Source organism: Triticum urartu, chromosome 5A (genome assembly GCF_056163025.1).
Source record: "Triticum urartu cultivar PI428250 chromosome 5A, HENAU_Tu73, whole genome shotgun sequence".
Lineage (NCBI taxonomy): Eukaryota > Viridiplantae > Streptophyta > Magnoliopsida > Poales > Poaceae > Triticum > Triticum urartu.
The window spans coordinates 449814359-449958537 of NC_141877.1; the positions used below are offsets into that span (position 1 = coordinate 449814359).

Consider the following 144179-nt stretch of genomic DNA (forward strand, 5'->3'; position numbering starts at 1 on the left):
AGGGCTGATCTGGAGTCCGTTCGGGGCTCCGGAGAGGGGGATTCGTCGCCGTCGTCATCATCAACCATCCTCCATCACCAATTTCATGATGCTCACCGCCGTGCGTGAGTAATTCCATTGTAGGCTTGCTGGACGGTGATGGGTTGGATGAGATTTATCATGTAATCGAGTTAGTTTTGTTAGGGTTTGATCCCTAGTATCCATTATGTTCTGAGATTGATGTTGCCATGACTTTGCTATGCTTAATGCTTGCCACTAGGGCCCGAGTGCCATGATTTCAGATCCGAACCTATTATGTTTTCATGAATATATGTGAGTTCTTGATCCTATCTTGCAAGTCTATAGTCACCTACTATGTGTTATGATCCGGCAACCCCGGAGTGACAATAATCGGGACCACTCCCAGTGATGACCATAGTTTGAGGAGTTCATGTATTCACTATGTGCTAATGCTTTGTTCTGGTTCTCTATTAAAAGGAGGCCTTAATATCCCTTAGTTTCCAATAGGACCCCGCTGCCACGGGAGGGTAGGACAAAAGATGTCATGCAAGTTCTTTTCCATAAGCACGTATGACTATATACGGAATACATGCCTACATTACATTGATGAAGTGGAGCTAGTTCTATGTCACCCTATGTTATGACTTTTACATGATGAGCGCATCCGGCATAATTATCCATCACTGATCCGGTGCCTATGAGTTTTCCATATACTGGTTCTCGCTTATTTACTTTCCCGCTGCTACTGTTACAATCACTATAAAATACCAAAAAAATTACTTTTGTTGTCTTTACTTTTGTTGCCGCTACCACCACTATCATATTACTTTGCTACTAAACACTTTGCTGCAGATACTAAGTTTCCAAGTGTGGTTGAATTGACAACTCAGCTGCTAATACTTGAGAATATTCTTTGGCTCCCCTTGAGTCAAATCAATAAATTTGGGTTGAATACTCTACCCTCGAAAGTTGTTGCGATCCCCTATACTTGTGGGTTATCATCTACCTTCTGCTGCATATCAATAGGTTCATTGTTATTGTTTGTCTTCAAAGCCCTCGTGTTTTGAAGACTTTCATAAAAATCGCCTATTCACCCCCCTCTAGTCGATAACTACCACTTTCAATTAGTATCAGAGCAAGGTGCTCCCTTGTTCTATGTGATTTGGTTTAACCACCTAGAGTTTGAGCTATGTCGACTGCAGGGATAATCAATGTCTCCGATGCGTGCCTTGTCTTCGATGGCACTGATTACCCCTACTGGAAGAATAAGATGTGCATGCATCTTGAAGCCATTGATGTCGACCTCTGGTATGTCATCAAGATCGGCGTTCCCAAGGCCGGTGAAGGCGTCACCCCAGCTGATGTCAAGAAGTTCATTCAACTGGATTCTACTGCCAAGAACATCATATGTGATCATCTGACCAAAGGACAGTATGGCCGTGTGAGTGCTTTGGAAACTGTGAAGCTAGTCTGGGACTGGCTCTCCAAGGTCAATGAAGGCGTCTCAACCCAAAGAGACTCAAGGATCAGTGTTCTTCGGAATCTCTTCAACCGCTTCAAGAGAAATGGCAATGAGAATGTTCAGCTCGCGTTTGATAGCCTAACGGACATCACAAATGAGCTTCATGAACTCGGCGCCACTGAGATCACCAAGCATGAAATGGTCAAGACACTCTTGAGATCACTCGACAGCTCGTTTGACACCCTGGCCCTGATGATTCGCCCTGACTTCAAGACTATCGATCCGTCTGACATACTTGAGAGGCTCAACACACATGAGTTCCAGCTATCTGAGAAAAGATATATCTATGGTCCCAAGTATGGCCGAGCTCGTGCTTTGAAGGCAAAGGCCATTTCCTCATCTGAAGAAGAATTTGACTGTAGTTCCGAGGATCCTGAAGACATTGGAAAGGAACTTGCCGTCCTCGTGAAGAAGTTCCAAAGGTTCACCAGGAAGAAAGGCTCCAGACAGTCTTCAAGATCCAACTCAAGAAATGATGAAGCTACCTCCCGTGACTACAAGAAGAGAACGTGCCACAAGTGCAAAAAACCTGGTCATTACATCTCTTAATGTCCTCAATGGGACAATAAGAAGAAGAAGAAGAAGAAGAAGAAGAAGAGCAAGGAATATGATTCTGATGACAAGAAGAAGAAGAAATCCTCAGAGTCTTCTTCCAAGTCTTCGTCAAAGTCTTCATCACACAGGAAGAGCTCATCTATCAAGGCTCGTGCGTTTGTTGGCAAGGAAATGGATTCAGAGGAGGAGTCTGCATCTGAGGAGGTGGAGATGGAGTCTGAAGAGGAATCTGATTCAGGCGTGGCAAGCCTGGCTTTAGCTTCAGCATACGTCGCCAAGTCCATCTTCAACACTGAAGATGATGGCCTCTTCACCAACGCCGATGCTAACGAGGATGACTTTGCACCCACCTACTTCTTCATGGCACTATCAAACATCAAGTGATGCTCACTATGAAACATCAAGTGAAGATGACTCTGAATGTAAATCTAAACCTAGCTACAAAACACTTGCTAAAATTGCAACACAGCAACAGACTGCTATGGAACATATTCAAAAACTGTTAGACAAAAGCGATGAACTGTTGGACGCGGAAATGACTCAAACTCAGTCCTTAATTGAAGACATTAAAAATCTTCATGTTAAGTACGAAGAACTTGAAAGTCATCATGAAACGATCTCAACTACTCATGAAAAGCTCTCCTATGATTATCTTCAAAGGAAGTAAGAGCTTGAGAACTTGAGATCGGCTCATGAAGATCTTCAAAAGGAGAACGAGTCACTTCGCGCTCAACAGACCAGTTCCGCTCAGGAAGGATTTCAACCACCATGTCTAAAATGCCTTGAGCGTGATAACGCTACTTTTGTTGCTGGATGTTCTACTGCTACTACTGTTGCAATATCTTCAACTCCTGATGTGGTAACTAACCCCTCTGCTAAGGATACCACTACTATTGCTGATGAGAATGCCAAGTTGAAGACATTGCTTGAGACAGGAATGTACAAAAGTCTCAAAGGGCATCAGACACTATGTGATGTCCTCAAGAAACAGATTCTGAATCGAAACCCTAGGAAAGAGGGTGTTGGGTTCGAAAGGAAAATGAACGTTGATGGTTCCTATTGGAAGCCTGAGCAGTGCCCCAAAACCACATGGGTTGCTGCAAAGGGACCTTCAGTGGATCCATCTACCCTATCTGGCTTCACTTGTGCTAACCCGATTACCATTGATGAATCTTTTGATGCAAACTATAAAATGTTTAAGAATAAGAATGGTGAAGTATTTGCCAGGTATATTGGTATTAACTGCAGGAATGGACCACCTTTGAAGAAGATCTGGGTGCCCAAGAGTTGTCTTGAAAATCTTCAGGTGAATGTCATCTTGACACCACCTGGGAAGAAGAAAAACCCCAGACCAAAGGCTTCATATAGACAGAGGACTCACCAGAGTCACCCTAACACAAATATTTTGCAGGGAGACCATACTCGGGCCTATGAATATGAGTGTGTTTCATCAAACCGCCATGTTCATAAGACCAATAACTACTCTGCTTATTCTTATGAGTATTATTCACCTCCTGCAAGACTATTTGCTAGGGCTCCAAAGCCAAAGCTCTCAGATGCTGCACTTAGACTCATTGCTTCGAAGCCACCCCTGAAGATGTGGGTGGTTAAGAAAACTTAACTCTATTTTGCAGGGAAAGGTCTCCAGTCGGAAATCAAAGGCGTCAGACGCTATTGCCGGGGACCTAAAACATCTTGTGGGGCGCAAGATAAAATGCCCAAATGGTCTTATTATGTATTTTGTTCCTGAGTGTCTTGCCAATCATCCTATCAGTCCTAACCTGGATCTAAGCTTTCATAATCCACTTGCTCGTCAAATTTTTATGCTTCACAATACCCTTCGTGAAGCCTATCCCCCTAACTGCACTGTAGGGTATGACACCAGCTGCTTCAGAATGGATTATTGACAGTGAATGCACTAACCACATGACTGGCGATCGAAGTCTTCTCATGGACTCAACCTTACGTCCATCTGACAAGAGTCATATCACATTTGCTGACACTGGTAAAAGCAAGGTATTGGGTCTAAGTAGAGTTGCAATCTCAAAGGATCAGCACATGGATAAAGTGATGCTTGTTGAATCCCTTGGTTTCAACTTAATGTCTGTCTCAATGCTTTGTGACTTGAACATGATTGTGATATTTGGAAAATATTGTTGCCTTGTTCTAATGGAATCTGACAAGTTTCTAGTCTTTGAAGGGTACCGAAAAGGTGATCTGTACATGGTAGATTTCTCAGCAGGACCATAGCTGGTCGTATGTCTTCTAGCAAAAGCTTCAGAGTGGTGGCTCTGGCATCGGAGCCTAGGGCATGCTGGCATGAGGAACTTGTACACTCTCATGAAGAAGAAGCATGTAGTAGGCATCGAGGGCGTCAAGTTCAAAAAGGATCATCTGTGTGGTGCCTGCGAAGCCGGGAAGATGACTAGGGCCAAGCATCCTTGGAAGACAATCATGACGACATCACGTCCCTTCGAGCTGCTTCACATGGACCTATTCAGCCCTACTCATTACTCCACTCTTACTACCACTGCTTGTCTCTATGGCTTCGTTATTGTTGATGATTACTCTAGATATACCTGGGTGCATATAATTCTCTACAAGACTGAAGTGCAGGATGTCTTCAGGCGATTCACCAATCGTGCCATGACAAACTATGGCATCAAGATCAAGCACATAAGAAGTGACAATGACACAGAGTTCAAGAACACCGGACTCGACACTTATCTTGATACATTGGGCATCACACATGAATTCTCAGCTCCATACACACCTCAGCAGAATGGCATCATGGAGCGCAAGAACAGAACACTCATTGAGATGGCTCGGATGATGCTTGATGAGTACAAGACTCCAAGGAAGTTCTGGCTTGAAGCTATTGATACTGCATGCCATGTCATCAACCGTGTTTATCTTCACAAGCTTCTAAAGAATACATCATATGAGCTACTGACTGGTAAGAACCCAAATATATGCTACTTCAGAGTATTTGGTGCCAGGTGCTGGATCAAGGATCTACATCACACTTCAAAATTTGCACCGAAAGCACATGAAGATTTTATGCTTGGTTACGAAAAGGATTCGCACTCCTACAGAGTCTTCAACCTCTTTCACTATAAAGTGGTTGAAACTGCGGATGTGCGGTTCGATGAAACTAACGGCTCACAAAGAGAGCACCTGCCAAATGTGCTAGATGAAGTCTCACCAAGTGAATCCATCAAGCTTATGGGTACTGGAGAAATCATACCTTCAGAGGCACAGACTGAAGAGGAACTTATCATTTCTGCACCAAATCAACCTGAAGACTCTGCTCAACCTAAAGCCAATGCTGAAGATGAAGACAATGATCAACAAGAGCAAAATATTCGTCCAGTTCATCCTCGTGTTGCAAATGAATTACATATTGAGAAGATAATTGATAGCATCAATGCACCTGGTCCCCTTACTCGTTCAAGAGCAACTCAGCTAGCAAATTTCTGTGGGCACTTTGCATTTGTGTCCATATCTGAACCCAAGAAAGTTGTTGAAGCCTTCATGGAACCTGAATGGATTCAAGCTATGCAAGAAGAGCTTCAACAGTTCGAGCTGAACAGTGTATGGGAACTGGTCAAGCGTCCTGATCCTCGCAAGTAGAATATCATAGGCACAAAATGGATCTATCGCAACAAACAAGATGAGCATGGTCAAGTTGTCAGAAACAAGGCTCGTCTCATTGCTCAAGGATATACTCAAGTTGAAGGGATTGACTTTGATGAAACATTCGCTCCGGTGGCTAGGCTTGAAGCCATTCACATTCTGCTAGCCTATGCCAACCATCACAACATCCTCCTATATCAAATGGATGTGAAGAGTGCCTTTCTCAATGGCAAGATTGAAGAAGAAGTGTATGTTGCACAACCACCTGGCTTTGAAGATCCAAAACATCCTGATATGGTTTACAAGCTCAACAAGGCACTGTATGGCCTCAAACAAGCCCTTCCTGAAGAGGAAAGGCTTCAAACCTAGTTCCCTGGATCCCACTCTCTTCATGAAGACATACGATGGTGAACTATTTGTGTGCCAGATCTATGTGGATGCATTATCTTCGGCTGCACTGACAAAAGATACAGTGATGAGTTTGGACACATGATGCAAGAGCAATATCAGATGTCCATGATGGGTGAGCTGAAGTTCTTCCTTGGTCCGTCAGCAAAGCAACGACATCTTCGTATCTCAAGAGAAATACCTCAAAGATTGCCTGAAGAAGTTTAGAATGCAAGACTGCAAGGGATACATGACGTCAATGCCAACCAAAAGTCATCTGGGCCCCGACAATAATGGTAAAGAGTTCGATCAAAAGGTATACTGCTCCATGATTGGTTCTTTACTCTATTTGTGTGCATCTAGGCTAGATATCATGCTTAGCTTTTGCATGTGTGGCACAAAAGGAGTCGCATCACTTAGCTGTGAAGCGAATTCTTTGATATTTGGCTTACACCCCAACACTAGGATTATGGTATCCAAAGGCCTTAGAGTTTGATTTAGTTGGATTCTCAGATGCTAATTATGCTGGTGACAAGGTTGATCGCAAGTCTACTTCAGGCACATGTCACTTTCTAGGACGATTTCTTGTCTGTTGGTCTTCAAAGAAGCAGAACTGTGTGTCTCTCTCCACTACTGAATTTGAGTACATTGCTGCTGGATCTTGCTGCGCTCAGCTTCTGTGAAGAAAACTCTCAAGGACTATGGCATCCATCTGAAGCATGTGCCAATCTACCGTGACAATGAAAGCGCCATCAAGATCGCCAACAACCCATTTTAGCACTCGAAGACAAAGCACATTCAGATCTGTCATCACTTTCTCAGAGATCATGTCATGAAGGAAGATATTGATATCATTCACGTCAACACTGAAGAGCAATTGGCAGATATCTTCACAAAGCCCTTGAATGAGAAAAGGTTTTGCAAGTTGCGGTGTGAGCTAAATATCATAGAATCCTCGAATGTCCTATAATTGGACACACATCCTAATGCTTATGCATGTGATGACTTAGATGTGCAACACATGAAGTAACGTATATCTTAAAATAATGAAGACATACACTCTAAGTGTGAATACACTAATGCGGAAATTGACTTCAGAGCGCCACGATAATTGTGCACCGTGTCTGGGTCTAATACTTCCTATACGGTGGGTAACGCCACCACCAAACTCTTATTTGAAGTGTTTTTATTGGCGTCACATTTGCATAGTCTTCGCATTTGGTTTGTCTTCAACATTGACTCAACTTCATGTTTATCTTCACAATTTTGATTTGGTATCATATTGGTATATACATTGGTGTTCTGTCGTCTACAGCATTCACTTATAGCTATGTCTTCATGTTTGAATCTTTTGATCTAAGTGAATGTGATCATACCCTAACCCCCTCTATGCTTCTACCTCAGATTCTATCTATCCAAATCATATGCATTCTATTGAAACTGTCGATTGTCTTCTCTGAGTCCTTATCAGCAGAAGACACAGAGACAAAAATTGAATCTGTTTTAATGCTATATCCTTATTGCCTAAAAATCGGAGAAGCGGGAACGACCACCCGACAATCCAGGCGTGCGTGGGAACATGGAACATCTTCCAATGTGTTGCATGCATACCACGTGTCCTTCTGATGTGAACCGCCAGGGGCACCTTTGTAATAACATTGTGACGTCCATGCCCCTATAAATACACACCTCACCACGGTCATTATCTCTTCTTCCACCTCTTCTCCTCGCACCAAAACCCTAGCGCCTCCGCTAGCTTGCGACGACGCCGGAGACGAAGCTCTTAGCTGCCGCGACTTCTTCGACGCCGTCCTCATGCCGGCCGCGGACCTCATCCTCTCCGCTGCCGCCGTAGGTGTCTTCCGTCGCTAAGTTAGGGCACGGGAGATTGAACTGCTCGGCCTCCCCTCCCAACTCCGTCTAGCGGTTCTTTGTGTGGTAATTAAATCTCACTTTTACTGCCCCGTTGATTCATCAGATCCATCCACTTCAACAAGAAGTGGTTTCTAAGCTTGCAAATCTGGATCTATCTTGTTTGCATCTCATATCATGCCAAGTATGTTCACTTATGCTTCACTACTAGTTAGATTCATCACTTGTACTTATTCTTGGATTCGTACAAATCTGGAACCAGCTCTCATCAAATAAGTGAATGTCTTCGACTATGAGGTCAATGTCTTCAAACTGATTTATCTTCAAAATCCTCTGAGAATGCATATGACCTCTTCCCCTTCCCTCACACCTCTAATGCTGTCACAGGTACATGTCTGTGGGAGAATCCCTTGGTTCTCATAGTCTACATTCGTTTGCAGAATTCTTACAGCGACACATCAATTCTCCTGAAGCCAGTTCCTGTTTGACTAGCATACGGAAGCCATCACAGTTGTGAAGCCTTTCAGCTTGAGTACTATGGCCACTGAGAAACCAGCTAGAAAGGGCGGCAGGCAGCACCATGGGGATACATCCAAGGACCCGCCACCAGATCTCTTTGAACTGTACAAGTCAGATCCTGAAGAAACCTATGGTGAGCGCAAGACCCGAATCCAATGGATTCGAAGATAATAGGCCGAAGAATGGTTCAAGTACAAATTTGTGACCGCTGAGTATGCTGAAAAGAACGCTATCAAGCGACCACGGGGAGATATTATATAAAAAGGTCTGCAGCCCAAGTCCAAGCCCGAAGCTATTGCTCAAGGCTTCTATCCTTGCATGGTCTGAGGACCTCAGCTTGAAGATGCCGACCCATCCAGTTTGCTATTGTGTCGCGACGACAATCTTTTCAAGCACGACTTTCAGTTTCCAAAGAGTCTGCCAAGAAGAACAAGAAGTTGTTTGGCCTCGACTTCAACCCTGGTCCACCTGCTCCACGGGCTGATGGCACACGTGATGTCGAACCCAATGAAATTGGCCCCTTCTACAACCTCGAAGGTCTCATCACTCACATTGCTGTCCAAGGGGCTACGGTGGATATCTCAGCTGGCGACACGGATTTTGAAGATGCGCCAGCCCCACCGAAGCATAAGTGGAAGAAATCAAAGGCTTCAAGGCCCTCTACAGCACCGAAAGTTTTGCATGCGAAGCCATTGGCCACTGCACCTCCTAAACCTAGTGTGCAGTCGGAAGATCTTTTTCACGTCTCCAAGAAGAAGGAGATGCCCAAGAAGAAGCCCATGAAGGTTTCTGGGCATGAACTGACTCCAGCTGCCGTTCTGAGGAACGAAGATGAAACCATTGATCTATCAAGTGACGAAGACTTTGGTGATGATGCTCTTGAGCTTCTAATAAAGAGCAAGCAAGAGGAGGAGAACTTCAACGATCTGCCCCTCTTTGATGTAGAAATTCTGAACAGCTTCATTGATGAGTGGTTCAATGACCAAAGCATCAGCATCGATGATCTTCAGCTGCCAGTGGACATCAGCATCACCTTTCACGGAGCCATTGCAAATGAGCTGGCCTTGGCTCAGAAGATCATCGAGCTGAAGAACAAAATTGATTTTGAGAAGCCTCAGTTAAAGAAGCACATGGCAAAGCTCAGCGTAGCTGATGTTCAGAACTTCAAGCAGATGTTGCATGACCTCAAGGAGCAGTTTCGCCAGAAACACGAAGAAGCCAAAGGCTCAAGAGAGCGGATGAAATACTTCGCTGAGAAATGTGTGCAAGCGCACAATGAGGCTGAGAAGCGCAAGGCACTGGGGCGCCCTGGCATCGATCCAAGGATGGCTGCCAAACAGAAGAAGAAGTCTGCTGCGGCACGCAATGAAGCACCACGGCAGGAAGCACCTAGCATTGTCTTCCCTGCCAGCATGACAGGCTCGAAGCCTAAGGTTCCCTCAGCAGCTTCAGAGCTGAAGAAAACAAGGGCAGCTGAAGCTGATGCCAGGAAGCGAAAGCACAAGGATGCCTCTGATGGTGCTCCATCAACCAAGAAGCCAAAGACAAAGTCTTCGTGAAAAGAGCGTGCGGCTACCACAGTGCCACTGGTTGTTGAGCCCATCTCCGTTGCACGTCCTGCCTCCTCCAACCAAGAGCGTCAACTTATAGTTCATGAGCCTGCTACCACAGAGGCTCCTGAAGACAAACAAGTACCAGCTGCAGACCCCATCACAGCTGAAGACATTGCTCGCGAAGAAAATGTAGAAGATGATGAAGTCTTTCCTCAGATCGAGCGCCAACCGGTATCATCGCCTGTTCTCATGAACAGTGAGCTCATCAGCATTGGACGTCCTTTGAAACCAATTGCTCAGGATGCATCATGGGCTGATCACCCACAACAAGACACCCCCATTCAAGATGAAACCCCCAAAACTCCAACCCCTCAAGTCACCACTCTGGTACTTGATGACGACTACATGGTGCAGACCACTCCATCACCACAGGCGTCGCCCGCATTCTGCAGGCTTCGCAAAAGGCCCTAGGCCTCCGGTCACCATGTCGAGCATTCCAGAAGGAGAAGTGTAACAAAGCTCAGTCGCACGTGAAGTGTTTCCTGAAGCCACTCCTACTGTGAATGTCTCTGAGTCTGAAGCCAAAGCTGCTGAAGACATTCCGGCTGCATCAGCCGAAGAAAATCCAGAACCAAGACAAGAAGAAGAAAGATTTGCAACACCCCCTGTCACTCGAGAAGTCGTTCTTGAGGAGAACGTGTCCGTGCTTGACCCTCCTGCTACTGAAGAGGAGGTTGAAAACATTAAGGCGGCCCCAACCAACACTGCTGAAGCCAATGACATTGTCATGGCTGAAGACAATGTGGCGCCTGAAGCTGATGTTGCACCCAAAGCTAGTGTGCAACCTGAAGCCCATGTGGATGCCGAAGCCACTGTTCCATCTCCTAGGCCTCACACAATTGAACAAGCCTTCGATCACGGATAGCTGGTCACTGTGAAATGGCCAATCATGGTTCCTCCCACTGCTCCCGGACCTCAATAAGAATACCATGTGGAGCATAGACCTCAGGTCCAGAAGCCACATCCCAGACTGCCAATGTTTGTCGGTGCTGCATCATCACCAGGCTCGTTCAGTGTCAACAGCTTCAGGGCACACAACACATTCTTTGACAGTGCCAAGAACCCATACTTGAAGCCAAAGATCTCATCTGATCGCTTCTGGAGCTTTCCGCATTGCAGTTATTACTCATGTGTCTTATACAATCAAGAGCGGATCTTTCCTCACATGCGTCTGGATTGTGAAGCCATTGCTGGACTGCCCTATTTGGAAGAAGCCATACACTGTTTTAGAGATGTTGGCCTTCTGCGGTTTGTCATTGATAAAGAGCATTGGAACGAAGAGCTTCTGCTGTAGTTCTATGCTACTCTTCACATTCGTGGCTACAATAGGGATCCGAAGACTTGGGTCCTTGAGTGGATGACAGGTGACGTGCACCATGAAGCCAAAGCTCAACATACCATCGAGCTTACTCCCCTGCCCACTCCAGGTGAATACTACGAACCTGGTTGTCAGCTACATAGGAATACATTGGAGAGCATCTTTCAGAAGCCTGAGCCAAACATGAGTCAGATGCTCAACATGATGAAGCCACTGCCACAAGACGCTGAATATCCTAAGGAATTCTTTGCCAACGACCTTGAGTATCTGCCACGGACCATTTATCACATTGTTAGGCGAACTCTATGGCCCGTCAAAGGATATTCCCCTGCAACCAAGCTTGAAGGCGCGATGAAGACATTGGTGTTCTATATTCTGAATGGCATCAGCTTCAGTGCTCAAGATTTCTTCATCAGACAACTTGCTGCATCAGGAATTGATCTCTTTGGCTTCAGGTTTTATGCTCCATGGGTGATGTGCTTAATCAAGCTTCACTCTTCTGTCAACTATCAGCCCTCTACACGCAACCATCTCATCTTCTTGCCTGAGGTTGATATGTCTGTTGAAGACATCTACCTAGAGCCTGCCAAGGAGCCCCTTTATCTTCATAATGTTGATCGCCAAAGCTTCACGCAACCAATTGAAGGAGTTCTTGCTGCTACTCGTGTCTATCCCCTGGCTGGCAATACACGTGCACCTCATCGTGCTACTACTGAAGCCACTGACAGCACCATTTCTCAAAGGCCTCAGAAGCGATCTCGTGTGCTCAAAGACTGAGAGCTTCTCGTGGCCTTGCATCAGAAACAAGATAGGCACCACGAGTGGCTAAAGCGTCAGATGTAGAGCATCTTGGTGGATGTCAATCATATCAGAAACTTGGCCACCAAGAACTCATTTGTTGCTCATGAAGCCTGTAGGAGGTCCTGGATGAGTCTCACACTTCTCTGCTCTGAAGACGATCTTCGTGAAGATGGCTTCACTGAGGGTTTCAAATTTGACTCCACTCCTCCTCGCAATGCAAGCTGGCGTCGGACTCCACCATTTGACGATTCAGAGTATTCATCTTTGGCTGCAACTGTTGTTGCGAGAGTCATCGAAGAAGAAGACGATGCCACTTCACCAGCCATGGCTTCACCACGTCTCGACACTGCACCAGGCCCCTCTGCACCACCGAACGTTGATAACCCACAAGTATAGGGGATCGCAACAGTTTTGGAGGGTAGAGTATTCAACCCAAATTTATTGATTCGACACAAGGGGAGCCAAAGAATATTCTCAAGTATTAGCAGCTGAGTTGTCAATTCAAGCACACCTGGAAACTTAGTATCTGCAGCAAATTGTTTAGTAGCAAAGTAACATGATAGTAGTGGTAATGGTAGCAAAAGTAACGGTAGCAAAAGTAATGTTTTTGGTATTTTGTAGTGATGATAACAATAACAACGAAAAAGTAAATAAGTGAAGAACAATATATGGAAAGCTCGTAAGCAATGGATCGGTGATGGAGAATTATGCCGGATGCGGTTCATCATGTAACAATCATAACCTAGGGTGACAAAGAACTAGCTCCAGTTCATCAATGTAATGTAGGAATGTATTCCGAATATAGTCATACATGCTTATGGAAAAGAACTTGCATGACATCTTTTGTCCTACCCTCCCGTGGCAGCAGGGTCCTATTGGAAACTAAGGGATATTAAGGCCTCCTTTTAATAGAGTACTGGAACAAAGCATTAACACATAGTGAACACATGAACTCCTCAAACTACGGTCATCACCGGTAAGTATCCCGATTATTGTCACTCCGGGGTTAACGAATCATAACACATAATAGGTGACTATAGATTGCAAGATAGGATCAAGAACTCTCATATATTGATGAAAACATAATAGGTTCAGATCTGAAATCATGGCACTCAGGCCCTAGTGACAAGCATTAAGCATAGCAAAGTCATAGCAACATCAATCTCAGACCATAGTGGATACTAGGGATCAAACCCTAGCAAAACTAACTCGATTACATGATAAATCTCATCCAACCCATCACTGGCCAGCAAGCCTACGATGGAATTACTCAAGCACAGCAGTGAGCATCATGAAATTGGTGATGGAGGATGGTTGATGATGACGATGGCGATGGATTCCCCTCTCCGGAGCCCCAAACGGACTCCAGATCAGCCCTCCCGAGAGAGTTTAGGGCTTGGTGGCGGCTCTGTATCGTAAAACGTGATGAATCCTTCTCCTTTGTTTTTTCTCCCCGAAAGTCAATATATGGAGTCCAGGTTAAGGTCGGTTGAGCGCCAGGGGGCCCACGAGGCGGGGAGGCGCGCCCCCCACCCTCGTAGACAGGTGGGGGCCCCCTGACGTGGATCTTCCTTCTAATATTTATCATATATTCCAAACTAATTCTCCGTTGATTTTTAGGTCATTCTAAGAACTTTTTATTTCTGCACCAAAATAGCACCATGGCAATTATGCTGAAAACAGCGTCAGTCCGGGTTAGTTCTATTCAAATCATGCAAGTTAGAGTCCAAAACAAGGGCAAAAGTGTTTGGAAAAGTAGATATGACGGAGACGTATCAACTCCCCCAAGCTTAAACCTTTGCTTGTCCTCAAGCAATTCAGTTGATAAACTGAAAGTGATAAAGAAAAACTTTTACAAACTATGTTTGCTCTTGTTGTTGTAAATATGTAAAGCCAGCATTCAAGTTTTCAGCAAAGATTATGAACTAACCATATTCACAATAACATTTAGGTCTCATGTTTACTCATATCAATGGCATAATCAACTAGCGAGCAATAATAATAAATCTCGGATGACAACACTTCCTCAAAACAATCATGATATGATATAACAAGATTGTATCTCGCTAGCCCTTTTCTGAGACCGCAAAACATAAATGTAGAGCACCTTTAAAGATCAAGGACTGACTAGACATTGTAATTCATGGTAAAAGAGATCCAGTCAAGGCATACTCAATATAAACTAACAGTAATGGATGCAAATGACAGCGATGCTCCCCAACTGGTGCTTTTTAATAAGAGGATGATGACTCAACATAAAAGTAAATAGATAGGCCCTTCGCACAGGGAAGCAGGGATTTATGGAGGTGCCAGAGCTAGGTTTTGAAATAGATATGAATAATATTTTGTGCGGTATACTTTCATTGTCAACATAACAACCAAGAGATGGCGATATCTTCCATGCTACACACATTATAGGCGGTTCCCAAACAGAATGGTAAAGTTTATACTCCCCCTCCACCAACAAGCATCAATCCATGGCTTGCTTGAAACAACGAGTGCCTCCAACTAACAAGAGTCCTGGGGGATTGTTGTTTGCAATTATTTTGATTTTATTTGCATAAAGCATGGGACTGGGCATCCCGGTGACCGGCCATTTTCTCGTGAGTGAGGAGCGGAGTCCAGTCCTCTTGAGAATAACCTGCCTAACATGGAAGATACGGACAGCCCTAGTTGATACATGAGCTATTCCAGCATACAAAACATGATATTTATTTGAAGGTTTAGAGTTTGGCACATACAAATTTACTTGGAACGGAAGGTAGATACCGTATATAGGTAGGTATGGAGGACTCATATGGAATAACTTTGGGTTTTATGGAATTGGATGCACAAGCAGTATAACCGCTTAGTACAGGTGAAGGCTAGCAAAAGACTGGGAAGCGACCAGCTAGAGAGCGACAACAGTCATGAACATGCATTAAAATTAATCAACACCGAATGAAAGCATGAGTAGGATATAATGCACCATGAACATAAATATCGTAGAGGCTATGTTGATGTTGTTTCAACTACATGCGTGAACATGTGCCAAGTCAAGCCACTCGAATCATTCAAAAGAGGATACCACCCTATCATACCACATCACAACCATTTTAATAGCATGTTGGCACGCAAGGTAAACCATTATAAGCTCCTAGGTAATTAAGCATGGCATAAGCAACTATAATCTCTAATTGTCATTGCAAACATGTTTATTCATAATAGGCTGAATCAGGAACGATGAACTAATCATATTTACAAAAACAAGAGAGGTTGAGGTCATACCAGCTTTTCTCATCTCAATAAGTTCATCATATAATCATCATTACTGCCTTTCACTTGCACGATCGAATAGTGTTGATAATAATAATAGTGCACGTGCATTGGACTAAGTTGGAATTTGCAAGCATTCAATTCAAGAGAGAAGACAAGGTAATATGGGCTCTTTGTCAGATCAACGATAATGCATATAAGAGCCGCTTTAACATTTTCATTATGGTCTTCTCCTATCGACCCCCAAAGGAAAGAAAAGAAATAAAACTATTTACACGGGAAAGCTCCCAACAAGCAAAAGAAGAACGAGAAATATTTTTGGGTTTTCTTTTTAATTACTACTACAAGCATGGAAAGTAACTAATTAAAAGCTACAACTATTTTTTTTTTGTTTTTCTTAAGGTTTATTAAACACACAAGAAGAAAGCATGAAAAAAGGAAATAAACTAGCATGGATGAAACAGTGAAAAAGTATGAGCACCGACAACTAGCAATGAGTGTGTGAACATGAATGTAATGTCGGTGAGAAATATGTACTCCCCCAAGCTTAGGCTTTTGTCCTAAGTTGGTCTATGGCTATGGCTGGCATGGCGGATATCCAAAGTAATAGTTGGGGTCGTACTGTGAAGAAGCCTCGGATTGCCACTGGTTGGCAATCACCTCTGGATCCCACTGATAATCAGACTGTCGTGGAGGATCAAATTGTGGTTCCGGCTTCGGCTCTAGAGCTGATTTAGGGTTCCGGTAGGCGTGAATGGCCTCACATGGAACAAGGTACTTGCCTGCAGATAAATCATACAAGGAAGGAGCGAGCAAGGTAATAGTCTCAGGATGATTTTTACCAAATATTAATTTGTACTTAATCTCCTTTTCCCTATTCTTAACAATAAAATCATTTGCTACCATACTCTTATAATCTAAATAAACAGCAGGCAGCAATTTTTCTTCTTTCCCATAATGCCTAATAGGTATGTTAAAATGTGCAGCGAGGCGCGAGGCAAAGTTGCCTCCAAGGACGGGGCCCTTAGTACGGTTAAGATTTAACCGGTTTGCAATAATAGCGCCCATACTGAATGTGTCATCACGAAATAAGGCATGGCACAAAATAACAATATCAGGGGCACTCAGGTTTCCACAGTTTCTGCGCCCAATTAAGCATCTACTAGGAAATATAGCAAAGTAACGTAGAACAGGAAAGTGTATGTTAGTAATTCGTGCGTTGGAAACCTTCCTCGTTTCCCCTACGGTAATGGTATCAATAAACCCATCCACATCGTCACGATGTGGTTCCTCTATGCTGCCCTCGAAAGGGATCAAACAAACCCGAAATCATGAAGTGACATCTCCTTATGCTCATCATATAAATAAAATTCCACCATAGGTGGTGAGCTCCTAGCATGGAAATGAAAGCTTTGCACAAAGATATTGGTGAGCAAGAGATACTATTTGCATTGGTCGTGGAGGAAGGCGGTGAGGCCTGCATTCTCAGCCAATTCATAGAAATCATCATAAATCCTGGCTGCTCTCAAGAAATTATCACACGGCCGAACTTCCATGGTGCGAGGGAGATATATTTGGGCCTCTTATCCTCCTCACTTTTCTTATCCTTCGAGCTTCGGCTTGATGAGCCCCTTAAAAATCTCTTCATCTTTTTTTTGAAAATTTCTGAAATTTTTAGTAACTTCAAAATAAAAGTGAACCAAACTCAACAATATTGATAGCAACTACTCCTACAAGTGCCTAGAGGCAATATCATGCATCAAAACTACTTTTGACCATATAAATTTGACATGCAAGCTCAAGAAATGGGTCACCTAATCAGCAAAAATATGCAATGAATAAAGCACTAGAACAAAAACTAATTGGACCATTGGAGGAGTCACATACCAAGGAACAATCCCCCAAAGCAGTTTTGTGAGAGGTGCTTTGAGCAAGGAGATCGAAAATGGCAGCAAAATGAGCTTGGACTCGGGTTTGAGCTGGTTAGTCATGTTTGTGGGAGGAAGAAGGAGTGTGTGGTAGCTCGAATAAGTGGAGGGGAGCCACTGTGTGCCCATGAGGTAGGGGCGCGCCGAGGGGGTAGGGCGCGCCCTCCACCCTCGTGGCCAGGTGCTTGCTCCCCCTACTGTGTTCTCAGTGCCAGATATTCTCAAATATTCTAGAAAAAATCATATTTAATTTTCAGGGCATTTGGAGAACTTTTATTTTCGGGGTATTTTTTATTGCATTGATAATTCAGAAAACAGACAAAAATTACTATTTTTGCTTTATTTAATATAAATAACAGGAAGTAAAAAGAGGGTACAGAGAGTTGTGTTTTCTAAATTCATCCATCTCATGCTCATCAAAAGGAATCCACTAACAAGGTTGATCAGGTCTTGTTAACAAACTCATTCCGAGTAACATGGAACCGGAGAATTTTCGAATAACACTAGGTTACCTCAACGGGGATATGCATGTCCCCAACAATAAGAATATCATATTTCTTCTTGACAGTACGAAGAGGAAATTCAAAACCTCCAAAAATAATCGATGGAATTTTTCCAATAGAGTTTATACTATGAACTTGAGGTTGTTTCCTTGGAAAGTGTACCGTATGCTCATTGCCATTAACATGAAAAGTGACATTGCCTTTGGTGCAATCAATAACAGCCCCTGCAGTATTCAAAAAGGGTCTTCCAAGAATAATAGACATACTATCGTCCTCGGGAATATCAAGAACAACAAAGTCCGTTAAAATAGTTGCAACCACAAACAGGCACATCCTCACAAATACCGACAGGTATAGCAGTTGATTTATCAGCCATTTGCAAAGATATTTCAGTAGGCGTCAACTTATTCAAATCAAGTCTACGATATAAAGAGAGAGGCATAACACTAACGCCGGCTCCAAGATCACATAAAGCAGTTTTAACATAGTTCATTTTAATGGAGCATGGTATAGTTGGTACTTCGGGATCTCCTAGTTTCTTAGGTATTCCACCTTTAAAAGTATAATTAGCAAGCATGGTGGAAATTTCAGCTTCCGGTATCTTTCTTTTATTTGTAACAATTTCTTTCATATACTTAGCATAAGGATTCATTTTGAGCATATCAGTCAAACACATACGCAAGAAGATAGGTCTAATCATTTCAGTAAAGCGCTCAAAATCCTCATCATCCTTTTTCTTGGATGGTTTAGGAGGAAAAGGCATGGGTTTTTGAACCCATGGTTCTCTTTCCTTACTGTGCTTCCTAGCAACAAAGTCTCTCTTATCATAACGTTGATTCTTTGATTGTGGGTTATCAAGATCAACAACAGGTTCAATCTCTACTTCATTGTCATTACTAGGTTGAGCATCAAGATGAACATCATCATTAACATTATTACTAGGTTCATGTTCATTACCAGATTGTGTTTTAGCATCAGAAATAGAAATATCATTAGGATTCTCAGGTGTGTCAATAACAGGTGCACTAGAAGCATGCAAAGTCCTATCATTTTTCTTTTTCTTCCTTTTAGAAAGACTAGGTGTATCAATATTAGTTCTCTGAGAATCTTGCTCAATTCTCTTAGGATGGCCCTCGGGATACAAAGGTTCCTGAGTCATTTTACCACCTCTAGTCATAACTCTAACAACATTATCATTTTTCTTACTATTCAATTCATTGAGCAAATCATTCTGAGCTTTAAGTACTTGTTCTACTTGAGTGGTAACCATAGAAGAATGTTTACTAATAAGTTTAAGTTCACCTTTAACATTAGCCATATAATCACCCAAGTGTTCAAGCATATCAGCATTGCATTTTAATTCTCTACCAAAATAAGCATTGAAGTTTTCTTGTTTAACCATAAAGTCATCAAACTCATCCAAGCATGGGCTAGCAAACTTAGTAAATGGGATTTCAGCTTTATCATATCTATAGAGAGAATTTACCTTTACTACCTGTGTCGGGTTATCAAGACCATGTATTTCTTCAATAGGTGATGGATTAAAACCATGTATTTCTTCAACAGGCGGTAAATTAAGACCATGTATTTCTTCAATATGAGGTAAATTCTTAACATCTTCAACTTTAATACATTTTTCCTTCATAGATTTCTTTGCCTCTTGCATATCTTCAGGACCGAGAAATAGAATACCCCTCTTCCTCGGAGTTGGCTTAGGAGTTGGTTTAGGAATTGGATCAGGAAGTGTCCAATTATTTTCATTAGTCAACATATTATTCAATATAATTTCAGCTACATCTGGTGTTCTTTCCCTGAAAACACAACCAGCACAACTATCCAGGTGGTCTCTGGAAGCATCGGTTAGTCCATTATAAAAGATATCAAGTATTTCATTTTTCTTAAGAGGATGATCGGGCAAAGCATTAAGTAATTGGACAAGCCTCCCCCAAGCTTGTGGGAGACTCTCTTCTTCAATTTGCACAAAATTATATATTTCCCTTAAAGAAGCTTGTTTCTTATGAGCGGGGAAATATTTAGCAGAGAAGTAATAAATCATATCCTGGGGACTACGCACACAACCAGGATCAAGGGAATTAAACCATATCTTAGCATCACCCTTTAATGAGAACAGAAATATCTTAAGGATATAATAATAGCGAGTTTTCTCATCATTAGTGAACAGGGTAGCCATATCATTTAATTTAGTAAGATGTGCCACAACAGTTTTAGATTCATAACCATAGAAAGGATTAGATTCAACTAAAGTAATTATCTCAGGATCAACAGAGAGATCATAATCCTTATTAGTAACAAAGATAGGTGAAGTAGCATAAGCAGGATCATATTTCATTCTAGCATTCAGAGTTTTTTGTTTCAGCTTAGCTAATAGTTTCTTAAGATCACTCCTATCATTGCAAGCAAGAAAATCTCTAGCAGTTTCTTCATCCATAACATAGCCCTCAGGCACAACAGGTAATTGATATCTAGGGGGAGAGTCGTCATCATCACTTTCATCAATATTATCAGTTTTAATAATTTCATTCTCTCTAGCCCTAGCAAGTTGTTCATCAAGAAATTCACCAAGTGGCACAGTAGTATCAAGTATAGAAGTAGTTTCATCATAAGTATCATGCATAGCAGAAGTGGCATCGTCAATAACATGCGACATGTTAGAATTAATAGCAGAAGCAGGTTTAGGTGTCGCAAGCTTACTCAAAATAGAAGGTGAATCAAGTGCAGAGCTAGATGGCAGTTCCTTACCTCCTCTTATAGTTGAGGGATAAATTTTTGTTTTAGCGTCTTTCAAGTTCTTCATAATGATAAGCAGATATAAATCCCAAGTGACTCAAAGAATAGAGCTATGCTCCTCGGCAACGGCGCCAGAAAATAGTCTTGATAACCCACAAGTATAGGGGAGCGCAACAGTTTTGGAGGGTAGAGTATTCAACCCAAATTTTGATTCAACACAAGGGGAGCCAAAGAATATTCTCAAGTATTAGCAGCTGAGTTGTCAATTCAACCACACCTGGAAACTTAGTATCTGTAGCAAAGTGTTTAGTAGCAAAGTAATATGATAGTACAGGTAATGGTAGCAAAAGTAACGGTAGCAAAAGTAATGTTTTTGGTATTTTGTAGTGATGATAACAATAGCAACAGAAAAGTAAATAAGCTAAGAACAATATATGGAAAGCTCGTAGGCAATGGATCGGTGATAGAGAATTATGCCGGATGCGGTTCATCATGTAACAATCATAACCTAGGGTGACACAGAACTAGCTCTAGTTCATCAATGTAATGTAGGCATGTATTCCGAATATAGTCATACGTGCTTATGGAAAAGAACTTGCATGACATCTTTTGTCCTACCCTCCCGTGGCAGCGGGGTCCTATTGGAAACTAAGGGATATTAAGGCCTCCTTTTAATAGAGTACCGGAACAAAGCATTAACACATAGTGAATACACGAACTCCTCAAACTACGGTCATCACCGGTAAGTATCCCGATTATTGTCACTTCGGGGTTAACGGATCATAACACATAATATGTGACTATAGACTTGCAAGATAGGATCAAGAACTCGCATATATTGATGAAAACATAATAGGTTCAGATCTGAAATCATGGCACTCGGGCCCTAGTGACAAGCATTAAGCATAGCAAAGTCATAGCAACATCAATCTCAGAACATAGTGGGTACTAGGGATCAAACCCTAACAAAACTAACTCGATTACATGATAAATCTCATCCAACCCATAACCGTCCAGCAAGCCTACGATGGAATTACTCATGCACGGCGGTGAGCATCATGAAATTGGTGATGGAGGATGGTTGATGATGACGATGGCGACGGATTCCCCTCTCCGGAGCCCCGAACGGACTCCAGATCAGCCCTCCTGAGAGAGTTTAGGGCTTGGCGGCGGATCCGTATCATAAAATGTGATGAATCCTTCTCCTTCGTTTTTTCTCCCCGAAAGTGAATATATGGAGTCCAGGTTGATGTCGGTGGAGCGTCAGGGGGCCCACGAGGCAGGGAGGCGCGCCTAGGGGGGCATGCGCGCCCCCACCCTCGTGGACAGGTGGGGGCCCCTAACGTGGATCTTCCTTCTAATATTTATTATATATTCCAAAATAATTCTCCGTTGATTTTCAGGTCATTCCGAGAACTTTTATTTCTGCACAAAAATAACACCATGGCAATTCTGCTAAAAACAGTGTCAGTCCGGGTTAGTTTTATTCAAATGCAAGTTAGAGTCCAAAACAAGGGCAAAAGTGTTTGGAAAAGTAGATACGACGGAGACGTATCAACCGTCAACATCGACCCTGCTCCTTCATCTACTCCTGATGGGAACAAGTTGACGCTCTATGTCTTCAAACCTTTTTGGTCCTTACTGACAAAAGGGGGAGAAGCATATGAGTTGATAGTCTTCAAGCGGGTCCATATGGGTGGTTGCTATTATTTTTGCTAAGTGGCTACAACTCTCGTTTTTGATACATTTGTTTCTTTGGGTTGTAGCACTTAAAACTTGATGATCGTCTGCCACTTTGTCTGCCACTTTGTGATGCGATGACAAATTCTGCATGAAGTCATTCCTCAGACGTCCATTTATCATTATGCATGTCATTATCCTCGTTATATATTTTCTTGCATAATGAATTGTCTTCATAAAGTGAAGAGGGTCTCCACAATTAAAATCTGCCATGTGCATTTGCATTCAAGAGCAAACTACTTATATGCACATCTTCAGGGGGCCTTTTTGCTACTTATGAAGACAATGCCTTTACCCCTACAATTTCACATACTTTTATCCTCGTTTAAAACTTCAACCAGTTTGTCATCAATCACCAAAAGGGGGAGATAGTAAGTGCATCAAGTGCCACCCCTAGTTGGTTTTGGAGTATTGACGACAAACTTGGTTGAGGGACTAATGTGTTTGTGAGAATTGCAGGATAACACAGGTAGTAGTCCCTCATTGATTCTGTTTACCTACCAGAGATGACCCCTAAAAATGTGTGAAGACATTGAAGACAATGGTGGTTTGTGAAGAGATTCACATTGAAGACTATGACATGAGAAGACATCGCATGAAGACTATGGATTGCGAAGACATAGTTGTTTCGCAATTTCCTTTTCTTCTTTGTTGAGTCATAGGAACCACCGTACTATTAAGTGGGGTCCAAGTGAACAAAGTCAGAGTGACTAAAGTGATGCTCAACCAAATCCTAAGTCTTCAAGCGAAGACAATGAGAGCGAATATTATCCAGAGCTGGATAAGTCAGCTTTACTTGTAGCTCAAGTCAAGCTGCCACGTGTGTTTGAAATCTGACCATTGGACACATGTCAGTTCGTTAGTGACCCAGGGTCATTTCAGACAAATCAGGTCAGGTTGCCTCCTGGCTATAAATAGCCCACCCCCTACACCATAAATTGGTGTCTTCTCAGATTTAGTGCACGGCTTTTGTCGTTTGAGAGCAACCCACCTCCGAAGCCTTTGAGAGAGAAATCCTTGCGAGGACAAAGCCCTAAACACCCAGAGCCAAAGAGTGTTAGGCATCACTAAAGTCTTTCTGTTTGTGTGATCTGAAGACTTGTTACACTTGAGGACTGTGAATCCTCCAGCCGGTTAGGCGTCGCGTTCTGAGCATCCAAGAGTCATTATGAATCACCGGTGAACGAAGTCTGTGAAGGTTTGGAAGTCTACCTTGAAGACTTACCAGAGTGATTGGGCAAGGACTGTGTGTCCTTAGCTCAAGGGGAATAAGGTGAAGACGCGGTCTTTTGAGTTAAATATTAGCCTCCCTAACAAGACGTATAGTTGTCACAGCAACTGAACTGGTCCAACAAATACCTGTCCTCACCGAGCAACTGGTTCTATCTCTTACCTCTCTTTGATTACTATTTGTCCTCGTGAAGTCATTGCCTGCTTGCATGATCTGATTGACTTCACTGTGTGAAGACTGTTGTTGATTGGCTTCATACTATCTTCCATCTTGATCCATACTACCTAGCTGCTGATAGTCTTCGTGCTTCCACTTCATTGCTTACTTGACTATGGCTTGTCTAGTGTAGTCTACCTTCCGCTGCATATCAATAGGTTCATTGTTACTGTTTGTCTTCAAAGCCCCCATGTTTTGAAGACTTTCATAAAAATTTCCTATTCATCCCCCTCTAGTCAATAACTAGCACTTTCATGTCCATACTGGAAACTAAGGGATATTAAGGCCCCCTTTGAATAGAGAACCGAAACAAAGCATTAACACATAGTGAATGCATGAAGTCCTCAAACTACGGTCATCACCGGGAGTGGGCCCGGTTGTTGTCACTCCGGGGTTGCCGGATCATAACCGTGGTAGGTGACTATAACTTACAAGATCGGATCTAAAACATGGATATAATGATGAATTCATAAATGGTTCAGATCTGAAATCATGGCACCCGAGCCCAAAGTGACGAGCATTAAACATGGCAAAGTAATAGCAACATCAATCTAAGAACATAGTGGATACTAGGGATCAGGTCCTAACAAAACTAACTCGATTACATGATGAATCTCATCCAATTCCTCACCGACCAGCGAGCCTACGAAGGAATTACTCACTCACGATGGGGAGCATCATGGAATTGGCGATGGATATAGGTTGGTGATGACGAAGAACGAAGATCCTGCTCTCTGGAGCCCCAAACGGACTCCAGATCTAGCCTCCCGAGGAAGAACAGGTCCTAGCGGTGGCTCCATCTCGTGGATCATGATAATTCTTTCTTCCTGTTTTTTCTCGTGGGTCGTCAGCGGGGCCACCAGGTGGGTACAACCCACCTGGGCGCGCCAGGAGAGGGGGGCGCGCCCTGGTGGGTTGTGCCCACCCAGGGGCCCCTCTCCGGTGGTTCTTGGCTCCAGAAATTCTTATTATTGGTATAAAAATTCTCAAAAAGTTTTTCTCCATTCTGAGAACTTCTATTTCTGCACAAAAACAACACTATGGTAGTTCTGCTGAAAACAATGTCAGTCTGGGGTTAGTTTCATTCAAATCATGCAAATTAGAGTCCAAAACAAGAGGAAAAGCATGAGAAAAAGTAGATATGTTGGAGACGTATCAACTCCCCCAAGCTTAAACCTTTTCTTGTCCTCAAGCAATTCAGTTGATAACCTGAAAGTGAAAAAGAAAAACTTTTACGAACTTGTTTGCTCTTGTTTGCCTAAATAAGCTTGAACAGCACCCGGGTTTTCTGCCAGCATTATAACTAACCATGTCGACAATAACTCTTAAAGATTGTAATGATTCATATCAATGATAATCAGCTAGCGAGCAATAATAAGATAACTCAAACAGCAACATGTTGTCAAAACAATCATGATATAATATGACAATAATGGTATCTCGCTAGCCCTTTCTGAGACCGCAAAACATAAATGCGGAGCACCTCCGAAGTTCAAGTAGCGACTAAACATTGTAATTCATGGTAGAAAAGATCCAGTCATGAATCATGATCCACCCAACATTAGCTATACACAATGCATAAATCATGACCGGTGTGCTCTACTCAGTTTTTGGCACTTGTTTATAGAAGGTGATGACACAACATAAAAGTAAATAGATAGTCCCTTTGTAGAGGGAACTAGTGATTTGCAGAGGTGCCAGAGCTCAATTTTTAAAACAGAGATAAATGATATTTTGAGACATGCACCCTTCTTATTCACTTCACGACCATCAGCTATCAACATCTTCCATGCTAAGCACGCTAGTGGCTATCCCCAAGAGGAAAGTAAAGGTTTTGACTCCATTGGGAGTTTCTGTTTGATTATGTAAGAGATGAACTCTTTTTTGTATTTTGCAGTTTGGGACTGGGCATCCCTATTACCGCCCATTTCCTCGTGCGATGGCGAGTGAATAAACACTCGACCCGAGGATAACATGCTTAGCACAGAAGATATCGACCACCTCCTGTCGTTCCATGAACGATCCAGGCACACAAAACTGATAGTTTTTTTAGAAGTTTTTAGAGGTGGCACATGCAGATTTACTTAGGACGGCAGGGTAATATCGTATATAGGTAGGTATGGTGGACTCATCTGGAATAACTTTGAGTTCAAGGTTTTTTATGTATAAGCAGAATCCCCACTTAGTACAGGAGAAGGCTAGCAATTTTAAGATTGGGAAGCGGCCAGCTACAGAGCAACAATTATCATGACCAGGCATTATGCATAAGTAACATTGGACGCTAGCATGAGTAGGATATGAACACCATGAACATAAACATTATAGAGGCTATGTTGGTTTTGATTCAACTACATGCATGAACATGTACCAAGTCAAGCCACTCAAACATTCAGAGGAGGATACCATATCATCATACTACATCACAATCATTTTAACGCTATGTTGATATCCAAGATAAATCATTATTAACTCCCAGCTACTTATGCATGGCATGAGAAACTATAATCTCTAACTGTCATTGCAAACATGTTTAATCATAACGAGTTGAATCATGGGCACTAGGTTAAACATATTTACACAAACAAGACAAGTCGAGGTCATACCAGTTTCTCTTTGCCACGGCCAGCTCATCGAATATCATCATTATTGCCTTTCACTTGCACGACCGAATGATATGAAAATAATAATAGTGCAAGAGTGCCATGGACTAAGCTGGAACCTGCAAAACATTTTATTCAACAGGAGAAGACAAGGTAAAATGGGCTCTTATTAGTTCAACAGTTATTCATATGAGAGTCACTCAACATTTTCATCGTGATCTTCTCCTCGGTACAACTCGAATAAAAGAAAAGTAATTCAGAGAAACACACTGAAATATTTTTGGAGTTTTTGGTTTCCTCGGTACGACTCAACAGGAGAAGACGAGGAAAATTATTTACACGGGAAAGCTCCCAACAAGCAAAAGAAGAACAAGGAAATATTTTGGATTTTATTTTTAGCACTACTACTAAGCATGCATAGAAAGTAAGTTACTACAACTATTTTGTTGGTTTTTCTAAAGTTTTTCAAGCACACAATAAGAAAGCAAGAAAACTAAATCTAACATGGATTATACAATGAAAAAGTGTGAACACCGACAGATAGAATGATATGCATGTAGTGTCGGTGAGAAACACGTACTCCCCCAAGCTTAGGCTTTTGGCCTAAGTTGGTAGTGAATCAGTAGCCTGGAGGGTAGTAGTCGGCATGGTAGCTCATGGAGGCTCTAGGTGTGGAGGCCTCAGCACGTCGTGGCACCAACACTACTGCGTTGTGAGCTCGGGCCTCACTCTCAAGAACAAAATATCTTCCCTTGCTGTGATAATCAAAGAGAGCAGTCGCAGGCAAATATGTGTCCACAACATGTGATTGGTTAAACAAAAAATTATAAGTGAAGTTATCAGCCCTTCCCTTGAGAATCTTATGCTCCTTTAAGACATCAAAATCTAAATATTGAGTGGGTAGGATAGGGTCAAAGGGCAAAGGTGAAACACCCAGTCCTCGTGCTAAACGTGTGGCATAAATTCCACCATAGAACCAGCCACTTTTAGCCTTATGCTAAAGTCTATGTGCAACAATCGCTCCAAGGTTATAATTCCTTTAACTAGTGAGAGCGGTGTGAATGAGGCTCAAGTTTGGCGAACAAAGTATGCTGCAGTCTTGCTTGCCTACTATGCATTTCCCGTTAAATAATGCAAGGTACTGAATTGTGGGAAAATGAATGTTCTTTATTCTTCCTTGCCTTACTCCCCTATTTTCACCGTAACAAAGGCTAGTCAAGAAGGTCTCATACTCAGCCTTTGCTGGCTCATCAAGTGAACCCCAAAATGGAAGTTTGCAATGGTAAGCAAAATTTTCTAGTGGAATAGTAAATGGTTCATCATAAAGCATAAACGACACCCTAGACTCACGTGGAAAATATTTAAATCCTTTGACAAATGATTCGGTGAGAAGATGGTGTTGTGCACACTTATCTGATACGTAGGGACCGAGACCGGCATTGTGAACATATTTCTCAAATTCCTCCTTAATGCCCACTTGCATCATATACTCATCGCAAGGCCATAAGCAAGTTTTGGTGGCAGCATCTCGCGTGGAACTTTCACTTGGTTCAACGTAAGACCGGCGAGCGGAGCTGTCACTAGAGGATGCCCCCGAGGATCATCTCCTCGAGGAACTCCTTCCAAATAGTTTCATCATGTCCGCGTACAATTTTTTGAAAATAAAATATTTTGAGGTGACAAAAATTTGTCAACAAAACTTCACAAAACTAATAGCAACTACTCATAGGGATACATAGAGGCCATAGTAAGCATTCAAACTACTTAGAACACTAAGAATTCAACATGTAAGCACATCTACAGTAGCACCAAGAGTAGATATTTATTCAAAGTATAAACCACTAAAATAAAAACTAATTGGACAAATGGTGGAGTCACATACCAAGCAACAATCTCCCAAAACAGTTTCAGAAATGGAGCTTCGAGCAAAGAGATCGAGATTGGCAGCAAAATGAGCAAGAACTCAGGAGAGAGAGGGAGAGTGGTTTTTTCTGGAGGTACTCCCTCCGTCCGAAAATACTTGTCATTAAGATGAATAAATGGGAATGTATCTAAACGTATTTTAGTTCTAGATACATCCTTTTTTATCCATTTTGATGACAAGTATTTCCAGACGGAGGGAGTAGGTGACAATGTGGGACGGAGAGATAAGTGAGGGGGTCCACGTGGGGACCACAACCTCCCAGGGTGCACCAGGGGGTGCTGGCGCACCCAGGTGGGTTGTGTCCACCTGGTGCACCCCGTTTGGTTATTTTTACACCAAAAATTCTTAAATATTAAGGAAAAAATCATATAAAATTTTCAGGGCATTCTGAGAACTTCTTTGGGTCATTTTTTATTGCACGGGAAATTCAGAAAATAGACAAAGCATGGCATTTATTTTATTTAACTAATAAAAACAGAGAATAAAAAGTAGGGATAGAAAGTAGTGCTTACTAAATTCATCAACTTCATACCGTTCAAAAATGATTCATTAATAAGGTTGATCAAGTCTTATTAGCAACCACTTTTGATTAGTATGAAACACAAGAACTTTCGTAAATCACTAAGTTACCTCAATGGGGATATGCATTTCCCCAACAATAAGAATTTCATATTTATTTTTGACAGTAGGTAGAGGTATTTGAAAACTGACAATAGTGATTGTCGGAGATTTTTCAATAACATTAATACCATTCACTTGGAATTGTTTCTTCGGAAAGTGCACCGTATGCTCTTTACCATTAATATGAAAAGTGACCTTGCTTTTATTGCAATCAATAACAGCCCCTGTTGTATTCAAGAAGGGTCTACCAAGGATAATCGACATGTTGTTGTCCTCGGGCATCTCACGTATAACAAAGTCAGTCAAAATAGTAACATTAGCAACAACAACGGGCACATCCTCATAGATACCGACAGGTATGGTAGTTGACTTATCAGCCATTTTCAAAGATATTTCATTAGGTGTGAGTTTATTCAAGTCAAGTCTTTTATATAAAGAGAAAGGCATAACACTAACACCAGCTCCTAAATCACACAAAGCAGTTTTCACATAATTCTTTTTGATAGAGCAAGGTATAGTTGGTATTCCCGGATCTTCAAGTTTTTTAGGTACTCCATCTTTAAAAGTATAATTAGCAAGCATAGTGGAGATTTCAGCTTCCAGTATTTTCCTCTTATTTGTGATGATGTCTTTCATATACTTTGCATAAGGAGGCATTTTCAAGATATCAGTCAAGCGGGTACGCAAAAAGACTGGCCTCAGCATTTCAGCAAAGCGTTCAAATTCTTCATCATCATTATTTTTATTGACTTGGGTGGAAAAGGCATAGGTTTTTGAACCCACAGTTCTCTTTCTTTACCATGTTTTCTATCAATGAAGTCTCTTTTATCATACCTTTTATTTTTAAGTTATGGGTCATCAAGATCAACAGGTGGTTCTATCTCAACATCATTATCTGGTTCTTTATCATTGGTTGGTTGAGAGTCTTCATGAACCTTAGCATTATCTTTTTCATTAACATTAGGTGAGTGTTCATTACCAGATTGAGTTTCAGCATCAGAGATAGAAGTTTCATTTTCATTATCAGGAGGTTTCTCTATTTTAGGTTCACTAGAAGTGTGCAAAGTCCTATCATTTTTCTTTTTCTTTCTGGAAGGACTAGGTGCACTAGTGTTGTTTCTTTGTGAATCTTGTTCTATTCTTTTTGGGTGTCCCTCAGGATAGAGTGGTTCCTGAGTCATTTTACCTCCTCTAGTTGCAACTCTAACAGCAAAGTCATGCATATTATGATTCATTTCATCAAGTAATTCTCTCTGAGATTTAGCAACTTGTTCTAATTGAGTTTTAACCATAGAAGCATGTTTTTCAACACCTCTAACATCATTTGATATTCTAAATAACAAGTTACTCAAGCAAGCAATCATATCAGAATTATATATCAATTGTTTCATAACATTTGCATTGAAGTGATCTTGTTTTCTAATATAGTTTTCAAACTCATAAAGGCATTGGCTAGGATGCATATTGTGAGGATTGTCATTATCATTAAAATTCATAAGAGAATTTACCTCAACCACCTTAGGCATTGGTGGTGTATTAAGCCCATGTATTTCTTCAATAGGAGGTAAATTTTTAACATCCCTAGCTTTAATACTTTTTTCCTTCATAGATTTCTTTGCCTCTTGCATATCTTCGGGACTGAGATATAATATACCCCTCTTCTTCAGAATGGGTTTAGCCGGTGATTCGAGAATAGTCCAATCATCATAATTTTTCAATATGTTATTCAATAATTCTTCAGCTTGTCCAACAATTCGTTCCCTAAAAACACAACCAGCACAACTATCTAGGAAGTCCCTAGAAGCATCGGTTAGTCCATTATAGAAGATATCAAGTATTTCATTTTTCTTAAGAGGATCATCGGGCAAAGCATTAAGTAACTGTCAAAGCTTCCCCCGAGCTTGTGGGAGACTCTCTTCTTTAGTTTGAGCAAAGTTAAATATTTCCCGTAAGGCAGCTTGTTTCATATGAGCAGGAAAATATTTTTTAGAGAAGTAATAAACCATATCCTGGGGACTACGCACACAACCAGGAGCAAGAGTGTTGTACCAAGCTTTAGCATCACCCTTTAATGAGAAAGGAAATAATTTGAGAATAAAGTAATAGTGAGCTTTCTCATCATGAGTAAAAAGGGTAGCTATGTCATTCAACTTAGTAAGATGTGCCACAAAAGTTTCAGTTTCATAACCATGGGAAGGATCAGATTCAACCAAAGTAATTAACTCTGGGTTGACAGAGAATTCATAATCCTTATCATCAATAAATATAGGTGAAGTTGCAAACTTAGGATCACATTTCATTCTAGCATTCAGAGATTTTTATTTATACTTGTGTAATAGTTTCTCTAGATCATCTCTATCATTACAAACAAGAATATCTCTATTTGCTTCTTCACTCGTAACATAACCTTCTGGTACCTTAGGCAATTCATATCTAGCAAGGCTAGTTATGGCAGGTGTTTCAGGAGTTTCAGTTTCAAGCTCATCGTCAGATTCAACAACATCATGTTGTATGACTCTAGCAATTTGTTCATCAAGAAATTCACCTAGTGGCACATCATCATTATCAAGCAAGGTACTAGCATCATCATAAGCATCATTCATAGTAGAAGTAGCATCATCAATAACTTGCGACATATCAGAATTATAGCATGTGGTGGTGTTGCAAATTTACTCATAATAGAAGGTGAATCTAAAGAAGAACTGGATGGCAGTTCCTTACCTCCCATCGTCTTAGAGGGATAAATCTTAGTCTTTGGATCCTTCAGATTCTTCGTAGTGATAATATGATAATAATCCCAAGTGACTCAACAAATATAGCTATGCTCCCCGGCAATGGCGCCTAAAAAATGTCTTGATAACCCACAAGTATAGGGGATCGCAACAGTTTTCGAGGGTAGAGTATTCAACCCAAATTTATAGATTCAACACAAGGGGAGCCAAAGAATATTTGAAGGTATTAGCAGCTGAGTTATCAATTCAACCACACCTGGAGATTAATTATCTGTAGAGAAGTGATCAGTAGCAAAGTAGTTTGATAGTTTTGATAGTAGTGACAGCAGTAACGGTAACAGTAACAGTGATAGAAGTTATTTGTAGCAAGTGTAACAGTGACGATAGCAATAGTAACTTAGAAGAAACAATATAAGATAAATTCGTAGGAATTGGATCAGTGACTTGTTGGGTGATATTCATCATGAGAAAGTTATAACCTAGAGCGATACGGCACTAGCTCCAGTTCATCGATATAATGTAGGCATGTATTCTGTAAATAGTCATACATGCTTTATTAAAAGAACTTGCATGACATCTTTTGTCCTACCCTCCCGTGGCAGCGGGGTCCATACTAGAAACTAAGGGATATTAAGGCCTCCTTTTAATAGAGAACCGGAACAAAGCATTAACACATAGTGAATACATGAACTCCTCAAACTACGGTTATCACCAAGAGTGGGCCCTGTTGTTGTCACTCCGGGGTTGCCGGATCATAACCGTAGTAGGTGACTATAACTTGCAAGATCGGATCTAAAACATGGATATAATGATGAATTCATAAATGGTTCAGATCTGAAATCATGGCACCCGGGCCCAAAGTGACAAGCATTAAGCATGGCAAAGTCATAGCAACATAAATCTAAGAACATAGTGGATACTAGGGATCAGGCCCTAACAAAACTAACTCAATTACATGATGAATCTCATCCAACTCCTCACTGACTAGCGAGCCTACGAAGGAATTACTCCCTCCCAGTGGGGAGCATAATGGAATTGGCGATGGAGATAGGTTGGTGATGATGAAGAACGAAGATCCCCCTCTCCGAAGCCCCAAACATACTATAGATCTGCCCTCCCGAGGAAGAACAGGGCCTGGCAGCGGCTCCGTCTCATGGATCGTGATAATTCTTTCTCCCTGATTTTTTTCTCAAAATATATGAATTTATAGTATCAGGGGGGTCGTCAGCGGGGCCACCAGGTGGGTACAACCCACCTGGGCGTGCCAGGAGAGGGGCGCACCCTGGTGGGTTGTGCCCACCCAGGGCCCCCTCTCCGGTGGTTCTTGGCTCCAAAATTCTTATTATTAGATAAAAAATCCTCAAAAAGTTTCGTTCCACTCCGAGAACTTTTATTTCTGCACAAAAACAACACCATGGTAGTTCTGCTGAAAACAACGTCAGTACAGGGTTATTTTCATTCAAATCGTGCAAATTAGAGTCCAAAACAAGAGGAAAAGCATGAGAAAAAGTAGATACGTTGGAGACGTATCACTCCACCATTCAATATAAACACGTATCCAGTTTGTGACTTAGAGTCATCCGGATCAGTGTCGAAGCTAGCATTGACGTAATGTTTACGACGAGCTCTTCGTCACCTCCATAAACAAGAAACATATCCTTGGTCCTTTTTAGGTACTTCAGGATGTTCTTGTCCGTTGTCTAGTGATCCACACCTGGATTACTTTGGTACCTCCCTGCCAGACTTATGGCAAGGCACACATCAGGTCTGGTACACAACATAGCATACATGATAGAACCTATGGCTGAGGCATAGGGAATGACTTTCAATTTCTCTCTATCTTCTGCAATGGTCGGGCTTTGAGTCTGACTCAACTTCACATCTTGTAACATAGGCAAGAACCCTTTCTTTGACTGGTCCATTTTGAACTTCTTCAAAACTCTGTCAAGGTATGTGCTTTGTGAAAGTCTTGTTAAGCGTCTTGATCTATCTCTATAGATCTTGATGCCCAATATATAAGCAGCTTCACCGAGGTCTTTCATTGAAAAAATCTTATTCAAGTATCCTTTTATGCTATCCAGAAATTCTATAGCATTTCCAATCAACAATATGTCGTATACATATAATATTAGAAATGCTACAGAGCTCCCACTCAATTTCTTTTAAATACAAGCTTCATCGAAAGTCTGTATAAAACCATATGCTTTGATCACCTCATCAAAGTGTATATTCCAACTCCAAGATGTTTGCACTAGTCCATAGATGGATCGCTGGAGCTTGCACACTTTGTTAGCTCCTTTAGGATCGACAAAACCTTCTGGTTGCATCATATACAACTCTTCTTCAAGAAATCCATCAAGGAATGCAGTTTTGACATCCATTTCCCAAATTTCATAATCATAAAATGCGGGAATTGCTAACATGATCCGGACTGACTTAAGAATCGCTACGGGTGAGAAGGTCTCATCGTAGTCAACCCCTTGAGCTTGTCAAAAACCTTTCGCGTCAAGTCGAGCTTTGTAGACGGTGGCATTACCATCAACGTCATTCTTCTTCTTGAAGATCCATTTATTCTCAATGGCTTGCCGGTCATCGGGCAAGTCCACCAAAGTCCACACTTTGTTCTCATACATGGATCCTATCTTGGATTTCATGGCCTCAAGCCATTTATCGAAATCTGGGCTCATCATAACTTCTTCATAGTTTGTAGGTTCACCATGGTCTAGCTAGTAACATGACTTCCAGGACAGGATTACTGTACCACTCTGGTGCGGAACGTGCTTTGTTCGACCTATGAGGTCCAGTAGTAACTTTATCTGAAGTTTCATGATCATCATCATTAGCTTCCTCTCTAGTTGGTGTAGGCATCACAGGAACGGATTTCTTTGATGTGCTACTTTCTGAATTGAGAGAAGGTACAATTACCTCATCAACTTTCCTCCACTCACTTCTTTCGAGAGAAACTCCTTCTCTAGAAAGGTTCCATTCTTGGCAAAAAAGATCTCGCTTTTGGATCTGTGGTAGAAGGTGTACCCAATTGTTTCCTTAGGGATATCCTATGAAGACGCACTTCTCCGATTTGGGTTCGAGCTTATCAGGCTGAAGCCTTTTGACATAAGTGTCATGATGTCGCTTGAAGCTACATTGGTTTTTCCCCAAAGAGGAAAGGATGATGCAGCACATCGACAGTAGGTATTACCCTCAGATATGAAACCAAGGTTATCGAACCAGTAGGAGAACCAAGCAACAGAACGTAAACAGCCCCTGCACACAAATAACAACACCTCGCACCCCGACGTGTTAAAGGGGTTGTCAATCCCTTTCGGGTAACGGCGCCAGAAATGGTGCATGGACGGGAGAAAGTTGTAGTAGATTGAATAAATAGATCACAAATAAAATAAAGTGCAACAAAGTAGTTTTGGGTTTTTGGTTTAATAGATCTGAAAATAAAAGCAAGAGAAAAATAGATCGTAAAGGTAAATATATGAGAAAGAAGACCCGGGGGCCGTAGGTTTCACTAGTGGCTTCTCTCGAGAAAATAGCAAACGGTGGGTGAACAAATTACTACTGGGAAATTGATATGACGATATCCAGGCAATGATCATTACATAGGCATCACGTCCAAGATTAGTAGACCGACTCCTGCCTACATCTACTACTATTACTCCACATATCGACCGCTATCCAGCATGCATCTAGTGTATTAAGTTCATGGGAAAACGGAGTAATGCAATAAGAACGATGACATGATGTAGACAAGATCCGTTTATCTACTGCGTAGATATAGATCCCATCTTTTTATCCTTAGTAGCAACGATACATACGTGGTGGTTCCCTTTTTGTCACTAGGATCAAGCACCGTAAGATCGAACCCACTACCGGGCACCTCTTCCCATTGCATGATAAATAGATTAAGTTGGCCAAACAAAACCCAAATATCGGAGAAGAAATACGAGGCTATAAGAGATCATGCATATAAGAGATCAAAGAAACTCAAATAACTTTCATGGATATAAAAAGATAGATCTGATCATAAACTCAAAGTTCATCGATCCCAACAAACACACCACAAAAGAGTTACATCATATGGATCTCCAAGAGACCATTGTATTGAGAATCAAGAGAGAGAGATGAAGCCATCTAGCTACTAACTATGGACCTGAAGTCCTACAAAGAACTACTCACGCATCATCGGAGAGGCACCGATGGAAGTGGTGAACCCCTCCGTGATGGTGTCTAGATTGGATCTGGTGGTTCTGGACTCTGCGGCGACTGGATGAATATTTCGTCGAGTCTCCTAGGGTTTTGGTAATATTTGGGTATTTATAGAGCAAAGAGGCGGTCCGGGGGCACCCGAGATGGGCACAACCCACCAAGGCGCACCTGGGCCTTCTAGCGCGCCCTGGTGGGTTGTGCCCCCCTCAGGGCACCCCCCAGGTGCAACCAGGGCCCGTTGTGTTCCTTCTGGCCCATAAAAAATCTCCGTAAAGTTTCGTGGCATTTGGACTCCGTCTGATATTGATTTTATGTGATGTAAAAAAACACGGAAAAAACAGGAACTGGCACTTGGCACTATGTCAATAGGTTAGTACCAAAAAATGATATAAAATGACTATAAAATGATTATAAAACATCCAAGATTGATAACTTAACAGCATGGAATAATCAAAAATTATAGATACGTTGGAGACGTATCAGCATGCCCAAGCTTAACTCCTACTCATCCTCGAGTAGATAACTGATAAAAACAATTTTTTCATGTGGAGTGTTGTTTAACATGTCATACCATATTATTTTCTTTATAGCATGGACAATTGGACTTTTATGTGATTCAAAGCAATAGTCTAGTGTTGACATAATAATTTAGATACTCAAGCATATCAATAAGCAACCATGCCTTTCAAAATATCAATGCTAAAATAAGTTATCCCTACAAATTCATATAGTCTTGTCATGCTCTGTCTTCTTAACACAAAGTATTTATCATGCACGACCCCGATGACAAGCCGAGCAATTAGTTCGCACTTTTTAACGTGCTTCAGCTTTTTCAACTCTCATGCAATACATGAGCGCAAGCCATGGATATAGCATTATGGGTGGAATAGAGTATGATAATAGGGGTAAATATAGAGAAGACAAAAAAGTAAGAAAGTCCCACATCGATGAGGCTAACCAGCGGGCTATGGAGATGCCCATCAATCAATATCAACGTGAGGAGTAGGGATTTCCATGCTACGGATGCACTAAGAGCGATAAGTGTATGAAAGCTCAATATGAAAACTAAGTGGGTGTGCATCTAATTCTATAATGAAAAATTCCCACTAGTATATGAAGTGACAACATAGGAGACTCTCCATATGAAAAACATGGTGCTACTTTGAAGCACAAGTGTGGTAAAGCATACTAGCAATGCCCCTTCTCTCTTTATTATTTTTTTTCTTTTTCTTTTTTTCTTTTTTAATTTTTTTCTTTTCTCTCTTTTCTCTTTTTTTCTTTGTTTTCTCTCATTGTTCGGAGCCTCATCCTGACTTGTGGGGGAATCATAGTCTCCATCATCCTTTCCTTACTAGGGCACTGCTCTAAAAATGAATAATGATCATCACACTTCTATTTACTTATAACTCAAAAGAAAAAATTACAACTTGATACCTATGACAAAATATGACTCTATATAAACGCCTCAATGATCTAGCATAACATGTATGAAAAATGATGAACGGTGGCTGAGCCACAAACACCATGTTAGCTATATGATCATGCAAAGCAATATGACAATAAATGCTCAAGTCATCAAACGGAAGTGATGGAAGTTGCATGGCAATATATCTCAGAATGGCCATGGAAAAGCCATAATAGGTAGGTATGGTGGCTGTTTTGAGGAAGATGTAATGAGGCTTATGTGTGATAGAGCATATCATATCACGGGGTTTGGATGCACCTGTGAAGTTTGCACCACATCTCAATGTGAAAAAGGGCAATGCACGGTACCGTAGAGGCTAGCAAATTGTGAAAAGGTAAGAGTACATATAATCCATGGACTCACATTACATATACTTATTGCAGAAGTTTATTAGCCCTCGAAGCAAGTACTACTACGCATGCCCCTAGGGGGATAGATTGGTAGGAAAAGACCATTGCTCGTCCCCGACCGCCACTCATAAGGAAGACAATCAAAAATAAATCATGCTCCAACATCATAGCATAATGAGAGACTATGCGTGCATGCTTCGGGAATCACAAACCTTAACACCAACATTCCTACTAGAGCATAATTACTCATCAACATAACTCACATATCACATCATCATATCTCAAAACTATTACTAAGAATCAAGTTTATTTTGTCCAATGATCTTGATGCCATTTTTTTTGCTTTATCCTTCTTAGATATCTATCACTTTGGGCCTAATTTTCATGTTGCTTTTCATAAGCTCAAACAAATATAAGTGAAGATCATGAGCATAACAAATTTTCTTTCTCTCAAAAAAATTTAAGTGAAGCAAGAGAGAATTTCTTCAAAGTTTTACTAAATCTCAAATAAATCTAAGTGAAGCAAGAGAGCATTTCCTCAAAAATAACAAAGCACACCGTGCTCAAAAAGAGATAAGTGAAGCACTAGAGCAAGTACATTGCTCATAAAATATTTAAGTGAAGCATAGAGAGCAATTCTAACAAATCATCACATAATTTTGGCTCTCTCAAAAAGGTGTGTCCAGCAAGGATTGATGACTTAAAACACAAAATAAAACAAGCAAAGACACATATCATACAAGACGCTCCAAGTAAAACACATATCATGTGACGAATAAAAATATAGTCTCGAATAAAATACCGATAGTTGTTGGAAGAAAGTGGGGATGCCACTCGGGGGCATCCCCAAACTTAGTTGGTTGCTGATTCTTGGATAATAGCTTGGTATGCCGGGGCATCCCCAAGCTTAGGCTCTTACATCCTTCCTTAATCCATCGTAAGATAACCCAAAACTTGAAACTTCAATCACATAGAACTCAACAAAACCTTCGTGAGATCCGTTAGTATAACAATAATAAACCACTACTATAAGTGATGATCAAACCAATTCATATTTTGTTTTTGTATTATATCTAGTGTATTTTGATGGTAGCTGGAACTACGTCGGTATTTCCTCGGAGAGGGAGGGATGATGTAGCACAATGATGGTAGAGTATTTCCCTCAGTTATGAAACCAAGGTATCAAACCAGTAGGAGAACCAAGCAACACAACGTAAAGAACACATGCACACAAATAACAACACCTTGCAACCCGACGTGTTAAAGGGGTTGTCAATCCTTTCGGATAACGGCGCCACAAATTGGTGTGTGACGGTAAAAAGGATGTAATAGATTGGATAAATAGATCACAAATAAAATAAAGTGCAGCAAAGTATTCTTGTATTTTTTGGTTTAATAGATTTGAAAATAAAAGCAAGGAAAAAGTGGAGCGCAAAGGAAAATATATGAGAAATAAGACCCCGGGGCCGTAGGTTTCACTAGTGGCTTCTCTCAAGAAAAATAGCAAACGGTGGGTGAACAAATTACTGTTGGGCAATTGATAGAACTTCAAATAATTATGAAAATATCAAGGCAATGATCATTACATAGGCATCACATCCAAGATTAGTAGACCGACTCCTGCCTGCATCTTCTACTATTACTCCACACATCGACTACTATCCAGCATGCATCTAGTGTATTAAGTTCATGGAAAATGGAGTAATGCAATAAGAACGATGACATGATGTAGACAAGATCCAATTATCTATATGGCGGTAGATATAGATCTCATCTTTTTATCCTTAGTAGCAACGATACATATGTGTCGGTTCCCTTTCTGTCACTGGGATCAAGCACCGTAAGATCGAACCCACTACCAGGCACCTCTTCCCATTGCAAGATAAATAAATCGAGTTGACCAGACAAAACCCAAATATCAGAGAAGAGATACGAGGCTATAAGAGATCATGCATAAAAGAGATCAAAGAAACTCAAATACTTTCATGGATATAAAAACATAGATTTGATCATAAACTCGAAGTTCATCGATCCCAACAAACACACCGCAAAAGAGTTACATCATATGGATCTCCAAGAGACCATTGTATTGAGGATCAAGAGAGAGAGAGATGAAGCCATCTAGCTACTAACTACGGACCGAAGGTCTACAAAGAACTACTCACGCATCATCGAAGAGGCACCGACGGAAGTGGTGAACCCCTCCGTGATGGTGTCTAGATTGGATCTGGTGTTTTTGGACTCTGCGGCAGCTGGATGAATATTTCGTCGACTCCCCTAGGGTTTTGGGAATATTTGGATATTTATAGAGCAAAGAGGCGGTCCGGGGGGCACCCGAGGTGGGCACAACCCACCGGGGCGCGCGAGGGCCTCCTGGCGCGCCCTGGTGGGTTGTGCCCCCCTCGGGGCACCCCAGGTGCAACCAGGGCCCAGCTGCTTCCTTTTGGCTCATAAAAAATCATTGTAAAGTTTTGTGCCATTTGGACTCCGTTTGATATTGATTTCCTGTGATGTAAAAAACAAGAACTGGCACTGGGCACTATGTCAATAGGTTTGTACCAAAAATGATATAAAACGACTATAAAATGATTATAAAACATCCAAGATTGATAATAAAACAGCATGGAACAATAAAAAATTATAGATACGTTGGAGACGTATCAGCATCCCCAAGCTTAACTCATACTCGTCCTTGAGTAGGTAAGTGATAAGAACATAATTTTTGATGTGGAGTGTTGTTCATCAAGTCATCACATTCTTTTCTTTATAGCTTGGACATTTGGACTTTTCGGTGATTCAAAGCAATAGCCTAGTTTTGACATAATAATTTAGATACTGAAGCATGTCAACAAGCAACCATGTCTTTCAAAATATCAACGCTAAAATAAGTTATCCCTAGCCCATCATGCTCAAACATTGATCCATTCATGAAACACACTCGTATATTAACTACACCCAATACTTGAGCACGATCATATTGCCTCCTAGTTGGTGCTTTTATGAGAGAAGATGGAGACTCAAATTTCAAAATAAAAATTTCATAAAGTAAAAGAAGGTCCCTTCGCAGAGGGAAGTAGGGATTTGTAGAGGTGCGAGAGCTCAAAGCGAAAAATTTGAGATAAAAACATTTTGGGAGGTGTATCCATCCCACCAACGATAACGACTTAGAGTTCCGAACACTTTCCATGCTAGATATGCCATAGGCGGTTCCCAAACAAAAAATAAAGTTTATTCCTTTTTCCACCATAACTTTCACTTTCCATGGCTAGCCGTATCCACGGGTGCCCTCCATACCAACACTTTCCAAGGAATTTATTATTTGACAACATAAAGTCAATTCATTTCTTTTTGCATTTCAGGACTGGGCATCCCTAATACCTTTGCCTTACTCTCATGCAATGACAAGTGAATAAACACTCATCTTGAGAATAACACATCTAGCATGGAAAATATTAGCCACCCCTCACCGCTCCGCGAGTGAAACAAACACACAAAAGAGAAGTTTATTTTGAAAATTAGAGATGGCACATGTAAATTTGCTTAGAACGGCAAAAGAATACCGCATATAGGTAGATATAGTGGACTCATGTGGCAAAACTAGTTTAAAGGATTTTGGATGCACAAGTAGAGGTCATACTTAGTGCAAAATGAAGGCTGGCAAAAGATTGGGAAGCGACCAACCAAGAAATGTATAATCTCATAAACAAGCATTAAGCATAATTAACACCGAATAATGCACCACAAGTAGGATATAATTTTCATTGCATGACTATTGACTTTCGTACTTGCATAGGGAATCACAAACCTTAACACCAATATTCCTACTAAAGCACAATTACTCATCAAGATGACTCACATGTCACATCATCATATCTCAAAACTATTACTAAGAATCAAGTTTATTTTGTCCAATGATGTTCATGACATTTTCTTTTACTTTATCCTTCTTGGATATCTATCACTTTGGGCCTAATTTTCATGTGTTGCTTTTCATAAGCTCAAACAAATATAAGTGAAGATCATGAGCATAACAAATTTTCTTTCTCTCAAAATAATTTTAAGTGAAGCAAGAGAGAATTTCTTCAAAATTTTACTAACTCTGGAACAAATCTAAGTGAAGCAAGAGAGCATCTATTCAAAAATAACAAAGCACGCCATTCTCAAAAAGATATAACTGAAGCACTAGAGCAAGTCCTAGCTCATAAAAGATTTAAGTGAAGCATAGAGAGCAATTCTAACAAGTCATAACATAATTTTGGCTCTCTCAAATAGGTGTGTCCAGCAAGGATTGATAACTTAAAACACAAAATAATACAAGCAAAGACACATATCATACAAGACTCTCCAAGCAAAACACATATCATGTGACGAATACAAATATAGTCTCGAGTAAAATACCGATAGTTGTTGGAAGAAAGCGGGGATGCCACTCGGGGGCATCCCTAAGCTTAGTTTGTTACTCATTCTTGGATAATAGCTTGGGATGCCTGGGAATCCCCAATCTTAGGCTCTTACATCCTTCCCTCATCCATCGTAAGATAACCCAAAACTTGAAAACTTCAATCACACAAAACTCAACAAAACCTTCGTGAGATCCGTTAGTATAAGAATAATAAATCACTACTATAAGTGTTTATCAAACCAATTCATATTTTGTTTTTGTATTATATATACTGTATTCCAACTTTGCTATGGCAAAAACTCGTCAAAGAAAACCATAAAGCCATCAAAATAAGCACACAACACAAAGAAAACAGAATCTGTAAAAAACAGAACAGTCTGTAGCAATCTGACTATTTCGTATACTTCTGTAACTCAAAAAACTCTGAAAACTTAGGAAGACCTAAGAAATTTGTATATTGATCTACTTCAAGTGGAATGGGTATTTTATTGCTCTCTGGTAAAAACTGAAAATTAATTTCGTGAGCGTAAACTTTTTGTTTTTTCAGCAAGATCAAACAACTATTGCCCAAGAAGATCCTAAAGGATTTACTTGGCACAAACACAAATTAGAACATAAAAACACAATCATAAAAGCAGCATAATTGTTCTAACACTCAAGAACAGGAAGCAAAAAAGCAAAATTAAATTTTATTCATTGGGTTGCCTCCCAGCAAGCGCTAAAGTTTTACGCCCTTAGCTAGGCATAAAGCAAGGATCTAAGTTTTGTCATCCTTGTTCTTCTTAATTTTCTTGGGGGTATTTTTATCAGGAGGTTTTGTAAACACAACATAAAACATATTATCCATAGGAACTTTAGCATTCCTTGGTTGATTTTCATCATAACCCCTTTGATTTCCCGCTACAATCCAAGAATAGTGTTGATTAACATTATTAAAAACTTGTTGGATTATATCTAGAACGGGGACCTCCTTTCTAAGATTCTCATCAAAGATCTTATTATCCCCAAGCAAATGCCTTAGTGCATAGTCACTATTGTAAAGAATTTCGTCTATCACAGGTTTTTTATGATTCATACCATAAGAATCAAAGATTTCCCTAGCTTCTCGAATTATGTAGTCAAACTCGTTCATAAGAAAGAGAGTGGCCAACTTTTTGGCTATAGGATTCTTTATTTCGGGAAGCTCAAAAAACAATCTTTGCAAAGTAGGATGAGTGCGGATAAATTTGCTTTCAAGTTTCAGAACTAGTGCTGAAATAGCATCCGCATAAGATCTAGTAGTTTTAAGTATAGGAGCATCATCAAGACTCAAATTCCCATCACAATTGAAGAATTCTTGGATACGTTCTTTTCCCATAATGTTCCCTTGCCCCAAGATAAAAGTTTTAGCCTCCAGATTGCATGTACGTCCCATCTTAGGAGTCAGACCATCATCTGTTGGTGCCATACCGAAATCACTCATGATTGCAAGCAGAGAATAGATATGACAAGAAAACGGCAAACGGAGAAAAGAGAGGCGTATAAAATGGCAAATTTTTGTGAAGTGGGGGAGATGAAATCTAGAGGCAAATGGCAAATAACGTAAATTGTGAGGAGATGAGATTTTTGATTAGGAACCTGATTATGATGAAGATCCTCCCTGGCAATGGCGCCAGAAATTCTCCTTGATGGCAGCTGGAACTACGTCGGTATTTCTTCGGAGAGGGAGGGATGATGTAGCATAGCGACGGTAGAGTATTTCCCTCAGTTATGAAACCAAGGTATCAAACCAGTAGGAGAACCAAGCAACACCACGTAAATAGCACCTTCACACAAATAACAACACCTTGCAACCCGACGTGTTAAAGGGGTTGTCAATCCCTTTCGAGTAACGGCGCCAGAAATTGGTGCGCGACGGTAAAAAGGTTGTAATAAGTTGGATAAATAAATCGCAAATAAAATAAAGTGCAGCAAAGTATTTTTGTATTTTTTGGTTTAATAGATCTGAAAATAAAAGCAAGGAAAAAGTGGATCGCAAAGGCAAATATATGAGAAATAAGACCTGTGGGTCATAGGTTTCACTAGTGGCATCTCTCAAGAAAAATAGCAAACGGCGGTGAACAACTTACTGTTGGGCAATTGATAGAACTTCAAATAATTATGACAATATCCAGGCAATGATCATTAGATAGGCATCACGTCCAAGATTAGTAGACCGACTCCTGCATGCATCTACTACTATTACTCCACACATCGACCGCTATCCAGCATGCATCTAGTGTATTAAGTTCATGGAAAAATGGAGTAATGCAATAAGAATGATGACATGATGTAGACAAGATACGTTTATCTATATGGCGGTAGATATAGATCTCGTCTTTTTATCCTTAGTAGCAATGATACATACGTGTCGGTTCCCATTCTGTCACTAGGATCAAGCACCGTAAGATCGAACCCACTACCGGGCACCTCTTCCCATTGCAAGATAAATAGATCGAGTTGGCCAAACAAAACCCAAATATTGGATAAGAAATACGAGGCTATAAGAGATCATGCATAAAAGAGATCAAAGAAACTCAAATACTTTCATGGATATAAAAACATAAATCTGATCATAAACTCGAAGTTCATCGATCCCAACAAACACACCGCAAAAGAGTTACATCATATGGATCTCCAAGAGACCATTGTATTAAGGATCAAGAGAGAGAGAGATGAAGCCATCTAGCTACTAACTACGGACCCGAAGGTCTACAAAGAACTACTCACGCATCATCGGAGAGGCACCAATGGAAGTGGTGAACCCCTCCGTGATGGTGTCTAGATTGGATCTGGTGTTTATGGACTCTACTGTGGTTGGATGAATATTTCGTCGACTCCCCTAGGGTTTTGGGAATATTTGGGTATTTATAGAGCAAAGAGGCGGTCCGGGGGGCACCCGAGGTGGGCACAACCCATCGGGGCGCGCCAGGGCCTCATGGCGCGCCCTGGTGGGTTGTGCCCCCCTCGAGGCACCCCCTGGGTGCAACCAGGGACCATCTGCTTCCTTTTGGCCCATAAAAAAATCATTGTAAAGTTCCATGCCATTTGGACTTCGTTTGATATTGATTTCCTGTGATGTAAAAAAACATGGAAAAACAAGAACTGACACTGGGCACTATGTCAATAGGTTAGTACCAAAAAATAATATAAAATGACTATAAAATGATTATAAAACATCCAAGATTGATAATAAAACAGCATGGAACAATAAAAAATTATAGATACGTTGGAGACGTATCATATTCCAACTTTTCTATGGCAAAAACTCATCAAAGAAAACCATAGAGCCATCAAAATAAGCACACAACACAAAGAAAACAGAATCTGTCAAAACAGAACAGTGTGTATCAATCTGACTATTTCGAATACTTCTGTAAGTCTAGAAATTCTGAAAAATTAGGACGGACTGGGAAATTTGTATATTGATCTACTACAAGTGGAATGTGTATTTTATCGCTCTATGGAAAAAATTAAAATTAATTTCGTGACCGTAAAAGTTTCTGTTTTTTCAGCTAGATCAAACAACCATTGCCCAAGAAGATCCTAAAGGCTTTACTTGGCACAAACACTAATTAAAACATAAAAAACACAATCATAACAGTAGCATAATTGCGGTAACACTCAATAACAGGAAGAAAAAAGCAAAAATAAATTTTATTCATTGGGTTGCCTCCCAACAAGCGATATAGTTTTACGCCCTTAGCTAGGCATAAAGCAAGGATCTAAGTATTGTCATCTTTGGTTCAAGATCCATAAGTTGCCCTCATGATTGATTCATAGGGTGGCTTAATTCTAATTCTAGGAAAGTGTTGCATGCCCTTCCTCAAAGGAAATTGGAACTTAATATTGCCTTCTTTCATATCAATCACGACACCGATAGTGCGTAAAAACGGTCTACCAAGTATAATTGGACGAGACGGATTACAATCAATATCAAGAACAATAAAATCTATGGGCACATAATTTCTATTTGCGAGAATAAGAACATCATTAATTCTTCCCATAGGCTTTTTAACAGTAGAATTCGCCAAGTGCAAATTTAAAGATCATGATTCAAGATCGGTAAGACCAAGCACATCACATAAAGATTTTGGAATTGTATAAACACTAGCACCCAAGTCACACAAAGCAAAACACTCATAATTTTTAATATTGACTTTGATAGTAGGTTCCCATTCATCATGCAATTTTCTAGTAATTGAAACTTCTAATTCCAACTTTTCTTCTAAAGCTTTCATCATGGCATCAACAATATGTTTAGTAAAAGCTTTATTTTGTTCATAAGCATGGGGTGAATTTATCATGGATTGCAACAAAGAAATACAATCAATCAAGGAGCAACTATCATAATTAAAGTCTTTGTAATCCAAAAGAGTGGGAACATCACTAGTTAAAGTTTTGACCTCTTCAAACCCACTTTCGTCAAATTTTTCAACAAGATTTTCACCCTCCGAAATATTAGGACGCCTTCTACCTAAAGTTGACTCTTCTCCAGTCCTTATTTCATCAATATTAACTTTACTAAACAAGGAATCAATGGAAGAAACACCAATCATTTTAAGATGTTCATCACTTTTGCGAAAGAAATCACTAGAGAACCTTTTTTCTAAAAATTCTCTTTTAGCTCTAAGCATAGCGGTTCTTTTCTTACTTTCGTCCGTAGAAACATAAAGAGCTTTAATTTATTCATCTACTTTAGGCACAAAAAATTTCATCTTGAGATTTTCCACATCATGAGCAATTCTATCAACACTTCTAGACAAATCATCAATCTTATTCAACTTTTCTTCTATGGAAGTGTTGAAAACTTTTTGCATGTTGATAAATTATTTAATATTATTCTGAAGATCAGAGGTATTCCTATTATTATTATAAGATTGATTTCCATAGGAATTACCATAATTATTAGAGGAATTACTAGGAAAAGGTCTAGGATTAAAATTACCTCTATAAGCATTGTTGTTGAAATTATTTTGAAAAATGAAATTGACATCAATGGCATGACTATTTTGCTCAATCAAAGTAGACAAAGGCATATCATTCAGATAATAGGAGCACTTCTACTAGCAACCAATTTCACAAGAGCATCAACTTTTTCACTCAAAGAAGAAATTTCTTCAACCGAATTAACCTTTTTACTAGTAGGAGCCCTTTCGGTATGCCATTGTGAATAATTTGCCATGATATTGTCAAGCAATTTGGTGGCTTCACCCAAAGTAATTTCCATAAAAGTACCACCCGCGGCAGAATCTAAAAGATTACAAGGAATAAAATTCACCCCCCACATAAAAATTTTGTATGATCATCCAAAGATTTAACCCATGAGTTGGGCAATTCCTTAGCATCATTTTCATCCTTTCCCAAGATTGTGCAACATACTCATGTTCAAGTTGCTTGAAATTCGTGATATGGGTTCTAAGGGAGATAATTTTTGCGGGAGGAAAATACTTAGTGATAAAAGCATCTTTGCACTTATTCCAAGAACCGATACTATTGCAAGGCAAAGAAGAGAACCAAATTTTTGCGGAATCACGCAAGGAAAATGGAAATAATTTCATCTTGACCACATCATTGTCCACATATTTTTTTCTTTTGCAAATCTCATAATTCCACGAAGGCATTAAGATGGGACGCGGCATCCTCATTAGGAGTACCGGGAAATTGGTCTTTCATGATAAGATTCAACAAAGCAATATTAATATCATAAGTCTCCGCACTAGTGGCGGGAGGAGCAAGCGGAATGTCGATAAAATCATTGTTGTTGGTATTTGAGAAATCACGTAACTTGGTGTTCTCTTGAGTCATGATGACTACACAACAAGATTGCACTCAAAAAACAGGTCCGGCAAGAAAACGACAAACGGAAAAGGAGAGGCGAATAAAACGGCAAATTTTTGTGAAGTGGGGGAGAGGAAAATGAGAGGCAAATGGCAAATAATGTAAATTGCGAGGAGACAAGATTTGTGATTTTTAGGAACCTGGTTATGATGAAGATCCTCCCCGGCAACAGCGCCAGAAATTCCTTTTGATGTCGCTTGAAGCTACGTCGGTTTTTCCCCAAAGAGGAAGGGATGATGCAGCACAGCGGCGGTAGGTATTTCCCTCAGATATGAAACCAAGGTTATTGAACCAGTAGGAGAACCAAGCAACACAACGTAAACAGCCCCTGCACACAAATAACAACACCTCGCAACCCGACGTGTTAAAGGGGTTGTCAATCCCTTTCAGGTAACGGCACCAGAAACGGTGCATGGATGGGAGAAAGTTGTAATAGATTGAATAAATAGATCGAACATAAAATAAAGTGCAACAAAGTATTTTTGGGTTTTTGGTTTAATAGATCTGAAAAATAAAAGCAAGAGAAAAATAGATCACAAAGGCAAATATATGAGAAAGAAGACCTGGGCCGTAGGTTTCACTAGTGGCTTCTCTCGAGAAAAATAGCAAACGGTGGGTGAACAAATTACTGTTGGGCAATTGATAGAACCTCAAATAAATATGACGATATCCAGGAAATGATCATTACATAGGCATCACGTCCAAGATTAGTAGACCGACTCCTGCCTGCATCTACTACTATTACTCCACACATCGACCGCTATCCAGCATGTATCTAGTGTATTAAGTTCATGGAAAAACGGAGTAATGCAATAAGAACGATGACATGATGTAGACAAGATCCGTTTATCTATTGCATAGATATAGATCCCATCTTTTTATCCTTAGTAGCAATGATACATATGCGTCGGTTCCCTTTATGTCACTGGGATCAAGCACTATAAGATCGAACCCACTACCGGGCATCTCTTCCCATTGCAAGATAAATAGATCAAGTTGGACAAACAAAACCCAAATACCGGAGAAGAAATATGAGGCTATAAGAGATCATGCATATAAGAGATCAAAGAAACTCAAATAATTTTTATGGATATAAAAAGATAGATCTGATCATAAACTCAAAGTTCATCGATCCCAACAAACACACCGCAAAAGAGTTACATCATATGGATCTCCAAGAGACCATTGTACTGAATCAAGAGAGAGAGATGAAGCCATCTAGCTAATAACTACGGACCCGAAGGTCTACAAAGAACTACTCATGCATCATCAGAGAGGCACCAATGGAAGTGGTGAACCCCTCTGTGATGGTGTCTAGATTGGATCTGGCGGTTCTGGACTCTACAGCGGCTGGATGAATATTTCATCGACTCCCCTAGGGTTTTGGGAATATTTGGGTATTTATAGAGCAAAGAGGTGGTCCGGGGGGACCCGAGGTAGGCACAACCCACCAGGGTGCGCCTGGGCTGCCTGGCGCGCCCTGGTGGGTTGTGCCCCCCTCGGGGCACCCCCAGGTGCATCCAGGGCCTGTTGTGTTCCTTCTAGCCCATAAAAATCTTCGTAAAGTTTCGTCGCAATTGGACTCCATGTGATATTGATTTTCTGCGATGTAAAAAACACGGAAAAAACCAGGAACTGGCACTTGGCACTATGTCAATAGGTTAGTGATAACACACAAGCATAGGGGATCACAACAGTTTTCAAGGGTAGAGTATTCAACCCAAATTTATAGATTCGACACAAGGGGAGCCAAAGAATATTTGAAGGTATTAGCAGCTGAGTTGTCAATTCAACCACACCTGGAGATTAATTATCTGCAGCAATATGATTACTAGCAAAATAGTTTGATAATTTTGATAGTAGTAGCAGCAATAGTAACAATAACAATGATAGTAGTAATTTGTAGCAAGTGTAACGGCGACGATAGCAATAGTAACTTAGAAGAAACAATATAAGATAAATTCGTAGGCATTGGATCAGTGACTTGTTGGATGATATTCATCATGAGACAGTTGTAACCTAGAGCGATACGGCACTTGCTCCAGTTCATCGATATAATGTAGGCATGTATTCCGCAAATAATCATACATGCTTTATTAAAAGAACTTGCACGCCATCTTTTGTCCAACCCTCCCGTGGCAGCGGGGTCCATACTGGAAACTACGGGATATCAAGGCCTCCTTTTAATAGAGAACCGGAACAAAGCATTAACACATAGTGAATACATGAACTCCTCAAACTAGGTCATCACCGGGAGTGGGCCCGGTCGTTGTCACTCCGGGGTTGCCGGATCATAACCGTAGTAGGTGACTATAACTTGCAAGATCGGATCTAAAACATGAATATAATTATGAATTCATAAATAGTTCAGATCTCAAATCATGGCACCCGGGCCCAAAGTGACAAGCATTAAGCATGGCAAAGTCATAAGCAACATCAATCTAAGAACATAGTGGATACTAGGGATCAGGCCCTAACAAAACTAACTCGATTACATGATGAATCTCATCCAACTCCTCACCGACCAGCGAGCCTACGAAGGAATTACTCATTCCCGGTGGGGAGCATAATGGAATTGGCGATGGAGATAGGTTGGTGATGACGCAGAATGAAGATCCCCCTCTCCGGAGCCCCAAACGGACTCTAGATCTGCCCTCCCAAGGAAGAACAGGGCATGGCGGCGGCTCCGTATCATGGATCACGATAATTATTTTTCGTTGATTTTTTTCTAGAAATATGTGAATTTATAGTATCAGGGGGGTCGTCAGCGAGGCCACCAGCTGGGTACAACCCACCTGGGCGCGCCAGGAGAGGGGGCACGCCCTGGTGGGTTGTGCCCACCCAAGGGCCCCTCTCCGGTGGTTCTTGACTCCAGAAATTCTTATTATTGGTATAAAAAATCCTAAAAAAGTTCTGTTCCATTACGAGAACTTTTATTTTTGCACAAAAACAACACCATGGTAGTTCTGCTGTAAACAACATGAGTTCGGGGTTAGTTTCATTCAAATCATGCAAATTAGAGTCCAAAACAAGAGGGAAAGCGTGAGAAAAAGTAGATACATTGGAGACGAATCAGTTAGTACCAAAAAATGATATAAAATGATTATAAAACATCCAAGATTGATAATATAACAGCACGAAACAATCAAAAATTATAGATACGTTGGAGACGTATCATGTCACAACCCCAAACTTTAAGAAACGACAGCTTAGGTTTCTTGCCAAACCATAGTTCATACGGTGTCGTCTCAACGGATTTAGACGGTGCCCTATTTAACGTGAATGCAGCTGTCTCTAATGCATAACCCCAAAATGATAGTGGTAAATCGGTAAGAGACATCATAGATCCCACCATATCCAATAAGGTACGGTTACGACGTTCGGACACACCATTACGCTGTGGTGTTCCAGGTGGCATGAGTTGTGAAACAATTTCACATTATTTTAAATGAAGGCCAAACTCGTAACTAAAATATTCGCCTCCGCGATTAGATTGAAGAAACTTTATTTTCTTGTTACGACGATTCTCTACTTCGATCTAAAATTCTTTGAACTTTTCAAATGTTTCAGACTTGTGTTTCATTAAGTAAATATACCCATATCTACTTAAATCATATGTGAAGGTCAGAAAATAACGATACGCGCCGCTTGCCTCAACACTCATCAGACCACATACATCGGTATGCATTATTTTCAATAAGTCATTAGCTCGCTCCATTGTTCTGGAGAACGGAGTTTTAGTCATCTTGCCCATGAGGCATGGTTCGCAAGTATCAAGTGATTCATGTCCATCAACATGGATTTTCATTATGCGCTTTACACCAAGATGACATAAATGACAGTGCCACAAATATGTTGCACTATCATTATCAACTTTGAATCTTTTGGCATCAATATTATGAATATGTGTATCACTACTATCGAGATTCAACAAGAATAGACCACTCTTCAAGGGTGCATGACCATAAAAGATATTACTCATATAAATAGAACAACCATTATTCTCTGATTTGAATGAATAACCATCTCACACTAAACAAGATCCAAATATAATGTTCATGCTCAATGCTGGCACCAAATATAATGTAGAGGTAGCGTGCCGACGGCGATCACATCGACCTTGGAACCATTTCTGACGCGCATCGTCACCTCGTCCTTAGCCAATCTTCGTTTAATCTGTAGCTCCTGTTTCGAGTTACAAATATGAGCAACCGAACCAGTATCAAATTCCCAGGCGCTACTACAAGCATTAGTAAGGTACACATCAATAACATGTATATCAAATATACCTTTGTTCACTTTGCCATCCTTCTTATCCGCCAAGTATTTGGGGCGGTTTCGCTTCCAGTGACCAATCCCTTTGTAGTAGAAGCACTCAATTTTAGGCTTGGGTCTAGCTTTGGGCTTCTTCTCGGGAGTGGCAACTTGCTTTCCATTCTTCTTGAAGTTTTCTTTCTTTCCCTTGCCTTTTTTTCTTGAAACTAGTGGTCTTGTTAACCATCAACACTTGATGCTCCTTCTTGATTTCTACCTCCGCGGACTTAAGCATTGCGAAGAGCTCGAGATTTTTTTGTTCATCCCTTTCATATTATAGTTCATCATGAAGCCTTTGTAGCTTGGTGGCAGTGATTGAAGAACCCTGTCAATGACACAATCAACTAGAAGTTCAACTCCCAGCTGAGTCAAGTGATTATAATACCCAGACATTTTCAGTATGTGTTCACTGACAGAACTGTTCTCCTTCATCTTGCAGCTATAGAACTTGTTGGAGACTTCATATCTCTCAACCCGGGCATTTGTTTGAAATATTAACTTCAACTCTTGGAACATCTCATATGCTCCATGACATTCAAAACGTCTTTGAAGTCCCGGTTCTAAGCCTTAAAGCATGACACATTGATCTATAGAGTAGTCATCAGATCGAGCTTGCCAGACGTTCATAACATATTAACATCAGCTTTAGCTCCTACAGCAGGCCTTTCACCTAGCAGTGCATCAAGGACATAATTCTTCTGTGTAGCAATGAGGATAATCCTCAAGTTACGGACCCAGTCCGTGTAGTTGCTACCATCATCTTTCAACTTAGCCTTCTCTAGGAATGCATTAAAATTCAGTGGAACAGTAGCTCGAGCCATTGATCTACAACATAGATATGCAAAACTATAAGACTAAGTTCATGATAAATTAAGTTCAATTAATCATATTACTAAAGAACTCCCACTTAAATAGACATCCATCAAGTCATCTAAGTGATACGTGATCCAAATCAACTAACCCATCTCCGATCATCACGTGAGATGGGGTAGTCATCAATGGTGAACATCACTATGTTGATCATATCTACTATATGATTCATGTTCGACCTTTCGGTCTCCAGTGTTCTGAGGCCATGTTTGCACATCCTAGGCTCGTCAAGTCTAACCCAAGTATTCCGCATGTGCAAAACTATCTTGCACTCGTTGTATGTGAACGTAGAGTTTATCACACCCGATTATCATGTGGTGTCTCAAGACTACGAACTGTAGCAATGGTGCATACTCACGGAGAACACTTTTACCTTGAAATTTAGTGAAGGGATCATCTTATAATGCTACCGCCGTACTAAGCAAAATAAGATGCATAAACGATAAACATCACATGCAATCCATCATCATCTTGTGCTTTTGATCTCCATCTCCAAAGCATCATCATGATCTCCAATGTCACTGGGTAGACACCTTGATCTCCATCATTGTGTCGTGGTCGTCTCGCCAACTATTGTTGGGAATCGTTGCATGGAAAAAAAAATCTACGCAAACGCAATGGTCTATCCATGGAGATGCATAGCAACAAGGGGAAGAGTGTGTCTGCATACCCTCGTAGACCGTAAGCGGAAGCGTTTCTGAACGCGGTTGATGTAGTCGAACTTCTTCGCGCTTCAACCGATCAAGTACCTAATGTACGGCACCTCCGCGTTCTGCACATGTTCAGCTTGGTGACGTCCCTCGTCTTCTTGATCCAGCAAGACGTTGAGGTAGTAGATGAGTTTCGTCAACACGACAGCGTGGTGAGGTGATGGTGAAGTGATCCTTCTAGGGCTTTGCCTAAGCACTACGAAAATATGACCGAGGGTGTAAACGGTGGAGGGGGGGCGCCGCACATGGCTAAAAAATTGTCTGGGATGTGCTAGGAATCCCCCTCATATATATATAGGTGGGAGGGAGAGGGGAGCTATGAGGACCCCGATCCTAAGCCAAATTGATCTAGCATGTAACACATCATATCACTTTGCGGCCTCATGCACGGTATTCCCACGGGTGCCACCTTACCTGGCCCGGGACCGTTTGCACCTTTTGGCTCATGTATATGATAGTGTCGCTAGCATCCATATGACAGAGAACCCGGGCCGACATGACTAGTCGTAAACCCAAAGTGGCACTAACTTACAGGGACAGGCATAAAGCAATGAACGTGTCGGTCATCAGCGAGTGAATCCGGGCTGTAGCAGCTGGGCTAACAGGACTCCGGAGAATCCGAGCTGTAGCAGGCTATCAGGACTTCGGTAGACACCGCGTGACATTTCCCTGAAGGGACAGACACGGGAACGAAGAAGGACACATGCCGGCCAGCCTAAGTGTTCCGGAGCAGTAGCAAGCTACCATGGCTCAGTGGAAGCACTAGGAGACATTTCCCGGTAAGAGAGACTACCAAGGATAAACAACTAGGTTGTCGGATCCCACACATACCAAGCATTTCAATAGCATACACACAATATGCTCGATATGTGCAAATACAACATGGCATCACAACAAAACTCTATGACTCAAAGTATTTATTCATTAGGCTCCGAGGAGCCAAGTATTACAATCATGGGTCTCATGACCCAACATACAGAGCATACAAGCAGCAAGCACATGCGGAAGCTTAACTTGTCTGAGTACAGACAACTACAAATGAAAAAGGCTGAGAAGCCTGACTATCTACAAGACCCTGCCGAGGGCACAAGATCGTAGCTGAGGTAACGAGCTAAATGTCGAAGTCCACGCAGAACTACTAGCGAGACTAAAGTCTCTCTGCAAAAACATAAATTAAGCAAACGTGAGTACAAATATACCCAGCAAGACTTACATCAGAACTAGCTACATATGCATTAGTATCAACAAAGGGGTGGTGGAGTTTAACTACAGCAAGCCAGCTTTGACTCGATGGCTATCCTGAACTACGACTGCTGGCACTCTTTTGAGGTGGCGCACATGAGTCCACATATTCACCATATCAATACACCACTATGGATCCGCTCCTGTCTCCCTACGAGAACGCCATCCATAGCACTCACACTTATCTTGCGCATTTTAGAGTATCCACTTTAACTTGTCTATGAGCTATATAGGCAACCCAGAACTTCTTTACTGCGGACACGGCTATTTGAATAGATGATGTTAACCCTGCAGGGGTGTACTTCTTCACACACGCTCTCGCCTCTTACCACCATGTACACGTCGTGTATCTCGGCAACCTTCAAGCGGAAGCCTGGCGAGGGAGTCGGCCACGACTTGACTAACCACACAAGTCTCTAGTCCAGTTTTATCGCCTATTCGGGTTCCATCTGCAAGGAGATCCGACTGGGGTGTCGCTCACGGCCCCAAACGATGTGTACAGGGTTCCAAGCCCACCAAACGGGCGACGCTTGGTATACCCGGCCACGGTGCCTAGTCTGTCCCAAGCCCACCTGTACCGGGTGCCACTTGGTAGACTACTAACACTACCTACAAACACCAGAAACTAGTTGCAACTCCTGGACAGAGAACAGGTAGATTAATAAGTCGAGAGAGCTTGGAGTGCTCGGAGCCCAATGTGTGGTAGTAACTATTCATGGATCACAAACACAGAACTCAGTTCTCAAGGACGGTTTCAATGAGACAACCCACCATGTACTCCTACATGGCCTCTCACCGCTACCTTTACCAAATCGTGTTCACACACTTAGCTCTCAACAGTAGGACATGTTCACAACTTTCCAATTCATCCTCGATGAATCAAACCTGACACAACTCTAAGCAATAGCAGGCATGACAAACAAGCATGAATGAGTAGGCACATCAGGGCTCAAACAACTCCTACTCATGCTAGTGGGTTTCATCTATTTACTGTGGCAATGACAGGTCATGCAGAGGAAAGGGGTTCAACTACCGCAACATGAAAGAGTTGAATCGCTGTTGTCCTAATGCAGTAAAAGAGAGCAGGAGCGAGAGAGTGGGATTGTATCGGAATGAACAAGGGGGTTCTGCTTGCCTAGCACTTCTGAAGATAGTATAGTTCTTCATCGGTGTCATCGATCTCATTGTCAGAACGTCATCTACTGAGAGGGGACAATTACCGGCAAACAAGGAAGAACACAATCAATGCAATGCACAATATGATGCATGATCATGACATGGCAATATGCTGTGGTTGAGCTAATGCAACTAAGACCAGATGGGTTTGAGTTATTTTGAACCAAAGGTTCAACTCCAAACTCATCTTATGAATTTAGGTAATGCTTTATCATGTTTTGATATAAACAGCAGGGTTAAGTTGCTCTAACATGTATGAAACCAGTACAGATGGATAGATTGGATTTTTCTGATCATTTTTCATATATAATTCTTTGCATTTGGAGTTACAGATTAATTTCTATGATTTTTAGAAGTTTAAACAATTTTTTGGATTTTATAATTCATTTCTGAAATATAAAATCGCCAGAAAATAGTTATGAGGTCAGCATGATGTAAGCCTGGCATTAGTAGGTCAACTAGGCCGCCCCTGGTCAAACCTGACCAGTGGGGTCCACTAGTCAGTGAACCAGTGCTAGTTAGTGTCACTAACAGGTGGGGTCGGGTCAACAGCCACGTCAGCAAGTCAGCACTGACGTGTGGGGTCGGTCAACGTGTGACGTGGCCAGGTCAAACTGACCTGTGGGGCCTGTGTGGTTAGTTTAATCTAAACAGGAACTAAACCAGGGTTAATTAGGTAGCGGGCCCACGTGACATTGACCCAGGGAAGGTCAAACCCTGGTCAAATGAGTCAAACTCGTCGGCGACTCGATGCCGGCGAGGCCAGATGCGGCGAAGAGCCTCGGATTTCCTTTACGGGGCACCGTTCGAGGCGCCGTTGGGCTCTATTGGTAGCTGGCGCAACGGCGCGTCCGTTGGTGGCCGTGGTTGGGCCTCGGGTGGCCAGAGTCGATGGCGGGGCGAGCTCGGTTGCGGCCACCGGAGTTCGGGTGGCCACGGGTTAGCTGCTGCAGCGTGTAAATGGGCGGGTGCTTGCGCTAGGAATGCTCTACGGGACGCCGCGAACGCGTTGGAGTCGCCGGGGTGACCAAATGGTCACCGGAGCTACGTCGACGGCGAGCTCAGGCGGCGGCGTGCTACGGTCTGCAAGGGGGCGACGGCTACGGCGAGAGACAGACCACGGGGTAAGGGGGAAACAGTGGCGGAGCTCACAGCGGTGCCATAGGGATGGTTAGCGAGCTCGGGGACGCTCGGGAGGCGGCGAATCGACAGTGGTGGTCTCCGGTGGCCGAGGTTGAAGACAATATTGGTGAGGCCGTTGCAGACTTTCGGCGATGCGTGGCTCGGAGGAGAGCTTCAGTGCGAGGAGACGGAGCTCGTGGTCATGGTGACGAGGCGAGGCAATGGCTCTAGACGCGGTGGCAACGAGCGGCGGCGATGGTGGCTCTATGTCTCGCTTGGGAACGAGAGGTAGAGAAGGGGAGGAGGTCTAGGAAGAGAGGGGAAAGTGATAGGGGATCAAGGGGGTCGCGTGGCGGCATCCATGGTGAGGGGGAGCAGCTGCGTGGCTAGCAAGAGGTGGCTGCGGCTCGGCTGTGCGCGCGCCACGCGCAACGCCAGTAGGCGCGAGGAAGACGACGCGCGAGGGGCTGGGCTGGGCCAAGCAGGCCAGCTGTCTACTGGGCCACTAGTGGGCTGCCAGTAAGGCCAGGTGAGTTCTCTCTCTCTCTGTTTTGTTTCTGTTTTCTATTTCTGACATTTGTTTTAATTTGGTTTTTGAACCAAACTAATTTTGTTGCTTCTGATAAATTTTGCAGGGACTAAAAGGATTATTCCAAAGCCCCTCAACAAAAATCAGAATTATCGAAGCAATAAAGTATTTATAGTATTTATTTGATCCAATTCAAAATACAATATGTGTTAATTCAACAATCCAAAATGTCATGCAAAAATGTGCATCACCTCTGGTTGCTGTTTCCAGCATTTTCCAAAAATGATGAACATTTTTTAAGGCCATTTGGGTTCACTGAAAAATATTTTAGTTGAACGTGGTGGATTCCTTTTTATGCTAGGGTTTGAACATCCCCCATTTCAAGTTTAAGCAAAATTTAAACATGATGCACACATGGAGGGCTAGCCTAGTGCATACCAGGACTAGGGATGTGATAGGAGAGGCCAAGGAGTGCCCCAAGTAGGTCCGAATCCTACTTGGGTTCCTGCCCTTGGCTGCGCCTCCCTTTGCCATATTTGTCGGAGGGGGAAGGAAAGAGGGGGGGAGAGGGAAGGAAGGGGGAATCCTATTCCACTCTTTCCCTCCCCTTCCCCTCTTTCCTTCTCCTCTTAGGTCGGCCCATATGGGGGGGCACCAACCCCATGTGGCTGGTGCATTTTCTCTCTTGGCCCATAAGGCCCATATCTTTTGCCGGGGGTGCCTGGAACCCCTTCCGGTGACCCAATAAGTACTCGGTACCCCCCGAAACACTTCCGGTGTCTTTACCTCTCGACCATTTCAAGACTCCTCATCATGTCCGTGATCTCATCCGGGACTCCGAATAACATTCGATCACCAAATCACATAACTCATATAATACTATATCGTCATCGAACGTTAAGCATGCGGACCCTACGGGTTTGAGAACTATGTAGACATGACTGAGACACCTCTTCGGTCAATAACCAATAGCGGAACCTGGATGCCCATATTGGCTCCTACATATTCTACGAAGATCTTTATCGGTCGAACCGTTATGACAATATACGTAATTCCCTTTGTTTATCGGTATGTTACTTGCCCGAGATTCGACCGTCGGTATCTTCATACCTAGTTCAATCTCGTTACTGGAAAGTCTCTTTACTTGTTCCGTAATACATCACCTCATGACTAACTCCTTAGTCATTTTCTTGCAAGCTTATGATGTGTATTACCGAGAGAGCCCAGAGATACCTCCCCGATACTCGAAGTGACAAATCCTAATCTCAATCCATGCCAACACAACAAACACCTTCGGAGATGCATGTAGAGCATCTTTATAATCACCCAGTTACGTTGTGACATTTGATAGCACACAAGGCATTCCTCCGGTATCCGGGTGTTGCATAATCTCATAGTCGAAGGAATATGTATTTGACATGAAGAAAGCTATAGCAATAAATCTGAACAATCAATATGATAAGCTAACGGATGGGTCTTGTCCATCACATCATTCTCCTAATTATGTGATCCCATTATCAAATGACAACACATGTATATGGTTAGGAATGTGTATTTGACATGAAGAAAGCTATGGCGGTCTTAAGAATATCCATTAGCGGTCGGGGAGGGTGTGGTTCTTCCATGGCGGCGAGAGTGAGGGGACGGAGGAATGACACAATTGCTTGTATCCTACCATTTGAGATCACGTGCTTAGTGCTTCCATGGTACGTAGCTCTGTTGTATGCAAAGCATGCTGACAAAATCTGTACACAAAATTAGATGACTAGTGTAGTTCAAATGTCATCCAAGATCACACGACCTTAGCAAGTTGGACTTTCTTATAGCATTTCATGGTAGGCTCATCGAAACCCTGATTTTAATTTAACATCCATTTCTTTCTTTCTTTGTTTTCTTTTTCTATGACCATTTGCAAGGGGGGGGGGGGTTCTGATTATTCTTGCTCGATTTCACATGACCACATGTCTTTGTTTTCTTTTGTTTCATAGTAGTTTCTTTAATTTCTTGTTTGTTTCCATTCTGCTTCTCTTTTATTTTATTTTGTTCTTTTTTGCTATGAGCCAATATAGGAACGGGTTTAGGTCTCTTCTCGCTCGATTTCACATGTCTGCCTCTCCGAAGGGCCCCACAATATCTTCTCGTAACTTTTCGTCAAAAGTTATAGCTACACATATAAACATAAAAACCATTGAGTGCATCGACAGATATAACAATTAAGTCGTACAACCAAATAGCAATGTGCAAACTAGGGTATTGACAAGTCAGAACAAATTAAGACCAGCAGAGTACCCAACATGTCCATCCAATGGCTCTGGCTCTAGTGTTAGGACAAGTGTCGGTGCGGGTCAAGGTGATTGTGGCTTCAGTTGCTTCTCCAACATGTCCACCCTCTTCAGCATCCTAACTACCTCCTCATCCTTAGTTAGAAGAAGTGTATCTCTGAAGGTGAGATTCTCCTTCAGCTTGTTGCTCTCACCATCCAACTTCTCCTTCTCCATCTTCATTTTATCGACCTTTGCCCTTAGCCTCTCAGCTTCATCTTTCCAGTCGGCCCTCTGAATCTCCACATTTTTTATATGCCCCATCAGTCCCCCCATGTTTGCTTCTAGAAAACCTACGTGGATTTCCATGCGCTCCAGCTGTATACCTATGGGAGCATACCCTCTCTGTTTTCCCTAACGAAAGGTACACCACGATCATCATGTCTTTCAAAGTGGCAAACCTCATAATTCTCTTGAATCTCGTCCCGGTAGACTCTGAAAGCCTCCGCTGTAGCTTGATGTAGTCCTTCCTCCAAGCCGACATAGGCTTTGGAGAAGGTGATATTATCCGTCCTTGGATATAATCCTCATCCTCTAACTTTGGCATGGATGAACCACCTCTGCATGCCTCATGGCACCACACTTGTGACCATTCCTTCCTTGAACAACGGTTCCGGAAGTCCATGATCATGAGTCCAAGCTCATGTCTCCTGGTTTAGAGTGAGCACACTCCAGACCAGCCGAGGTTTCCACGTTTTCTTCTCCATTTTTTCGAGTATTTTTATTTTTATTTTGTTTTCTGTTGTTTCTTTTCTTTTTTCTTGTCCAGTTTTTTTCAAAAAAAGAATCATCGGTTTTATTTGACCATTTTCTTTTAGCTCGGTTTATTTTGTTAATTTTTGTTTCCATTTTTTTGTTTTTTTTTGCTTTCATTCTACATTTATTGTATATGTCAACAACATTTTTATAATACACATTTAACATTTTACAATAAAAATTTAACTTTTTTCATGTATGGTCAACATTTTTTATGCCCATTTTTTTACATTTTTCCAATTCTTGATTAGCATTTCTCAAATACAAGATTAACATATTTTTAATACATGGTCAACATTTTTCTATACATTTTGAAGTTTTTTTAAATGCCTCATTAACCATTTTCAAATAAAAAATTTAACATTTTTTAATACACGGTCAACATTTTTCCTATAAACATTTAACATTTTTCAAATGCTTGACTAATATTTTTTGAACACTTGTTCCATATTTTTTTCAAATGGTTGATTAACATTTTTACATGCATTACCAAAAAAATTCATCATTTTTTTATTACATGATCAACATTTTTTCTATACACATTTAACATTTCCCCAATGTTTGATTAACATTTTTCAGATACTTGTTCCATAGTTTTTTCAAATGCTTGATTAACATTTTTATTTACATGATAAAAAATCATCATTTTTTAATACTTTATCAACAATTTTTCTATATACGTTCAACATTTTCCAAATGCTTGTTGAACATTTTTCAAATACTCGTTCAACATTTTTCAAAATGTTTTAAGAGGTTTTTTGCGCGCGCGCACGCACACACACACACACACACACACACACACAAGAAGTACAAAAATAAAGCAAAAAAATAGAAAACCGAAAAACAAAAAATATGTTGTGGGCTCCCGCGCGAGTGGGCTGCATTTCGGTCGCCCCTTCAGCGAGTCTGAAGCCACGGTCGTTGAAGGCGAGATATAGGGGCGGCGCGAAGCCGATGCCCGGGAGCAGCTTGATTGGTACAGAAGCTATGAAGCTGAGAAGCCGTACAGGGTCATGAGGTTGTTACTAGTAAAGAAAAGGGGAAAGTACATATTTCAACCCAGAATTTATAGGAAATTCACTTTGGTATGGAGCATATGCTCCTTCCACGGGTAAAAGACATTTTAAAATGTCAAAGAAAGAAACAAAAATTTGACGCGTACATCTTGACAGTTTATGTGTGCACACCAAGTTTCATCAAAAACCGACATTTTTTATAGCTTGTGTAAAAAGAAAAGAAAAATCTCCTAAAAAGCACTTTTTAACACCGAATTTTTTTCTTTTCGACACACAACACAAAAATTGTTGGTTTTTCGCAAAACGACTTTGTGAGCACGTAAAATGTTGAGCTGTACGTGTGAAACTTTTTTTCAGAATTTTGTCACATTTCAAAATATATTTAAAACACAATTTTAAACCAGGAGCATAAGCTCGGGTATCAAATCGCCCCTCTGTCTGATATGTTTTAATTGAATTTACAACCCTCAACTCTGAAATCGGTTAGAGCACAACCTCAAACAATCGGTACCTGCTAGACTATCACCCTCAGACGATTGGAAGGTACTCCCTCTGTTCCATTTATAAAGTTGGATCATCTATTTTGGAACGGAGGGAATAGTTTTGAATGGTGTGGCATCTAATTGACTAGTCAACATTGGAGTGGCATATTCTAGTCATCATTAATTAATAAGAACAATGACCAGTCACACGTGTCATTCTGTATTCATTTTCCTCTCACTCAGCTACACAACAGCATGAGCCCATCGGACAGCCCCAACAGAAATATCACACACAACTATGGCAACATGTTGTGCTACACATAGTAATGGCGACTCTCGTGCTCTTATGGCCTAGCGGGCGATTCTAGGGAAATGATAATAGCGATGAGGTGTGCGGCAAACACAAAACACGCCAGCATGCCAGAACACGTAGATGGTCAGAGATGCAGTGGCGGAGTCAGGAAATATGGATCAGAACGGCCAAGTGCCGTCAAAGTAGGTTAAGGAGGGCCAAAGCATAGGAAAATACACTTTTAGCATCAAAATATTGCTAATTATGCACTGTTCATCAGTGAATTAGCAGCAAATTTTCAATGTCAGGGGGCCCAGGGTCCCTGCTGGTCCCCCCTGTCTCCGCCACTGCAGAGATGTGGTCAAGCAAGTGTGCAAGGGGTTCTGAAATTGGTGTTGGCGAGTAGTGAGTTCAAATTGGTAAATGGGTCGATCAATACCGAGAGACGGGAGTTGGTCATGGAGAATTTGAGAAATTAATGAAAAGTGTGAACATCAAAAAGCTTCAAGAGTACATATATGTATATATTCGGTAGTATTCAGTGCATAAGAAAAAAAAAGTGGATTATAGATGTAAAACGAGGCAGATTGATATGCATGTGGGGCATGCAAAAATGATCCCCGAAGAAAAAGAAAAGGACGAGACACCTACGGATTTGACTCGAGATGACTATATAGAGTCATCATGGGGTCATTGAGTACGAGGATGATGAGTTTAGTTAACTCTTTTTTTTGCATTAATATATGAGTTGTTCATTTTCACGCGGATGAAGGAAAAGGCTACTAGGATGATGATGCAATGGATACTCCAAGAAGTTGAGTACACAAAACAAGAGCGGGCGAGAACTTAATTTTCACAGGGAAGAACTGGCAATTATGAATAAAGAAGTGACTAGGTTTGCTGGTGGAATCATGTGAAGTCAAGAAAGTAGCAGCGGGTGCTGGTCATAGTAAGAAGTAACTTATACTAGTGTCATGCATATGACACTAGTCTAAATTACTACCTTCATAGTGCAAAGTAACATACTCCTAGATTGCTTCATTTATTAGCTCATAGACTCATTTTGCCTCGGGAAGCGCTATGTTACAGTAACATATTAGTATGTTACCACAAGCACCTCTTTTCTTATTAAATACTTGCCACATAAGCAAGATTGTCTTAGGATGTGTTAAGTTACTACATAAGTTACCCCCATTATGGTTAGCCTCATGATAAATGGCTAATACACGAAGGTTCGTGCATGATGAATTCATGAGGTGAGGACATATTTGCAAAAGCGAAGTTTAATTAGCAGAGAACCAACATGCGATTTGATGGTTAGGAGTTAGGACAATGACACAGCTAGAAATTGGGCAAGGCCTAAGCAGCCTTCCTTAACTGTAGCATTTACTGTTATTACAGTGCTATAGTTAGCTGCAATGTACAAAGGGAATGGGCTTCAAGCCCCAGGCCGCTGCCCCTTTTGCTCGGGGCCTGTCTCCGCCCATGGTTAGGAGGGTGGTTATGCCTTCAACCCAGCAGAAATCAAACCCTAAGTTTGATACATATATGTCTCATTGACATAAAGGCGAAATATATTTTTTACTGGAAGGCGGCGTTTTCGTTGACAACATGTTTGTGGTGACTTCGTTAGTCTCAAGATCCGCCAACTCAGTCTCTCTCATATGCTCTGTGTTTGTGCGTGCATTCATAGGGGTGCGTGTATGCATTTGTATTTTATTTCTAGACAAATGTAACTAATATGTTTGAGTTGAACATGTGTAATCTAGGCCTATTATATAAAGGCCAAAAGAAATAGACCTAAGGTAGTAGGCTGGACAAATATCACGAGATAGACAGGCAGAGTACTCGTGACATGTGGTCGGAGATGCTATTTGATGGGCCTTTGTTAGCTTGCTGTTGATGTACTATGTCGACTTAGTATATGAGAAAAAACACATGTAGTCATGCCATAGATATGTAGTCCAATATTGATGAACCGCATTAACCAATCTTATTATTTGATGTGATGATTGCTTGTCTTCGAGGATCGACGTGCGTCTTGGTTTTCTAATCCCAATCAATTATAGCAGGAAAAATGACCATGTGAGTCATGTACTTCCTCCTCACGGTTTAGAAGGCGCGCTTGAAAATTCTCTGGGACCTAGGTGGTTATTTATTGGTTGTGAGATGGGCTAAAAAATAGTATTCACACTACGCATGTATATAGAAATAGTATACCGGAGTACTAATTAGCTACTAGAAATAAATGTAATGCGCTCTAAACCTTGTCTATTGTGGAAACGCACGCAAATTTAACTGTGCCTTCTAAACTGTGACGGAGGAAGTACGTATTGTTCGAGACTATCTTAATGAGAAAATTCAGCATTTCTCTTGCAAATATCCAATTTTGAGCCTGGGCTCATCTGCATTGGTGGACAGTAAATTTGAAATAAATACTAGATTCCTTTTCTAAATCTGATTATCATTACTGTATTTCGCATGAAAGATGTTTGAGTACTTGAGGTTCGTGTCAATTTTCAACGCATTCGGAAATCTAGGTAGATGTCAGTAAAAGAACAAAATCGGCTCAAACAGCGCATAAATAGTAAACCTTTTCATAGACTAAATTTATCTCTTTTAATTTTATTGTTCATGGGTGGGAGCAGATGATGGGAGCCATTTCGCCTCTTTCTTTCTCTTGTTTCTCCTCCAAAGTAAGGAGACAAGAAGGTTGGATCATTATGACGTACGCTTTTCTTAATTGACGATGGTTGCTATTTAAGTGCGTTGGTTCTCTAAGGCCTTAGCACGACGACTTCCCAACTGTCTAGCATAACAAAGTTTGTCCGCCTTCGATGATGGAGGGGCGGTGACAACGGCCCGTCTTCAGCTCGCTTCATTGGTTGTAGTTGTCACTAGATGGTCTATGGACAGGTCCTGCATTTTGTTCTATTGACAAAGATACGGCGAGTCAGCTCTTTAGACACTCGACATCACGTGCAACGTGTATCCACTTTTGGGCTTGCCTTCCTATTTTAAGTAGGAAAGGAGACCATGTGAGTCATGCACATATCGTTCGAGTATATATCTTAATGAAAAGCCAGCTCTCTAGTTTCTCCCAAAAGGAACAAAGAACATGGAGTGAAGAGGAGAAAAACGCAGCATGCATTTTGTTCCTCTGAACCCCCGAGATGCCGAGCTACCAGAAATGAGGGAGTAGCTCTTGTCCCGGCGTTCATCACTCCGGCACTCCACAACGCACAAGACAAACAAACGAAATGCAGCTTCAAAAAGAGAACAAAGAACAAACGGATGATAAGACCGTAAAAATCCACACGGAGACAGAAAGCGCGCGCCATAAATTTAACTCCACCTCCCTGCAGCGTCGCGTTCAATCCCTGGCGTACGCCCCTGCACACATGCCTCTGCAGTGCCCATGATCAGTAGCTTCCGGGACGCAACGATGCCCTGGCTAGCTGCTACGTACTATACTGCCGCTGCCGCCGCTGCTGCGACCTGCAAACTCTGCGTGCGTCGATCAGTCATCGAGTACATGCGTTGTTTTGGAGAATGGCCGAGGGAGGGTGGCAGTGGCAGGGGAGCCATATGCGCGGCAGGGGGAGGAAACAGTGGCGTGATCGGCATCAGCCAGCCACCATGGCAGGCGTGCGCAGGCAGGCAGGCCGAGCGAGCGAGCGAGAGCTCCCACTGATCGTCGACTCGCTGCGCGCAACAGAGCGACACTGCTTCGCTCGCCTGCCGGGCCGGGGCTGCCGCAGGACCTCTCTCGATCGTGGCGTCGGGCCGTCGACCAGTCTATGCGTTCCGACTTTCTCTGCATGCACCGGCACCGCTCGAGCAGTGGCGCTACTGCGCGAGCTATAGGTAGCGGGCTGCACCTGCACTGACAAGCAGCAAAAGGCTGAATCGATGGCGCCAAATCAAATCCACCTCAAAATTCTTTCCCCGTAGGGTTCACTCCTAGGACTTGCTGTCCAGAAAAATATCGAAGCAAATACAATCCGGCGTAAAAGTGAAACTAGCAGAGTCACCATAAGGCTCCAAGTCGCCATGATTTATTTTGAAGGTTGTGAGTGTTGGTTTGGAACGTGCGTCATTCGCCGACTGCTCGCACGGGAGGAAATTTCACCTCCCTCCTCAACTTCCCGTGCTGGCCGTGGCAATTTTGCCGCCAACTTTTCTCTTCTCCACGGCTATAAGAGCATCTAGTACAGCTGATATGACAAATATGATCCTTTGAACGCTTGCGGACGGCGCCGAACGCGTCTATAGATAATGACCGGGCACTACTCAAATCAACACAACTATATCTAGACATCTCATATTAAATTCTTAAATCCATACAAAAACATGCAAACTTAAAAACCTACGTACTACGTAGCTACTCCTCGCCGAAGATGTCGACAATCTCCGTGCCCGGCTCCGGGTACATGGGCGGCAGCTGCAGCTCCGGCCTCCTCCTCCTCTATCTTCGCGTCGAGTTCGGCGAAGAGCGCGTCGGACGTCGCCTGCTCCTGCCGGAGGAACTGCCGGTTGGCCTCCACATAGGCATCATCCTGGATAGACTACAGGATGGCCCGCTGCTCCACCATCTCCGCGGCTTGGGCGACGGCGAACTCCACCTCTGCCTCCGCCATGGTGACCCCTCCCCCCCCCCCCAGCGGGCTGGCTGCTTCGCCTCATCCTCCTCCGGACCCGCCACCTCCATCGGCTCCGGCAGCGGCTCTCCCTCCTCCTCCAGCTCTGGCGAGTCCGGAGGCAGCCCGATAGCAATTTGGGCGGCATGCCTTGCCTGGATCTCCTCAGCAATCTGCCTCCGGCACTCCGGCGTGAGCATAGTGTACGTGGTGATCAGTCGTCTGACCATGGCAATGCCAGAGAGAGTGGGAGAGCGGGGGAGAGGAACCGGACGGGCTCGGGTGGCGGCGCAGAGAGGAAGGAGGTGGGTGGGATGCCGGCCGGCTTAAATAGCCGACTTTGGCCTGCCGGTCAGTCCGGGCATTTGAGGCGGCCGTCTGGGTCAGATTTTCATGACTGGTCAGTGATCATACAAGACGCCCGAGCGTTTGAGGATGGTTTGGGGCACCCGACTGTAGATGCTCTAAAAGGACAACCTTCACTCCCTTCTTGCTGCCCACAACATCCATTTCCTTTCCCGCTGCTCACAACGTCCACTATCACCTTCGGCGGACTGGTATTGTTCTAAAAGGAGGAGCGGATCGGAGGAGGAGAAGCGTTGGAATAATTACATCAACCATTTTGGTAGACATAAGGATTTTCGCAAGGATTATCGTATGTCTCCTCAAAATGGTTAGCATAATCTATACAATTAGGTGGGAAGAAAACGATAACTCGATGGCGAGATGTGATGTGTGTGGAGTGAAATCGTCGTTGTGCTTGAAACTGTGAGAAGCAAAGAATCCATGTGGAACATGGATTCATGGCCCTCGGAATGGAGTCACCGTCCACGCAATCAGCACCCAAAGCTGAAATTGCCGCTAGAAACGTGTCGCCGCCGCCGAAATCGCCCCCAGAACTGGCATCCCATCGGAATCATCCTCGCCCTTGCTGCCGTGCTTGTAGTCATCCTAGCCCTCACCCTGTGCTCGGGTTAACTGAATGCCGTTGGTGTAACTAATTATATGTGTATTGTAGATTAAGAAAACAAATATGTCCCACTGACAAGTGGGTCCCACGATACGAAGGTGGTTATTATGGAGACTGTGACTTTGCACATCACCTCAACAACCTCCATACCCATATGGAGCGTGCTCCATATGCAAATGGAGACCGCCAACATAGCGACTTTGCTAGAGCTTCTCTAACATCATCTTTATTGCAATGTAAGCTTATTTTATTAATACAAGTCTCCTTTCGACCAAGGCATGCTTAGAGGCACAACAGGAGCTGTACTTAGAGATGACAAATGAAGATTCATTGTTAGAGAGAATTGGTGTGCAGATGTTTTAACAGCAGAAGCCATGGCACTACGATTTGGCATATTACTTGCACAAAAGGCAGGAAGCAACCATATTGTTGTTAACTCCGACAATATGGAAGTAATTGACACAATGAAGAATAGAGGACATTCATCGGGAGCGGCGGCTCCTGTGTTTGATGATTGTTATTTTATGGCTTGTGATTTCCCGTCAATTAGATTTGAACATTGTAATAGAAAGGCAAATAAAGTAGCTCATGAAATTGCTAGATTAGCTAAAAATTTTAAGAGAAGGGATTGGTTCGAGGAACCTATCAATGATATTGTAAATCCTATAGACGATGTACCATTATTTCTAATAAATAAAGAGGATGTTTTACTTAAAAAAAAGTCTCCTTAGTTTTTTTAACCATGCAAGAGGCATGCATGTGTTATATAAAAGATTCAGTTGTTCAGCTATTTATGAGGAGTGCGCTTTTATTTGTCGTAATTTTGCTTCAGTTAGTTTTCAACACTGCCCTAGGGAAGCCAATATGGCGGCTGATATGTTGGCTACTATGTCGGAGGACTCGCGAACCATTGTATGGCAGTCCGAGCCTCCGGGTTTTTTGTTAGACATTTTGTCAGAAGATGTAGCCTTTTTTGCTCATGAAATATAAACCGCCATGATGGCATTTCCCTCAAAAAACCTTTTTCTGTTTTAAAGCTAAGTAAAATTGTTCTTAAACTTTGCTAACTAGCGTTTTTATTTTCTAATGTTGTAATAACAGTTTTCTCCAATGTACTTTCCTACTTTATTTTGAATGTTTCTACTGCATTATGTGCATGTACTTTCCTCTCTTTTTTAACGTTTCTGTTGCATTATGTGCATCTTCACTTTTGCTGGCTAAGAAACTTATAAACATGTACTGAATGTCAAGTAACTCCTGGGTTTTGTGATTAGAACATCAGCATTAGGGGAGAGGGGCGGACACTACCCATTTTTTTGAATAAACAACGCTTTTAATTGCTTATAAAGTACTAGTAAGGAAATATAAACAGTACACAACCGGCCGGCATCTACACGATTGGGATACACAAAACCAATATCAACGCACATACATCAAGGATCACGCTGGTAAAGGGCAAAGATATACAAGATGGCTAAACGGATTGAATGAAAAACAAAAAGAAAGAGAGAAAAGGTAGAGCCTGTTGTTTTTTTTTAGACAAAAACCGCCGGCATTGCCTCGCGGTGGCCGGCGATGGCGTCGATCCTCGTTTTCCTCGGCACCTCGCTGGAATCGGCAGGAGGAAGGGTTTGGGGAATGTTGAGGTCATCACCTCAGCACAAGCCAGACACACGTTTATACGGGTGGTGCCAAGGAAACCATGCCAAAGCCGAAGTTACATTCGTTGCCCCGATCATGGCACGTAGAACGAGGTTTCGGCTCCCCCCTTTTCTCTTCACGAGCCGAGATCAACAAATTCCAACACTGGAAAGTCGAGACTTTCTCCGTATGCTCTTTCCCACGAGGCCATGATGAGCTTTCCGGCGACGAGGCAGTAGTACGACCCACTCCGACTCCGACCAAATCATGGCCTAATCACACGCAAATCCGCAACCTTCCAAGCCCTCCCATCAATCAAAAATCATCCTATATAGCACCCTCGCCACCGGCTCACCGCAACACGCCTCCCCCAGTCCCACTCCGTTTCCCGAGCACACACGCAGCATCATTCACTCACTCACAGGAGCGCTGGCTGGCTAGCTAGCTCCCTTCGCTTCACGTGTCCGTCTCCATCCCCGGCCACCAACCGTCGCCAACTTGCCATGGAGAAGACCTAGCCAGCTCGCGCCCTTTGGTCACTGGGAGTTGGGGGAGAGATCCACCGGAGGTAGACAAGGCATGGCATTGGAGGCCGCGGTGCTCTCCCGCGCTGCTGCTGGTCTCTTCGGTCGCTGCGCCATGGCGGGGGCGGGGGCGGGGGGAGCTTGGAATGGTCTGTTCGGCGGCGGCGAAGGGCTGGCGGGCTTGGACGGCGGGGACTGGGACGCCGCCGTCGCGGCGGCGTGCTCGTCGATGCTGCTGCCTCAAGCTGCGTTCCAGGAGCTGGACATCTCCGCCGTCGCCGCCACTGCCGCTCCGCAGGAGGAGTCCGGAGGTCGCGGCGAGATGAGCGCGGCCGGCGTGGGTCAGGATGATGCTGCGCCCGTGGCGGCGGCGGCGACGGGGCGGAGGAAGCGGCGGCGGACGAGGATGGCCAAGAACTCGGAGGAGGTGGAGAGCCAGCGGATGACCCACATTGCCGTCGAGCGCAACCGCCGCAAGCAGATGAACGAGTACCTCGCCGCGCTCCGCTCCCTCATGCCGCCCTCCTACGCGCAAAGGGTACGTTAACAGCCGCCATTGACCTCCTCGACCCCTTTCCTCGGTTGTTTAAGGAGTAGTTGACACTGAAGTGTATGCTATTGCTGCGTACTACGTAGGGTGATCAGGCGTCCATCGTCGGAGGTGCGATCAACTTCGTCAAGGAGCTGGAGCAGTTGCTCCAGACGCTGGAGACGCACAGGCAGGCCCGGGAACGCGCGGCCGCCGTCGACGGCGGGGAAGCGCCGCCACCGCCGTTCGCCAACTTCTTCACCTTCCCGCAGTACTCGATGAGCGCCACCCCGGCACCGGCACCAGCACCTCCGGCGAACAACGACGAGGGCGCCGACGGCTGCGCCGAGGCGGAGGCGTCGGGATCAAAGCCGTCGGCGGTGGCGGACGTGGAGGTGACGATGGTGGAGAGCCACGCGAACCTGCGGATGCTGTCCCGGCGGCGGCCGAGGCAGCTGCTGCGGCTGCTGGTGGGGCTGCAGGGCCACCGGCTCACGGTGCTGCACCTCAACATGAGCAGCGCCGGCCACATGGTGCTCTACTCGCTCAGCCTCAAGGTACGTTACGTAGCACGCCTAGCTACACGTTCTGCCCGTACAAGTAAACAACTCCGGCTTTTGTGATATGCATGCATATGGCCCTCAGTCCAAGGGGGTTTACGGCAGCAGTGCCTCTATATCTGGTTAGCAATATCATACCGCTTCAGCCTGAAACAAGCTGGTGCCTAGGTTTCCGTGCTTTTTGTATTTTGCGTTGTCCTCGACAGCAAACGCCTCCAAATTCTCCCAGCTGTTTACTCTAATGGACCTCAGCAAACCTAGCTAAAACGTCCGGCGTGTTTCCAGTTGGAATCGCTGTCTTAGTAGTAACTTAAATTACTGATGAGATCGTACGATGTGAGTCGGGGTTATAACCCTAGGCCTAGTAACAATAGCCTTTGTGATTCCTTCCTAAAAAAAATACAAAATCACTGAAGTGCATCATTCAAGCTAATTTAGCCCTAGGCGTAATCTGATGCTGGAAATATTTGCAGGTGGAGGACGATTGCCAACTTACCTCCGTGGACGAGATCGCCACCGCGGCCCATCAGATCGTCGAAAAGATCCAGGAAGAGCAAGAGCTTACTGCGGCGGCTTAGGGCAGCATCTCACCTCACATTATGCAATGCGCAACATTAGTTTATTCTAGCAAGTTAGGCGACTCGTGTGCAAACCAATAAAGTCCATCTCTGCAATGCAATGCTTAGTGCTGAATCCATGGATGAAAAATAATGAATTTGTTCATAATGTGCATCGGTAGAGATGTTCCATGTAGAGTAGCTAGGCATGTGTTGCTTCTTCTGTTCAAAATGGGGGGCATGCAATATTGCAATGCAATGCAATGCTTCCAAACCGCTTGAAAGTTGAAGGCAGAGAACAATTCCATGCATGGCAGACATGACATATGGCATTCCCTGTGGCCTACCGTGCTCCATAGGATCGGGCACTGTTGTCCGCTGCTGTTCCTCAACCTCCTCGGTGCATCCTGTTCCCCCCGTGAAGCGCCATTCCCTGCCAAAACACCAACAGACACCATCTCCCTTTTAGTTCCAAACGAGTAGCACGATTGATTACATCCTTAATCGGTTATACTCCTGGATACTGGAGTAGTCTAGGAGTATTTTTCATGTCTTCAGCGTGCCATAGTAATGACAAGTCCGTTTCTGTAAAGAAGGCAGAGCCTTTTAGAGAAAGCAGCGTAGCACAGGGACACGAACACAGGCCAGGCAGGCATGCAGTACTGCAAAGCCAATCGATGGATGCCAAGACAAGCAGAAGAGAGGAGCTCCAAAACGCAGGACGCTTTACCTGTGCCGTGTCGTCCCATTGACCCAGGGAAAAAGATTCTAGAACAGGGCGCTTTACCGGAATAGCCTTTTACCATTTCCATGTAAGCATGATTGACCGAATAGTGGAGCGGGGGCTGCAGAGGCCGCCCCGTTTCTGCGAACAGCGATGCTCCGCACCCGGCCGATTCGACCGACGGGACAAAGCACATGCGCAGCTTTGCTCCCATGCAGCGTGTCGCGTTCCGGCCCCGAGATGTTCTGCTCCAATCGATGTAAACTCCGTCCAGGTAAAAGGGTGGCGTCTCCGTCTCGCCTGGGAGTAAAAAAATGTAGAAAGACAGCAGCTTCAGTGGTGACACCGTCCGTCCAAAGGTTTGAGTCAGGGAAAAAGATGTGCGACTGATATGAGGAGTGGTATTATTATTTACTGTGCGTGTTTCCTGGGGGGAAATAGTGGATGGATCATCATGGATATGCATCATCAGTGTATGCGTACACGTGTATGCCCAAGCATGTGACTATATGAGTGCCCGTGAAACTGACAGATCCGTGTGACAAGGGGGGCAACAGGGTAGTATATTCGTACGAATTCACCGACGATATATTATGAATTGTTCGTATGCTTAGAGGCCGCTTGTAGCAATAGCCAACAGGGACAAAAAAAGTAGAGCATCATGGCTTGAAACATGCCAAAACAGGTTGTACGCCAGGACAAAAATCGCTCTTAATTAACCAGTCTCAAAAGCAGACATGACATGCAGGATTCCTGTTAATTATTCATTGGTTAGTGGAACAACCATAGCTTAATGCAGTAGTGAATGTGGAGAACCAATCTCAACAGCCATGGCATAGATCACATCTTTGCAAGAGCTATAGTAAAAAGGAGCTAGAGATGGTGTGGACCTGTTCCAGGGCCTCATAACCTTAGTGTTCTCAGTTATGTGCTTAACCTTGATAGAACCTGTAACGCGGTATCAGGAAAATCATAATCAACTGTGAATTTAATAATACGCAGATTATAAATTCCCAATATGGTCATCTGACATAATACTTCCTGACTGACCAAATTTAGGACCACCTGTAAGTAGCAGCCTGTGACAGTTTAGCAAAGCAGTCCCAGTACAGCATACGGCTTTCTTTTCAAACTGACCACTCATAAGATAAATATGCAAGGGTTTTACTTCTAAAAACCATTGGAAAAACAGCTACATGTAATGATGTCTTCAGGCTGTTGGAAACTTCTCATAAATAATTACCAGTTAACCAACACTTCTAAGCTCACAACATCATCACTAGAGCCCCTAATCAAAACAAGAATGATCGTGGTTTACCTTAAGACATAGGATGAGATATGCTTCACTTGCATATTCCACCACTCCATTAATCTTTGAGAATAAACTCAAGCCTGAAAGGAATCACTAGAGGAAGCAAAGGCCGTGTTCACAAATCACAGAAGGATACACAGCAACAACAGCTTCCGTGCCTTTGCCTCTATCAGATCTACTGTGTACTGAGTTATACACGCATGGAAACCTTGTTATCTCAACTTCCATGTAATGAAAAGGGATCATACATGTGAAAACATGTTGGAAGAGAAAGGTAAGAATACTAATGGAATTAAAAACATGAAATATAAGTTACAAGTACAAACCATGCCAACCGAATTGTACACATGTTACAGTTTAAAAGTGCATATGTTACCATCAACCAAGGTGTAGCCTGTGGACAACTGGAGATCAGCAGCTGCGACCCCCATCAAATAAAAGCAAACAACAAATAGACAACTTAACAGATACGCAATTTCATCTGTCTCGGCTCTTAATAAATAATTCCACTTGAAGAAAGAGACTAGGTATAGGAAAAGGGGAGACAATGATGGAGAAAGAGGGTGAATAAGGGGGCATAAAGTAAAGCATAAGCAGAGTTTTTCAGAAGTTGCCAATGGGAACAAAAGATGAACCGGCAGCAGCATCACAAAAAAAGACAACTTAAAATCTAAAATCCACTGTCGGTTGGTGTGATATTTTATCATGCAAGACAACTTCCTCTGTGCTTTAGCTCCAGAACAAACAACAATGATGTGCTTTGCTACGTCTATCAAGAAAGGAATTTTTAGGTACATGAATGGTGAATCATAACTCTAAAATTTAGCACTGAAGCTTCAGTATAATGAGATCTAATAGTAAACGAAGCACATGGTAAAATCTCAAATGTTGTAGTTTTCTTTTTACAAAATATCCTTAGATGTTTGATGACCAGAGCTTAGCATGCTTTCTCAAACAACATGTATGAATGTTTTTTTTTGCAGGGTAACATGTATGATTGTTGAGGTACAGCACCACTCCCGCTGCATCCTATGCGACCAGGAGCCGGAAACGATGAAGCACCTGCTGGTCACATGCCCCTTCTCGCGGCAAATTTGGCACGATGCCTTCACTTGGCTACACCTGACCTGTCGGCGGCCCGACCCGGTCCAGGACAGCTGCTTCAAGGACTGGTGGCGGCACGCCAAGCAAGCCACGCCACAACGAATGCGGAAAGGGCTTGCATCGGCGATCCACTTGACGGCCTGGATGATCTGGAAGGAACGGAACGCCTGCGTGTTCGACGGCGCGCAACCCTCCGCTACCCAGCTCATGGCAAGAATTAAAGATGAGGCGACGCTCTGGGTCAGGGCAGGCGCCACCGGCCTGGGACTGATCCTCCCGAGGACCTGGGACGTCCACTAATTTCTTACACTATGTCCCTGTAATTCTCCTGCTCGGAGAACTGTACTGCTAAACTCTCTTTCTGTTCAATGAAATGAAACGCAAAATCTTTGCGTTTTCTCGAAGAAAAAAATGTGTAATTTCGAGAAGATAATTATGAATTCTTGAGTTCTATATAACCGATAAAGTTACTGATACTTAGGTGAACAGATGGCCATTTTATTTCACAATTGATATTCACGAGTTCTCTGGTGTAAATGTGCAATATAGCTTGGAGAGCAAAGACATAGAAAAGACTTTTGATGCAGCAGCCTCATGCTTTGTCATAATCAAGATGATACTAAATATATTTTACCTACCAAATTCAAGAAAAAATTACTCCCTCCAATCCAAATTAATTGACGCAGCTTTAGTACAACTTTAATTAATTTGGATCGAAGGGAGTAGCATGTTTTCAACTCGTTTAAGCATGTGGAAACTTGTTCCTTACTGTGCACCTACCATATAATGCGATGACCAGTAGGCCTGGCGGAGGCAGGAACTATTTTAAGGTGTGGCGGAGGTACCTATTATATGCAACTCAGCTCAAATCTTCAAAGATGTACTATATATACTATATATACTAGGTATACATGGCAAATTAAAGGTACTTCACAAGCCATACCTTGCCAGATTGCTGGCTACGCCACTTCAACAGGAGAGAGATTACTGCTAGGAAAAAGAGCATAGATATAGAAAAAAAACACGCACCTAGCACCTTCATCGGCACAAAAATGGTTGTAATAAAAAAAACAGAAATTGGAGGTCATGTTATGTTTGCTTATTTCCATATTTATTCCAGAAACCATTAAAAACTTGATAACAGAGTAGGGATTGTCCCTGGTAGTTGAAGCAGGGCATGGCCGCATGGGACTAGTTTAATTAGCATTTTCCGTTATTAGGATTGTTTAGAGAAAATGGGACACATGAGTTGGCTGTAACGGAAAAATAAATGGCACAAGTACAAAATTTAGTTCAGCCAAGGAAATGAAACCATCAAGTTCAATTATAGCTTACAGTAATTCTAGTCAATGGTTTTGTCCATTCATTACTTTCTGAATTATTTTTCCATACCTTAGCAAAATATGAATTTAATAGCAACTAAATTCGAGTTTTAATCAAAGTAACATTGAATGGCACATACCCAACTAGTCATAAACTAAAAAGACTAAACCATGGCCAATCTTAGGGATGCTTACTATTAGGTGCCCAAGGGGGTCTTCAGATGAGGTGGACTGCATAGATATTTTTTGTTAGTTGTTACTTAGTTCTAATTTGGATTAAATCAACCCTATCCAAAAAGGCCCTAAATGTTTTAATAGTATCCAATATGCATTATGTTACCATGTACATGAACTTTGTAAACTATAGAGAAGTTTTCACATGTTCAAAGAAATACCAACACAAAAGAGAAGTGATGTATCTCAATCTGGTGAATCTTTCCTCCTTAACCACAGGAGCACACAACAGTACTCCTTCCGTCCCCACATAGGTGGCACAAAACTGAGTCAAAAACTCAATGCTTTCTAAGTTTGATCAAGCATATATACAAAAATATGAAGATAAAAAATACCAAATCAATATCAATATATCCACCGTTAGATATATCTTCATAATGTATCTATTCAATATTGTAGTTGTTAATAGTTTCCTCTATATATTTGGTCAAACTTAGAAATAGGTGACTTTTTAACTGAAAATATAGTATATGCCATCTATTTAGGGCTGGAGGGAGTATTGCATTTTCAAATTCATGTATATGCTGCCAACGGAAGTAGTTCACACGGAAACAACCATATGATAGATAAGCCTACAGCCTAATGAATGTCCAAATGCTTTATTACTATAGTGCAAGTTCTTATATGATACAAGCTCGATGATATACATTGTGCCATGACAAGCACATGCCTACCAATATCATCAGCAAGTGTTGGTCCCCTCCCCCCACCTATCCAACCATCAGCAGGTGTTGGTCTCCACAAGCTACAGTTTCTTGATTTTATTAGATTAGCACCATCCCCTTTTGGAAATAATAAAACATTGGCATAGTCTTATTTTATACAAGCTCAATCATCTCCACTGTTCCATGCTGAACACATGCCTACCAATAGCATCGGCAAGTGTTGCTTCCCCAAACTACAGATTGTTGATCCCCGCAAAGCATCAGCAAGTGTTGGTCTACCCAAACTACAGATTGTTGATTTTATTACATTCGCACCATCCCCTTTTGGAAATAATAAACATGGACGTAGTTCTTATTTTATACGAGCTCGGCCATCTCCACTGTTACATGCTGAACATATGCCTACCAATAGCATCAGCAAGGGTTGCTTCCCCAAACTACAGATTATTGACCCCCCCCCCCCCAAAGGCCCGCATCAGCAGGTGTTGGTCTCCCCAAACTACCGACTCTTGACTATTACATTTGCAGCATCCCCTTTTGGAAATAAAAAACATGGTCGTAAGCAATAGGACAAAATGTTGCAATAGTATTCAATACACATTATATTTGAAATGCATATAGACTTCATAAACTGTACGGAGGTTTTCACAAGTTCAAAGAAATACCAACATGTCTTTTTTTAGCTTTTATGCTCTTGGCTAGCACAGGATTTTGGTTCCCTTGCTTTGGAGGTTTCGCCTTGTAAGCTTTTCCAATTTCTTGGTGTTCTTCTAGTAAAAAAAAAACAATCACACTTCCTGGCACGTGTTTGAGCAAAAAACAAGCAATATCAACACATAAAAGTGAAAGGGCTGACAAGAGAAATTAGGTACCTCAATCTGGTGCACCTTCCCTCCTTAACCACAGGAGGAAACAACAGCATTGTGTTTTCAAGTTCATGCATATCCTGCCAACAAGAAGAACTCGCACACAAAAGCTGGTATACATTAATTCACTAGACATCCAAATAACAATGATGCAAAGTACTCCCTCTGTATCAGTGTCCAAAAACGTCTTATATTTTGACACGGAGGGAGTAGTTGTTATTTCTTAAGATACTCAGTTACTAGTGCAAGGTCTTATTTGGTATGTGCTCAATGATATCCACTGTTACAGACTGAATAAGGTCAGCCCCTCCTCCCCAAAGGACAAATTCTTACATTTGCACAACCCCCTTATGGAAACAATAAACATTGAAGCAGGCACTGGTCCACTCTTTGCAAGGTTGCTACATAAATATTACATGAAGAAGCCAACCTTCAGCTTCTTCCCCAAAATTCACTTGACCATAGCTTGAAGTTGACATTGTAATAAAGGAAACTTGGGCATGCAAGTTAACACGAGCACATCCACTCAAGAAATACTTATCACGCAATAATTACTCTGGTCAACTCACAGATTTCAGATGAGAATGAGATTTTCTCTCCGAGCCACTGCAGCTATCCGGTATAAATAATACCAAATCAAATATCAATATATCCACCGTCAGATATTACATAGTTTTTTTTTGAGGAATCATAGTGTATTTATTAAATATTGTAGTTATTAATAGTTTATTCCATATATTTGGTCAAACTTAGAAATAGTTAACTTTTAACTGAATTTATAAGCCATCTATTTAGAGATGGAGGGAGTATTGCATTTTCGAGTCCATGTATATGCTGCCACAAAAGTAGTTCACACCGAAACAACCATATGATAAATAAGCCTACAGCCTACCGAATGTCCAAATGTTTAATTACTAGTGCAGGTTCTTGTATGATACGAGCTCGGTGATCTACATTGTTCCATGCCAAGCACATGCCTACCAATATCATCAGCAAGTGTTGGTCCCCCCTTATCCAACCGTCAGCAGGTGTTAGCCTCCATAATGTATCTATTCAATGTTTTATTACATTAGCACCGTCCCCTTTTGGAAACAATAAAACATTGGCGTGATCTTATTTTATACAAGCTCGATCATCTCCACTGTTCCATGCTGAACACTGCCTATTTATAGCATCAGCAAGTGTTGGTCCCCAAATTACAGATTGTTGATCCCCCCAAAGCATCAGCAAGTGCTAGTCTCCCGAAACTACAGATTCTTGATTTTGTTACATTCGCACCATCCCCTTTTGGAAATAATAAACATGGACGTAGTTCTTATTTTATACGAGCTCGATCATCTCCACTGTTCCATGCTGAATACATGCCTACCAAAAGCATCACCAAGGGTTGCTTCCCTAAACCACAAAGTAATGTATTCAAGGTATTTCTTGCCATTTCAGTAGCATCAGCAACGGCTGCTTCATATGGTTTCCTCTTGCAGTCTACTAATAGCATAAACATGATAACTGTTCTTCTAATAAATAATTTCACACCTTTTGGCACGTGTTCGAGCAAAAAACAAGTAATACCAACACATAAAAGAGAAAGGGCTGACAAGAGAAATCAGGTACCTCATTCTGGTGCACCTTCCTCCTTGACCACAGGAGCAAACAACAGCATTGTGTTTTCAAGTTCACGCATATCCTGCCAACAACAAGAACTCGCACAGAAAGCTGGTATTACATTGGTTCACTAGACATCCAAATAACAATGATGCAAAGTAGTTGTTATTTCTTAAGATATTCAGTTACTAGTGCAAAGTCTTATTTGGTATGTGCTCAGTGATATCCACTGTTACAGACTGAATAAGGGCAGCCCCTCCTCCCCAAAGGACAGATTCTTACATTTGCACCACCCCCTTCTAGAAACAATATACATTGAAGCAGGCAGTGGTCCACTCTTTGCAAGATTGCAACATAAATATTACATGAACAAGCCAACCTTCAGCTTCTTCCCCAAAATTCACTTAACCAGAGCTTGATGTTGACATTGTGGTAAAGGAAACTTGGGCATGCAAGTTAACATGAGCACATCCACTCAAGAAATACTTATCACGCGATAATTACTCTGGTCAACTCACAGATTTCAGAATTCAGATGAGATTTTCTCTCCGAGCCAGTGCTATCCCGTGTAAACTCTCTATTAACAGACACTGATACACTACCAGCTCCCGGCTTTGCTGAGGCTGTATCCTCTTGACAGTAACATTACACCAACTCACAGTGGCAGCACGTTGCCAGTGGAGCGCCCATTCCGTGAGAAGAACAATCCCCGACCACTGCTTGACATGGACCTGCCAATCTTGAACCCGCCTGTTTGACAAGAGGATGAAGATGTCCCTGCTGCCTCCTTTTCCTTCGCCCTGAAGATGCTCATCTGTCGACCACTCGGCAATTTGCGATTAGCCTGCAGAGCACCACCCTGACCTTCAGGCACAACCACAAGGAACAGCGGCGAGTCCATGGAGGCTGAGCGCCGTATTGGCTTGGGCGTCGCAGTTCCATTCTCCTCTGCTACAACTTGGGTGTCCTCACTTTGAGTGTCCGACGAGGCATCGGAATCCTCAGAACCCTCGGGCAGTGATTCCGACGGGGACATTTCGTCAAACACCTGGTGCTCTTCCACTTGGCGGCCCTCTGCCTCGGCATCAGTCGCCGCAGCCGGGAGGCTGGATGGCACGACGACGACGGAACGGCAAATCGGACAGCTGACGTGGGCGCGGAGCCAGGTGTCGATGCAGGGCGCGTGGAACGGGTGCGAGCAGCGCGGGAGGAGGCGGACGAGCTCGCCGTCGCTGAACTCACCGAGGCACACCGCGCAGTCCCCGCCGGCCCCCACGCCGCGGTACTCCTTGGTGGCTATGGACGCGATGGTGGCCTCGTCGAGCCCCACCGTGCGGATGTACCAGACGTGGTGCACCACCCCTCCGCCTCCGCCTCCCTCCTCGTCCCCTCCATCGCCGAACCCCTCGCCGTGTGGCAGCTGGGCGGCGGCCGCCCGGCGGCGGCGGCGCAGGGCGCGGCGGCGGCGGTAGAGGAGGAGCGTGGCGAGCCCGAGCGAGAGGAAGAGGAAGGCGGAGAGGAGGGAGACGGTGAGGAGGAGGCGTACGGGCAGGCGGCGGTCGACGGCGGCCGGGGCGAGCGGGAGCGGCGGCGGCGGGGGCGCGGCGTAGTCGGGGCAGTCGAGGCCGGGGCAGAGCGGGAGGCACTCGTACGCGCTGTCCGTGCAGTTGAGCGTGACGACGCCCGGGAGCGGGGGGCTCCACGACGTGTGGGGGGACATGGCTAGGCTAGGCTACCGCGGAGCGCGGATCGATCGGGGGCTGCGGCGGCTGCTGCTGCTGCGCGGGATCGGCGGCGCGCATCGGCGGGGCGGGGGAGATGAATGGAATGGCCCGCGTGCGCGGGCGGGCGGGCAGTGGTGTGTGTGGAGATGGAGACGTGGAGTGGATTGGTCGTCGTTGGGTTTGGTGAAGTTTGGCACCGGTTCAACTTGGGGTGGAGCTGGAGAGCACAGACAGCGAGTGGGAACACTTGGAACGCACAGAGACAAAGCGGTGTCTGTCGCTGACAGGTGGGTCGTGGAGACCGACAGAGTGATCCTGGCCCACGTGCCGGTGTGGTGGGTGATCTTGTCGCCGCGGTCCTTTTGTGCGCGTATCGCAGCACTGGGGTTGGAATTGGTGTACGCAAAGTCAAGAACGGTTGTAAAATAAGTGGAAGAAATACTCGGTCGTGCATGTACGTCTGGACTCCATGCTCTCCGATAATCGTAGCACGTCACAGCTTCCTGGCGCGGTATCCTAACCGTCTATTCGTGACCCAACGGCCGAGATTTCGCGGCGAGAGAGGCGAATGGATTTGCTTATATCCGGGTGCGGGCTTCACCGTGTATTGCTGGTTCCCAACGGAGAAGATCACTGCTATGTTTATTGTGGCAAGATACTAAATACAAACATGGGGCAATTTTGTAAGACTGCTCATAGGGAGAAGTAACATAGAGTAGTAATTTGCCGATGTTACTAGTCTAGGTTACTACCTCTATATTGGATAGTAACATATGAGTGGTATCATGAAAGAGTTCATTTATTAGACTGCTCACAGTGGGGAGTAACATAGAGTAGTAACCTGTCGATGTTACCAGTCTATGTTACTACCTCCATAGTGGGTAGTAACATATTAGTGGTACTCCCTCACAGTTAAATTTACGTGCATTTCCACAATAAACAAGGTTTAGGGCACATTGCATTTATTTCTAGTAGCTAATTAGTACTCCGATATAAATTTTTATATGCATGCGTAGTGTGAATGCTATTTTTTAGCACATCTCACAACCAATAGATAACCACCTAGGTCCCAGAGAATTTCCAAACGCGCTTTCTAAACCGTGACTGAGGGAGTATCATGAAAGAGTTTATTTATTAGGCTATAGACTCATTATGTCTTGAAATGTGTGATGTTACAGTAACTATCTAGGTTACCACAAACCCCTCTCTCCTTATTAATTAGCTGCCACATAAGCAATCTTGTATTGAAATGTGTGATGTTACTAGTTAAGTTACTCTTAGAAGGTGTTTGGATACTCTCTAGTCATGTGACTAGTAGTAGTCAGACTAAAAGTTTTTAGTCAGGCCCTGTTTGGAAGGTGACTACTACTAGTCAGCATTAAATGTCTCAGTATTAAATTCTTCTCTCTCCCTTCCATTTCTCTCTCTTCTCTCCCTTGTGCAACAGCAACTACCGCTATACTCCCGCGCAAGGAAGGAAAGCAGCAAAGTCCTGTTCCTTTTCTTCCTCACGCCGGCAGCTCTCAATACCTTTTTTTCTCTCCTCACGCAAGCAACACAAGCACCAGACTATCCCTCACGAAATTGTCCCATAAGGAAATCAAAACTGTCCACACATAAGAAAACTAAAATTGTCCCATAACGTTACATGTTGGAAACGAAATAAATAACATCAGAAATTTCTCAACGCCTGTTGAACAAACCATCAGCAACCGTATCTCTCACTCGATTCATATCCACTGAATCTAGCTCCATTTCTTCACCCCTAGTGTTACGACGCCTCCTCCTCCTTGTTTCCTCAAGGAGAGGTTGATAACTCTCATCATTGTCACACCTATCGAATTCCTTGTCCGCCAAATGACTTTCACGAATAAAATTGTGCAAGGCCATGCATGCCACAATAATTTTTGTTTGCTTGCGTAGAGGATAACTTGGTACTTCGAAAAGAATCCTCCACTTATTTTTCAAGACTCCAAAATAACGCTCAATGACATTGCGTAGTCTAGAATGAGTATAATTGAAGTGCTCCTTTCTACTTTCTACTTTCCACTTAACAAGCTGTAGTTTCTACTTTCTACTTTCCACTTAACATACATTCATTCAAGCAAACACAACAATTGGACAAATATTGTACCTGGATATGCTGGTTCAGCATGCTGTCGTCTTCCTCTGCCTGAACATCTTCTTCAGCTGGTTCATCTTCTTCCTCAACATCTTCTACCATGATCGGTGCTGCCTGCCGCTGCCTGCTGCTGCCTGAGCGACTTGAACCAGCACCACCTCGTCCCGACGTCGCGACGACCTGCTTGGCACGACGATCTGGGGCCCTCACTGGGGGGAGACCTTGGCGAGGTGGACGACCCTGCCGCTGCGCCACGCCATCCGATCTGGTCCGCTGGAGGGGCACACCATGGCCGGCCGCACTCCCGGGATGAAAAAGGTGCGTGTACATGCCCATGTTGGGGTAGGAGGCGGCAACGGCGGAGTTGCCGTTGAGGTCGATGTTCTCCAACCCGATGGGAGTGCGGAGCCCCCCGGCCACCGAGCCGCGGCCAAGCCCCCCTGCCACCGAGCCGCGCTCGAGCCCCCCTGCCACCAAGCCGCGGCCGGCGGATCCCCGGAGATGAGGGGGCGTCATCCCCCACCTGTCCTCGTCGATGTGGTGCACCGCAGCACCGGAAGACGCCGTCTGCGAGAAGAAATCGAAGGGGAGTTCGCCATCGCCGTCCATGGTACGGACGCGGGAGCGCGGCGCGGCGGAGTGCTGCGGGCGCGACGCGGCGGAGCGCTGCGGGCACGGCGGGAGTACGGACGCGGGAGCGGCGCGGCGGAGTGCGGCGGCGGCGGTGGAAAGGGAAGCGGCGGAGTGGAAAGGGGAGCGGCTGCCCCCTGCCTGCGTGCGAAGGGGATGGGGCGGCAGATGCGTCGCCCGCAACAGGATGGGCCCGCCAATTAATTAGAGGAGAGACTTTAGTCACTTTTAGTTAGGGGTGGGGTGACTAGGGACTAAACTAGTTTTAGTCACCCATTAGTCAGGGGTGTTTGGAGGTTTACTGACTAAAAGTGACTACTACTAGTCTCTAGTCTCTAGTCACTAGTGATCCAAACACCCTCTTATTGTGACTAGTCTTGGGCTATAGACTCATTATGCTTTGAAATGTGTGATGTTACAGTAACTAGCTAAGTTACCACAAACCCCTCTCTCCTCATTAATTAGCTGCCACATAAGCAATCTTATATTGAAATGTGTGATGTTACTACTCCCTCCTTCCATCTATATAGGGCCTAATGCGTTTTTCAAGACATCCTTTGATTATTAACAAGATTAATAATACATGACATGCATAATGTGAAAATTATATCATTGAAAACTCCTTTCACGTACGAATTTGACAATGTGCTTTGTGTAAGTTGCATGTCATATATTATTGCTCTAACATTTGGTCAAAGTTAGCCTCGAAAAACGTATTAGTCCCTATATAGATGGAAGGAGGGAGTAGTTAAGTTACTCCCATTGTGACTAGTCTAAGGCTAGCTTAGGTAGTAATTTAACACATCCCAAGACATCTCCAATGGTTGTAAAATAGTTATTGATAGACTTTGCCACATACTAGGATTTTTGATAATGTGTCATACAATAAACAAGGGAAGAACGGAAGGTTGTACTATATAGTAATATAGTCTAGGGATATGTGTATGTTACTAGTATATGTTACTCCATTGTGGCTAGTCTAAGTCCCAGTCAAGTACTTCGTTAAGTTTTAGTCGATATTATATCTATGAGATCTTACATTGAGATCTGTTAAAAAAAATCAGTGTTTTCTTTTTCTCTCTTGTATGTAATGTCACTTGACAGACTTGGTTAAATTTTAGTCGACTGAGACGTAGACACACCCTTACGAGAAAATAGTCTTCTCGTAAAAGTTGGTGAGCTGAAGTTTCAGGAGACGAGCGCCACGAGCAACCACACCGCCACATCTCCACCTCATCCCCGCTCCGGCTAGTTGACGCGCAGCTCCGCTCCCCTGCTCGCGATGATGCGCCGCCCCATCTGACCGCGCCGCCGTACTGATGCCGTGCCACGTCGACAAGGTTCTTGTTGCAATGAGGGAACAATGATCACATGATGAGCATCATACATAGGATGACTCGCGACGCGGACGATCTTTTTAAAATATCAAATGGCCGACGTGTAGCACATTGCACGCCTCATACTTTTTTCTATAATTTGGTCAAATTTGATGAAATTTGACTTCGGATAAAACTTATATGCGGGGAAAAAGAAACGGGGAAAAGTAATTGGTTTCAATTCTCTTCTCTAAAGAACATTCACTAAACGGAAAGAAAAGCACAGTACACTCTTTAGTTTGACATTCACTAAACTTGACAGACTCATTGTTTCACTGATGAAAGGCCAGATGGAAGATCCAGAGGAGCTTCCAATTCATCATCATCTATTCAAACTAAAGAAGAGTATGTTCTCTCTGTTTAGGGTCTCTTTAATTCAAAGGATTTTTATAGGATTTTTAAAGGATTAGAATCCTTAGGAATTTTTTTTATATTAATCGTTTGATTCGTAGGATTGAATCGTGTAGGATTTTTTTTCCTAAGAATTCATTTATACTATATTTTACAGAAATTCTAACATCCACTTCAATCTCTTGAAAGAAACCCTTTGTTTTTCTCATGACACAATCAAACAAATTCAAATTCTATAGGGATCTAATGGACATGTCATTCCAATCCTACGTTTTCTCTATTCCTATGTTTTTTTAATCCTATAAATCAAAGAGGCCCTTAGTTTGTTAGTTCCTCTTTCTTTCCACTGAAGAAGCTGATATCTGGGGGAAAAGCCTTCTTAATCCACAAATTGCCACTTACCTCGTTCCTGTTCAGACTCGCCTCTTCCATTGAAGTATCCGAGTTGGAGCCAGAAACGAACACAGATTAATTCCGATTTCGTAGCGCCATATATACGATCGAAGAAGTGGAATCGCCTGGAGTTTGTGTCCGCCTCCTTATATCTCGGCGGCAGTTCTTCCCACTGGCGATGTCAATGGCGCGGTTAGGAGATAACCGTAAAAGGGGATCCTGTTGCATGCTTCCCGCCGGCAGCTGCAAGCGGCGGGCGACCTCCATCCCGACAAGCGGCTGGGCGTCCCTGCCCTGGGACATCGCCGACCTCATCTCCCTGCGGCTGCTCGCAGAGGACGTGACAGAATACATCAGGTTCCGCGCCGTGTGCTCGCCGTGGCGATCCTCAACGGCCAGCCCACGAGACGCGACCCTGCTGGACAAGCGCTTCAGCCCGCGCGGATGGGTCGCGCTCTGTGACGGCGACGGGGTGCCGGTGACAGCCGCGTGCAAGATCACCTTCTTCCACACATCCACCGGCCAGCGCCTCGCCGTCCGCCTGCCGGAGCTCCACCGCCAAAAGATTGTCGGCATCACCGACGGCCTCATCATCACGCTGGACAAGGACAGCTCCGTGGTGCGCGTGCTCCACCCCTTCACGCGTGTCATCGTCGAGCTCCCTCCCCTCGCCACCATATTCCACACCGAGATCAACAATTTCACATCACTGCTGAGCGCCGCTGTCTGCCGCGCCGACACATCCATCGCCGTTGTGGCATGGTTAACCAGCGCAGAGATGGTTATCTGTGCGCGCCAAGGCCACCCTAGCTGGGTGGTGATCCATCGAGACATCATGCTCCACAACACCCTGCCCTTCCAAGGCCGGCTGTACGGCACCATACCGGCATCAGGGCAGCTCGTTCAGCTCTACCCTCCAAATCCACGTGGGGCAGTTGTCGCTCATGTCCCGCGTGAGTTGGTTGACATATTCAGATCCTCCTACTTCCTCGTGGAGTCCGGGGGACGCATGCTTCTAGCCGTGCAACATCATCGAATGGGTTATGACATTTGCGCTGAGATGGAGTGGTGGCGATACTTCACCGTCACGCTATTTCAGGTGAACGTGCATGGTGGGGATCTCATTCCGGTGAACAGCCTTGGTGATGAGGCCTTGTTCCTAGGGAAAGACCGCTGCCTGTCGATCTCCACCATGAACCTCCCTTGCATCAGCGGCAACTCTGTTTACTCATATGTATCAAACAAGGATCCCGTTGTGTTGCATTCTCTAGGCAGTGGTTCTTCTGAGCACACAACAATGTACACAAAGGTGCATTATTCGAATAAGATGGTTCGTCCATCCGTGCGGCCTTTCACGCTTCCAGATCATCTTATGACATATTGTCATAATCTTCAATGGTAAGTATCACCGGTACCCTAACTTCCACTGTGCAACATGATTGCCTAATGTTATCTTTCTTTCTTGCTGTAGGACAAGGGGGCTGATGCTTCATGCATATGCTGCCATTCCTTCATATCTGAGTGATCTGCGAGAGAAAATACACGCACACGAATCTGATATCAGGTTCCCGTATTTAGGGGGCTTTGGCAAAAAGGCTCGTAAGACCAAGCGTGTGCGTGCTGTTGTGAAGAAGAACCAGCGCCTCTGTGCTTAGCACCGCTGAGGGAAGAGACCATGGCAAGAGTTAAGGGCAAACAAAGCACCAACCGCCCGTTAGGATCTGCAAATTCATTTCTCCACAGAGAAGTGGTGAAAGAATCATGGGGCTGCTTAATATTATTATTTTTGGTCAGGTAGATGGGGGTTCCCCTATTAGAACAATGTTGTGCTGATGATATCACTGCAAGATTATCCATCTACCTGTTCTTTGAAATAAGATTATCCATGCCGTTTGTCATTGCACGCTTGCCTTAGCTCTTCTATATGTCTATACCGTCCCCTTTGTGTAGAAGAAATCTATCATAGAATGTTTTTACATTTCTACTTACGCATCTCTGAATCAACTTGACTTGAAGAACTTATAAGAAGCTTCAGAGTCCGGCAAACAAGAGAACCTACTGGGCTATTTCATGAGTAATTAATTTATGATAGGCTTGACCTAAATCCTGTTTCTGCCAAACCACAAATGATTTTGGAATTTGTATGTGTTTCATAACCTGCGAATTTGATACGAAATACTGCTCTTTTCTGTTTTTCCAGGTTCAATCCAAAGCTCCAAGATGGTTTGCTGCAGTTTAAGGTTTATTGTAATTACAGAGTATTGGAGGTGCCTTATTTATACTCTTTAGTTAGCAATTCATTGAAGGAGATCTCTTACTGGCCTGCCCTCGCACAAATCAGTATATCTTTGTATGTCGCAGCTGGAATGTTATGGAATTTTTATTTTCGTGGGAAGAAATGAACTGAGCAAGTTTGTTAATTAAGATAAGATTGGTTGCCACAGTTTATGACCATAGATGATGTGATACTTTGAAGTAACAAGTAGGAAAGGGCATATACATTTGGATGTGCTCATTGGAGTGGATGTTGTCCTAGAAGCAATACACTTGGAAGTGGATTCCATAGTCATTTCTAGAGACCTTAATTTTACCCATGAGTTTTCATGTTAACTTGGTATAGTAGACAACGCTTGCTTCAAGTTTATACATCTTCATAGTTATCTGAACATGTTATAAATAATATTTTTGATATCTATAAAAAAATACCGGTAGCTGATTTTTTTTGGGAGCCAGGAACTGCTCCTTTTCCCCTGGTTTTTTCCTTCAATGCGTATTTTCTCATGGATACTTTTTTTTGATAAAGGGTGAATTTTATTAGCTTGTAATGGAGTATCAAGAGGATACAGACACAATGAACACACATCCGGCCTCTGCATAGGTAAGATGCACACAACCAACACCAACACGTGCACACACACAACAACACGACACCAAATAGCAAAGTTATATAAGACGAGAAAAAAAAACTCCAAGCGGTCAGATCCGTGATCGACAAACTACAACAATAACCATACCCGCAACAACCATCTCTTGACATCACATGGACAACGAGATTCTTTAACAACAACGCATTCAGAAAGGGAACAACGCTCAAGCACGACCGTTGGTTTTCACTTGAAGAATTAGACTAGGCATATCCAAACAATGTCTTCAATAAGATAACTACGTAAAAGAAACATCGCCATATCCGAGCAACATGGATACCTGAGCTTAGCACAAGCGCGCGTTATACCGAAAGTGTCATTCTACTCCCGGGTCCATGCACCCAGATGAACAGAAAATGTAGAAACTATTGTTTTTAAAAACAAAAACTGTTTTCTTGCCGGCAAACAAGAGTTTATGATAGAATGACATTCGCAAAGGTCCATGGAAAAAAGCCAGTGCTTAAAATGCTTTCAAAAATAGTAGTAGTATTTTTTAAGCATATGTTTTTCTTTGTCTCTAGCATTACAAATGTTTTTTCTTCACAAAACTTTACACGCAGTCGAAACACTCGTCAATGTTTGTCACAAACAACTCAGATTATTTTGAACATTTTTCTACTTTTCTTGCTAATTTACTGTTTTCTTGGGCACTTTTGCATTATTTTGCAGAAACTCACTGTAGAAGTAGAACTAATCCCAACACACGTGTACGTAGTAGATAAGATTTGTTTTCGCGTCAAAAACAGATAAGATTTGTTTCTACTCACACTGCAATCGAAACTGCCTCACATACGATCAATTTTATCATACGATGTGTACGATAAGCGACAGGCCCGTTTCCTGAGGTCTGGGCCCATCACACCCAGATGAGTCTTGTCGTACATAGATCGTACAGATTTTGCGCTAGCAATTTAATGCTGACTCGGACCCTCGCATGATTAAGCACTGCTACCAACCACACCACACTACTCCTACATTTCTCACGCGCAAATCGTCTCCTGCTTCCTTTCTTTCTTCCCCTCCGTCCACTCATAGCTTCTGCTCTTCGAATCGACCCTCCAAAATCCATGGCGACGCTCGCCGTGCCGCCTACCGCCGCCGCCCTGCCCGCCCAGGAAGACCCACGGTATACGGCCACCTTATTTTTTCCCTCTGTTTCTTCTCAATTCATGGTTGATTGGGGGATGCAATTTGATGCCCCTTTTTTCCTGATTCGTGCGACGTTCCTCCTCCGGTGCAGCACCAGCGAGAAGCCATCTGCCTGCGACTCTGCTGCGGATCCGAGCGATATCGACTCCGGGTACGTCTACTCCTATCAAGACTTCGGGTATTTTGTGCGCTGGGCCAAGTCAACCCGTGGATTTTGTGTAAATTTTGGTTTTGATCTCTGTTGATAGGTGGGTTTTCCTCGGGAAGTCTGATGTGGTTCCGGCGGACCAGGCCGCGGCCGCCGTCGACGCCGCGGGCCGCCGACGCCTCGGCTTCTCGCCGCTGCCGATGTTACCTATCTGGTGGGGATTTACGGGCTCAGTGCCACATACTGTACCTCTGTAATCTGTGCGGCTCCTGTGGGATGAATCGCGAGTTCGCGACTGACCATCCCCTTCTCTCATGCTCTTTTTCGCAGGGTGCAGATGGTGCTCGGAGGCGTAGTCTACACGGCCGTGCCGTTCTACAAGAGGGCCAGGCAGATGGAAGGTACATACACACACACACACACTCCAATACTACGATTTCGTCTCGATTTTGATCCACACAATACAGCTACCAATCCTGCAGACAGCTTAGAACAGAACCTCAGATATTCGCAACACAAGAACGATAGATAGGCACTGAAAGAGGGATGGATTTCAGACACCAACTCACCAATCCGGATGCAAGTTCTTGGGATCGAACTAATTCTGCAAAGTAGCTAGGGTTCTAAGCTAGACCACACCTGATATTTATCCTGCAAAGTCATATTCTTCAGTCGACAGAAGGTTCAGACTTTCAGAGTCCTGGAATTAACCTTGCAAAGTCCCATGACTTCAGGAATAGTTTTTTTTTGGGCATTGACATTTGAAATCAAGCTCTTGCTGAAATCATTGATTTGTAATATTAGACAAGGCGATCGAAAACGTGGAAACTGCTTTGGACGTTTTGGAGCGGGCCTCCGAGGTGACGGAGAAGTTCGCTGCTAATGTGGCCAATTCCCTACCGGAGGATGGGTCCCTGCACAAGTTGGCCGAGGAGCTTGAGTACATTGCGGAGGAAGTCGATAAGGATGCACACAAGGCTGAAGTCATGATTAAGAAGGTTCGTGGTGACTTATTCATGTTCCTGCTTGATGATGTTCTTGCTTACATTATATACACATTTTTAAGATAATAAACAAGTATACATGATATAATTGCTTACGTTGTATATACATTTTAGGGATAATAAACAAGTATACATCCTACATGTGTGAACATTAAATGTTAGTGAAAGTTACTGCTAGGAATAATATGTACAACTATGCAAGAGCAATTTCTGACCAATTCAGATTATTCGTTAAGTTAGCTGTTGCTTGCAAGGAATCAACGAAATATTCAATAACATATCTGCGGTCATGCTGCTACTGCAAACAAAAGAATTGGAAGACTTTGGGATGGGGAAAGCATGTGCTTACTTTACTTGGTAGTACATATATAGACTGTTTCTATGGTTTCTCAGTTTCTCTCCGAACACGCTTTTGATAGCTCAAATTTCAAACTTTCTGCAGTCATACAAGGAAAATTGAATTTATTTTAGAATAGCTAAAATTGAATGGTATGGCACGCATTGCATCTTGATTCGAGATCAATGCATATGCTATCCTTCCATCCTGTTAAAGACGGTTTCTTCTCTACCGTCCCTAGTACTATGCATTAGGAAATTTCCCTGCTGACCGTCTAGTCGTTGCAGATTGAAGCGCTCAGCGACAAGATCGACGCCGCGGTGGAGCCTGTCATCGAAAACCTCGAGGAGGAGTTCAAGCCAAACCCAGCATCCCACGCTGGATCAGACGCCGAGAAATGACCGTTCACATGAATTGGAGGAAAACACGGCCCAAAGTGTCCCCTGTTGTACATATATTGCTGTTTTTTCTTTCCTTCTTTCTAAGTGCCAACTTGTAAATATGTTCGTTGTGCCCTATGAACTAGAAGGACCCCATGGTTACAGTAAGAAATGGTGGTGGTGTGCTTGGTGCCCGGATCTGAAGCACCTTGTGATCATGATAATATTAAGAACACTGCATCTGAAGAATGGATGTGTATGTGTGTTGCACTGTATTTCCACCCAGTACATTCTGCGGTTACGTGCCTAGCTAGTACTGAGTAGTACTGTATTCTATAGAGTACGCTGAGGGCATACATCATAATTGTATGGCAGGTGCACCTACTCAGGCGCAGTGTTCCGAGGGATGGTAATTGTATCGCAGACCTCTGCGCTAAGTAGGCCCGTGCCTTGTTGGTTGGCTTCAGACCGCTGGCCAAACGAATGTCCACCCTTCTTATTACTACTAGCAGCCTTAGGCCTTCTTTGATTCATAGGATATGATTATCATAAAAGTAGATTTTTTTTGAAAAATGAAATGACATGTATCTATGAGTAGGACTAAAAAACAGATGACATTTGATTCGCATCATAGAAAAAATTTCATTGAATCTAGGCTCATGTTTATTTTTCTATAAAATGTGAAGGATAGAAAGAAATCCTATATAGGAATGGAACTCGTTCCTATGAACCAAAGGACTCTGAAAATAATTTCTATAAGAATCCTACTCTGTAATATTCCTATGAAATTCCTCCAAACCAAAGAAGGTCATAGGACCGGAAACTCCAAAGAGTACCCGAGCTCGCTTGCTCTTTGTCAAAAGTGCCTACCTGACGTCAGCCTCTTCAATGCATTCCGTATTAGATTTTTGTATTAGGTCTAATTAATCCCAACCTACTAGAAAGCAGACGATGTGCTAGGGCATTTTTTTTCAAGGCGAACATAAACAAATCCCAATTTTCAAAGAGATGGGATTTTTAGTACCCGGATGCCCCTACACCTTCTATAAATAGTAAATTCAAAACAATTAAGAAAACAAAAAATCTGAAACTTTGGAACATCAAACAAGATCAAACTTTTGATGATCTTGCAAAGTTTTAGCTAAAAATAACATTCAAGGAGCCCTCACCTAAAAAAACAAAATTATTGTTCAAAGTTTATGTACATTTTTAAGCAGTGATTTTGTTTTTCTGGTGAGAGCCCCACGAAGGTTATTTGTTGCTGAAACTTTGCAAGAACATCAAATATTTGTTCATCTTTGATCCCTAAAAGTTTAGATTTTTTTTTTATAAATTTACTATTCATGAGGGTTTAGAGGCACCCGGGAACTGTTACACCTTTCTCATTTTCAAATTGTAAAATGTAATCTCAATTTTTGCACGGTGAACATGAACAAATCCTAATTTGCAAATACTGAAATGTAATCGTCATTTGCACAAGGAACATGAAAAGTTCTCATTTGGCAAATTATGAAATGTTATCGTCTTGGACCCAAATCTGCTAGACAAATGACAATGTGCTAGGCCATTTATTTGCACTGCGAACAAGAACTAAATCTATTTGTAAATTAGGATTTGAAATCATCATTTCTTAATTAATCTTAAACCTGTTAGACAAACAAACATGCAGAGTATTTATTGCACTTGAATTTACAACTACTTCATTTAACCACATCCACTCGTTCACGCTGTTACATGAAGGAGCAAACGCGCCCGAGCGCCATTCGCTCACACTCCCTTAGGACGGTTTGTAATCGGACGTGATCATATATCTTCTATATTTAAATTACCAGTCCCATTAACCTATTTCTCTCAATATACAAGCATGCCACCTCATCACACAATATGCATAAAAAAGACCTATCCCTATTTCTTGCAACATGCAAGCATGCCACATCATCATGCAACATGTGCATGGGAAAAGACCCACCTCAACATGCAAACATGCATTAAAATTTCTATTCTATTATGATATTTACATTTAATAAATATTATACAACTATACAATAATCAAACACGGTAAATTATATATATTTCAGTTCTAGCTCTTATATTATTACTCCAAATATTCATGTTTCATACAAGAAATATCATTGAAATATGTTGTAAATTATCCCGCGAAAACGTGTGAGGTATCATCTAGTTACCTAAATAGTTAATCACCACTAACTCTAATTCTCTCAACATGCAGCCATCCACATCACCAAATGTGCCACATCATTATTCACTAACACTATTTTGTAGTACATGCATACCCCAATTTAATTGTTGTACCACCATTGGTCAAGTGTACATTCATACTCTTTGTTCACACACAGTTACTTCCGGAAATAATACTGGCTTTTGATTTAGGCCACTCATACACAATTCATCCACAATTAATCTTTAAATTCTCGCAGTAACACACGGGGAAATCACCTAGTTAAAGCAATAAAGCTTCCCATATTCCCAGTAAAAAGGTGCACGCTACTCATGATACAAATGCGCTGTGCTGTCAGAGCAACTCTAGCAGAATATGACTCCGACCACCCTAATAATCGCCAACCTTGTTGTCGGTGTTCTGGGAACGGGGGTGCCCAGACTTGCCTACCTGTGGCCCACAGCGTGGCTCCATCTACGGCCTGGTACGACCCATCTTCAGCATCAACAACACAAGACCCCCGCGAGGCGGACGACGCCAAGACCTCAAGAAAGAGCGGCCTCCTCAGGCTGACTCCTGAGGAGCGGAGATCTCTATGCAAGCCTCCACCTCGTGAGGTTCGGATGACGCAAGCCATGACGACCAAGGCCAGGCGGGCGCCAGCGGGCGTAGTACAGCAGTTTCCTCTTTGGTGCTAAGGAGGCAAGCGCAGACGCGGAGTCCCGAGGAATCAGCCAAAGGTTTTCATTCCCATGCAACAAGACCAAGACCGCCAGGACGGCAAGATGGAGGTCATCACAGAGCCCACCATGGCGTCACGACCAGAAGCTTTGCAGGCGAAGACCACCTTTCGTGAGGATAAGATGTACTAGTTGTCTCCCTTCGAATTTGGCCGTTGTGAGATCCCTTCCCGCCTTCATTTTGGGGGAAGAGGACCAAGGCCACTAGAAATATAGCCTAGCCACCACCATAGAGGGGGATCGGATCCACTCCTCCCTCACCAGCTCACACCCACACAAGAACACACCTTCTGAGGTTGTTCTCCCACTGTACTAGTTCATCCTCAGCCCACATCGAGGCTAATCCACCACAAAGCAAGAGTAGGGTTTTACACTGCAGGGTGGCCCGAACCTGGGTAAACTGCCTTGTCCCATTTCTTTCTAGTTCATTGAGCTAGGAAGTGAGAGCGACGAGTAGGCGGGCTGGGGAGGTTGAGTTCTTCGCATGCACCCCAGAATTCGAATCTATCTAGGGTTTGCGGAGCCCAGAATCCGACATGTGGCGCGCCAGGTAGGGGTGCGTCGGAGCCTCTCTTCCTCCAATCGATTCACCACCGTTTCGCCGTTCCCATGGCTGATGCTCATCGAGTTCGTGCTGAGCGCCGGGCTGCCCTCGCCGCCTGTGTCGCCCAGACGGCGTCTGCAGGGGACGATGCTCCCCGCTGTTCCCCATCGCCTGCGGCCAACGCTGCCACCGGTCCCGCGGCCCACGAGCAACAGGCTTCGTCGATGCGGCGTTCTGTGCAGTGTGATGGGCACACAACCACCTCATCGCTAACTCCGGATGCCGCTTCATCGTCTCACGCCAACCGAGGGCCAGCGAACGCGCGGGCCACATTGCTCATGGCATGCGAGCTCTTGCGCTACTGCCCGACCGACGACCTCTACGAGGACTGGCTGGACCGCATCACCGAGCTCGTCAGCGCCGTCGGAGAGGCCCCTGCATCGCCCCGCTCGCCGCCTCCCCCACCGTCTTTCGCGGGCGACGTGGCCCACGACGCGCCTCCTCCACCTCTCAGGCAAGACATTGTCCCCAAGCCAAGGCGTGAAGCCCCATGGCGCGACCCGCCGCGCAGGGCGCCAGCACGTGACAAGGAGAGCTGCCAAGTGGTGCAGCGGCCGCAAGGAGAGGTGCATGCGCTCCCCGCACCGCCATGTCAAGACCGTGTTCCGCCCGAAGCGGTGGTGCGCGAGCGCCAATATCAGGTACCACCTCCACGGCGGGCCCCGGTGACCACGGTGGGATGTCGCGCGTTGACTCCGGAGCTGCGCCGCGTCATCTGGCCAGGAAGTTCAAGCCAGACATGCCTCCGCGCTACGACGACACCCTTGACCCTGCCGAGTTCCTGCAGCTCTAGAGTTGAGCATCGAGGCGGCCAGCGGCGACGAGAAAGTCATGGCGAACTGGTTTCCCATGGCCCTCAAGGATGGCACGCACTCGTGGCTCCTGAGCCTCCCCGCGGGATCGATCTCCTTCGGGGATGAGATGCAAGAACGCTTCGTCGCCAACTTCCAGGGCACTCGCGACCGTCCACCGGCTGCCGGTGACCTGCAGCGCATCAAGCAACAGCCAGGAGAGACCTTGCACAAATACATCCAGCACTTCAATAGCGTTCGCCTCAAGATCCCCAAGGTGTCAGATGAGGCCATCGTCTCGGCGTTCACTGATGGCGTCCGCGACGTCAAGATGAAAGAGGAGCTCGCCATACACGAGGACCTATGCACGGCTCTGGAGATGTTCAACATGGCAACCAAGTGCGCAAGAGCTGAGAAGGACGCCTTTCCCTCCTCGAGCTCCCGGAGGTTGACCTAGAAAACAAGAAAACCAAGGCCAAGAATGTGAAGCGCAAGGGGCCGACTGTGCTCGCGGCTGAACCAGAAATGAAGCGTGGCTGCGACCACCCGGAGTCATCCAAGGGTAGACGCCCGTTCTACGTCTTCCACAACATGCACAGCCACAACACTAATGACTGCCAAGAGCTCAGGGCCATCCGCGACGGGCGCCTTGGTCGCCGCCACGAGCGCAACGACCAGGGCTACGACCGTGGAGGAGGCCGACGAGGAGGGTGCCGGGACAACCGCGACCCCCGCAAGGACTGGCGCAATCAGCCTCGTGAGGACCGCTGGCAGGGCCAGCCTCGCAAGGGTCCCTGGAGGGATCAGCCTCGTGAGGATCGTTCTCAGGGCAACGCCGGCCTCCCTTCGGCTTGCACTATCTTCTGTGCATAGGTAAATGATCCGGGTTGGGAAGCGCTGTCACCTCGGCGTACCGACGTACCACGGCACCTCGGCTGGTCCAAGGGCTTCGTCATCACTTCATTTACCCACACCGGGGACTTCGGCGTCATACTGCCGGCCTGCTCCGTCGCCTCGGTTGGACTGGGGGTTCCACCTTGCCACATTGGTCGTGCTATGTCGCCACTTTGGCTCTTCTCTCCGCCACCTCGGGACTGGCTTGGGGGTTGGGACCTCGTCCCGCCGTAAGCTCAGGCCACGCATCGACACCGAGCGCATTAACCAGCTAAGTCGCTTCCATGCTCAGTTTTTTAATTCTCGTTCGGTTCAACCAAACTATATTTGTGTTAAAAACTTAGTTTGTCAACAAACATTGTTTGTTAAAAACACTTCCTTTCCCATGTTAACTGGGGGCTCTTAAATTATATGAGCCATTTTATAATAAAACTTTTCTTCTTAGTCGTTGCAAAGACTTTTTCTACCACTCCTTTTTCGACTCGAGTATATGGTCAATAGCCGGATAGCCTGGCTTCTCTCTAAAGCCGCTCGAGTTTAGTCCGCTAAACTAGCCTCGGAGAAGCACTCCGCTTTCGGTATAAGGAGGTTGAAGCCGAAGGCTGGCCTACTTAAAGTTTAGAGATCGGATGTGTCATGTTAAAGCACAACAGAAGTAGAGAAAATTTAATACCAATTTGGGATTGACACCAAAAAACCTGATCTAATTTAGATGTAAAGTTTTTATGTGAGTTTTTTTGGTTTTCCGAGCTTATGGCACTCTTAACCTATTTGTGTGTCTCCGACATAAGTCTTGGAGTACAAAACCGGGCACCTTTAAAGCTTCGGCAATAACAACGTAGGGTTGCAACTAGAGCCGAACCCCTCAAAAGCCAAGGTACTCCATGGAGTCCTCGGCAAAATGTTCTTGGATATTGGTTTATATGCATCAGTTTCGAATTGTGTCTTTGGTCAATAGTTGGATTGCCTGACTCCTGTGCTTGCCTCCTACGTTCCGCTTTGTTTGACTAGATGTAAGAAGGGAGCACCACTGCCATTGTGTTTCCAGCTCGCATGGTTAAGTGCCTCAGTGGAGAAAGCCGAAAACTGACTGTCAAAATAAGCGCAAACTGGTCAGCAATCCGATGACTGTGTTAAACTATACGATCGATAGAGGTCACCCCATGTTAAATGACGGGCCGTTCATAACATTGGCCGGCGTGTTTACGGCTTGACCTCGGCTATTGCCGAACACTAACCGGGGGCTAGTAACTGGCCTCCCAACTTTAAGCTCCTATGACTAAGTGAAAGTTATAAAGCCCGCATACCTGATTGTCTCATTTCCGCTAACACGACCGCCTTCGGGAACCGAGACGTCGGCTAATGGTTGTTTTGTTATTGCGGAAACACCCTGCGTAGAATCTACAAGGGGGTGGAAGCCGATGATGGGCCACTTTCAACTGACAAACGGTCGCAACGGAGTCAAAATAAACATATCATCGGCATTTGTATTCAGTTTACAAGTGCTGCTTTCCGTAATTATCGTTATAAAGCCATAAATATGCATCAATTTGACTTAAGATTTTGGCCAAACTGGGTTGCCTGGCTCCTGTGCTTACCCCTACGTTCCCGATTGTTCGGCTAGGCGGTAAAGGGAGCACCTTTGTGATTGTTACTACCGGGTAATCCGCGTTAGTACCTCAGACTGGGTGAAGCCGAAAGCTAGCCATCTTAACGGATATAATTGGTCGGCAACGACGGAAGTGAAAATTTCGGTTCATTAGACCATAGAGTTCGGGAACTTTCCCCAAACTAAATCCTCAATATTTTCCTCCCACATTGATTGGAGCTGAGGTTTCTCGATCATGGTCACCATGATAGCCTGGGAAAAGGTACCCATAAAGGAATTATTTTTCCTAGAAGATGTTTCTTACGTTTAATAGTAGTATAGCATATCTCTCCGTGTACCTTTATTTATAAAACCTTATAACCGGATTGCCTTGTTTGTCATAAATCTTTGCCCTCATAAAGGCTTTATAAAGTAGGACAAACACTCCCCGGCTACCGGCCGAGGAGGTTGAAGCCGATGATCGCTCATCAAAGTTTTGTACAATGCGGATCCGAGCATTAATGATGTAGAGTACTTAGATACGTAGAATCATTACACATAATTTGTGATTTTACTCCAGATATCGATGCTTAATTCGGCCACCCGTGCCCACATTAAGGATCGGGGGCTACTAGGCTTCAGGCTTATCATTTACTAATATTAAAGGGGCACATCGATCCCCTGACCTGGTGTTTCCACCCGACCAGTGTCTCAAGGGCTACTGCATTGCCTATTCAATGCAGAAAATTCAAAGTGCTTAGTGTTCAGCATGACCGAACTATGGGCAAACACGTCTTCAGACAACAATAGGTACCATCTGGGACTTATCCTGCATCAAGATAATATATTACAACGACTTCTCAAAACCCTCTCTCAAGGGCCCAGCCGCCGATCTCTATCTCCTCTAATGTGCATCTCAGATTTTAGGCCGACACACACCTTGAGGGCTACTGGCTATATATCTCGTCAGTAAATAAATTGCATCAATCGGAAATAAAATCCGCAAACAATCAGCCCAAGCCCGAGGTGGTGCATCACCTCGGAAGCAGCCTGACATAAAGCTCAGATGCAAGTGGCTGGGTCTATAGAGGACATTTCCGGTATTAAGCTCGGCTAAACTCCTTTGACTTTTTCGAGCGAAGGTGATCTATGACACCTTGGATACAGTCCGGCGTTGGAGCTCGGATACAGTCCGACATTGGAGCTCAGATACAGTCCGACTTTGGAGTTCGGATACAGCCCGGTGTTGGAGCTCGGACGTAAGAGGGCACCACCGCACGGGAACAACTTCAAACACGAGGTGTGGCGTAAAAATAACAAGGCATTAATAAAGGCCGAAAACTTAAAGGGCTCATCGGATGCCCGACGTGTAAACACTTCGGATTCAGCTCGGCAATCCTCAAGATCAAAGTTGGGAAGATTTGATTGAACCAGTTTTCAAGACCGACGACCGAAGATAAAGAGCACTTTGGAAGAATCGGGGAGCGTCCCCAACTTGAAGACCGGTTCAAGGGGATACTGAGGGTGTCCTGGACTAGAGGGTACTCACCACGTCATCTCCCGACCAGCTGGATCGGGCTGAGGACCCCCACGGCGGTTCACTTATGGGCCACTTTGGGTAGCCCATGCCGCATACAAGGAGGATTCCACAAGACTTGGCGCCCAAGACGAGGACTCCTCTAACCCCTAGGCCTCTGGTGTGTTATATAAACCGAGGCCAGGCTAGTCAATAGAACATCTGATATTCATTAGAACAATTTTGTGGTAGATACATGTACTATGTACTACACTCCATATGAATACAATCAAAAGCAGGATGTAGGGTATTATCTCTTCGAGAGAGCCCGAACCTAGGTAAAATTCCACGTCCATGTTACCATCGCTCCAAGATGCCTAGCTTAGCACCCCTACTACGAGATATGCCGGATTTGACACCGACAACCACCACCAAGATGACGGGGCCGGGGGCTTCCAAGATCCTCGTGCCATCGCTTGCATCCTAGGTGGCGCTCAGTCCCCTGCTTCTCATCGCATCTTCAAGCAGTTCGCTCGTGAGGTGAACGCGGCCCTCCCCAAGCTCGAGGCGACGCGTACTCTCAAGTGATCCAAGTACGTGATGTCGCTTGAAGCTACATCGGTATTTCCCCAAAGAGGAAGGGATGATGCAGCACAGTGGTGGTAGGTATTTCCCTCAGATATGAAACCAAGGTTATCAAACCAGTAGGAGAACCAAGCAACACAACGTAAACAACACCTGCACACAGATAACAAATCCTCGCAACCCGACGTGTTAAAGGGGTTGTCAATCCTTTTCGGGTAATGGTGCCAGAAATTGGTGCGTGACGGTAAAAAGGTTGTAGTAGATTGGATAAATAGATCGCAAATAAAATAAAGTGAAGCAAAGTATTTTTGTATTTTTGCTTTAATAGATCTAAAAATAAATGCAAGAGAAAAGTAGATCACAAAGGCAAATATATGAGAAGAAAGGCCCGGGGGCCGTAGGTTTCACTAGTGGCTTCTCTCGAGAAAAATAGCAAACAGTGGGTGAACAAATTACTGTTGGGAAATTGACAAAACTTAAAATATTTATGACGATATCCAAGCAATGATCATTATATAGGCATCACGTCCAGGATTAGTATACCGACTCCTGCCTGCGTCTACTACTATTACTCCACACATCCACTGCTATCCAGCATGCATCTAGTGTATTAAGTTCATGGAGAAACGGAGTAATGCAATAAGAATGATGACATGATGTAGACAAGATCTATCTATGTAGAGATAGACCCCATCGTTTATCCTTAGTAGCAATGATACATATGTGTCGTTTCCCTTTCTGTCACTGGGATCAAGCACCGTAAGATCGAACCCACTACAAAGCACCTCTTCCCATTGCAAGATAAATAGATCAAGTTGGCAAAATAAAACCCAAATATTGGAGAAGAAATACGAGGCTATAAGTAATCATGCATAAAAGAGATCAAAGAAACTCAAATACTTTCGTGGATATAAAAAGATAGATCTGATCATAAACTCAAAGTTCACTGATCCCAACAAACACACGCAAAATAGTTAAATCATATGGAGCTCCAAGAGACCATTGTATTGAGAATTCAGTGAGAGAGAGGAAGCCATCTAGCTACTAACTACGGACCCGAAGGTCTACAAAGAACTACTGACGCATCATCGGAGAGGCACCAATGAAGGTGGTGAACCCCATTCGAGATGGTGTCTAGATTGGATCTGGTGGTTCTGGACTCTGCAGTGGCTGGATCAATATTTCGTCAACTCCCCTAGGGTTTCTAGAATATTGGGGTATTTATAGAGCAAAGAGGCGGTCCGAGGGGCACCCGAGGTGGGCACAACCCACCAGGGGGCGCCTGGGCCTCCTGGCGCGCCCTGGTGGGTTGTGCTCCCCTCGGGGAACCCCCCAGGCATAGCCAGGGCCCGTTGTGTTCCTTTTGGACCATAAAAATTCTCCATAAAGTTTCATGGCATTTGGACTCCGTTTGATATTGATTTTCTGCGATGTAAAAAACATGAAAAAAACAGCAACTGGCACTTGGCACTATGTCAATAGGTTAGTACCAAAAAATGATATAAAATGACTATAAAACGATTATAAAACATCCAAGATTGATAATATAACAACATGGAACAATCAAAAATTATAGATACATTGGAGACGTATCAGCATCCCCAAGCTTAACTCCTGCTCGTCCTCGAGTAGGTTGTCGGGGTATGGGGTCCCGGCAAACCCTTAAGGTTCGAACACTTGGGTGCGCGCGAAGTCTTTCCCTTCAACCGATCTATGCTCTATCTTGCTAGGATCTTGCGGATGAACTCGACGTGCTCGCAACACAGAAGGACACAAGATTTATATTGGTTCGGGCCACCATTGTGGTGTAATACCCTACTCCAGTGTGGTGGTGGTGGATTGCCTCTTGGGCTGGTGATGAACAATACAAGGGCAGAATGGCCTCCTGAGGTTAAGGCGTTCTTGTGCTCGGTGGGCTTGTGTGTGAGGTGGTCTCTCTCAAACTAAGGTCCGTCCATCCCCCCTCCTCTGTGGTGGCTAGCCCTATTTATAGAGGCCCTGGTCTTCTTCCCAAATATCGAGTGGGAAGGGATCCAACAATGGTGGGCTAATTTGAAGGGGGACAACTAGTACAAGCTATCCTGACAAAAGTAGTCTTCGCCTGCACAAAGTTCTGGTGGTGACGCTGTTCTGGGCTCCACGATGACCTCCGTCTTGCAGTCCTTGGTCTTGGTCTTGTTGCACCGAAATGGAAACCTTTGCCTGATGCCTCGGTACTCCGCGGCTGCGCTTGCCCCCCTTTGCACCAAAGAGGAAACAAGGACGCTGTGCGCGCTGGCGCCCGCCTGGTGTCGATCGTCACAGCTCACGTCACGAGAGCCTCGTGAGGTTCGCCTTGCCTTGATATATCTGCTCCTTGTGAGCCTGCCTAGCTAGGCCACTCCAGAGGAGGTCTTGCATCGTCCGCCTCGCGAGGCTTGGCCCCTCGCGAGGGTCTTGGGCGCTTTATTGGTGAAGATGGGCCGTACAACCTGCTAGCTCAGCCACGCCGCGGGCCGCAGGCAGGCAAGTCTGGGGACCCCCGTTCCCAGGACGCCGACAGTAGCACCTGGGCCCAAGGTGCGCGCGGGCTTGGCTTCATGGCGAAGCCAAGGGTCAAGCTCGAAGCGCCGCGGGCCCCCAAAGCCTGCGGCCTCGGTTGACGCGTGGCGGTTGATTGGTCGTGGGGGTCTCTGCTTCCTCACGTTGCCTTGGCGACTGCACGACTTGACAAGTCCCTGCGACATGCAAGGGAAACCACCATTACCTGCGATCGCGGGAGACGCCGGTTGGCCTTCTCTTGCTATAAATGGGGAGGGGGGCAAAGCCCCCATTGCCCATCTCTTCCTTCCTTGCTTCCTCCTTCTCGCTCCACTGCTTGCTCCAACGACGCCCATCAGAAGATTCTCCGCCGAGGAGAAGGGGAAAGCCCCCCGGGATGCCCCAGAGCCACTCCCGCCGAAGAAGAGGTCGATGCATCGCCGTGACGAGGCGGCGTTGCAGGTGGTGGCGAGGCCTTTGTGCGTGTGGCCTCCACCGGGGTACCGAATACCCCTGTACGCCCAAGCCGTAGGCTCAGGAGGACGAAGTGGCGAGCAGCATCACCCACACCGCACCCGGGGTCACCGCGCCTCGGCGACGCGGGCTGTTCACGCGGCGGACTCCTCGCGCGAGCTGGTGTGTGGACGCCGACGCCTCCGAACTCCTGGATCCGCTTCCCACGGTTCTTCTCCAACGTGATGCCGCCGAGGGGGCCTCTTGAGTTCTGGCTGCAGCACACCGATTGTGGCGCTCTGGCGATCAGAGCAAAGATTGAAGCGGTCCCCATTGGCAAAATCTTCATGACTCGCGGCTGGGGCAAGATTGCGCGGATCTATCGCGCGAGGGGTGCCCTCGCGATTCACTCCGAGTACGACGGTGCCTCCACGCTTCTCTTCAAGGTCTTCGACGCTGAGGGCCGCCGCCTGGAGTGCTGCTCTGGAGAGGAGCGCGAGGCTGATGCGCGCTCCGCCCGCGACTACTCCAGCAGCAGCAGCCCTTGGAAGTCCAGCAGTTCTCCTAAGCTCTACGAGACTCCGGAGATGAGCGACGACAGCTACGCCCCCCCGAGCTCTCGCCGTGCCCAGGGCAAGGCTGTGGCGCCTGGCCGCCGCTGATCTGGATGGGGTTGGCACCGGCCTCCCGTGGCCCACTGTTGATGATGGCGTCCGCCATGGGAGGATGTAGATAGGATCCCCCTTAGCATCAGCTTTTGTTTCCTGCGAAGAAGCATGAATCGCCCCGTGGGGGCATGTAAGGATCTGCAATGCCTTTGTACCTATTTTCCTTGTTATAAAAATTTGATGAACGCGCGCCCGTTAAGGCTCGGCCTCCCCTTTCTTTCTTCACGATAGCTTGTTGCTCTATGCTGAAGGGTCTCGATCCCAAGGAGGCTACAACCGTCGCTGGTATGCCAGGTCACGATGCCATGGTCAAGGCCAGGAGGTGCGCGACCCGAGGTCTAGTAAGAGCTCCTGAGGCGGGATGCTCAGGAGGTCCCCCTTAGCGCCCAAGCGGCCATGGCAAGGGAAGAAAGCAAGATGACTTGGCCGCAACGGGGTTACGGCATGGTGCGAGCGACTATTAGGCCCGAATATTTTGCTGATCTGAGGGCGAAACTTATCTTGATGACTTCGCGGTGATTCCTGATGTTGCGCTAGGGATGCATGTCATCTTACGCGACATAGCTAGGCCGGCCCGTGCGAGTTTTCCTTCTCCCGAGCTCCTCTTAATGCTCAGCCGCCGCTGGTATGTCAGGTCGCGATGCCGTGGTCAAGGCCAGGGGGTGAGGGCTGGAGAGCCAGTAAGAGCTCCCGAGTCGTGATGCTCAGGAGCCCCCCTTTTAACGCACAAGCGAGTCGTGCGAGAGGAAAGGAGACTCGCGGTCCTGCTTGCTATCCTTCCCGCGGGGTTCCTGTGAACAGGCATAAGGAGAAACATGGTCTGTCGTTACTGCCGCCTACCTGCCGCTGGTTGGTCCGGATGAAGTGAAGGCACTGAGGGCCCGATGAGGTGACGTGCACGGCGTGTGCCACGAGCCAGAGCTCGACCACTCAGATTTGTGGGTCGTGGCAGGGACGGACCCATGCACTAGCACCGTGCCTGTGTAGGGGCCCCGAGGGGGGTGATGATAGAGCAGGTGATAGCAGTTGGTGGGTGATTGCAGTTGGCAGGTTAAGCAGATTGATTTGGATAAATGAAGGAAGATACATGCCACTGGGTCCGGCCTGAGCGGCATGGGGATGATGCAGCCCGAGGGGCGGCCCCAGCAAGGTAAGCTAAAGGCATAAGTAAAAGGGATACATGCCACAGGGACGGACCCACGCGGCCTGGGAATAGTGCAGCCCGAGGGGCGCTCCCAGCTTAAATGAACTTGGAAGATGTCACCTGGGTCTGTAGACAAAGTAGAGCTGGTGCAGCGGAAGCCACGCGTCGAAGGAATGACTCCTCATGAGTCAGCAGGACCCTGAGCCTCGGGAGGCTCTGGGGGCTCAAGAGGTTCCCTGAAGACCGTCGCCATCTCCTCCCGAACAGCGTGGAACCTGGCCTCCTGAGCCGCCTGTACTTGCCGCACATTGCGTTGATGGGCCGACGCCACGCTCGGCAAGCCGAAGGGCATGCGAACGAAGCTGCGTGGTGGACCCTCACAGCGGCCCGCGCGTGATGGCTAGAAGCGTTCCTGAGATGCGGCCCTGTTGAGCCCTAGGATGTCGACGCAGGCGCGCAGCTCAGCACCCTCGCCTGGGTGGTGAGCCACACTCTGTGAGCGGCTGTCGCCACACATGGCTCTTGCGTCTTGTAGCTCTTGGGTGGTCTTAGTGATGAACTCCTGGGTGGTGGGCATTTCTCGCCCCATGCTCTTCTGAGGAACACGTGCCGTGAAGCACGCTTCCAAGTGGTGCCCAAGCGCCTCCCTCGTGAGATTGGCAAGGTCTGAGGCCCTCCAGAAGAGAGCCCCCAAGCCTTGCCTGAGGAGGGCGCCGGGCGCGCTTTCCTACGTGGTGGAGGGAGGAACCCCTGGCGCGGGCGCCGATCCTGACGAGGCTCCTGATGCGACGCCATCTTCTTGGGGTCCTGCATGGCGGGGTAGCTTCTTCTTGGGGATGGTCTCCAGAGGGCCTTCACTTCTGCTATCAGGGTTGTCGATTGCCGAGGCTTGGAAGGCGCGCTCAAGGGAGCACATCGCATCCCTTTCTTCACATGGGACCGTGATGATCCCCCTGCTTCCTGGCATCTTGAGAACGTTGTAGCCGTGGTGAGTGACTGCCATGAACTTGGCCAGGGCTGGGTACCCAAGGATGGCATTGTACGGCAGGCGGATGTGTGCGACATCGAAGTCGATGAGCTCGGTGCGGTAATTCTTGCGCTCCTCGAAGGTGACAGGCAGGCGGACTTGCCCTATTGGTGTGGTGGAACCGTCAGTCACTCCTGAGAAAGGCTTGGTTGGCTGGAGCTGCTCATAGGGCACTTGGAGGTTGTCGAACGTGTCGGCGGATAGGACGTTGAGCCCTGCGCCGCCGTCGATGAGAGTCTTCGTGACTTGCATGTTGCTGATGACTGGGGAGCACAACATTGGGAGCGTGCCAGCAGTGGCTGCGCACTTGACTTGGTCCGCCGAGCTGAAGGTGATGGCGCATTGGGACCACCGGAGCGGGCACGTGGCCTCGAGCTTGGGGAGCGCCGCGTTTACTTCACGAGCGAACTGTTTGAAGATGCGCTGAGAGGCTGGGGCCTGAGCGCCGCCCAAGATGCAAGCGACTATGCGCGGCTCCTGGAAGCCCCCATCCCCCTCGTCCTGGTGATGGTCGTCGTTCCTCCTTGGCGGCGGCAACGGGGGAAGACCAGCGTTGCCTTGGGGGCGATCCTCACGAGGCAGGTCCCTCCAGGCGCCCTCGCGAGGTTGATCCTGCCAGCGGTCCTCACGAGGCTGGTCACGCCACTCCTGGCATGGGCCACGGTCATCCCAGCGTCCGCCTCCGCGTCCTCCTCCGCGGCCGTAGCCCCGATCGTTGCGCTCGGGGCGTCGGCCGAAGCGTCCTTCTCGAACAGCTCTGAGCTCTTGACAGTCGCTGGTGTTGTGGGTGTTCAGGTTGTGGAAAGCGTAGAATGGGTGGCCGTTCTTGGATGACTCGGGCTGATCTCTGCCTCGCTTGGTGTCGGGCTCTGCTGCGAGCACTACCGCCTCTTTGCACTTCACGTCCTTGGCCTTCTTTTCCTCCACTCCTGCAGCTGGCAGCTCAAGGAGAGAGAGGCGCCCCTCCTCAGCTCTTGCGCACCTGGTTGCCAGGTTGAACAACTCCTGAGATGTGCAAAGCTCCTCATGGATGGCCATCTCTTCCTTCGTCTTGACGTCGCGGACACCGTCGGAAAACGCGGAGATAATGGCTTCATCCGTGACCTTGGGGATCTTGAGGCGGGTGCTGTTGAAGTGCTGGATGTACTTCTGGAGGGTCTCTCCTGGCTGTTGCTTGATGCGGCGTAGGTCGCCCGCGACCGGTGGGCGGTCATGAGTGCCCTGAAAGTTGGCGACGAAGCGGTCGCACATCTCGTCCCAGGAGGAGATCGAGCAGTGATGTAGGTTTAGGAGCCAGGAGCGGGCCCCATCCTTGAGAGCCATGGGAAACTAGTTCGCCATGACTTTTTCATCGTCGTTGGCCGCTTCGATGCTCAACTCATAGAGCTGCAGGAACTCCGCAGGGTCGGCGGTGCCGTCGTACCATGGAGGCAGATCTGGCTTGAACTTGCCTGGCCACGCAACGCTACGCAGCTCAGGGGTGAAGGCGCGGCAGCCTGCCGTGGTTACCGGGGCCCGCTTCGGGGGCGGAGCTTGGTCTTGGCGAGGTCCGTGCTGTGCCACTGCAGGCGGCGCGCGGTCTTGATGAGGCGGCGCGGGGAGCGCTGGTGCGGCTTCTCGCGGCCGCGAGATTTCTTGACGGCTCCTTTCTTCGTGCGCGGGCGCCAGGCACGGCGGATTGTGCCGCGGAGGCGCACGCCTTGGCGCCAAGGCACCGTCTTGGGGTCGAGGTGGTGGAGGCGCGCCACGAGCCCCGTTGCCCACGGCCTGCTGAGGGGGAGGCAGAGAGTGAGATGGCGCCAAAGAGCCCCCGCGGCACGGACGAGCTCGGCGACGCGGTCGAGCCACTCCTCATAGACGTCATCGACGGGGCGGTAATGCAGGAGCTCGTTTGCCGCGATGAGCGCGACCCGCGCCTCTAGGGAAGCGCGGTGCGCGTGGTACGAAGAGCCAGCAGGAGTGAGTGATGGAGTAGCGGTGCAGCTGTCCTGTCGCACCGAAGGATGTTGCAAGGACGCCTGCTGCTCGTTTCCCACCGGGCCGGTGGCAGCGTTGGCGGCGGGGGACAGAGATCGACGAGGCGGCCCGCCGACGGGAGCCGTCTGAGCAACACGGGCGGCGAGGGAGGCCCGGCGCTCAGCGGGCATCGACCATGGAGACGACGGAGAGGTGGAGCGACGGAAAGGAAGCTACGGCGCACCCCTACCCGGCGCGCCAAATGTTGGGGTATGGGGTCCCGGCAAACCCTTAAGGTTCGAACACTAGGGTGCGCACGAAGTCTTTCCCTTCAACTGATCTACGCTCTAGCTTGCTAGGATCTTGCGGACGAACTCGACGTGCTCGCAACACAGAAGGACACAAGATTTATACTGGTTCGGGCCACCGTTGTGGTGTAATACCCTACTCCGGTGTGGTGGTGGTGCATTGCCACTTGGGATGCTGATGAACAATACAAGGGCAGAACGGCCTCCTGAGATTAAGGCGTTCTTGTGCTCGGTGGGCTTGTGTGTGAGGTGGTCTCTCTCAAACTAAGGTCCGTCCATCCCCCCTCCTCTGTGGTGGCTAGCCATATTTATAGAGGCCCTGGTCCTCTTCCCAAATATCGAGCGGGAAGGGAGCCAACAATGGCAGGCTAATTTGAAGGGGGACAACTAGTACAAGCTATCCTGACAAAAGTAGTCTTCGCCTGCACAAAGTTCTGGTGGTGACGCTGTTCTGGGCTCCACGATGACCTCCGTCTTGCAGTCCTTGGTCTTGGTCTTGTTGCACCGAAATGGCAACCTTTGCCTGATGCCTCGGTACTCTGCGACTTCGCTTGCCCCCCTTTGCACCAAAGAGGAAACAAGGACACTGTGCGCGCTGGCGCCCGCCTGGTGTCGATCGTCACGGCTCACGTCACGAGAGCCTCATGAGGTTCACCTCGCCTTGATATCTCCGCTCCTCGTGAGCCTGCTTAGCTAGGCCATTCCAGAGGAGGTCTTGCGTCGTTCGCCTCCCGAGGCTTGGCCCCTCGCGAGGGTCTTGGGCGCTTTGTTGGTGAAGATGGGCCGTACGGCCTGCTGGCTCAGCCACGTCGCGGGCCGCAGGCAGGCAAGTCTAGGGACCCCTGTTCTCAGGATGCCGACATAGGTAAGTGATAAAAACATATTTTTTGATGTGGAATGCTGCCTAACATGTCATATCATATTTCTTTTCTTTATAGCATCGACATTTGGACTTTTTTTTTGTGATTCAAAGCAATAGTCTAGTTTTGACATAATAATTTAGATACTCAAGCATATCAACAAGCAACCATGTCTTTCAAAATATCAACGCTAAAATAAGTTATCCCTTGCCCATCATGCTCAAACATTGATCCATTCATGAAACACACTCGAATATTAGCTACACCCAATACTTAAGTACGATCATATTGCCTCCTAGTTGGTGCCTTTATAAGAGAAGATGGAGACTCAAATTCAATTTTTTTTTGCATAAAGTAAAAGAGAGGCCCTTCACAGAGGGAAGTAGGGATTTGTAGAGGTGCTAGAGCTCAAAGCGAAAAACTTAGAGATAAAAACATTTTGGGAGGTGTATCCGTCCCACCAACGAAAACGACTTAGAGTTCCCAACACTTTCCATGCTTAGATATATCATAGGCGGTTCTCAAACAGAAAATAAAGTTTATTCATTTTTCCACCATACTTTCACTTTCCATGGCTAACCGTATCCACGGGTGCCCTCCATACCAACAATTTCCAAGGAATTTATTATTTGACAACATAAAGTAAATTCATTTTTTGCATTTCGGGACTGGGCATCCCTAATACCGTTGCCTTACTCTCATGCAATGACAAGGGAATAAACACTCATCTTGAGAATAACACATCTAGCATGGAAAATACTAGCCACCCCTTACCGCTCCACGAGCGAAACAAACACACAAAAGAGAAGTTTATTTTGAAAATTAGAGATGGCACATGCAAATTTGCTTAGAACGGCAAAAGAATACCGCATATAGGTTGATATAGTGGACTCATGTTGCAAAACTGGTTTAAAGGATTTTGGATGCACAAGTAGTGATCATACTTGGTGCAAAATTAAGGCTAGCAAAAGATTGAGAAGCGACCAACGAAGAAATAGATAATCTCATAAGCAAGCATTAAGCATAAATAACACCGAATAATGCACCACAAGTAGGATATAATTTCGTTGCATGACTATTGACTTTCGTACTTGCATAGGGAATCACAAACCTTAACACCAATATTCTTACTAAAGCATAATTATTCATCAACATAACTCACATATCACATCATCATATCTCAAAACTATTACTAAGAATCAAGTTTATTTTGTCCAATGATCTTCATGAAAGTTTTTATTATATCCTTCTTGGATATCTATCACTTTGGGACTAATTTTCATGTGTTGCTTTTCATAAGCTCAAACAAAAATATAAGTGAAGATCATGAGCATAATTTTTCTTCTTTCTCTCAAAATAATTTAAGTGAAGCAAGAGAGAATTTCTTGAAAATTTTACTAACTCTCAAATAAATCTAAGTGAAGCAAGAGAGAATTTCTTCAAAAATACTAAGCACACCGTGCTCAAAAAGATATAAGTGAAGCACTAGAGCAAGTCCATTGCTCATAAAAATTTAAGTGAAGCATAGAGAGCAATTTTAACAAGTCATGAAATAATTTTGGCTCTCTCAAATAAGTGTGTCCAGCAAGGATTGATGACTTAAAACACAAAAAAACAAGCAAAGACTCATATCATACAAGACGCTCCAAGCAAAACACATATCATGTGACGAATAAAAATATAGTTTCAAGTAAAATACCGATGATCATTGGAAGAATGCGGGGATGCCACTCGGGGGCATCCCCAAGCTTAGTTGGTTGCTCACTTTTGGACAATTGCTTGGGATGCCAGGGCATACCCAAGCTTAGCTCTTCCATCCTTCCTTCATCCATCGTAAGATAACCCAAAACTTGAAAACTTCAATCACACAAAACTCAACAAAACCTTTGTGAGATCTGTTAGTATAAGAAAGCAAACCACTACTATAATTAATGTATCAAACCAATTCATATTTTGATTTTGTATTATATCTACTGTATTACAACTTTTCTATGGCAAAAACTCATCAAATAAAACCATAGAGCCATCAAAATAAGCACACAACACAAAGAAAACAGAATCTGTCAAAACAGAACAGTTTGTAGTAATCTGACTATTTCAAATACTTCTGTAACTCCAAAAATTCTGGAAAAAATCAGGAAGACCTGAGAAATTTGTATATAGATCTACTTCAAGTGGAATGGGTATTTTATCACTCTCTGGTAAAAAATTAAAATTAATTTCGTTAGCGTAAAAGTTTCTGTTTTTTCAGCAAGATCAAATAACTATCACCCAAGAAGATCCTAAAGGCTTTACTTGGCACAAACACTAATTAAAACATAAAAAACACAATCATAACAGTAGCATAATTGTGCTAACACTCAAGAACATAAAGCAAAAAGAAAAAATAAAATTTATTCATTGGGTTGCCTCCCAACAAGCGCTATAATTTTACGCCCTTAGCTAGGCATAAAGCAAAGATCTAAGTTTTGTCATCTTTGGTTCGAGATCCATAAGATTCCCTCATGATTGATTCATATGGTGGCCTAATTATTGTTCTAGGAAAGTGTTCCATACCTTTTCTCAAAGGAAATTGGAACTTAATATTGCCTTCTTTCATATCAATCACGGTACCAATAGTGCGTAAAAACGGTCTACCAAGAATAATTGGGCAAGACGGATTGCAACCAATATCAAGAACAATAAAATCTATGGGCACATAATTCCTATTTGCAAGAATAAGAACATCATTAATCCTTCCCATAGGCTTTTTAATAGTAGAATCCGCCAAGTGCAAATTCAAAGAACACGATTCAAGATCGGTAAGACCAAGCACATCACATAAAGATTTCGGAATAGTAGAAACACTAGCACCCAAGTCACACAAAGCAAAACACTCATAGTTTTTAATCCTGACTTTGATAGTAGGTTCCCATTCATCATGCAATTTTCTAGGAATCGAAACTTCTAATTCCAATTTTTCTTCAAAACTTTCATCATAGCATCAATAATATGTTTAGTAAAAGATTTATTTTGTTCTTAAGCATGGGGTGAATTTATCATGGATTGAAACAATGAAATACAATCAATCAAAGAGCAACTGTCATAATTAAAGTCTTTGTAATTCAAAAGAGTGGGCACATCACTAGCTAAAGTTTTGACCTCTCCAAACCCACTTTCATCAATTTTCTCAACAAGATTTTCACCCTCCGAAATATTGGGACGCCTTCTACCTAAAGTTGACTCTTCTCCGGTCCCTTTTTCATCAATATTAACTTTAATAAACAAGGAATCAATAGAAGAAACACCAATTATTTTAAGATCTTCATCACTTTTGCGAAAGAAATCACTAGAAAAAAGCTTTTTCTAAAAATTCTTTTTTAGCTCTAAGCATAGCAGTTCTTTCCTTACTTTCATCCATAGAAACATAAAGAGCTTTAATTGATTCATATACTTTAGGCACAAAAAATTTCATCTTGAGATTTTCCATATCATGAGCAATTCTATCAACACTTCTAGACAAATCATCAATCTTACTCAACTTTTCTTCTATGGAAGTGTTGATAACTTTTTGTGTATTGATAAATGATTTAATATTATTCTCAAGATCAGAGGTGTTCCTATTATTATTATAAGATTTATTTCCATAGGAATTACCATAATTATTAGAGGAATTACTAGGAAAAGTCCTAGGATTAAAATTACCTCTATAAGCATTGTTGTTGAAATTATTTCGAGAGATAAAATTCACATCTATGGCATCACTATTTTGCTCAATCAAAGTAGACAAAGGCATATCATTAAAATCAATAGTAGCACTTCTACTAGCAACCAATTTCACAAGAGCATCAACTTTTTCACTCAAAGAAGAAATTTCTTCAAGCGAATTAACCTTTTTACTAGTAGGAGCCCTTTCGGTATGCCATTGTGAATAATTTGACATGATATTATCAAGCAATTTGGTGGCTTCACCCAAAGTAATTTCCATAAAAGTACCACCTGCGACGGAATCTAAAAGATTACGAGAAACAAAATTCAACCCCGCATAAAAAATTTGTAGGATCATCCAAAGATTTAACCCATGAGTTGGGCAATTCCTTAGCATCATTTTCATCCTTTTCCAAGATTGTGCAACATGCTCATGTTCAAGTTGCTTGAAATTCATGATCTGGGTTCTAAGGGAAATAATTTGTACGGGAGGAAAATACTTAGTGATAAAAGCACTTTGCACTTATTCCAAGAATCAATACTATTGCGAGGCAAAGAAGAGAACCAATTTTTTGCAGAATCACACAAGGAAAACGGAAATAATTTCATTTTGACCACATCATTTTCCACATCTGTTTTCTTTTGCATATCGCATAATTCCACGAAGGTATTAAGATGGGATGCGGCATCCTCATTAGGAGTACTGGAGAATTGGTCTTTCATAACAAGATTCAACAAAGCAGTATTAATATCACAAGTCTCCGCACTAGTGGCGGGAGGAGCAAGCGGAGTGCTGATAAAATCATTGTTATTGGTATTTGAGAAATCACATAACTTGGTGTTCTCTTGAGTCATTATGACTGTGGGAGTCCTGGATTAGGGGGTCTCTGGACAGCCGGACTATCTCCATTGGCCGGACTGTTAGACTATGAAGATACAAGATTGAAGACTTCGTCTCGTGTCCGGATGGGACTCTACTTGGCGTGGAAGGCAAGCTAGGCAATACGGATATGGATATCTCCTCCTTTGTAACCGACCTTGTGTAACCCTAACCCTCTCCGGTGTCTATATAAACCGGAGGGTTTTAGTCCGTAGGACACAACGACTACAACATACAATCATACCATAGGCTAGCTTCTAGGGTTTAGCCTCTCTGATCTCGTGGTAGATCTACTCTTGTACTACCCATATCATCAATATTAATCAAGCAGGACGTAGGGTTTTACCTCCATCAAGAGGGCCCGAACCTGGGTAAAACACCGTGTTCCCTGCCTCCTGTTACCATCCGCCTTAGACGCACAGTTCGGGACCCCCTACCCGAGATCCGCCGGTTTTGACACCGACATTGGTGCTTTCATTGAGAGTTCCTCTGTGTCGTCGCCGTTAGGCTTGATGGCTCCTACTATCATCAATAGCGATGCAGTCCAGGGTGAGACTTTTCTCCCCGGACAGATCTTCGTCTTCAGCGGCTTTGCACCGCGGGCCAATTCGCTTGGCCATCTGGAGCAGATTGAAAGTTACGCCCCTGGCCACCAGGTCAGGTTTGGAAGCTTAAACTACACAGCCGATATCCGTGGAGACTTGATCTTCGCCAGATTGGAGCCTCTGCCTTGTGCGTCACGCGGTCACGATGAGTACGATTTAGCTCTACCATTGGACAGTGTCCAGGAGATCGCACAGGCAGCCGCTCCGACCCTCAATTCGGAGCCAGTTGCGCCATCCATGGACGAGTGGATGGACCCCGCCACGGAGGCCCTACCCTCAGCGGCGATCGAGCCAAACATCGACCTTACCTTGCACAAGAGCCGTGTTGTTAAACTGCCGGATCCTTCTCCGGCCACGGACTCCGAACCGCCCGTGCCCATTCCCATCGAATCCGATTGGGCGCCGATCATGGAGTTTACCTCCGCGGATATTTTTCAGCACTCGCCCTTTGGCGACATACTGAACTCATTAAGGTCTCTCTCCTTGTCAGGAGGATCCTGGCCGAACTATGTCCGGCAGGATTGGGATGCGGACAACAAAGAAATTCGCGGCCCACCCACCACCCACTTAGTAGCCACTGTCGATGACTTAACCGACATGCTCGATTTCGACTCCGAAGACATCGACGGTATGGACGACAATGCGGGAGATGAAGAGGATCCACTGCCCACAGGGCACTGGACAGCCACCTCATCATATGATATATACATGGTGGATACACCCAAAGAAGGCAATGGCGATGAGATAGCGGAGGATGACCCCTCCAAGAAGCAACCCAAGCGCCGACGTCAGCGGCGCCGCTTTAAGTCCCGCCAAAGCAAAAGTGGTGATACTAGCATAGGAGATAATAACACTTCGGATAGTGCCGAAGACAACAACAATCCCCTCCAGCAAGATTTAGAGCAGGAGGATGGAGGAGCCAGCCCTCTTGAGAGAGTGGCAGATGGAGAGGAGGAGGATGATAATTACATGCCCCCCACCGAAGACGAGGCAAGCCTCGGCGACGACGAATTCGCTGTGCCAGAGGATCCCGTCGAACAAGAGCGCTTCAAATGCCGGCTTATAGCCACGGCAAATAGCCTTAAGAAAAAGCAGCAGCAGCTTCAAGCTGATTAGGATCTGCTAGCTGACAGATGGACTGAAGTCCTCGCGGCCGAGGAATATAAACTCGAGCGCCCCTCCAAGAGTTACCCAAAGTACAGGTTGCTACCCCGACTGGAGGAAGAAGCATATGATGCGGCTGATCGGCCACCTCGTGGTCGTGATAGAGAGGCATTCCAGCCAAAAACTCAGCCTGCACCCCGACGCCGTTCAAATAAAAAGGCATGGGGAGATACGTCAGACCTGCGAGACATATTGGAGGACAAAGAAAAGCATGCAAGATCGATCTACGGATCACGAGGGTGCGCCACTATGCGAGACGATAAACGTCACGCCGGATACAGTAAAAGTAAATCCGGCCGGGCCGAACACAGCGGGCAAGACCCGTTCGAGCAGCGTCGTGATATAGCCCAATACAGAGGCGCCGCACACCCCTTATGCTTCACAGACGAAGTAATGGATCATCAAATCCCAGAAGGTTTCAAACCTGTAAATATTGAATCATACGACGGCACAACAGATCCCGCAGTATGGATCAAGGATTAACTCCTCCACATCCACATGACCCGCGGTGATGACTTACATGCCGTCAAATACCTCCCACTAAAGCTCAAGGGACCAGCGCGGCATTGGCTTAACAGCTTGCCAACAGAGTCCATCAGCTGTTGGGAAGATCTGGAAGCCGCATTCCTCGACAACTTTCAGGGCACTTATGTGCGGCCACCAGATGCCGATGACTTGAGCCACATAATTCAGCAGCCAGAAGAATCGGCCAGGCAATTCTGGACTCGGTTCCTAACAAAGAAAAATCAAATCGTCGACTGTCCGGATGCAGAGGCCCTAGCGGCTTTAAAACACAACATCCGTGACGAATGGCTAGCCCGACACCTTGGTCAGGAAAAGCCAAAATCTATGGCAGCCCTCACGACACTCATGACCCGCTTTTGTGCGGGAGAAGACAGCTGGCTGGCTCGCAGTAATAACATATCAAAGAACCATGGTACTTCGGATACCAAGGACGGTAATAGCAGGTCACGTCGCAACAAACATAAGCGCCGCATTAACGGCGATAATAACGAGGATACGACTATCAATGCCAAATTCAAAGGCTCTAAACCCGGTCAGCGGAAAAAGCCATTCAAACAAAGTATGTCGGGTCCGTCCAGCTTGGACCGTATACTCGGTCGCTCGTGTCAAATACACAGCACCCCAGAAAAGCCAGCCAATCACACCAACATGGATTGTTGTGTGTTCAAGCAGGCCGGCAAGTTAATTGCCGAAAACAAGGACAAGGGGCCACATAGCGATGACGAGGAGGAGCCCCGAGGACAGAAGAGGTTTCCCCCACAAGTGCGGACGGTGAACATGATATACGCAACCCATATCCCCAAGAGGGAGCGGAAGCGGGCGCTCAGGGACGTATATGCGTTGGAGCCAGTCGCCCCAAAGATCAACCCATGGTCCTCCTATCCGATCACTTTCGATCGCATGGACCATCCCACTAGTATCCATCATGGCGGATTCGCTGCACTGGTTCTGGACCCAATCATTGATGGATTTCACCTCACTCGAGTCCTTATGGACAGCGGCAGCAGCCTGAACCTGCTTTATCAGGACACAGTGCGCAAAATGGGTATAGACCCCTCAAGGATCAAACCCACAAAAACGACCTTCAAAGGCGTCATTCCAGGCGTAGAGGCCCATTGCACAGGCTCAATTACACTGGAAGTGGTCTTCGGATCCCCGGATAACTTCCGAAGCGAAGAGTTAATCTTCGATATAGTCCCGTTCCGCAGTGGTTAACATGCACTGCTCGGGCGAACCACATTTGCGAGATTCAATGCGGTACTGCATTATGCATACCTCAAGCTCAAGATGCCAGGACCTCGCGGGGTTATTACAGTCAATGGAAACACAGAGCGCTCTCTCCGAACAGAGGAGCACACTGCAGCCCTCGCAGCAGAAGCGCAAAATAGCCTCTCAAGGCAATCCACCAGTTCGGCGTTTCAAGACCCGGACACCTTCAAGCCCGCTCGGAGCAATCGGCAAATAGACCGCCTGGCGCGATCTGAGCTCGCGTAGCAATGCGGCCCCCACCCCAGTCCCAGCCAAACGGCGAAACTCGTGCCACACGTACATAATTACGCATTAAAAATACCATGGGCACAGGTGGGGAGGGGGGCACAACTGTGGCACACCCCAAGACGCGGCTTAAACCGCACTAGGGGCTTCCCATTTGGTTATTTTCTCTTTTTCAGGACCTTAATCTCTAGAAACCCTGTCCGGCAGCACTATTGCCGAACACATGATGCAGCAACCAAGGAGGCAGAAAGCTACGTCACACCACGGAATTCCCAGGTGGATTACAATAACGAGCGAAATATTTGATTTAATACTATTCCTCAGCTTGCCCTTGGAAGGGACATAGTCCCACTCTTTGCTTATCGCACTATCTGTATCATTCTGCTTTAACGCACCTTTTTGAATAAACAATGCTTAACATCACGACTACTATTGCATTCTTGTTATATATATGTGTTCATTAACAACGCCTTGCAACCGTACACTTTGGTACAGCCAATACACCAGGGGCTTACGTACCCCACAATATGGTGTGAAAAGTCCAAACACTTTCACAAGTGCGGCACCCCGAACTTTTAGCATTATATGCATCGGCTCCGAATCTTGTCTTTGGTCAAATGTTGGGTTTGCCCGGCTCCTATGTTTTGGTACCTTACGTTCCGCTCTATCGGCTAAGGTAGCGCTAGGAGAACTATTGCGATTGTGCCCCGGTTCTGCCGGGCTTAGCACCTCAGTAGAGAAAGCTAAAACTGACTGTCATGATAAGGCGAGAGACTGGTCGCTGTTCGGCGAGGTTTTTGAGTCCCTAAAGATTTATGCCGCTTAGGGCGAGGGGCCGGCCCTGTCCGGCTTAAAGGCGTGTATCGCGCCCCGAATTCGGCCTTCCGAATACCAGGGGCTTCGCTGAAATTTAAAATTATAGAATTCCATGGCTAAGTGAGAGTGATAAAGCATTATTAGTCCGATTGCCTTTTTCGTTGTGCTGAGCACCTCCCTCGAAGGACCCAAACATGGGAACAAGAGTGCTCAGGTTTATCCAGAACACCCCAGCACTCGTGGCATGGGGACAGAAGCCGGGGACTAGCCATCTCTCAGATTGGATAAATGGCCAAACAGAAGGTAATATTTTAAATTCACACAAGCGTTGCATAGCGCATATGAAACAAGTTTTCATCATACATGATCACACGAGCAAGTTTACTGAAATATTACATCCTTTGAACATTCGTCCGCTACAAGATGGGCACCCTTCAGGACACCCTCATAATAAATCTCGGGGGTGCGATGCTCCTTGCCCTACGGCGGCCCTTCCTTGATCAGCTTCACAACGTCTAGCTTGGCCCACTGCACCTTCACACGGGCGAATGCCCGGCGTGCACCTTCGACGCAGATGGACCGCTTGACGACCTCCAGCCATGGGCAGGCATCCACAAGCCGCCTCACCAGGACGAAGTAGCTGTTCGGAAGGGCGTCGCCAGGCAACAGCCAGATTAGAAGGCCCTTCATGGCCTGTTAGGCCGCCTTGTGCAGCTCGACCAACTGCTTTAGCTGGTCGCTCAGAGGCATTGGGTGTTCGGTCTCAGTATAGTGAGACCAGAACAGCTTCTCCATTGAGCTTCCCTCCTCGGCCTGGTAAAATTGTGCGGCATCCGACATGCTGCGGGGCAATTCTGCGAATGCTCCTAGAGAGCTCCGAATTCGGGTAAGTAATCGGTAATTTACTTTCACATGCTTGCTTTGCATATAGAATGCCTTACCCGCCGCTATTTTCTTCATCGCGTCAATCTCCTGGAGGGCCTTTTGGACCTCGACCTTGGCACTCTTTGTGCTCTCGAGGGCCGCGGCAAGCTCAGACTCTCGCGTCTTCGAGTCAAGCTCCAACGCCTCGTGCTTCGTCACGAGAGCCTGGAGCTCTTGCTGCACCTCGCCCACACGAGCCGCTTGTTTTTCCCGCTCGGTGCGCTCCTTGGCCGCTTTATCTTCGGCCTTGGTTAGCGCTTGCTTCAGGGTCGCCACCTCAGTCGTGGCCCCTGGCAAATATACGATGATCCTGTCATTTTGCAATCGCGTCTTCTTTTATATATACATATCTACAGACAGGGTATTACTTACCCTTGTTCTCCTCGAGCTACCTCTTGGCAAGGCCGAGCTCTTTCTTGGAACCCTCGAGGTCCTGCTTCAGTACGGCAACCTCCGCAGTCAGTGCGGCGGACGCCAGCAGCGAGGCCTGCATATGCATATTGACATACTTATATTAGACTCCTGCGAATTATTTGATCCTCTGTTCGGCTTTTCTTTGTGAACACCGAACAAAGCATCAGGGGCTACTGTCTATGCGTTAATATTTTTCCTATATTTTAAAACACTTACCTCAAAGCCTGCTAGAAGGCTGGCACAGGCTTCAGTGAATCCGCTCTTGGTGGACTGAACCTTCTCGACCACCGCACTCATAATATTACGGTGCTCCTCGTCGATGGAAGCGCTGCGAAGCGCTTCCAGCAGATTGTCCGGCGCCTCTGGATGGACAGAGGTCACCAGCACAGGCATCTTGCCCCTCTTAGAAGGAGGCCGCCTGCCCGAGCCCGGAACCGCTGGAGGTTCCGGCACGGTGTTTGACTGAGGGCTGAACTTGGGGCCCTCAGGGGCCTTGTCCCCTCGGCTCCCGGAGTCCGGGAGGCCGCCTTGAGGCGCCTCTGGGACCGTCTCCCCTCGACCCGGTGCCTCGTGAGACAGCACATCTACGTCATCCGCAGGGCAAGGGGAGGTGGCGGTCGGAAGTGGATCACTATCCATATCCGACAAGCCCAGGGAGCCATCCGATGATACATCGATACTGGCTCGTGGCGGCCTGCATAATCATGTTCGGCGTTAGGGAAAGCAGTGCGACAAAGGAATGCTATGAGTTACTCTAGTATCCGAATACTTACGATCTCCCCAGGGGCTTGGCCCTGGGCAACCACTCGTCTTCGCCTTCGTCGGCGGCGGTGGGACTGTCCGGAAGGAGAGTCCTTCCCTTCTTGGACCCTTCGCCCCCCCAGTTGGGACAACCTTCCTTTTCTTGTCTCCCCCGCCTGGAGGGGGAGCATCTTCTTCTTCTTCCTCGTCTTCGGGGGAGGAGTGCGCCGCAGAGTCATCAGACGGTGAGTCCGATGACGCCTGGCGCTGGGAACTCTTTCGGGTTCCCTTGGCCTTCTTGGTCTTCTTCGGCACCTTGTAAGGAGCCGGAGTCAGCATCTCCGTCAGGAGAGCGCCCGCAGTGTCTTTGGGCAAAGGGGCCGGACAGTTAATCTGCCCCGACGTCTCCACCCAGTCCTGTCAAAGGCATGGAGATTAGACCCCGCACATGATTAATCTAGGGGAAATAAATGTCCTACGGGATGCATTGAACTCACCGAACGCGCTAGGCGCTTTGCGCTTAGTCCGCGGTCCTCGACGAGAGAAGGAGGGACCTCGGCACCCTTGAACAGCACCTTCTAGACGTCCTTGTGCATTGTATCAAAGAGCTCGCTCATAGTCTGGTGCTGGGCCGGGTCGAACTCCCACAAGTTAAAATCCCGTTGTTGACACGGGAGGATCCGGCGGATGAGCATAACCTGGACTATGTTGACAAGCTTGAGCTTCTTGCTTGCCATACTCCGGATACATTTCTGGAGTCCATCTAGCTCCACCAATGAACCCCACGACAAGCCCTTCTCTTTCCAGGAAGTGAGCCGTGTAGGGAATCCGGATCGAAACTCGGGGGTCGCCGCCCATTTGGCGTCGCGCGGCTCGGTGATGTAGAACCACGCCGATTGCCATCCCTTTATTGTCTCCACAAAGGAGCCTTCAAGCCATATAACGTTGGGCATCTTGCCCACCATGGCTCCGCCGCACTCTGCTTGTTGGCCTCCTACCACCTTCGGCTTGATATTGAAGGTCTTTAACCACAGGCCGAAGTGGGGCCGGATGCGGAGGAAAGCCTTACACACGACGATGAACGCCGAAATGTTGAGGACGAAGTTCGGGGCCAGATCATGAAAGTCCAGCCCGTAGTAGAACATGAGACCACGGACGAATGGATGGAGGGGAAACCCCAGTCCACGGAGGAAGTGGTGGAGGAAAACTACCCTCTCGTGAGGTTCCGGGGTAGGGACGATCTGCCCCGCAGCGGGCAGCCGATGCGCGATATTCGCAGCTAAGTATCCGGCTCTGTGCAGCTTCTTGATATGTCCCTCCGTAACGAAGGAAGCCATCCATTTGCCTCCTGCTCCGGACATGTTTGGAGAAGTTTGAGGGAAGGGATGTGGACTTGGGTGCTAGAGCTCGAGTGTGCGAAAACGGATGAGCAAATGAGGAAGAAGGTGTGGATGAAAAGGTGAATCCTTATCCCTTTATATGGACAGACAAAACTATGCGTCCCCACTAGCCTGGTAAAACTTGCTTATCCCCCAAGCGCCGTAATCGATGGCGTGGTTGGGTTACCCACACCCGTATTGATGAGAATCCCGTGATAAGGGGACACGATCTCTGCTTCAACAAGACGTGTCAAAAAACTGCCTCGCGTTATGTGCGGGGCTAGTTAAAGGAAACGGTTCGAATAATCACCGGGCCGTGACATAATGTCGTGTTGCCAAAACAAGTCAGCAAATTGGATTTGTGGAAATATTATTCTCTCTATAGTGGTATGTGGAACTTATTTTGCAGGGTCGGACACTATCCTTATATTCAAATTCTTCCGTGGTATATTCGGAGGAGGAACCCGCCTTGCAATGCCGAAGACAATACTGCGCGCTGGACTCATCGTCATTGAAGCCTAGTTCAGGGGCTACTGTGGGAGTCCTGGATTAGAGGGTCTCCGGACACGGACTATCTCCATTGGCCGGACTGTTAGACTATGAAGATACAAGATTGAAGACTTCGTCTCATGTCCGGATGGGACTCTACTTGGCGTGGAAGGCAAGCTAGGCAATACGGATATGCATATCTCCTCCTTTGTAACCGACCTTGTGTAACCCTAACCCTCTCCGGTGTCTATATAAACCGGAGGCTTTTAGTCCGTAGGACACAACAACTACAACATACAATCATACCATAGGCTAGCTTCTAGGGTTTAGCCTCCCCGATCTCGTGGTAGATCTACTCTTGTACTACCCATATCATCAATATTAATCAAGCAGGACATAGGGTTTTACCTCCATCAAGAGGGCCCGAACCTGGGTAAAACATCGTGTTCCCTGCCTCCTGTTACCATTCGCCTTAGACGCACAGTTCGGGACCCCCTAACCGAGATCCGCCGGATTTGACACCGACAATGACCACACAATAAGATTGTTGGGGAACGTAGTAATTTCAAAAAATTTCCTACGCACATGCTAGATCATGGTGATGCATAGCAACGAGAGGGGAGAGTGTTGTCTACGTACCCTCATAGATCGAAAGTGGAAGCGTTAGCACAACGCGGTTGATGTAGTCGTACGTCTTCACGATCTGACCGATCCAAGTACCGAACGCACAGCACCTCCAAGTTCAGCACACGCTCAGCTCGATGACGTCCCGCGAACTCCAATCTAGTAGAGCTTCACGGGAGAGTTCCGTCAGCATGACGGCGTGGTGACGATGATGATGTTCTACCGTCGCAGGGCTTCGCCTAAGCACCGCTACGATATGATCGAGGTGGATTATGGTGGAAGGGGGCACCGCACACGGCTAATAGATCAAGAGATCAATTGTTGTGTCTATGGGGTGCCCCTGGCCATGTATATAAAGGAGTGGAGGAGGAGGGGGCCGGCCAAGAGGAGGAGGCGCGCCCAAGGGGGGGAAATCCAACTCCAAGTAGGTTTTTCCCCCCTTTCCTATTCCAACTAGGAGAAGGGGGAAGGAGGAGGTGGAGAGAAGGAAGGAGAAGGGGGGCCGCGCCCCCTTCCCTTTCCCAATTCGGATTGGGGCAAGGGGGGCTGCGTGCCACCTCCTGCTGCCTCTCCTCTTCCACTACTTTGGGCCCATGAGGCCCAATAACCCCCGGGGGGTTCCGGTAACCCCCCCAGGTACTCTGGTATATATTCGATAACCCCCAGAACCATTCCGGTGTCCGAATATAGTCGTCCAATATATCAATCTTCATGTATCAACCATTTCGAGACTCCTCGTCATGTCCGTGATCACAGCCGGGACTCCGAACAACCTTCGGTACATCAAAACTCATAAACTCATAATATAACTAACATCGAAACATTAAGCGTGCGGACCCTACGAGTTCGAGAACTATGTAGACATGACCGAGACATGTCTCTGGTTAATAACCAATAGCGGAACCTGGATGCTCATATTGGCTCCCACATATTCTACGAAGATCTTTATCGGCCAGACCGCATAACAACATACGTTGTTCCCTTTGTCATCGGTATGTTACTTGCCCGAGATTCAATCATCAGTATCTCAATACCTAGTTCAATCTCGTTACTGACAAGTCTCTTTACTCGTTCCATAATACATCATTCCGCAACTAACTCATTTAGTTGCAATGCTTGCAAGGCTTAAGTGATGTGCATTACCGAGAGGGCCCAGAGATACCTCTCCGACAATCGGAGTGACAAATCCTAATCTCGAAATACGCCAACCCAACAAGTACCTTTGGAGACACCTGTAGAGCACCTTTATAATCACCCAATTACATTGTGACGTTTGGTAGCACACAAAGTGTTCCTCCGGTAAACGGGAGTTGCATAATCTCATAGTCATAGGAACATGTATAAGTTATGAAGAAAGCAATAGCAACAAACTAAACGATCAAGTGCTAAGCTAACGGAATGGGTCAAGTCAATCACATCATTCTCCTAATAATGTGATCCCGTTAATCAAATGACAATTCATGTCTATGGTTAGGAAACATAACCATCTTCGATCAACGAGCTAGTCAAGTAGAGGCATACTAGTGACACTCTGTTTGTCTATGTATTCACACATGTATTATGTTTCCGGTTAATACAATTCTAGCATGAATAATAAACATTTATCATGATATAAGGAAATAAATAATAACTTTATTATTGCCTCTAGGGCATATTTCCTTCAGTCTCCCACTTGCACTAAAGTCAATAATCTAGATTACACTGTGATGATCCTAACACACATGGAGCCTTGGTGCTGATCATGTTTTGCTCGTGGAAGAGGCTTAGTCAATGGGTCTGCAACATTTAGATCTGTATGTATCTTGAAAATTTCTTTGTCTCCCACCTGGACTAAATCCCGGATGGAATTGAAGCGTGTCTTGATGTGCTTGGTTCTCTTGTGAAATCTGGATTCCTTCGCTAAGGCAATTGCTCCAGTATTGTCACAAAAGATTTTCATTGGACCCGATGCACTAGGTATGACACCTAGATCGGATATGAACTCCTTCATCCATACTCCTTCATTTGCTGCTTCCGAAGCAGCTATGTACTCTGCTTCACATGTAGATCCCGCCATGATGCTTTGTTTAGAACTGCACCAACTGACATCGCCACCGTTCAATGTAAACACGTATCCGGTTTGCGATTTAGAATCATCCGGATCAGTGTCAAAGCTTGCATCAACGTAACCATTTACGATGAGCTCTTTGTCACCTCCATAAACGAGAAACATATCCTTAGTCCTTTTTAGGTACTTCAGGATGTTCTTGACCGCTGTCCAGTGGTCCACTCCTAGATTACTTTGGTACCTCCCTGCTAGACTTATAGCAAGGCACACATCAGGTCTGGTACACAGCATTGCATACATGATAGAGCCTATGGCTGGAGCATAGGGAACATCTTTCATTTTCTCTCTATCTTCTGCAGTGGTCGGACATTGAGTCTTACTCAACTTCACACCTTGTAACACAGGCAAGAACCCTTTCTTTGCTTGATCCATTTTGAACTTCTTCAAAACTTTGTCAAGGTATGTGCTTTGTGAAAGTCCAATTAAGCGTCTTGATCTATCTCTATAGATCTTAATGCCCAATATGTAAGAAGCTTCACCGAGGTCTTTCATTGAAAAACTCTTATTCAAGTATCCCTTTATGCTATCCAGAAATTCTATATCATTTCCAATCAGTAATATGTCATCCACATATAACATCAGAAATTCTACCGAGCTCCCACTCACTTTCTTGTAAATACAGGCTTCTCCAAAACTCTGTATAAAACCGAATGCTTTGATCACATTATCAAAGGGTTTATTCCAACTCCGAGAGGCTTGCACCAGTCCATAAATGGATCGTTGGAGCTTGCACACTTTGTTAGCTCCCTTTTGGTCGACAAAACCTTCCGGTTGCATCATATACAACTCTTCTTCCAGAAATCCATTCAGGAATGCAGTTTTGACATCCATCTACCAAATTTCATAATCGTAAAATGCGGCAATCATTAACATGATTCGGACAGACTTAAGCATCGCTATGGGTGAGAAGGTCTCATCACAGTCAATCCCTTGAACTTGTCGAAACCCTTTCGCAACAAGTCGAGCTTTGTAGACAGTAACATTACCGTCAGCGTCAGTCTTCTTCTTGAAGATCCATTTATTCTCAATTGCTTGCCGATCAATGGGCAAGTCAATCAAAGTCCACACTTTGTTGTCATACATGGATACCATCTCAGATTTCATGGCTTCAAGCCATTTTGCGGAATCTGGGCTCACCATCGCTTCTTCATACTTCGTAGGTTCATCATGATCCATTAGCATGACTTCCAGAACAGGATTACCATACCACTCTGGCGCGGATCTTACTCTGGTTGATCTATGAGGTCCAGTAATAACTTGATCTGAAGTTTCATGATCATCATCATTAACTTCCTCACTAATTGGTATAGTTGTCACATGAACCGGTTTCTGTGATGAGCTACTTTCCAATAAGGGAGCAGGTACGGTTACCTCATCAAGTTCCACTTTCCTCCCACTCACTTCTTTTGAGAGAAACTCCTTCTCTAGAAAGGATCCATTCTTAGCAATGAATGTCTTGCCTTCAGATCTGTGATAGAAGATGTACCCAACAGTCTCCTTTCGGTATCCTATGAAGACACATTTCTCCGATTTGGGTTCAAGCTTATCAGATTGAAGCTTTTTCACATAAGCATCGCAGCCCCAAACTTTAAGAAACGACAACTTTGGTTTCTTGCCAAACCACAGTTCATATGGCGTCGTCTCAACGGATTTCGATGGTGCCCTATTTAACGTGAATGCGACCGTCTCTAAAGCATAACCCCAAAACAATAGCGGTAAATCAGTAAGAGACATCATAGATCTCACCATATCTAGTAAAGTACGATTACAACATTCGGACACACCATTACGCTGTGGTGTTCCTCGTGGCGTGAGTTGCGAAACTATTCCGCTTTGTTTCAAATGTAGACCAAACTCGTAACTCAAATATTCTCCTCCACGATCAGATCGTAGAAACTTTATTTTCTTGCTACGATGATTTTCAACTTCACTCAGAAATTCTTTGAACTTTTCAAATGTTTTAGACTTATGTTTCATCAAGTAGATATACCCATATCTGCTTAAATCATCTGTGAAGGTGACAAAATAACGATATCCGCCATGAGCCTCAACATTCATCGGACCACATACATCTGTATGTATGATTTCCAACAAATCTGTTGCTCTCTCCATAGTACCGGAGAACGACGTTTTAGTCATCTTGCCCATGAGGCATGGTTCGCAAGTACCAAGTGATTCATAATCAAGTGGTTCCAAAAGTCCATCAGTATGGAGTTTCTTCATGCGCTTTACACCGATATGACCTAAACGACAGTGCCACAAATAAGTTGCACTACAATTATCAACACTGTATCTTTTGGCTTCAACATTATGAATATGTGTATCACTACTATCGAGATTCATCAAAAATAGACCACTCTTCAAGGGTGCATGACCATAAAAGATATTACTAATATAAATAGAACAACCATTATTCTCTGATTTAAATTAATAACCGTCTCGCATCAAACAAGATCCAGATATAATGTTCATGCTCAACGCTGGCACCAAATAACAATTATTTAGGTCTAAAACTAATCCCGAAGGTAGATGTAGAGGTATCGTGCCGACCGCGATCACATCGACTTTGGAACCATTTCCCACACGCATTGTCACCTCGTCCTTAGCCAGTGTTCGCTTAATCCGTAGTCCCTGTTTCGAGTTGCAAATATTAGCAAACCAGTATCAAATACCTAGGTGCTACTGCGAGCTCTAGTAAGGTACACATCAATAACATGTGTATCACATATACCTTTGTTCACCTTGCCATCCTTCTTATCCGCCAAATACTTGGGGCAGTTCCGCTTCCAGTGACCAGTCTGCTTGCAGTAGAAGCACTCAGTTTCAGGCTTAGGTCCAGACTTGGGTTTCTTCTCCTGAGCAGCAACTTGCTTGCTGTTCTTCTTGAAGTTCCCCTTCTTCTTCCCTTTGCCCTTTTTTCTTGAAACTAGCGGTCTTATTGACCATCAACACTTGATGCTCCTTCTTGATTTCTACCTCCGCAGCCTTTAGCATTGCGAAGAGCTCGGGAATCGTCTTATCCATCCCTTGCATGTTATAGTTCATCACGAAGCTCTTGTAGCTTGGTGGCAGTGATTGAAGAACTCTGTCAATGACACTATCAACAGGAAGATTAACTCCCAGTTGAGTCAAGTGATTATGATCCCAGACATTTTGAGTATATGTTCACTGACAGAACTATTCTCTTCCATCTTGCAGCTATAGAACTTATTGGAGACTTCATATCTCTCAATTCGGGCATTTGCTTGAAATATTTACTTCAACTCCTGGAACATCTCATCTGCTCCATGACGTTCAAAACGTCGTTGAAGTCCCGATTCTAAGCCGTAAAACATGGCACACTGAACTATTGAGTAGTCATCAGCTTTGCTTTGACAGATGTTCATAACATCTGGTGTTGCTCCTGCAGTAGGCCTGGCACCCAGCGGTGCTTCCAGGATGTAATTCTTCTGTGCAGCAATGAGGATAATCCTCAAGTTACGGACCCAGTCCGTGTAATTGCTACCATCATCTTTCAACTTTGCTTTCTCAAGGAACGCATTAATATTCAATGGAACAACAACACGGGCCATCTATCTACAATCAAACATAGACAAGCAAAATACTATCAGGTACTAAGTTCATGATAAATTTAAGTTCAATTAATCATATTACTTAAGAACTCCCACTTAGAAAGACATCCCTCTAATCTTCTAAGTGATCACGTGATCCAAGTCAACTAAACCATAACCGATCATCACGTGAAATGGAGTAGCTTTCAATGGTGAACATCAATATGTTGATCATATCTACTATATGATTCACGCTCGACCTTTCGGTCTTCGTGTTCCGAGGCCATATCTGCATATGCTAGGCTCGTCAAGTTTAACCTGAGTATTCCGCGTGTGCAAAAACTGGCTTGCACCCGTTGTAGATGGACGTAGAGCTTATCACACCCGATCATCACGTGGTGTCTGGGCACGATGAACTTTGGCAATGGTGCATACTCAGGGAGAACACTTTTATCTTGAAATTTAGTGAGAGATCATCTTATAATGCTACCGTCAATCAAAGCAAGATAAGATGCATAAAAGATAAACATCACATGCAATCAATATAAGTGATATGATATGGCCATCATCATCTTGTGCTTGTGATCTCCATCTCCGAAGCACCTTCATGATCACCATCGTCACCGGCGCGACACCTTGATCTCCATCATAGCATCATTGTCGTCTCGCCAATCTTATGCTTCTACGACTATCGCTACCGCTTAGTGATAAAGTAAAGCATTACAAGGCGATTGCATTGCATACAATAAAGCGACAACCATATGGCTCCTGCCAGTTGCCGATAACTCGGTTACAAAACATGATCATCTCATACAATAAAATTTAGCATCATGTCTTGACCATATCACATCACAACATGCCCTGCAAAAACAAGTTAGACGTCCTCTACTTTGTTGTTGCAAGTTTTACGTGGCTGCTACGGGCTTAGCAAGAACCGTTCTTACCTACGCATCAAAACCACAACGATAGTTTGTCAAGTTGATGCTGTTTTAACCTTCGCAAGGACCGGGCGTAGCCACACTTGGTTCAACTAAAGTGGGAGAAACTGACACCCGCCAGCCACCTGTGTGCAAAGCACATCAGTAGAACCAGTCTCGTGTAAGCGTACACATAATGTCGGTCCGGGCTGCTTCATCCAACAATACCGCCGAACCAAAGTATGACATGCTGGTAAGCAGTATGACTTATATCACCCACAACTCACTTGTGTTCTACTCGTGCATATAACATCAACGCATAAAACCTGGCTCGGATGCCACTGTTGGGGAACGTAGTAATTTCAAAAAAATTCCTACGCACACGCAAGATCATGGTGATGCATAGCAACGAGAGGGGAGAGTGTTGTCTACGTACCCTCGTAGACCGAAAGCGGAAGCGTTAGCACAACGCGGTTGATGTAGTCGTACGTCTTCATGATCCGACCGATCCAAGTACCGAACGCACGACACCTCTGAGTTCAGCACACGTTCAGCTTGATGACGTCCCGCGAACTCCAATCCAGTAGAGCTTCACGGGAGAGTTTCGTCAGCACGACGGCGTGGTGATGATGATGATGTTCTACCATCACAGGGCTTCGCCTAAGCACCGCTACGATATGATCGAGGTGGATTTTGGTGGAAGGGGGCACCGCACACGGCTAATAGATCAAGAGATCAATTGTTGTGTCTATGGGGTGCCCCCTGGCCATGTATATAAAGGAGTGGAGGAGGAGGGGGCCGGCTAAGAGGAGGAGGCATGCCCAAGGGGGGGCAATCCTACTCCAAGTAGGTTTTGCCCCCCTTTCCTATTCCAACTAGGAGAAGGGGGAAGGAGGAGGTGGAGAGAAGGAAGGAGAAGGGGGGCGCGCCCCCTTCCCTTTCCCAATTCGGATTGGGGCAAGGGGGGCTGCGCGCCACCTCCTGTTGCCTCTCCTCTTCCACTACTTTGGGCCCATGAGGCCCAATAACCCCCCCCCCCCCGGGGGGGGGGGGGGTTCCGGTAACCCCCCGGTACTTCGGTATATATCCGATAACCCCCGGAACCATTCCGGTGTCCGAATATAGTCGTCCAATATATCAATCTTCATGTCTCGACCATTTCGAGACTCCTCGTCATGTCCGTGATCACATCCGGGACTCCGAATAACCTTCGGTACATCAAAACTCATAATATAACCGGCATCGAAACGTTAAGCATGCAGACCCTATGGGTTCGAGAACTATGTAGACATGACCAAGACATGTCTCCGGTCAATAACCAATAGCGGAACCTGGATGCTCATATTGGCTCCCACATATTCTACAAAGATCTTTATCGGTCAGACTGCATAACAACATACGTTGTTCCCTTTGTCATCGGTATGTTACTTGCCCGAGATTCGATCGTCGTATCTGAATACCTAGTTCAATCTCGTTACCGGCAAGTCTCTTTACTCATTCCGTAATACATCATTCCGCAACTAACTCATTTAGTTGCAATGCTTGCAAGGCTTAAGTGATGTGCATTACCGAGAGGGCCCAGAGATATCTCTTCGACAATCGGAGTGACAAATCCTAATCTCGAAATACGCCAACCCAACAAGTACCTTTGGAGACACCTGTAGGGCACCTTTATAATCACCCAGTTACGTTGTGACGTTTGGTAGCACACAAAGTGTTCCTCCGGTAAACGGGAGTTGCATAATCTCATAGTCATAGGAACATGTATAAGTTATGAAGAAAGCAATAGCAACAAACTAAACGGTCAAGTGCTAAGCTAACGGAATGGGTCAAGTCAATCACATCATTCTCCTAATGATGTGATCCCGTTAATCAAATGACAACTCATGTCTATGGTTAGGAAACATAACCATCTTCGATCAACGAGCTTGTCAAGTAGATGCATACTAGTGACACTCTGTTTGTCTATGTATTCACACATGTATTATGTTTCCGGTTAATACAATTCTAGCATGAATAATAAACATTTATCATGATATAAGGAAATAAATAATAACTTTATTATTACCTCTAGGGCATATTTCCTTCAAAGATTGCACTCAAAAACAGATTCGAGAAGAAAATGGCGAACGGAAAAGTGGGGCAAATAAAACGGCATTTTTTTGTGAAGTGGGGGTGAGGAAAACGTGAGGTAAATGGCAAATAATGTAAATTGCAAGGAGATGAGATTTGTGATTATGAACCTGGTATATGTTGAAGATCCTCCCCGGCAACGGTGCCAGAAATTCCTTTTGATGTTGCTTGAAGCTACGTCGGTATTTCCCAAAAGAGGAAGGGATGATGCAGCACAGCGTCGGTAGGTATTTCCCTCAGATATGAAACCAAGGTTATCAAACCAGTAGAAGAACCAAGCAACACAACGTAAACATCACCTGCAGACCAATAACAAATCCTCGCAACCCGGCGCGTTAAAGGGGTTGTCAATCCATTTCGGGTAACGTTGCCAGAAATTGGTGCGTGACGGTAAAAAGGTGGTAATAGATTGGATAAATAGATCACAAAAAATGAAGTGTAGCATAGTATTTTTGTATTTTTGGTTTAATATATCTGAAAATAAATGCAAGAGAAAAGTAGATCGCAAAGGCAAATATACGAGAATAAAGACCCGGGGGCCGTAGGTTTCACTAGTGGCTTCTATCGAGAAAAATAGCAAACGGTGGGTGAACAAATTACTATTGGGCAATTCAAAAAACTTCAAGTAATTATGACAATATCCAGGCAATGATCATTATATAGGCATCACGTCCAAGATTAGTAGACCGACTCCTGCCTGCATCTACTACTATTACTCCACACATCGACCGCTATCCAGCATGCATCTAGTGTATTAAGTTCATGGAGAAACGGAGTAATGCAATAAGAATGATGGCATGATGTATACAATATCTATCTCTGTAGATATAGACCCCATCATTATATCCTTAGTAGCAACGATACATACGTGTCGTTTCCCTTTCTGTCACTGGGATCAAGCACCGTAAGATCGAACCCACTACAAAGCACCTCTTCCCATTGCAAGACAAATAGATCAAGGTTGCCAAACAAAACACAAATATTCGAGAAGAAATACGAGGCTATAAGAAATCATGCATAAAAGAGATCAAAGAAACTCAAATACTTTCATGTATATAAAAAGATAGATCTGATCATAAACTCAAAGTTCATCGATCCCAACAAACACACCGCAAAAGAGTTACATCATATGGATCTCCAAGAGACCATTGTATTGAGAATTCAGCGAGAGATCGGAAGCAAAGAGGCTGCGCCGCACTAACTGCGGAGGTGGATACGCTGAAGCAAAACCTCGCGCGGTCCGAGAACGAGCTCGGCCATGCCAAGAGGCAACTCGAGGAGAAGGAAGGTAAGTAATACCTTGCGCAAGTATATAGAGAAGATGTGGTTGCAAAAAATGACATGATCAACGTGCTATTATAGGGGCCACGACCGAGGTGGCAACCCTTAAGAAAGCGCTGTTCGAGGCCGAAAACAGAGCGGCCGCGGAGCGCACAGAGAGAGGGAAGCAAGAGGCGCGGGTGGAGGAGGTGCAGAAAGAGCTCCAGGCTCTCGTGAAAAAACACGAGAGTTTGGAGCTTGATTCAAAGACGCAAGCGTCCGAGCTTGCGGCAGCCCTCGGAAGCGCGAAGTCTGCCAAGGCCGAAGCCCAGAAAGCCCTCCAAGAAATTGAAGCGATGAAGAAGATAGCGGTGGGTAAGGCATTCATTATGCAAAGCAAGCATGTGAAAGTGAATTACTTGTTACTTACCCGAGTCCGGAGCTCTCCAGGAGCATTCGCAGATTTGCCCCGCAGTGCATCTGATGCCACCGCCTATTACCGAGCCGAGGAGGGGAGCTTGACGGAGAAGGTGTTCTGGTCTCAGTATGCTGAGGCCGGACACCTGGTGCCTTTGAGCGACCAGATGAAGCAAATGGTCGAGCTCCACAAGGTGGTCAAACAGGCCATAAAGGGCCTCATAGTTCGGCTTTGGCCTAGAGAGGCTCTGCCTGGGAGCTACTTCGGGCTGGTGAGGCGGCTGATGGATGCCTGTCCACGACTTGAAGTAATCAAGCGCTCCGTCTGCATCGAAGGTGCCCGTAGGGCGCTTGCCCGTGCTAAAGTGCACTGGGGCAAGATGGATGCGGAGAAGCTGGTGAAGGACGAGCCACCGCCGGGCAAGGAGCATCGCGTCCCGGAAGCGTATTATGAGGGCGTCTTGAAGGGTGCCCGCCTTATAGCAGATGAATGCTCCAAAGATGTAATTTTTGAGTAAACTCGCATTTGTGATCCTGTACGCTGAAAACTTGTTCATATGCGCTAAGAAACGCTTTTGAATTTAAAATATTACCTTCTGTGCGGCCGTTTATCAAATTTGAGAGATGGCGAGTCATCGGCTTCTGCCCCCATGCCACGAGTGCTGGGGTGTTCGGGATAAACATGAGCGCTCTTTTTCCCATTCTTGGGTCCTTCGAGGGAGGCACTCAACACAACGAACAAGGCAATCAGACTATAACCCGGAGCAAATCGTGTCATCCGAGAGCGGAGGGATAGACCCCGCCATGGAGGCCGCACTCTCAGTGGCGATAGTGTCGGATACTGACTTCACCCCCTACGAGAGCCGTGTCGCCGAACCACTGGATTCGTCTCTGGCCACAGACTCCGAGCCGCTTGCATCCGTGCCTATCGAATCTGACCGGGCGCCGATCATGGAGTTCACCTCCGCAGATATCTTTCAATACTCGCCTTTCGGCGATGTGCTAAATTCATTAAGGTCTCTCTCCTTGTCAGGAGAACCTTGGCCGAACTATGTTCGGCTAGAATGGGATGCGGAAGACGAAGAAATTCGCTACCCACCCACTACCCACTTAGTAGCCACCGTCGACGACTTAACCGACATGCTCAACTTCGACTCCGAAGACATCGACGGCATGGACGAAGATGCAGGAGACGAACAGGAACCAGCGCCCACAGGGTGCCAGACAGCCACTTCATCACATGACATATACATGGTGGATACACCCAAAGAAGGCAATGGCAAAGATACAGCGGAGGATGGCCCCTCCAAGAAGCAACCCAAGCGCCGATGTCAGCGGCGCCGCTCTAAGTCTCCGCCCGGAGGGTCTCCACGGTGGCAGCTCCATCTGCAGTCACAACATGTTAAAGATACTGGCATCCTGCTCCTCTTACTATATGTTGATCACCGGAGAAATCACTTACCCTATGCCTCATCAAGCCGCTTGTTGACAAGCACGATGTCGACATCTGCCGCATCAAGTTGCCGCTTTAGCTCGGCAAACCTACCAGTCCGGCTAGCCACTGGAGCTTTAGCCACCTGCACATAAAGGCGGTTTGGTTATTACCTGGGACTATGATCCTCTGTTCGCCGCCGTTTTCGACGACAACCAGAGTCTCAGGGGCTACTATCTGCATAGGGCACACCTAATGTGTGCGGTACTGTCAAAAACATACACTATGTCACGTACCTCAAAGCCTTTCAGCAGACGCATAAAAGCTTCATGCAATCCGCTTTCAACGGATGAAATTCTTTCAATTACCGTACCCATTAGCGTACGATGCGCTTTTGAGATGGCCGCTTACTCTAGAAGATCCTTCAGTGCGTCCAACCGCACACTGTATGGTTCCGGACTCTTTCTGTTGCTCTCTTTAGGAGCCGAATACTGAGGACTCCGGGTGGCCAAGGGATTACCCTCTGGCCTTGGCAGATCAGGAGAAACCCTCCGCGGCGACACTTCAGGGTCGCCCACCTCATGAGGCGGGGTGGCAGGGGAGGTGTTTCGCTCTCTGTCGGTGTCAAAACTGGCGGATCTCGGGTAGGGGGTCCCGAACTGTGCGGCTAAGGTGGATGGTAACAGGAGGCAGGGAACACGATGTTTTACCCAGGTTCGGGCCCTCTTGATGGAGGTAAAACCCTACGTCCTGCTTGATTTATTCTTGATGATATGAGTATTACAAGAGTTGATCTACCACGAGATCGGAGAGGCTAAACCCTAGAAGCTAGCCTATGGTATGATTGTCTGTTATTGTGTCCTACGGACTAAAACCCTCCGGTTTATATAGACATCGGAGAGGGTTAGGGTTACACAAGGTCGGTTACAAAGGAGGAGATATCCATATCCGTACTGCCTAGCTTGCCTTCCACACCAAGTAGAGTCCCATCTGGACACGAGACGAAGTCTTCAATCTTGTATCTTCATAGTCCAACAGTCCGGCCAAAGGATATAATCCGGCTGTCCGGAGACCCCCTAATCCAGGACTCTCTCAGTAGCCCCTGAACCAGGCTTTCAATGACGATGAGTCCGGCGCGCAGTATTGTCTTCGGCATTGCAAGGCGGGTTCCTCCTCTGAATACACCACGGAAGAATTTGAATACAAGGATAGTGTCCGACCCTGCAAAATAAGTTCCACGTACCACCGTAGAGAGAATAATATTTCCACAAATCCAATTTGCTGACTTGTTTTGGCAACACGACATTATGCCATGGCCCGGTGATTATTCGAACCGTTTCCTTTAACTAGCCCCGCACATAACGCGAGGCAGTTTTTTGACACGTCTTGTCAAAGCAGAGATCATGTCCCCTTATCACAGGATTCTCATCAATACGGGCGTGGGTAACCTAACCGCGCCATCGATTACGGCGCTTGGGGAATAAGCGAGTTTTACCAGGCTAGTGGGGACGCATAGTTTCATCCGCCCATATAAAGGGATAAGGATTCACCTTTTCATCCACGCCTTCTTCCTCCTTGCTCATCCATTTTCGCGCACTCGAGCTCCAGCGCCCAAGTCCGCACTTCCCACCTCAACCTTCTCCATCCATGTCTGGAGCGGGAGGCAGGTGGATGGTCTCCTCCGTCATGGAGGGACACATCAAGAAGCTGAGGAGAGCCGGATACCTGCCCGATGACATCGCGCACCGGCTCCCAGATGAGGAGGAGCTCATCCCCACCCCAGGCCCCATGAGAGGGTAGTGTTCCTTACCCATTTCCTCCGCGGACTGGGATTCCCTCTCCACCCATTCGTACGGGGGCTCATGTTCTACTACGGCCTGGATTTCCACGATCTGGCCTCGAACTTCATCCTCAACATCTCGGCGTTTATCGTTGTGTGCGAGGCCTTCCTCCGCATCAAGCCCCACTTCGGCTTATGGCTGAAGACCTTCAATGTCAAGACGAAGGTAGTGAGCGGCCGCCAGGCGGAGTGCGGAGGCACCATGGTGGGCAAGATGCCCAACGTCACATGGCTCGAGGGCTCCTTCGTGGAGACCGTAAAGGGGTGGCAATCGGGGTGGTTCTACATCACCGAGCCGCGTGACCCTAAATGGGCAGCGGCCCCCGAGTTCCGATCTGGCATCCCCACGTGGCTCACCTCCTGGCAAGAGAAGGGCATGTCCTGGGGTAGTTCGGGAGAGCTGACCGGACTCCAAACATGTATTCAAAACATGGTGAACAAGAAGCTCAAACTTGTCAACGTAGTCCAGGTCATGCTCATCCGCCAGATCCTCCCGTGCCATCAACGGGCTTTCAACTTGTGGGAGTTCGACCCGGCACAGCACTGAACTCTGAACAGGCTCTTCAACACAACTCACGAGGATGCCTGGAAGGTGCTATTCAAGGGTGCCGAGGTTCCCCCTCCCACTACCGAGGATCGTGTATTCTGCGCGAAGCGCCAAGCCAGCGCGGTAAGCTGTTTTACCTCTCACAGGATACTTGTTTTTCATAGTTTGACTCTATGCGGGATCTAAGCTCCCATACCTCTGACAGGAGTGGCAGGAGACGGCCGGACATATCGACTGTCCGACTCCTTTGCCCGAAGGCCCAGCAGACGCTCTCCTGACGAAGATGCTGACTCCAACTCCTTACAAGGTGCCGGAGAAGACCAAGAAGGCCAAGGGAACCCGAAAGAGTTCCCGACACTAGGCATCATCGGACTCATCGTGGACACACTCCTCCCCCGAAGACGAGGAGGAAGAAGAAGATGCTCCCCCTTGGGGGAGAAAAGAAAAGGAAGGCCGCCCCAACTGGGGAGGCCGAAGGGTCCAAGAAGGCAAGGACTCTCCTTCCAGACAGTTCCACCACCGCTGCCGAAGGCGAAGACGAGTGGCTGCTCAGGGCCAAGCCTCTGGCGAAGTCGTAAGTATTTGGATACCAGAGTAACTCATAGCATTCCTTTGTCGCACTGCTTCCCCTAACACCGAATATGATTATGCAGGCCGCCATGAGCCTGTATCGATGTATCGTCAGACGGCTCCCTGGGCTTGTCGGATATGGATAGCGATCCACTTCCAACCGCCACCTCCCCTTGCCCTGCGGATGACGCCGAGGTATTGTCTCAAGAGGCACCGGGTCGAGGGGAGACAGTCCCGGAGGCGCCTCAAGACGACCTTCCGGACTCCGGGAGCAGAGGGAACAAGGCCCCTGAGGGCTCCGAGTTCGGCCTCAGCCGAACACCGCGCCGGAACCTCCTGTGGTTCCGGACTCGGGCAGACGGCCTCCTTCCAAGAGGGGCAAGACGCCTGTGCCTGTGACCTTTGTCCATCCAGAGGCGCCGGACAATCTGCTGGGAGCGCTCCGCAGCGCTTCCATCGATGAGGAGAACCGTACTATTATGAGTGCGGTGGTCCAGAAGGTTCAGTCCGCCAAGAGCGGATTGACTGAAGCCTGTGCCAGCCTTCTAACAGGCTTTGAGGTAAGTGTTTAAAATATAGGAAAAATATTACCGCATAGACAGTAGCCCCTGATGCTCTGTTCGGTGTTCACAAAGATAAGCCGAACAGAGGGTCAAACAATATCGCTGGAGTCTAATATAAGTATGTCAATATGCGTATGCAGGCTTCGCTGCTGGCATTTGCCGCACTGACTACGGAGGTCGCCGCACTGAAGCAGGACCTTAAAGGGTCCAAGGACGAGCTCGGCCTTGCCAATAGGCAGCTCGAGGAGAACAAAGGTAAGTAGTACCTAGTCTATGGATATGTATAAAAAGAATGCGATTGCAAAATGACAGGATCATCATGAATTTGCCAGGGGCCACGACCGAAGTGGCGACCCTAAAGAAAGCGCTGTCCAAGGCCAAAGATAAAGTGGCCAAGGAGCGCACCAAGCGGGAAAGGCAAGAGGCTCGGGTGGGCGAGGTGCAGCAAGAGCTCCAGGCTCTCATGACGAAGCACGAGGCGTTGGAGCTTGACTTGAAGACGCGAGAGTCTGAGCTTGCCGCGGCCCTCGAGAGCGCAAAGAGTGCCAAGGCCGAAGCCCAAAAGGCCCTCCAGGAGATTGACGCGATGAAGAAAATAGCGGCAGGTAAGGCATTCTATATGCAAAGCAAGCATGTGAGAGTAAATTACCTATTACTTACCCGAATCCGGAGCTCTCCAGGAGCATTCGTAGATTTGCCCTGCAGCGTGTCAGATGCCGCATAGTTTTACCAGGTCGAGGGGGGAAGCTCAACGGAGAAGCTGTTCTAGTCTCAGTATACTGGGACCGAACACCCGATGCCTATGAGCGACCAGCTAAAGCAGCTGGTCGAGCTACACAAGGTGGCCAAACAGGCCATGAAGGGCCTTATAGTCCGGCTGTGGCCTGGCGACGCCCTTCCGAACATCTACTTCGGCCTGGTGAGGCAGCTTGTGGATGCCTTCCCATGGCTGGAAGTCGTCAAGCGGTCCGTCTGCATTGAAGGTGCACACCGGGCTTTCGCCCGTGTGAAGGTGCAATGGGCCAAGCTAGACGCCGTGAAGCTGATCAAGGAAGGGCCGCGGGCGGGCAAGGAGCATCGCCATCCCGAGATGTACTATGAGGGTGTCCTGAAGGGTGCCCGTCTCATAGCGGACGAGTGTGCAAAAGATGTAATATTTGAATGAACTTTCTTGTGTAATCATGTATTATGAAAACTTGTTCATATGCGCTATGCAACGCTTGTTTGAATTTAAAATATAACCTTCTATTTGGCTGTTTATCCAATCTGAGAGATGGCTAGTCCTCGGCTTCTGCCCCCATGCCACGAGTGCTGGGGTGTTCGGGATAAACCTGAGCACTCTTGTTCCCATTTTTGGGTCCTTCGAGGGAGGTGCTCAACACAGCGAACAAGGCAACCAGACTAATAATGCTATATCACTCTCACTTAGCCAAATAATTCTATAATTTTAAATTTCAGTGAAGCCCTTGGTATTCAGAAGGCCGAATTCGGGGCGCGATACACGCCTTTAAGCCGGACAGGACCGGCTCCTCGCTCTAAGCGGCATAAGTCTTTAGGGACTCGAAACCTCGCCGAACAGTGACCAGTCTCTCGCGTTATCATGACAGTCAGTTTTAGCTTTCTCTACTGAGGTGCCGAGCCCAGCAGAACCGGGGCACAAGAAGTAGTTCTCGTAGTGCTACCTTAGCCGATAGAGCGGAACGTAAGGTACCAAAACATAGGAGCCGGGCAAACCCAACATTTGACCAAAGACATGATTCGGAGCTGATGCATATAATGCTATAAGTTCGGGGTGCCGCACTTGTGAAAGTGTTCGGACTTCTCACACCATATTGTGGGGTACTTAAGCCCCTGGTGTATTGGCCGTACCAAAGTGTACGGTTGCAAGGCGTCATTAATGAACACACATATATAAAACAAGAATGCAATAATAGTCATAATGTTATGCATTGTTTATTCAAAAAGGTGCGCTAAAGCAGAATGATACAGATAGTGCGATAAGAAAAAACTAGGACTATGTCCCTTCCAAGGGCAAGCTGAGGAATAGTATTAAAGCAAATATTTCACTCGTTATCGTAATCCACCTGGGAGTTCCGCGGTGTGACGTAGCTTTCTGCCTCCTTGGTTGCTGCATCATGTGTTCGGCAATCATGCTGCCAGACAGGGTTTCCAGAGATTAAAGTCCTGAAAGAGAAAAATAACAAAGCGGGAAGCCCCTAGTGCGGTTTAAGCTGCGTATTGGAGCGTGCCGTAGTTGTGCCCCCTCCCCGCCTGTGCCCATGGTATTTTTAATGTGTAATTTCGCCGTTTGGCTTGGGCTGGGGTGGGGGCCGCATTGCTACGCGAGCTCAGATCGTGCCAGGCGGTCTAGTTGCCGATTACTCCGAGCGCGCTTGAAGGTGTCCGGGTCTTGAAACACCGAACTGGTGGATTGCCTTGAGAGGCTGCTTTGCGCTTCTGCTGTGAGGGCCGCAGTGTGCTCCTCTGTGCGAAGAGAGCGCTCTGTGTTTCCATTAACTGTGATGACCCCCCGAGGTCCTGGCATCTTGAGCTTGAGGTATGCATAATGCGGTACAACATTGAATTTCGCAAATGCGGTTCGCCCGAGCAGTGCATGATAGCCACTGAGGAACGGGACTACATCGAAGATTAATTCTTCGCTTCAGAAGTTATCCGGGGATCCAAAGACCACTTCTAGTGTAATTGAGCCTGTGCAATGGGCCTCTACACCTAGAATGACGCCTTTAAAGGTCGTTTTTGTGGGTTTGATCCTTGAGGGGTCTATACCCATTTTGCGCACTGTGTCCTGATAAAGCAGGTTCAGGTTGCTGCCGCCATCCATAAGGACTCAAGTGAGGTGAAATCCGTTAATGATTGGGTCTAGGACCAGTGCGGCGAATCCGCCATGAGGGATACTAGTGGGGTGGTCCCTGCGATCGAAGGTGATCGGACAGGAGGACCATGGGTTGAACTTTGGGGCGACTGGCTCCAACGCATATACGTCCCTGAGCGCACGCTTCCGCTCCCTCTTGGGATGTGGGTTGCGTATATCATGTTCACCGTTCGCACTTGTGGGGGGAACCTCTTCTGTCCTTCGGTGTTCGGCTGCCGGGGCTCCTCTTCGTCATCGCTGTGTGACCCCTTATCTTTGTCTTCGGCAATTAACTTGCCGGCCTGCTTGAACACCCAACAACCCCTGTTGGTGTGGTTGGCTGGCTTGTCGGGGGTACCGTGTATTTGACACGAGCGGTCGAGTATACGGTCCAAACTGGACGGGCCCGGAGTGCTTCTTTTGAATGACTTTTTCTGTTGACCGAGTTTAGAGCCTTTGAATCTGGCATTAACTGCCATATCCTCGGTATTGTCACTGTTAATGCGGCGCTTATGTTTGTTGCGACATGACCTACTATTGCTGTCTGAGGGAGTCCTGGATTAGGGGGTGTCCGGATGGCCGGACTATACATTTAGCCGGACTCCTAGACTATGAAGATACAAGATTGAAGACTTCGTCCCGTGTCCGGAAGGGACTTTCCTTGGCGTGGAAGGCAAGCTTGGAGATACGGATATGCAGATCTCCTACCATTGTAACCAACTTTGTGTAACCCTAACCCTCTCCGGTGTCTATATAAACCGGAGGGTTTTAGTCCATAGGACAACGTACACATCAACAATCATACCATAGGCTAGCTTCTAGGGTTTAGCCTCTTCGATCTCGTGGTAGATCTACTCTTGTACTACCCATATCATCAATATTAATCAAGCAGGACGTAGGGTTTTACCTCCATCGAGAGGGCCCGAACCTGGGTAAAACTTCGTGTCCCTTGCCTCCTATTACCATCCAGCCTAGACGCACAGTTCGGGACCCCCTACCCGAGATCCGCCGGTTTTGACACCGACACCGTCCTTGGTATCCGGAGTACCATGGTTCTTTGATATGTTATTACTGTGAGCCAACCAGCTGTCTTCTTCCGCACAAAAGCGGGTCATGAGTGTCGTGAGGGCTGCCATAGATTTCGGCTTTTCCTGACCAAGGTGCCGGGCTAGCCACTCGTTGCGGATGTTGTGTTTGAAAGTTGCTAGGGCCTCTGCATCCAGACAGTCGATGATTTGATTTTTCTTTGCTAGGAACCGAGTCCAGAATTTCCTGGCCAATTCTTCTGGCTGCTGAATTATGTGGCTCAAGTCATCGGCATCTGGTGGTCGCACATAAGTGCCCTGAAAGTTGTCGAGGAATGCGGCCTCTAGATCTTCCCAACAGCTAATGGACTCTGCTAGCAAGCTGTTAAGCCAATGCCGTGCTGGTCCTTTGAGCTTTAGTGGGAGGTATTTGATGGCGTGTAAGTCATCACCGCGGGCCATGTGGATGTGGAGGAGGAAATCCTCGATCCATACCGCAGGATCTGCTGTGCCGTCGTATGATTGAATATTTACGTGTTTGAAACCCTCTGGGATTTGATGATCCATTACTTCGTCTGTGAAGCATAGGGGGTGTGCGGCGCCTCTGTATTGGGCTATATCGCGACGCAACTCGAATGGGTCTTGCCCGCTGTGTTCAGCCTGGCCGGATTTACTTTTACTGTATCCGGCGTGGCGTTTATCGTCTCGCATAGTGGCGCGCCCTCGTGATCCGTAAATCG

General features: G+C 45.2%; 5 protein-coding genes and 2 pseudogenes across 5 annotated transcripts; 4 read left to right on the top strand and 3 right to left on the bottom strand.

The window, feature by feature from the left end:
- Window positions 1-67226: 67226 nt before the first annotated feature.
- Window positions 67227-67952, bottom strand: LOC147971860 (uncharacterized; annotated as a pseudogene).
- A 2133-nt stretch (window positions 67953-70085) lies between these two features.
- LOC125509606 (transcription factor bHLH94) lies at window positions 70086-72440 on the top strand. The gene is made up of 3 exons (XM_048674612.2): window positions 70086-71155; window positions 71254-71703; window positions 72180-72440. Exons 1-3 carry the CDS (start codon window positions 70673-70675, stop codon window positions 72282-72284), a joined length of 1038 nt encoding a protein of 345 aa, XP_048530569.2. The 5' UTR covers window positions 70086-70672; the 3' UTR covers window positions 72285-72440.
- A 2912-nt stretch (window positions 72441-75352) lies between these two features.
- On the top strand, window positions 75353-75703 carry LOC147971861 (uncharacterized). Its single transcript, XM_087524156.1, has one exon. It carries the CDS (start codon window positions 75353-75355, stop codon window positions 75701-75703), a length of 351 nt encoding a protein of 116 aa, XP_087380282.1.
- Window positions 75704-80241: 4538 nt separating this feature from the next.
- On the bottom strand, window positions 80242-82001 carry LOC125509605 (uncharacterized). Its single transcript, XM_048674611.2, has one exon. The coding sequence runs from the start codon at window positions 81810-81812 to the stop codon at window positions 80748-80750; it is 1065 nt and encodes a 354-aa protein (XP_048530568.1). The 5' UTR covers window positions 81813-82001; the 3' UTR covers window positions 80242-80747.
- Window positions 82002-84023: 2022 nt separating this feature from the next.
- On the bottom strand, window positions 84024-84547 carry LOC125534053 (uncharacterized; annotated as a pseudogene).
- Window positions 84548-86678: 2131 nt separating this feature from the next.
- LOC147971862 (uncharacterized) lies at window positions 86679-88471 on the top strand. The gene is made up of 2 exons (XM_087526387.1): window positions 86679-88086; window positions 88160-88471. Exons 1-2 carry the CDS (start codon window positions 86867-86869, stop codon window positions 88341-88343), a joined length of 1404 nt encoding a protein of 467 aa, XP_087382513.1. The 5' UTR covers window positions 86679-86866; the 3' UTR covers window positions 88344-88471.
- A 2075-nt stretch (window positions 88472-90546) lies between these two features.
- Window positions 90547-92905, top strand: LOC125509607 (uncharacterized). The gene is made up of 6 exons (XM_048674614.2): window positions 90547-90738; window positions 90853-90912; window positions 91010-91123; window positions 91240-91310; window positions 91714-91907; window positions 92538-92905. Exons 1-6 carry the CDS (start codon window positions 90680-90682, stop codon window positions 92649-92651), a joined length of 612 nt encoding a protein of 203 aa, XP_048530571.2. The 5' UTR covers window positions 90547-90679; the 3' UTR covers window positions 92652-92905.
- Window positions 92906-144179: the final 51274 nt, after the last annotated feature.

Excerpts from the sequence above, each read along its gene's own strand:
- LOC125509606 (XM_048674612.2), top strand. The coding sequence starts at position 70,673 with ATGGCATTGGAGGCCGCGGTGCTCTCCCGCGCTGCTGCTGGTCTCTTC. Across the intron at positions 71,156-71,253 it reads CGCCCTCCTACGCGCAAAGG|GGTGATCAGGCGTCCATCGT; the intron begins GTACGTTAACAG and ends CGTACTACGTAG. Across the intron at positions 71,704-72,179 it reads TCTACTCGCTCAGCCTCAAG|GTGGAGGACGATTGCCAACT; the intron begins GTACGTTACGTA and ends AAATATTTGCAG.
- LOC147971861 (XM_087524156.1), top strand. The coding sequence starts at position 75,353 with ATGAAGCACCTGCTGGTCACATGCCCCTTCTCGCGGCAAATTTGGCAC.
- LOC125509605 (XM_048674611.2), bottom strand. The coding sequence starts at position 81,812 with ATGTCCCCCCACACGTCGTGGAGCCCCCCGCTCCCGGGCGTCGTCACG.
- LOC147971862 (XM_087526387.1), top strand. The coding sequence starts at position 86,867 with ATGTCAATGGCGCGGTTAGGAGATAACCGTAAAAGGGGATCCTGTTGC. Across the intron at positions 88,087-88,159 it reads TATTGTCATAATCTTCAATG|GACAAGGGGGCTGATGCTTC; the intron begins GTAAGTATCACC and ends TTCTTGCTGTAG.
- LOC125509607 (XM_048674614.2), top strand. The coding sequence starts at position 90,680 with ATGGCGACGCTCGCCGTGCCGCCTACCGCCGCCGCCCTGCCCGCCCAG. Across the intron at positions 90,913-91,009 it reads CCGAGCGATATCGACTCCGG|GTGGGTTTTCCTCGGGAAGT; the intron begins GTACGTCTACTC and ends CTCTGTTGATAG. Across the intron at positions 91,908-92,537 it reads CTGAAGTCATGATTAAGAAG|ATTGAAGCGCTCAGCGACAA; the intron begins GTTCGTGGTGAC and ends TAGTCGTTGCAG.